This window comes from Limanda limanda, chromosome 2, assembly GCF_963576545.1.
Source record: "Limanda limanda chromosome 2, fLimLim1.1, whole genome shotgun sequence".
NCBI lineage: Eukaryota > Metazoa > Chordata > Actinopteri > Pleuronectiformes > Pleuronectidae > Limanda > Limanda limanda.
Window position 1 is genome coordinate 16,081,888 of NC_083637.1, and position 144,179 is coordinate 16,226,066.

Below are 144,179 nucleotides of genomic sequence, written 5' to 3' on the forward strand. Positions count from 1 at the left end.
GTAATTTTAGAAAGCCATATGTTTTTAAAACCTGCTCGGAAGAAAAAAAAAATTGTAGTTCAGACAGATGGTTTTGAATCATTAAATGGGAATTAAAGTGTCTCCCCAGCCTATTGGAACTGCTGACTCAACTTTCAAGTGTGCACCCTAACAAGCAAACTCAGTGACAGTCCTGCTCCGAGGAAACGATGCTGCAGTTTGTTTCTGGTGCAGTACACAGTGTCACAATGATCTGGACCACGGGGAACCTCCAGGGAATGAAGGAAATGGATTGTGGGTAAGGTGAGGTAAATGTTGTCAGGAATCCAAAAACGCTCTGTTTTAGTCGGGCTAAAATTGCCAAGACTTTTTTATTACAGTGCCCATCATTTTTGTTAAATATCAAATTAATACTGTATCTTATTATTGATTATGGTAAATGTCCAAAATTTGGCTTGTGTCTGTTTCTCTGCCTGATCCAACTGATGTCCTTATACAGTATGACTCATGGTGGCATATTGCGAGACTGTAAAAAAAAACCAGACCCTATAGGTTGTTTGTGCAAGGAGTGTATTACGACCTATAGTTTAGTTTTATTGGAAGTCAACTTCCAGCGGTCAAAGTAATTATGATGGGAGTCCACAGGAGGAGGTTGGAATGGATGAATGGGTCGGCATCACACAGGAGGCTGTTCAGCATAATATATAATATAAATCATTCAATCAAATTTTATATAGATAGTTTATATTCAAAAATCACAAATTGCCTCGTAGAGCTTAACAGGATGTGACATTCTCTGCCCTTAACCCTTGAATAAAATAGAAGTGCAGCTAAGAAGGACGTAGGTAATAACAACTTCCACCTCCGTCATTATGTTCTCGTCAGAAACCCTTGACTCTGCGCTCTCCGACAGGAAGCAGAGAGGACACCTATTAAACAGTGATTACGGTACAAATTTGAAATCAGCTTTTAAAGCTTTAAAAGGCGTTCCTTGTCACGGTCCTGGAGGAATACAAGTGGCAGAACCCACAACCTTTTCCCCAGAGGCTTGATCATAACCCACAAACTGGAGGAGCAGCTTGCACATCGCATCTCGCTGCATGTGCAACACACACTCTGTGAATTCTGACTTCTGGGCAGACGCTCATATCTTTGACCAATTTGGCCAATTAACAAACTCTTGTGTGCACATGCTTGATTAACATTCTTGTGCGCTTCACTCGTGTGAAATCAACCAAACTGAATGAAACGAAGACGTTCAATGCCTTGTGTGGTAAATATCTCTATCAAAGTCATTGTGTTTCCAATTCAGTACAACACTAATGGGATCTAATTAAATGCATTATAACAATCGTGCTGTGTTTTTCAATCTTTTCATTTTTGAATACTGTCAGATTAAAGCCTCTTCTACTCTGTGGTACTTTTGGAAGCAGTGGTTTATGGTTGGAATTCATTATATCAAGAGGCGTTTCCTAATGGTGAGTCCACTTACCATTTATATATATAAGGGGGACAGAATATGACAGTTGTATTAGATTGCATTAGGTAGAATTAATGAGGTAGCATCGCACTGCAGTGTCAGGACTGTGAACAAAGCACTGTACATTTGAGAACTGTCATCACTAATTTATGAGAGCCTTTATTTCAAGACCAAGAGTTGCTTTACTCCCAGTAATGAACTTCAAAGATTCAACCCTTTTTAAACTACAGTTATTTTAATGATATGTTCTTTTCTAAGATGTTGGCAATTTTACGTTTTAATAAAAAACAAATGTTTAATGAGGTACACACGTTTTACAGCTTGAATTCTATTCTATTCTATTCTGTTCTGTTTTTCCAATTCTGCTCATCCCTGGGGCACAAGGGTTCCAACTGATGTCATCAATTAGATCTGAATGAGTTTGCTTCGCTAGTGACCTGCACCACTGAGTCAATGACATCTTCAATTAGACCTTAAGGCCTCATATCAAATGGCCTTAACACATACCTGCACAAACACACGCAGGAATGCGCTCTTATCTTTGCTGGGACAGTTCTTCATACTCAACAAACACACTGCACAGACACACACTGATAAACACCCAGCACTTTAGGCATATTCCAGAATTCCCAAGAGGTCCTAACTAGCACTTTGGAAAAGTCCCTTATTACACAGTATTGGTTATTGTGAAGCTAAATCTATCAATGGATCACATTTACACTGTGAGGAATTTCATGTACGCACTCATGCACAGCCACGCTACCAATTAACCACCATATTGATTTAGTTTTTTCCCATACGTGTCAGTGGAATCGGACACTTGTAAGCACTCTGGCAGGACAGGACTGCACTGCAAAGCAGGGGGTTCTATGACTGAGTTGTAATGCTGGTGGAAATTAGTGCTGAGTTACACATCCCAATCCCACGTCAATGCACACATTAATGTGAAGGAGTGGTGCCACGTCAGTGTACTTAATGTTTGTCTCAGGTCTGATTAAACTGATGTATAACTCCCTCAGTGTGCGTCAAGCCTCTTGATTATTGGGCAATGAAAGATTAGTGATGTGAATCTTGCACCATTGTCATCAATTAACCGATTGGCATATTGATTTGTTCCGCCATACCCCACTGAGACTCAAACCAATACATTGCTTTTCCTGGAATCGTTTAGTTTTCCCCAATTGAGCGAGAATGAAACGAAAGAAATGAACAGAAAATGGGGCTGGTAAATAAACGCAGAGAAATACAGTGAAATGAAAGGATGGAGGATGGATCATCAATACCAATACTCTCAATGTTTTTCAGATTTATTTAATTAAAATGAATCAGTAATTGACTGCATCAGTCAGTAAACCGCAGCAGTGAAGCCTGGCCTCAACCTTCAGTATTCTGAGTCGTAAACCACCATTCTACCGATGTCATTTCATTGCACATTCTGCCGTAAAAAACACATACCTCTTAGATCTAATGGTGTGTAACAGATTACGCACACATAGCTAAACATGCAACTTAAACACTTCCACCTTATGCCTGACATGTGCAAACATATTGGAACACAGATGGGATTGCTTTCCCCTTCCCTACTTTGACCTCACACAGTCATTTAGGTCTTTCACACTTGACTGAATTAAGGAGACGTGCTGTAGTGGTGATTACTTCGAAAAAAGATACTGAGAGATTAAAATAAATCAATATAACTGGGTGCAATAGATAAATGCGCTTATTTTATTAAATGCTGACTATGTCGTCAAATGCGTTTATGAGGAATGTAGCCCATATGTTATTAGAACTCAATCGGTGAATCATATTGGCATTGTAGTATAAAAATCTACAACACCAGTATCTCAGATTTGGAATATGTGCCTTTTATATTGATTTTATAAAAGAGATTGGCCAAACTGATACGGCCTCATTTTCACATCAGTCGATATCGATAATTATGACGATACATTTAAAATTATTCCTTCTTTCAGGTTTAAAGACACATTTTTTGTTCCTAAGTAAAAGGTTTTAAAAAAGGATAAACACTTGCTCAACAGCTAAACACACAATTCTGATGTTGAGCATTAAACCATTTCTGTATTTAAATCAATAATCTTGTCAATAAAGTATCAATAAAATGTCCTATACTTCCTAACTATTATTATATCATTATATAAATTTACAACAAACAGTGGTTATAGAGCTATTGATTTAATTAATATTGTATAATTATTGTAAGTGCTTATCCCCCAGTCCTTTATTATATTCGATAAAAACCTGTGACAAAATTTAGATTGAACATTTTTCAGTGGCAATAAATGACCAAATGCACAATTAGCCTGTGGTTATCAAATTCAATGACACATATTAAGTCGTATATTCATTATATGATCATTAGTACAGAGTGATTTGTGTATAAAAAGTTATATCTCCCAACCATGCTTACACAGCAGATAAGAAATATTTCGAGATATTGATTTTTTTGTTATGTTGCTATTAATGAAATATAAAATTCTGATGTTTATTGTTATTGCTTTATCCCCCAGCCCTAATTTATATTGGATAACAACTTGTGACAAAAGATTGATTTTTTTTGGTGAGGGGGGGGGGGGGTACAGCTAACACCTGATTAATAACAAAAGTAGTTATTTCACAAGACAAATATTAAATGGCTTGTCTGTCCTCTCCAGTTTGGCGAATGTTTAAATGAGTCGGGCAGACAGAGTCAAGCTGTGCAGGGGCTGATGTGAACTGAGTTGCCTCCTTGATATTCCGACGTCTCTACAGCTGTGTGTCCTGTCTTTCTGGGTCATTTCTGTTTCGCTCGCGATCCCAGCGGACCTCACAGAGACAGGGCCCTGCACGATAGACAGTAGCTCAGCCCATGACTTCTTCTGCTTCATCACACACACACACACACACACACACACACACACACACACACACACACACACACACACACACACACACACACACAGACAGACCAGCTGACACACAGGGATGTTATTCATAAGTTTCTGGGACAATGTCGACCTCGGTAGAGTTATGAACACGGTGCCTGTGCGGCTCCTCTCTCCTCTCAGCATCTCCTCCTCTCTCCTCTGGATTCTTCTCCCTCACCTCTTTCATTGCCCTGTCTTCTCTTACAAAAGAAAGACATTTCAAAGGGAAAATACTCTGCCACCCAATGCATTTGAGAGAGTCAAATAAAATTGATTTTTCTTTTTTACTTTTACCGGCATGCTTTTCAGCATTTCAGAGCTATAGAGGGAGTATTCAGGTATTTCTTTACTCCAGCTCCAAAAGAAATACAGACCTGTGTTTCTTGATGCTCGTCTTGCTGGTGGCATTGTGCCACCTTTCACCTCCTGCTCCTGCTCCTCTCCCTCCCACCCTGTTCCTCCTGGGCATTCTTGGCCTGGAGGAGCAGAGGGTGACAGATGTACACTCTACCTGCCGCTCTCCCCTCTGACCTCCCCTCCTCCTGCACCCCTCCCTCCCCGCCTTCTTACTCTCCCCCTCCTGTCTTCCATTTCTTGCGAAACCACCTCTCTCCTGCCTCCCGCCGCTCTTTACCCTTCCTGTCTCCCTCTCTGCCGTGCCAGCTATCTTTCCTTGCACCTCCCTCCTTCTCCTCAGCTATCCTTCTGCTGTCCTCAATCTCACTTTTCTGCCTTCTGTCTCTGACACGTAATATGAGACATATTGACTCTGTATTTTGATGCTATACGCTTCCTACACACACACACACACACACACACACCCACACACACACACACACACACACACACACACACACACACACACACACACAGGGAAACCAATAGGTGGACAATTGAATGTATTATACTTGCCATATGCTTTTTCCTCCACAAGCATATCCCATCCACACGCACACACACACATACATATTACCTTATTCTTCTTCTGTTTGACAGATACAGCCCAAGATGCAAAGCATGGATGTATTCTCACATGGGCTCACTCGGATGTTTTATAGGAGGCTGACAGGAAAACATCCGGGGAATGTCTGGGGCAACTGACTCTGACATTTGCGTTCTCACATACAGCCCTAACGGAACATGTCAGGACAATGTCAGGGGTTCAGTGCATTTCTGAGAGCTGCTATGGAAGCCATGGTAATACATAATTTGAGTAGCGTTACACACTATGATCTTTAAAAAACACACCAGACAAAATCATAGAGTGTCCCAGATTTTTAAGTATCCCAAACATCTACCAGATTACCATGAAGCAACATGTCTTTACTCAACTTATTCCAGATCTTTTCAACTTTGAGAGCAACACTGACCATCTACATGCTGGGAACACACACATCTGCCTCATCTATCAACACATCATAACTGAGCCAATAATAAACTCTGAGCTCAGGCCGAGGTGGCAGGGAGGTCAGTCAGCTGTGTGCGTGCCATGTGTGTGTGTTTGTGTGTGCGTGCCATGTGTGTGTGTGTGTGTGTGTGTGTGTGTGTTTGTGTGTGAGCTGAAGGAGGGCAGATCCACGCTGTCTATTCCAGCGTGGATCTGCTCTCCATATCTGTACTCCCCCAAACAGCCTCCTGGGAACCGGAGCCAAGGTGCATGGGCAACCTGAAACCCATGATGTCATCCTCAGAGAGCTTGGGCTACCGGCAGCTATAGTGAGAAAATGCAAAAAAAAAAAAGTCAACATCACACAATTGCTGAGGTTCATTGTAGGGGTACTGAATATTTCTTGCAGTGACCTTTGAGAGTGAAATCGGTTCTTACTGTACTCACTCCTCCCAATTCCCCTTCCTACTCTTTATCCACCAACCCCTCTCTCACCCTTTTGCTTTTGTTAGTAAAGAATGTGAATCTAACCCGTGTTTATTCCTTCTTAATGCACACAGGCGCAGGATTCATGGCTCTGATCAATTACTACTCTACAGTGTTGGTTTTTAAATACTGTATGTCACTTGTTTTTCAGTGTCAAGTCGACAATAGATCAACATTTCTTTATGAATCATTTTGTGCACGACTCATTTTGGTGATGAAACAAGTCTCAATGCTCTCAAAGATCTCGGTTCACTCTGACACACACTTCAACTGAGGGCGACACACGTTAATCATCATTTAGATGAACTCCCTCTTTAATGGTCACACTCTTGAATCCACGCATAAAAAGGTTGTTAATCCTAACTTAGTTTACCAAAAGAATAGTTGAGATGGAGGAGTGTTTCATTTAAAACCAATAACAAAAGACCTAGTTTGATGACATCGTGAAGCAGCGTGGGAGAGCGAACAGGGTGAAGAGCAGCTGAGAACAGAACAGAAAAACATGCTCAACACCAGAAAGCACTGTTTTCAGTCACACACACACACACGCACCCACCCACCCACACATAAAACACACACACACACACACACACACACAGAGACACAAATTTGCAGCCTCGCCACTGTGCATAGGCACAAGATGACAGGTGTAATGACCTCTTACCCCTGTCTCGCTCTCTCTTGGACTCCCCCTCACCACACACACACACATCCCCCCCCCCACACCCCCTGTTAAGGGGCCCAGCAGGTACAGTGGCATCTGTACACCTCGTCTGACTCATGGATATTTCATGTTGTGGAGCATCACCGGACCACAACACAAAGTTGAAGGTCTGCAAGCCACTGCTGCACAGTTGGATTCACAACCATGCTGTGCGGATCTGCTGTGTACTGGATACATACAGTATATTGGGGTTGCCTGTGCAGTAGCTTCTAGAACTAAGTCATCTCTTAGTCATCTCTCCACATTACCCTGCAGCACACCACAGCACCTACACCGCTATGCCACAACTGTAGCCTTGGGGTGGAAAGCTGGTGTGAGGAGGAAGGAAATGATTATGCAGCAGTAAGACAGAAATAAAAGCCGTCGGTGGTGGTGTGATGAACACTCTACCAACCGAGGTGCTCTGAGAAACTGCTACAAATCCCCCAGAAGATGAAAAAGCAAAAACATAGCTGGAGATCAAACGAGACAGAAACTGTAACTTATTTATCTATTTAATTAACCGTGAACACGAAGCACTCGTGAAGATAAGGAAACAGGTGCAGGATAGAGGGAGGTAGTCGGAGGGAGAGTCAGGTGACAGGATCTGCAGAGACAGGTCAAAAGATTTGAGAAAGAAAAAGCGACAGAGAAATAGATAGTGAAACTTGTCCCATTCATCTTACACCTCCCATCACCCACCCACCCCTCTTCCGCTTTCTTCTCTTGTTTCCTCCACCCATGGACACGACTCCGGGAAATAGAGAGGGAAAGAGAATGACACGTCTTCTGTATGCCACTTCACATTAAATGGGAGCAGACATGGCCAGTCAAACCCAGATAGCCCCAGGGAGAGAGATTGGCGCAGTGTTCGGGAGACTTTTATTAAATATAGCCGCACTGCCATATAGCTATCTGACTGCACTTAAAATAGAGCCTGAACTCGCTGCTGCAGTGCTCTCACTGGAAATGGGATATTATGAAAGTCCGCAGACCACAAAGCAATAGCACTTAAATACCGGTGCTCGATAAGCTCAGACATAGTGTATGCAGGTAATGTGGAGCCATATAGAAAATATCATGTAGATGTGATGATGAATAAAGATGCATTTGTACACAGATCAAAAGTGGAAATTAAGGCCAGTGGGGGGAAGTTGATCGGAAATGTTACTGTAGGTAATAAGCTCTCGTTAAAAAAGAATTTGCCTGTCAATATTTCTTCAGACCTTGTGTCATTGCCTAAATTCAGGTCTAAAAGGTCATGCATAGCTGTAACTCAAATCATTGGAGTTTAAAGATATCAATACCCCCGTCCTGTATTGATCAGATGCTGGAGCCTCAGATTGTAGGTTTCCCTCAGTGGTTATTATTGAGATTATTGAGTGCGTTTATGATTGAGACGAAGGGATTTTTACAACATGGCTTGCGGTGGAATGGAGGTAAGAGGATTGATTTTGTGCTTTATAGATACTCCTATTTACATGTTATGCAACTTGGACTTCTCTTGATTTTCAGAAGCAAACACTGTAATTTTAAATCAGTTGTCAAAGATTACAAAAAAAGAGATGACCTGCCAACCACATCGTTGAAATGCTCTTCATATCCTAATACATCAGTAATGACAACACCCGAGTAATATGTTATTCAATATATATAACACTTTATAAGACAGGGGGCAACAACAAGTCATCACAAGTAAATTACATTATTTCTCGTTGACCTCTATCAACAAGATTAAACTTTTCTGTTCCAAATCCCTGTTGCAAAATGCATTCATTTACAACTGCAGTGTTAAGAACTGGATGTAGTTCGGTACAACAATGACCTTATGAGGTTTAGTTTGGGTAAAAGGGACAATTTCAAAAAAGCTTTGTTGTCGTGGTTACAGTAATAACAACCTGTTATCATTAGGGACTGACAAAGGATTTAACAAACAAAGCCATGGAAGAACTGACTCCATCAGGGGAGCAAGCAGGAGAAAAGAACAGCCAGAGTATCCAGAGCGATTACAGACATGAACTTTCTGGAGTTTGCCTTTCACGTATGAAGAATGCAGGAGATTAACAGAGTCTGACGCGATTATAACAACAGCAAAATGTCGGCTACATTCAGGTGACCAGTAAAGCCTGAGTAGAGCATGCTGCAGGCAGGGCTTAATGGATACATTCACATTTTCTGTCTACAACTCTGGTGTTGGCCCTTATCACCAAAAGCTGTTGAATCCTGTTGTCTTTCTAAGTTTACATCTTAGTCTGCGCTTCCTACCTGAATGGCTCCTCATTCTCATCTTTATAGTTATATTCTTTAGTCCAGTTTGTTTTTCCTGTTACCTCTGACATTATCCAGACATTTCCCTCGGGTTCTGGCAGGAAAAGTTCCACAAAAATTCTCGAGTAACTGACTCAGACATTTGTGTCCTAAGAAACAGCCCCTCTGTAAACTTTCAGGGAAAAGGCCTGGACCTCTGATGGGGATAGACCTTAAACAACCCAAAATAACATATGTATTACCAGAAAGATGTCTGCTTTACATTTTCTCTACACCCTACATCTTGAGATACGGTAGTAGTTTGTTACTATCCAAATACAGAGACAGCTAACACAGGGAACATAGAGTAGGACAACCACTCTGGCCCCTGGAAAATAAACCGAGGGCATGAAATGAGACAAGCCACTTATCAACTCATGTGAAAGCACAACAGCACTCATGCTTGTGTCAAAGAAGCACTACCTCGTCCAGAAATAGGCTAATATTTATACTCAAAGTGGGAAGAATATCCTCTCTATATTCCATGCATAAATATGGCGCACACATAAATCTGCCCTGTATGGAGTACATCGTGTGTGTGGGCTGGGAAATGAGTGTCGCATTCCCTCACTCGCTCAGATGAGATGAGCTCATACACACACACATATGGAAGAGAGAGAGAGAGCAAGCAAACTACCCAGCTTCAAGGACCACGTACAGGAGTCACCATGAAAGTGACATGTGGAGAACACACTTTGAAAATGGATACAAATATTACAGATAAACCAATTTCATTTAGATCAATGTGTCATAAAAAACATAATCTCCAAACATCAAAATGACTAATTAAAGACAACCTAAGTCACCGTCTCTGTTACTTGGGTAAGAATTGACCACACAGACTAAATCTCTCCTACCAAGGAAAGCCTGCGGTCCAGACGGCATTAAAAATGAAATGCTCAAATGCAGCACCCCAGAGACGCTCGGTGCAGCGTTGAAGTTGTTCAATAATGTATCACAGGCAGGATATTTTCCTGACATCTGGTGCAAAGGGTTCATTTCCCCCATTTATACGAGTGGGGACAAATCAGACCCGAGGAGCTACATCTGTGTCAGCAGTTGTGTGAGTGAATTAATCTGTAGTATTTTAAATAATATAATACTAGATTCCTTTGACAACCCCCCACTTGAGTAAAAATCCAAAGGCTGAGCATCGATATGCCTTTCGCAATTAATCAAGAAACAGATTAGGTTTTAATTGCATGTTTTATTGACTGCATTCGGCATGAAGGACTCTATTAAAAACTTCTACAATGTGATATAAGGGCAAAAACATGATTAGACCACACATGGATTTAGAAAGCGTGTTCGGTTGAAACTGGAGAACAAACAAACTAATTCACCCAGAGAGAAGGTGTTTGTCAAGGTTGCAATTTAAGTCTGGCATTATTTAATGTGTATATAAATGAACTCGCTGTTCAGTTTGATCAATGTGCTGCCCCTGGCCCTCTCTCTCCCAGATAGAGAGGTGAACTCTCTGTTTTATGCTGATGACCTTGCTATACTCTCTCCTCCTGAATGGGGGCTATACAGCAACAGCTGGACATAGTGGAAACTACTGCCAGAACCAAGCCCTGGCAGTAAATATAATCTATATATTCACTTCACCATAAATATTCAGTACTCGCTTTATATACCTTGGTATGACCGCAGCAGCATCAGGAAGTTACAACGTGAAAGTGAACATAATTCAGGGCCAACTGATCGTCCTCCATTCATAAGCCTTTCAAACCCAAGAGCTGAGCCAGGAAAAAAGTCAGTGTGGAGACAAACAGCCCCTCAATCCCACACCGACCAGTCTTAGAGCATCACTGCTTCCCAAACACCAATCAGAGGGAACCACATCATATCACAGAGTAATAAAGACCAATTTGAAGCGCTGGGATGACTAAAGTAAAAGCCAAATTCAATTGGAATGTCCCTAAACAGAGATTCTGAAGTGGCAGAATATCTGCTGACTCTCAGAGATACCATTTTCCCACTGACTTTTAGACCAACATTTCTTATCGCAACTAGTGGTGACGCCCTCTACAGGTAATTTGGGAGAGCACAGGTTTCAGGCCACCTTATCGTTAGCTTCACTTCACAGAATTCGGAATCTATGTACGCGTTTATAAACAGTCTATGGAAATTAGCTCCAGATGTTCAATATTGTTTCTTTTTCTATTGTGTATAATAAAATATCCAATAAAGCGCCTTTGAATAAAAAAACCTGCATTGAATTAAGAGGGGGGGGGGGGGGCGTACTGGGACATGATTGGCTATAGTCAAGTGCCTGAATGGGTGGGCCATACATCAGCTGAGAGATAGAGCTCCTTTCTCCATCCTGAAGAAAGCTGACAGAAGAGGCTTGATAGAGGTAACAGCTTTACTCGAGGGATGGATGACAATAACACCACTGTGTGTATGTGCGTGTGTGTGTGGGTGGGCGATGTGTGTGCGTGTGTCAGAGGGGCAACACAGTGTAATTTGTCATGGCTGTAGGGTAATGGTCCAGTCACAGTTAGAGCAGAAATCTCACTCATGCATCACCTACGACCTTTGGCAGAGCAGGACGGCGACACATCAAACATGCACACAAATGAGTCAAACTTGAAAGTTTTAGAAATAGAAAAGATGTTATTTGGAACGCTGTTTTTCATTTTATGTTTCATAAAATGAACGCATGACAATGGAGCTGGTTATTTATGAAAAAAATGGTTAATGGTTCACTTGATATGATGATCCGTCCTCATATTCTGGGCATATTTTCTGATTCAGAGCTGTTAGTGGCTTTTATGAAACAAGGCTCAGCTGTGTTACAGAAAGAAAAGGCTCAAATACCCTTTTTATGAAAAACTTGGCTTTCCATCTGTTGTTAGTGGAGTAGCTCCAGAATGCATCTCAACACTGGCAGCCCAAACTGTCACAGCGGCTCTGTTGGCTCGGCAGTTAAGAGGCGCAAGGTTTTGCAAATATTTATTGAACCATGCAATGTCAATGTCAATGTCAATTTCAACATTTGTCAAATGTAGTTGTAGTGCTGTTTGTGTAACCAAAGTTCAGTGCTTCAACAGTGTAAAGTGAGGCGTTTAAAATAACTTCTGCTGCAGTCGGCATCCCATGGAAAAGGCTCAACATTTCTATTCATACTTTAGCTGAGGGTGATTCACACAGTGTACAGCTGTTATCTACACAAAGACATATGCGAAGACACACATTGACTGATTATCACAGTCACACACACACACACACACACGCACACAAAAAGGAATGACAATTTACCCTGAATCATGATCACGCGCATACACTACATGACATCACTGAGCAGTCTTTTTATAAAGATGGGCGACATGACAGCTCCTCCTGGTGGCTGACTGCAGTTTAGGTTAAATATCCTGTCTCCTCCAGGTTGGTAGGGGACATTGACAACATGTCAATGTCAAAGTACACTTCTAATATATTTTTCTAAAAGATGTTTTCCGTATTTTTCGTTAGCTCTTAACTAACTTGTATCATCTAATGCAAATTTTCTGGATTTTATTGTTAAAGTCAGTCATTTGATGCTGTAGAAACAGGGTGAAATGTCGTGGTTGACTAGTTCACGATTGGTCGAGCTCTGGCTCCAGATACACAAGATGGCAGCGTTAATTTCCAGAATATTTTGGCTTGACTTGTGGACCCTGGGAGGACGTGAAGATGCGTCGTCCATCTTCATATATAGTCAATGGTTTAGAGTTATACACGTGTTTCCTTTGCAAACTTACTCTCTCTCGCTGTATGTCTTTTTCCTCTCTATAACACCCACTCACTTCATCATTTCCCCTCCTCTTTACTTCCTGACCTCTTGCCACGACCCCTTCTTATCCCACCCCCTGTCTTTGCATATGTCTATTTGCACGGCCACCCCCACCCCAACCATTTCCTTTTCTCCCCCCCAACCTTCAACTCATCTTTAAACCCCTCTCTCTCTCTCTGTCACCACAGTGTGTCTCTGCCCGTCCAGGCTCTGCCGATGCTCCGTGCCCTGTCACTGCAGTGCGTCGAATTTGCATCTAAACACAGCACCTATTCACAGGGTTACAATAACATCATCGCTCCCCTGATCTAGTCTGAGCTCAACAGCAAACAACCATCCAAAAAAAAAAAGAGACAGCACACACACACACACACACACACACACACACACACACACACACACACACACACACATGCTGGCAAACACAAAGCGGGGGGACACAGAGTTTGGCTTTGATTAAATGTGTAAACAGTGATGTAAAAGTGAAACGAAAGAAGTGTGTGATAATTAAAGAGTGGACGCATTAGGGACACATACACACACAAAGACATCTACACATTGAAATGTGATGTTTTGCTCTATTTGGTAAACAGTGATGTGCGTCTGAAAGGGATAGAGTGTCAGCGAGGTGTCAGCGAGGTGTCAGCGCGGCATGGCCGACACGTCAGTCAAAGCACACAACGGCCCTGAGCAGTTTTAGTGGATGTGTGTGTCTGTGTGTGTGTGTGTTGGGTATGTGAGAGAGTGTCTGTGTGTCTACGCGTGTGTATGTGTGTGTGTTTGTCCCTGAGCTGTCCCTCTTAGGGAGGGGTGCCAGTCAGCATCTAAGCAGAGGAGGAGAGCAAATGAAATATTGATCTCTGATAAGACATGAAGTACCATGTCGACGGTTCTCCTTCGTTTGTGTGTGTGTGTGTTTATGATCTCTACGGACACACAAATCAGGGTAAGTAAAGTTCATGAGTCATAAATGTGGTCAATGGTAAACAAATGTGACAAGATGCCGAAGGTCCTGTGTCTTGGTCACTGTAGTACCTGCAGGCAAAGGGCCTCATTAGACGTTTTTTTGACAGGAAGGCAGATGCACATTTGCAAGTGAATATGACAAGCTTGTCAATTAAATATATACAAGATCCGTTACACATTTATTTTGCATAAAATCTCGGATTGATTCCTGATTTTTTAATTCACCCATGTTTATTTTTTAAATATAAATAGAAGTACATTTAATTATCCCTGAAATTTGTTTGATAGTTATTGCATGATATTTGCTGAGGGGGATTTTTTCCCAGATTTGTCCAGATTTTATACCATTACGTATATGTTATTATATTCACATGCTATTACATACAGTACATTGCACATCACACTTTTTTGGATTCCAGTTTGATCTAGAATTGCACTTGGTCGAGACCCCAACTCTGCCAAGGCCAAACAATCCTAGATATGATGGTATGGTCCTTGTGTTAGAAACTTAAACGAAGAATGAGAAGTGGTCTGATAATCTAAATTGTTTATTTGTTATAAAACATAGTCCTACACAATGAAAAATCACTTATTCGAAGAGAAATTAATGAAAATGTTGAAAGTGCCCAGTGATGATTTTAATAAAATTCCTTGAACCTGGATGAAATTCCTGTATCTGGCACTTTAAGTGATTCTGAAACAAACAGATAAAAGGTGTTCTTCCCGGGCCTTGGCCACAGCCCTCCACCAAGGTTGGTTGGAAATTGGTTTAGCAGTTCTTGTGTAATCCTGCTGACAAACAAAGCAACAAACAAAGCAACGAGAACGGAGAGTGGAGCACATACCTTCACCAAGGCCGAACTATCACGTTTGTCTTAGTTCTTAGCACCTCACACAGACGACGAAGACCTTGATTCTAAGCTTTTCCCTGACATGGATTCAGGAATTTATTCTTTGCCCTCAAACACATGCTCATAAAAACATATTACCACATAAAACATGGAGCTGTCTACCAGAGAAAATCTATATTTTAGGCCCAAAACTACTGCAAAGCAATTAAAGCCCTGACCTTTAGATATGGAAGCCCTTCCAAGTTCTGCCAACAGCCTCAGGCTGACCTATCAATTATCAATGCAAATATTCTGTTAGCTAATTATGGGTGGGGGGGATAGGGTATTGAAAGGTAAGTAAGGTAAAACAGTAAAAGAAAATCAATTCCACTGCATTGGCTCCTGCATTTGGAAAGAAATGTAAGGGTAGGTGAGTATCTGCCAGATACATACACACACACACACACACACACACACACACACACACACACACACACACACACACACACACACACACAAACAGAGACACACACATGGTCCTGCACTTATGCCCACATGCAGTTGTGTGCACAATGGGTTGCACAAGTTCAAAAAATAAAGTAAAGTAGCAGTTTAAAAATAGTTTGCAGATGCTGCACCAAGTGTTATAGAGCTCTCTGCACTCTGTCTTCTCATCATCACTTACAGAGGTTAAAGATAGTGTGTGTCAGTTTGTGTGCGTATATGCGCATGCCTATGAGTGTGTGTGTTTACAGCTCTCACACTCAGCTAGCACATCATCACTTTGTGAGGGGCTGTTGTGTGTTTGTGTGTGTGTGTGTGTGCGTGCATGTGTGCGTGTGTGATGCAGCTCTGCTCTGTATTCATGTCTCGTGCTGATTGTGCTCTGAATGAATCTCACTCCAGCCTGCTGGGTAGAAGGGGAGAGAGAGGGAGCCAGAGAAGAGAGGAGGGGAGAGGACAGAGGGAGAGAGGCAAAGGGATGGATGAAAGCAGAGAGGAAGGGAGGATTAGAGGAGGTGCGGAAGGATTGGAAAAGTGCGTGCGCTGGGGATTTTGCTCCCCCCTCGATCAGGTGCAATGCGGAGAAGGTGTTAAGATCTGCTGAATTTGCTTACCCATAATCCTTAGCGGGTCCCTGCGAATAGGTCAGTGCTAGGAGCAGGAAGTGTAGTTGTTGCGAATGATGCCAGATGAAGAAAAAAAACACCTTGCATTAATTCTCTTAAGCCTTTTCATCAGATAAAAGCCTACAGGCTGTTTGGAGTGATAGCAATTAACAGCTTATGAAGCTGGTACAGTACTAACATCCCTGTCTCTTACTCGTATTAAATCACTGGCGGTCATTGTAAATGTTCCCCTAGAAGCAATTATCCTGTTTGAATTATTTCAGAAACTGGATTAAGTATGAGCAATAAGAGTCTTATTGACGTCCAACAACCGCCTGTTGCAGGTTTTAACCAATTACTTTATATTAAGGATGATGACCATGACAGCTCCTCAAAAGTGAAGCCAAAACTTCTCGATCTGGACCAAACTAAAAAATCTCACAAGATGCAGTTTGTCCTATTAATTACCTTTACTCTTTAAAATATAAGCAATTATCTTGTAACACTACAAAAAGTTGAAGATAATCAAAGTCATCAACCATCATGGTACGACTGTTTATTTCTGTTTTGCAATGTGCAGTTTTCTTCATTTAATGTATATTCTCGAATTTAATTCAAAAACCAGCTTCAATGCAGACTGGTTTGCTTGATTGCACTAAATTTCCAAGGATTCTCAATGGGACCAGTTTACGAATCAGAGCTAACTTGATGGGATAAAGTTGTGAGTTGAGACTCCAGCAAGAGCTGTTCTGCAGAACTTTCCAAGTTGTAGAAAGTCATGTTTTGTACATTAAATGGCTTAAGATCCACCTGACATTGGTCTCTTTCCACCTTGAAGGTTGCTAAAACGATTGCCTCCAATCTGGTGAGTTCCTACTTTAATCCTGGAACAAATAGTGACACCAAGTTTGTTTTTAGTGGAGCCAGAGCTTTGGTCACTTGCTTCAAGTACATCATGATTTATTTGCCTTGTCTATTTCCATTGCACTCTCTCACATTTAGTTTTTTAGGGCTACACCAGCTCGCCGCAGCCGAGTGTAAAAACCTTTTTGTGATATCTTGACATTTTTTGTGGCATTTATTATGCGCACACTGACGATGAACCTATTGGATGGAAACAGACTAGGTGTTCTGAGGTGCCTGAAGATCAGGACTTTGTGGCGCATAGAAGTTTTGTAAACTCCTGCATTTGCAAAGAATTCTTATGGTGACGGTGTAACTAGAACCTTCGCAGCACTTCCCCAGCAACGATTTTCTATAGTTGATTTGTTTTTTCATGTTGTTATTTGTATAAAAATATGACTTCCTGTGGAGCCGAGGTGAACTGTTTCTGATGTCTTGAAGACAAACTGTGTTCCTTTTTTTAATATTTTGGATTGTAGACATTTCTCTCCACTTTGAGTATTTCTTCACATCTTATTTATTGTTTCAGGAAAAAGTCAAGTCGAGTAAAAGGCCCAAGTGAATTGAGTGCAGGTTTTATACTCAAAATGAAGACATCCAGAAACTGAGTCTGTCTCACCTGGTAGAACTCCCACAGTTTTGCACAACACATTCTTCAGTCTTTTTTTTATAAACTCTTCTCAAACAACAATCACTGATATTATAAGTAAGTCATCCAAACAGCCAAATTCACACCGACAGCGGAATCCAATCAATTTCTTGAGGAGGGGAATCTCATTGGTTCATTCATCAAAGCTCGCTTCCTGTTCTCTGTCTCCCACCGGAACCAATTTGTTCATAACCCCATGAATTCTGGCGCCCTCGCCCCCAGTGCGAAGGCAAGGAAGGCTTCCATACGTAATTAGTCTGTACCAGGCATTACCGTCACAGTGACAAAAACACGACCTTATCCAGGATGGTCTGTAATTTTGGTCTGCACTGAAGGTGCCAGAGAGGGAGATGGAAGGCACATGAAGGGAGGTGACGGGAGATGATAAGGTACGGGCAAAAAGTGAGAGAAAGATTAAAAATGTCTTATAATTAGGTTGTGCTGTTAAGGGACAGAAGAGAATGAGTGCAATGGAGAGAAAAACAATGAAAAGATAGATGAGGACAGGGCAGAATTAAAGAGGTAAAGGACAAAACACGTAATGACAGGGTGTTGTTGTGTGGAACAGAGGATAGAACAGTGCATGAAAGGTAGAAATAAACGTTCTAACAGGCAAATAGACAAATAATATTTCTCAAAATCTGCACCACACAGCACAGCTGTATAGGAATGAATATTTAGATACATGAGTCTGATCTCATGAACGTGTTTGAAGCACACAATCGGGAAATACACCTCACAGCTATGGAGGATTTTATGTGAAGCAGCTAAGACTAGCGAGAGGTCAAAGAGGCAACACACATAAATTACTTTGCAATTGTAAGGGCCTTTAAGTTGTTGGGGGGATAGGTTTGTTGTTGCATTTGCTTTGAAATCTGACAACTGAGTTTAATTGCCTTCTCAAGATGTCTGCTATAAGGAGAAAAACTTAATTAGTACTTAACATTTTTAGATGCAAAGCACCACAGGGGTCTAGAAAGTTATTTGCTTACTCATTCAAATTCTTTTAGTTAACCACAGGTAGCCGATGTACCACTATGTAGATGTTATGAGGTTTTGCTGAGGCAAATTGAAACAGGATAATTTCATTGTGAGGAATATAAGCTGTGACTGAATTCAAGGGGGCGCATCCTCGGGACGCTGCATGAGGACCAATTGTGTCACAGCGGTGTGATGGTGCTGTCCCATTTTGAGGGCTCCTTCAAATGTGGCTGACAAATGCATCCTTTTTATCCACTAGCTATGACAAAGGTTGATCCCCCTCAGGCTATCCTATCCCAGGATTCATTGCCTTTAGGGGCAAACGGAAACACACAGATAATACCGACGTGAAGCAATAAGACCAAAACATCCTATGCTTACACTTTTTAATGTAAGAATCATGCTTTAACCCGACCAGACAGCTGACGGTACTCGTGTTTAAAATCCAAGGGGGAAAACTTTCTTGACGTTTCCAACTGCAGCTCTGTTGCTAGGCGACAGCTGTAAGGGCGGTACCAGATCCACTGAAATCCTCCATGGACCAGGTTTCAGTTCATCCTTCAGTGTCTGTAAACCTGGACACAGCTGTAAACCTTTGGTGTTTTCTACTACTTTTGGTTTATTCTTCCCTTGTTTCTCTGTTGTGTGGTTGTTGTCACCATTCGATGCCTGTTCCTGACTCCACGTGCAGCTGGCTCCTGCATCAGAGCTGGTTCCACCACCACAACTCTGCCAGATCGTTTTTTTTTCACCTTTGTGGCAGAAATGCTTCAGCCAACCTCTCTGGCCATAACCTGCCTGGCTCAGCCAGCCACCTCTGCCATGCTTTCATGTTGGGACTCCAGCCTGCCGCTCTGTCAAGTCTGTAATTCTACTGGATTTGGACATAGGATGAAACTGCTTGAAACTCGGGACGCTGAGAGCTGCCTCAGTGTGGATTAGTTCATTCTGTCAGAGTAAACCTTTTAAACCTAGTCAAGTCTCCACTGCAGTAAATTAGAGTCCAGCCACTACCTCAAGCATTAATGGGGTTTTAACCATTGGAGTGTCCTCCGAGTAATAACAACAGCACCCAAGCCCCCTGAGGACACATTCAAGTGATGAAGTCCACTGCTTATAGGATTAATGACTCTCATCCATTGGGTGAGAGGGGAAAAACAAGACTTTGGTATCTTTTAACCGTATCCTCAAATCAAGGTATTGATTTTACCCAAAGCACAACGTTATACTAATCCTAACAAAACCCAGACTTTTTATAAACCTTGTGGAACCTTAAACAGATTAAATATTGGATCAGAATACAGGTAGACAGACGGACAAACTTGTCTTTTGATGTAGGGTGTCACATCACAAAATGCTTAGACTGGATGTCTTGTTCTGGAGGGGGAAACATATTATGTATAGCCACTGATATGACCACCAGTGTCTACAAATTCATTGTGGTCACTTCTTTGCGGTGAAATTCAATCAATCAATCAATCAATCAATCCATCCATATTTGTCTACCACCCGTCAAACAGGTTAGTGCAGTTCAAAGTGCTTCATAAATAACATCTCTGTACAAACTGACCTGTTTGCAAACTCTTGCCTCCAGCTCATCCAAGTTGTGCATGTGCCAAGTTAAAGGTTTAAGGTGGGGAGTTGCAGGAGGAGTTTTAACGTGCACATGAGGAGGTTGGTACTATAATAGAAGTTGGTGATGGTAAAGCACCAAGAGACGTAGCAACGTGCCGGCAGAATCCACGACGGGAGACGACTCTGCTAAACACTGTACTTATGGATAATGCCTTGTTGTTTAAAACGACACTCTTCATAATACCTGTAAAGTCAAGAGAAGCTGTTTTAATTGGCAATCCTTAACAATTAGGTAACTGTTTGATTTCAGGAAGAGGAGAAAACCATATGTCCATATGTATTGTGCATTGTGACAGTTTGGGAGGAACAGCAGACAGCTGAGTACAGGGACAGTGATGTAGTGCAACATCTTCTTGAAAAACAACAAAGAGATGACGGGGAGCGACGTTATCATAATACAAACAGACAGTCAGGCAAAGAAAAATATATATGTACAGAATGAAACAGAAGTAATTGACTATGCAAAGTGTTTGAGGAAGGTCTGTTTTTTTTTAAATGAGCAGTCTGCTATACCGGTGGGACGTGAAGCTCAGAGATATAAGATCTGCCTGTAGCCCCTCAGTCCACTGCATGTGACAGTAATGACAGGATGCTGCTGAGCAACAGCTAACCTGTTATTAAAACCTGCATGTTCTCTTTTGTCGCGTCCTTAGCTGACGCACACAGGTACCCGTGCGCATCGCAACTCCACGTACACATACGAGTACACGTGACTTCTGTAAGAGTGGGCGAACTGCATCCTACAGCCTCATTTCGTTTCTCCCAACATTTTCTGAAATAAAGGATCGAGGGCGGAAAAGGTTAATAACCAGCCTTATTAATTTTGGATTAAATATGCTGTAATGAAATCCCAGCGCCCTGCTCAATAAACTGTAAAATGCTGCACTTCACTTCATCTCCTCCTGATCTCACCCTGCAGCGGTTTCCCTTATCTGCCAGAGGAGGCCTTCTATTTTGTTTATTTCTGTAATTTGGGGAGAACTCGAAGGGCAATTGGAGGAGCAGACGTCATGCGACCTGGAAGCTGTTAAGCAGCCCGTTGATGGAGTTGCCTAATTCCTGTTTACTGAACTCAAGTGACTTATTGCCATGGTGACTCACAAAGTGTGGGAGATTAAAAAAAAAGTTTTGAGGAAGTGTTTTGAGCGAGACGCTTGACGACACACTGTGTGTGTGTGTGTGTGTGTGTCTGTTGTCTGTTGTTGCTCGTCACTCGGGATGACTGAGCGTTGTTTGTGAGAAGTCTATTGTTATGAGTCACATTCTGCTGAAATGTCAATGAGACAGTTTTAGTCTAAAAACAAGCGGCTGAATCAGACTCAAATGTTAATCAGCTATGATTGGACCTTTTACCTCGACTTGTCCTTGGCACCAACATGCAAAATGAAAACCCTCTTCCCCCATCACAGCACTGCTATGACTACGTAGAGCCAGAGTTAGACAAAAAGGTCACTGTCTCAACTCAAAGCCATATGTTTTGGATGCTTTAAAATCATTACCATGTCCATAATCAATCCATATTAGTAGGGAGATGGTTCACAGTGTGGTTGACTGATGAGAGGGGGGAAGATGGAGAACATTAAGTTGATGAAGCTACAGCCTGTGATATTAGATATGAACGTAAATGAGCCAGCACCAGAAGAAGGGATTTTTGAGGAATTGTTTCATATATTTAATTCAACACCTCTTCCTTGTGGGTGTATTGCTGTGCCTGTTTCACCCATAATCCTCCCGTTGTGATGGTGTGCGATCTCTGGTCAAAAGGAATGAGTTGCTACTATATATCTCCAACGTCAACTTTTCAGGAGCTAACAAGTTTAGTCCCACTTCCAGCTTTGAAGTGATGTATTTTGCAGAATATTCAGTATTGTGTTGTTGAGTTTTAGACTTATTTCACCATTTTAAATGTTTTCCTGCATTTTGATTATCTCAGTGATTAAACCTTCAAAATCATAACATTTGGAGATGAATGGTTTTGTTGAACATCAACATTACAATTTACAATCTCACAATAAAACCGAGTTGAATTCGTTTTTGTGTTTTCTATCCATAAGTAGTTCTGGACCAGCGCTGGTCCCTGGTATAAGCTGGAAAACTGTTGAAACACTGAGGCTGGTTCAACTCAACTTTCCCTGCTGCCTTAGAGAGTCAGTTTGTTGTCAGACTGTTTGTTGCTGGTTGAGTCACTTTGTTCACAACTAAATACAAAGATGTGAGGCCCTAAACTGAACTTGTTCAATTATTAGAGTCGGGAGGCAGGGACTGAATACTACACACGCCATCCAAGTTTGCATTGTTTTCATAACAATACAATAAACAATATAAAATATGGATTAAAGACACACAGCAAGTGTCCATCATGTCGTTTTTCTTCAAAATGCTTAAAATTCTGGAGCCATTACATTTTCAAACAATGCCTGCTGGGAAGTCTGCAGACAAGCTGATGTTGTTCTTTAAAATGGAAGTTGGAATAATCATAAAGCTTTGACTGTATTTTCCAAGTCAGAAGAACTCTCTAAAGATCAGAGATAAGTCAAATTAGAAAAAAATATACATTAAGTGAGTGCAGAGTAATTGATTCTAATGAATTAAGGCTTGAGGCCGATGTAGAGGGCACCACACTGGGTACTGTCCTGCACCGTTTGTACATTACACACTGCTGGTACAGTGCGGGCACATTTGTTAATTATTGAACTGCTCTGACGCGTCACTGGAAGCTGACAGCAATTGACCTTCTGTGCTTTTCCCAGCACCTGTAAAATGCTCTGCACAAATTGAAGGCCGAGATCATTTGGATTACAGCCGTCCCACTGAGGACGTGTTCTCCATCAAAGCTCCTGCCGTGTCAGCAGGATTACTATAGACTACTCTCTCTCTGTATGTATCTTGTAAACGGTCAGGTTATTCTTTCAGTCAGCCAACTAAAAAAAGGAGTATTTGTAAAAGATTTACTGCACTGCTGCCCAAAGTACATTCTGTCTCCTGAAATGTAAATTCAACATTGTCTGTCCTTGAAAGTACATTTGTGAAAATGTGGTTCCCATTTAAGATGGATTATATTACAAGTTGTAGATCCACTTAATTAAAAGTAGGACTGTATGTTTATACTTGGATTTCTGCATATACGTATTTCTTCAAAAGAGAACAGATTTAGTCAGGTTGTAACTCTTAGTGGTTAATACAAATTAACATCATATGTATAGTATAATATGGAGCCAGATTGACCAGGTACCAATGGTTGACATTTCTGCAGTTATTGGGTTCTGATTGGTACGAATCTCCCCTCCTTTGTGTTTTTCTTCCATCTGTGCTTTGTTGTAGCCTGGTCAGTTATGTGTACTTTTAATGTTATGTTCTAAAAATATAATTAAAAACATATCTCTTTATTGTGTCTATAATAAGATATTGGACGCTTGAGTGTCATAAAACAGTTTGTGACAAAGTCCACAGGTTTCTTTCTGATTTAAACTAAAACACGTGATTCTCTTTGATCGATAAGGCAAAACCAATCATCCCAGCAGTGTAGTCTGCCTGTCAGGTTATTATCAGGCGGAATGCATCTCTAGTGCTTTTCATTTTTTTCCCATTCCCAGCCACATTTCCTGATACACAGGAGAAGGATTAAAAGTGTCCGTTGACCATGATTAAATGCAGAGCAAATGAGTGATTACACTGAAAGCCGTATCCGTGGCTGCAACACGGAGCAGCCTGGCAGTGCATCAAATGTATATATTTATTGAAGCAATCTGAGCTATACCTCATGATAATCTCTGTGGCTTATCATCGTATGTAACTGCTGCTCTACACCATCGCTTTTCCTCTCAAGTTGAACACTAGAGGAAAAATTGTCTCTTCGCATCTTCTTGTTAAAACATGCACATTGCTCAGTTTCTGTGAGTAATAGAAGGGGGAACTGTGAGATTGTTTTTTTTTCTGAGGTGTTAAAGCAGAGTTTACTGGACTCGTGTGGACCCTTTGCCGACTGCATTCATCCTAGCCTAAGATTAACAGTGTGATTTGGTTTGCTTCTGTCAATCATCTCGGTAGCTCCCTTTCCCTCTGGCGGTGTGCGGATTCAGTCAGTGTAGGTAACACTACTTGTTTTGTTAAAGGTAAACAAATATAATTTTTATGCTTTTTGAAAAACAACCTCCTTAGACGTGAAATTTGCTAGCGCGTGTTCCATCACAATAAGCAGAAAGCTTTAATATGGATTTGCTGTACTTGGTGCATTATTTTTTGTTTCACTGTGACTCGAGCTTCATAATATTTCACACCTACACTGAAACCTGCTGTCACTCACCTGACATCCACTGGAGGATCTGGAAGTCTCCACCTGAAAAATAATCCCTTGAAAATGTTTTTTAAACTTTGTGTCAAACCCTTACTTTTTTTTTATGCTGTTTGCATGTGTAGGACAGTCAACAGGGTTGGACAACCTCAACGATGCCTTGTACATAGATACTGAATTTTAAAATCAAAAATTAACTATACACATTATTTTCAGAAAACTGGCAAAGACCTTTCAATTATTATGTTTTTATACTAGATGCTAATGTGCCCCAAACGTAACCTTATTGCATAATTTTGAGTATTGCAAAGTGTTTGAGGTGGAAATAGTCTGCAGGGATCCTCAAGGAATATACAGACGTCACAGAAATGCACAGAAATGCACAGATATGCAACCAAGCGCGTGCATAGACAAAACGTATACAGTATGTGGGTGAAAGGTACGGTAAACATATTTTCTACCTCCCACTGCAGCTTCCCAGACACACTGAATTTGAGTTCCTGACAATACTTTCTCTCCACCGACAAAAAAGGTTGATGACACCGCGGCTGACTCAGCCAGACAGTCGAAATCTTCATAGTGCTAATTAGATTCTTAGCTGTCAGTTAAAGACTTCTATCTCACCAACATCTCCATGTCCATCTAATCGGCCCTTATCTGCAGGCTCCATCTCAAGGTGATTGCTGAGATAGTCTCTGCCACAGAGTTAAAAGGAACACTATTGTCTGAGTGAGCAGAAATAGTATCTCATTTCCCCTCAGTCAAACTTGTCCAAAGTCAGGCTCCTTGTTCGCGTTTGTGTGTCTGTGTGTCTGTGTGTGGGTCTTTTTGAATGTGTGTGTGTGTGTGTGTGTGTGTGTGTGTGTGTGTGTGTGTGTTTGTTGTCGCCATCACCCTGAGGGAAATTCTCTGAATTGGTACAAAATGTCATTTCCTCACTGCAGGCCATCACGCAGCAAACAAAACCAGACACACACACACATCGAGGCGCACACAATAAAGTTAAATAAAACACAGCTGGCTTGTTCAAACCCCAGACAATTGGTTTTGCTGCAGGATAGCCATTTTTTATTCAATGCCACTACCAGCTGTGTTCAGGTCGTTTTCATAGTGTTTATATGCTTTTCTGCTCACATTTGGTTTGTTACATTGGGAGCACCTCAGGGACTCGAACTCCTGTTTTCTGCTCAAGCGAACATTTCCGTTGAAAAGAGGCTCCAGATGACTTGGATGAGGCGTTTCGACTGTGTGTGGAGACTGCAATGAGCATCTGTATCAGGAAGCTAAACACATGAGACCAGCTCAGAAGCAGGTGCCATTGATCAGCTGGGTGAGGGAAATATGCCTGCAGCTTTAGTGCAGGTCAACTGTGTTACAGGAGCAACACACACACACACATTCATATATATATTTATAAATAAAATCTGCCTGGTGCTGCAGCACGGCCACCAGCACATCAGTTTATAATCATTAATTTGTCCCGATAAAGTTCTGAGAAGTGGTTGGTAGTGATCTGAATACTCAATGCGGACCAGACTCCCTGTAGGACTCAGAACTAAGTACAACTTTTCTCGATCTGGGCTCTTGGGTTGTTTTTGTATTCAGTTTGACTCTTTAATTCCTAAACAGGACTTGTGAGAGGTCTTGAGTCATTCTGTGCATGAGGGATTAGCATCATTACTTTTGCACTCACTTTAGGCTGAGGAGAATCTCATTAGTTATGGAATGTATTTAGCCATTACACAAAGTTTATACAAAAACTTGGTTGACCGTGCTGGATAAAACAAAGTTATACCTGTGAAGGAAATCGTGCAGGGTGGAGGAATGATTTTTTTTCTGGAACTGGATAAAGCCTGAAGCAGATTTATTCACAATACTGGATTCGGCGAACCAGGCTGATGAGCCAGAGGGAAGAAAACAAGTTAACAGAGATGTCCTTGCAAGAGGGAGTATGATAATCAATACAAGTCACAATAGGCCCATAGTTTTCATGTGGCCGAGCTACTCTTTGCTTCGCTCCTCTCGCCAAACGATTGTCGTGTCTTCTCTATCTGTCTCTAAGAAAGTCAGAGTGCCCTCTCGCAGATAAATTGCAGACCTTCCTCCAGTTGTTATCTATCTGGCTTCCTACCTCAACCTTGGGTCCTATACATACTGCAATAGAGAAAAAGAGACTCTCTGTTATGAAACAAATACGTGTTGGATCTGAATAATCTTTCTGTGACTTTTTTCTACATCCTGACATCCTGGATAAGAGAGGCCCAAAAATAAGCATAACTAAATTAACAAAATAAAACACAACATTCCCATGACAATACCCCGAAGCACTTTGCTATATCTCTTTGTTTAAACCGTAGACTTTAGATAAAGAGAGATGACATATCTCCGCTTTCTCCCACTATCCAGAAATCAAACTTAAAAGTCCTTGTTACGAAAGCAGCCATCTTGTGTATTCGGAACTAGAGCCTGTCCAGTAGCGAAGGGGGGGCTGGGGGTGGGGGTGGGGGTGGAGCTGCAGTAGAATTGTCCTGACGTTACACACATCCATCCAGTCGTGAGTTTGAGGCTTCACTTTCTAGGAGCAGTAATGACGTCCATCTTTATACACACACTTTGGTTGAAACACATGGACAAAAATAACTCAAGAGGGATAACAGTATAAAGTTTTCCACTGGATGTGCCGAACCATTATTTATCCTAATCTTCCTTTTAGGATGATGGTGCTGGAGCAAATCCCAGCTGAATTTGGGCGAGAGGCAGAGTACGTCCTGGACAGGTCATTTGTCCATTTCTTGGCTGATGTACAGAGACAAACAACTATTCACACTCATGAACAATTATGGGCAATTTAAAGTCTTCTATTAACCAAGTCTTTTGACTGTTAGAGGAAGCCAGAGCAGACCCACACAGACGCATGCATACATTGCACACGCGACACAGAAGGACCCCGACCGTCCATCAGGTTCGAACCCACAACCTTTTCGCTGTGAGGCGACGATTTCGGCACCGTGCCGTCCCCGGGTGTTCCATTAATCTTATTAAATCAATGGGTGAGGCACCTCGCAGAATAAATTTGCATCTGACTCAGGTTAATTGATTTGTTGAAACGACTGTCTCCACGTGGTTCACATTAAGGTCGCGTGTGAAGACAAGTGTGTTAACATATTAATTAGTGTTAATTAATGCTTTAACTAGCTTGATTTATAGCCTCATCAGCACAACTGGCTCTCTGTAAGCCTTTCATCCACACATTTTAATGGCCACACCGCTATCTGAGTTTCCCCCCATTACGGATCTGTCAGAGAGTTAAAGCATTTCGAATGCAAAGGGACAAAATTTTGAGAAACGGTGCGCTGTCAAAGACACATCACTGTGCACAGTGTTTAATGAAATGCACTGAAGTTTTATTATTGACTTGGGTGAGGTAAACAGTGATACTGTAAAACATAAAGTCAATAGTCATAAAAGAGTAAAGAGTGTTAGCTTTATAGTTTAAAGTAACAGTGGGTAGATGGTATATTTTATAATAAACAAGAACAGCTATGCAGCACAAAACAACACACCCAAGAGAATGATAATATAAGATCAGACAATAACATCGCTAAACAATCAGACAGGTTGGTGCATTAATATCAGGAGCACAGATGTGAGCCGCAGAGTACAGAATACACAGACACACAAAAGTCACAGCCTCTGAATCATCCCGAGTTTCATTTTTAAACTGACACTTTTTATCAAAGCTTTCCCCCATCGTCCCTGCTTTTCTCAGATATAGCATTCTCCCGTGACAATGCGCTTCCAGACTAAGCAGACGTGACAAATTCAAATACAATGTTTGCGGAGGGAATGTGCACATATGCTTGCATGCTTTGTTTTGATATCAGATGCCTATCAAAGTGAGGTGTAACTAACAAACCCTATCGAGCAACACAATTCCACAAACAAACAGATGATATGTGTTAATTTAAACACATAGAATGGAATAGAATAAAAACACGCATTCATGCTGATGTGACAGTTACTGCAGCGGTAACTGCTCTGACTATTTCTCCTGCTAATAATAATACATCCACCGCCTCCTAAACCACATTCAGTCTTGTTGTCAGTCAAAAATTAGCAGAGGTTCCAGTCGTATAACTCGCTCCCTACATCCAGAACATGATGTGATATTCAACTTTTGCTGCTCCACTCCCTGCTGGGTATCATGACAGAATACCGACATATATCCTGAGTTTATCTGTATGTAGTCTGCTCCCCCAGCTCTCCACAAACACTCTTACTCACTCCATGCTTCCTCTCTTGGCAGCAGGGGGGGGTACATGGAGTTCTCTTTGTTGAGGTTTATGCTGCAATCCTTTTTTATTTGCATTTGCTACTTTTTAGTGAGGTAAAACGAATTGCTCCCACATGTATCACCACATCAGATGCCTCAGTATTTTAAGTATTTGTACTAACATGTCTCGGCTCTCTGTTTCTGGTTTCTTCTGGCTGCTTTATTAAATGCTCTGTTGGCAGTGCTGGTAGAAGTATTCATGCACAATATGTACCCTTTTTAACCTATTTACCTTGGCCTGGAGCAGGGTATTATTTTCACCCCTGTGTGCGTGTTTAAGGGTGCTTGCGTGTGTGCTTATGCAAAATAGAAAGCGTAAGAGGACCTTCACCAAAGAGATGGGAATATATACTGGGAGGGTATCTTCAGATCATTAACTTTTGTAGCTGAACGGTCATGGGCTGTGGGAGATAACACACACATACAGAGCTGGGTCAGGGTTAGACTGAGGTCTAGAGGAAATGCTGAATCGTGCCTGCAGAGGACAGTAAATACATTATGGATGTTTTAAAGGGCTGCTGACACAGGCAGACATTTTTCCTGGTGCTGCTAATGGTCAGTCTAGTCATGACAGACGGACAATGTGTTTGTTTGGGAGACACAGGTCCACAATATATCAACAGTTCATAACACTAAGTTAGACATCTTTTATGTAGTCTATAAAAACAATACTATGGGCAGGACAAAAGTACACAATTGTGCGTAGCCTGTATTCAATGCTTGCATAAGGTATGCACTACACCTCATATGCTTTTCAAAACCTCTGGAATGTCATGGAATAGAACTAAAAATAAACTAAATTGTGCAAAAGTATTTGTGTCCTCAAGTACAATAATTAAGTAAACTTACCTAGTTATTTTTCAGAACTGTTTGCTATCCATTTAGTAATTTTGCATTAATGAAACTCTTGCTGTGGCTTTTAATGTTATTGTTTCATGTAGTAGTGAAATAAACTGTTGGCTTCAGGCTTATAGGAACGTGACTTTTAATTCAAAGGCTCTTAATTGGCCACAACCTTCAAAAACAATGATGTAAACACATCAACATGCAATTACATCCTCGTACAAAACATTCGCTACTTCTTATCCAGCCATAAATTAGAGACATGTGCAGTTTAATGTTTAAAACAGTGGAGCACTTTTATTCATATGGATCATATTAAAATTGCTGAGCTCATGTTTTATGGTTAATGCTGCTACACCTCTTGGCCTCACTTATTGCCATTAAGCTTACATCCATGTACTAATGGTCATCATAGTCTTGTCACGCTACATAACATTTGATTGGAAAATGTGTCTGCGCTGAGCTCAATGTATTCTTGCAGGGAGCGATGATTCCAGAGCCTCGGTGCTGAATATCAACTCAACATGTATTTAGATCTTATAAAATAATGCATTCAATGTGACTCTTGCAGCTGAAGGTACTTTCTTTGGATCTTTGACTTTCTCAAGAAGTTATTTTATCCTGTTTTTTTCCCCTCTCTCCCAATCTCTCTCACACACGCCACATGCACACACACACACACACACACACACACACACACACACACACACACACACAGAGGAGCTCAGCAGGGGGCCAGACATTAAGTTACAACAATTCAAATGCAGCTCAGTATTTTTTGCCAGAAACTTGTCACTCGTACAAAACTGCTCTGGGACGAGGAGTTTATCCCCCGCAAGAAAAAAACATCCATTGTGGGAACACTCTGGATTTTGTTACAGGCTCAGAGTTTTTGAAACCTTGTACGTGTGTGTGTGTGTGTGTGTGTCACTATAAACACACAGTTGTAATGAGTGATGTTGACTGAAATATTTGGGTTGTCTATATTAATACTAAGAACTAAGTAGTCAGAGTTTCAGCATCAACGCTAGATATCAGATCTACAGCTTTAATTGTAATCCAAACATTGCGGCTCATATTTGAACAAAATCATTAAAGAATAAATACACAGAAATGACATTCAATCACAGATAAATCACCAACTCATTTTACAAGCTTATGGATTTAGAGATTATTACAGATATTTCTAGCTGGTGCAGACTATGTACATATGTGCACATCTGACTGTAGGATGGGAAGTGATCCAGTAATCTCCTGGTTACTTAGTTCTTACTCATCACTGGAAAATGAGTTGTCCACACCTGCCCACCACCAGTCAGACTGGGTACCGCTCCTCATCTCTGCATCACCCAGTTCCCACAGTCGTACTGAAGTCTGCTTAACATTCATATACTTACATTTCTATCCATATGACAGTATTACACTATGTAGTCAGTGTGGGAGAAAAAAATATATTTTAGGTTTTTTTGAGCATTTGATACCCAACTAGTATCTTTGGATGAAATGCCACTTTAAATGAGCAGTTCACCAAAATGCCAGAAAAAACAAGTGGCAGATGATTTAGTTTTAATTTGTCCAGAGTCTTCACCCGAATAAAATGAAGGTAAACGGCATTTTGTGTGCGGTGCTCACATTATTGACGAATTCCACTTTGAACTCGAGCCGCATCTCTTTCCAAAGCCAATGTTTCTACTTCAGTGAATAAAGTTGATACAGAATAGTTTGTTGCATAACTGTTAGATAGTGAGGATTTTTCAGAATAGTACTTAAATCTGAAAAGACATGTTGCTGGTTAATTTTGTGAATGTAATTCGCGAGTGCCGTGATGCATCAAAAACTAAATTCTGATAAATGTCACAGTACACGTTCACTATATTTGGCATTTTAAGATCACTGGAAATTAATGATGCGTCACATCTCTCTAAGGTATTTAAATACAAACCAAAATGACTCCAGCCCCACAAATATGAACCAGGCCTGTTTCTGAATATGAAATATTGTTGCAAGTTGTTTTGCCGGGTCAACTGCTGTACGGGAGAGAGCCTATAATGTCGTACAAGGCACAACTATTCAAGCCGTATCTATTATCCACTGAGAAGCTTAATTTAAATTGTACTTATAGGCAAAAGGAGTAATTCATATAATTTATAGCCACAGAGGATGAGGGAATAAAATCGGAGCCATTAAATAGGGTTTTCAAAGATGAAATTAGTTTTCATGCAATTATGAGTCTCCACTAATTCCTGACACACAGGCACTGAGCATGGGGGGGTGGGGGGGTGGTGCTGTGTATCGACGCCGAGACACACACACACATGCCGACGCTTCCTCGGCATGATTGAGTGTCGCTGGTCTTGTTAGTACCTGGTTGTCACGGGAGAATGTAGTTAATTAAAAGTGCATGTGATGTTTATTAAGATTGCTTGCGAGACACCCGCCCACACTTTGCTCAAACCTCTTTCTTCACTTCATTAGCTCGATGCAGCATTCGCGGCTCCGCAAACACAGAGTAGATGGTTTTTCCTCCTCACCATCCGCCGGTCTGCACACGCTCACGCAACCTCGTAGGTGACCGATTCTGAAGTGTATGAAATTGATCTGACTGTCATTAGGTTACTTGAAACTTTGTCCGTGGGCATATTTAATGCATGTTTATGTGGGGCCAGGTGTGCGTCTGCAGTTTGCAGGGAACATGTGCTTGTGTGTGTGTGTGTGTGTGTGTGTGTGTGTGTGTGTGTGTGTGTGTGTGTGTGTGTGTGTGTGTGTGTGTGTGTGTGTGTGTGTGTGTGTGTGTGTGTGCGTGCGTAAGTGAGAAGGTCCTTTGATTGAAGATGTCAAAGGTTGCCGCCCACGCAGCAATTAGAGGCGCTGGAGGGGTGCGTATGTATGTAACGTGATTGTGGTATCTGTGAAGGAGTTTTTAATAGAGGTGCAGAGACAGATGGCACGCATTCATTACAGCATGATGGGCTAACACATCTGAAAGGCTGCTTTTCCTTTCTGTCTGTCCCTCTCAATTAAACTTTCTCCAGCCTTTCTATTTCTCACCACGCGCTCCTCTGCCCGCGGACGGAGAATCTCGACGATCGATGTCTTCAGTTAAGACACAAAACTGACAACTGCTGCAGTGGCGTCACATCATTTTCTCTTTTACTTGATGGAAGCGCCATATTCAGAAACCCCACTATGGCCCATATTTCATACAGAACACTCAAAACCCCACTTCAACACAGAAATAGGTTTTCCATGCGGAATGTATTCACTGCTTTGTGGAGGGATATTACTTGCACAAGGGGAGCTGTGTAGAGGCTATAATTCAGTCCAGAAGCATAATACTTCAATCGAAGGGTTGAAATATTAAAACTGCTATTCTGCCATGAGAGAAAAACTTATGGAAACTCCTGAAACGTATGAGATTTTGCCCATTCCCACCTGCCCCAGTGTTCCAATTTCCTTTCAGAGGAGATTGAAAAGTCTCTTAGAGTCTTCCGTCTCATTTCTACGCCTGTCAGAGATCTGGGCAGGGAAAGAAGGAGAAGCGCGCTAAGAAGGGCGTGCATAGATCAAACACTTTATAATGTAGTCCAATGAAGCTGGGAACTCCAAACGCCATTACCCACAATGACACGCTACCAAATCACCATCAGAACCTCCCTGTCAGCTTTTGAGGAAATAGACTTCATTTCATCCTTTAAGGAAAAGGGCGGCAGAGGCAGTTAAGGGGCTGTGCTGGAAGAAAAGGAGAAATAAAGGGACGGAGAAAGAAGGAAGAAAGAATGGTGGGCGGAGGCTTTAGGTAAGATGAGAAGATCACAGGTAATTGCCTTCTATTACGGAGAAAAAAAAAAAAAAAAGGAGGGGGAAGACGAGGAGGGTGGGGGTGGGAGGGAGAGGAGGAGGAGGCGCATATCAAAGTCGCACCATCCAAATATAAAAGGTCGCCTGTTATGTCGATGCAGCTGTGGCGGCTCGTTCTGGACCAGCACACGAACACACACAAGCAATGCTCTACACACCAAGGTGAAAGTTGTCTTCCTGCTTCAATTGGGTTTTTTTTTTTCATCTGCTCTGTGAGATGCGTTTGCTTTGTGTGCAATGTTCGCACATTTTTACACACACTCACACACACACACACACACACACACACACAGTCAGTCTCTGTTTTGTCAAATGTGAGGCAGCTTGCTATTGCGTGGTGCTCCGGTGGGGAAAAAGAAAAAATGCAATTTCCCTCTTTAAATGGAGAGAACAAAAGTGAAATGAGCATCAACCTTCATCCCCGACAGTTGCCTCTAACCTACCCGTGTCCCTCCACTCTATCAGTCGTGTATCTCTGATGCCTGAATGCGTAAGTGGCCGACCTGTCCTCACCTCTGTCTCGCTTATTCAGCCGCTCCCCCCCCCCTTTCACTCACAGGACCCAACGGCGGTTTATCAGTTTTTTTTCTATTTTCTTATCTGCCTTCATTCTCCGTTTCCTGTTAAGATCTCCCCTGTTGCAGTCCTTTTTTTTTTCTTCTGTCATCAGCATTTCTCCATCACTCTCTCACCCTTTTTCTAATTTATCTCAGAGGATTGGCGTCTCTGTCCTCATTCATCAAGCCCTCGCCCTCTTTCACTGGCCTTATCCCTTCCCTCTCCTCATCCCCATCACATCACTTTGCATTTTATACCTCCTCACATCTTCCCTCGCCCCCTGTCCACTTCACCTCTTAAATCTTCTATTTCCTTCTTAAATCTCCCCCTTCATCACTCATTTAGTCCGGCTCAAATCCCCCCCTCTCTTCTCCTTCTATCACATCTCTCCCTCAGCTCTCCTATCCCTTCGAAACGTTGCCCTCCTTTTCCCTCTCTTCTGTCCTGACCCCCATCCTTCACATCTGTCTCCGGTTCCTCAAATCCTCCCCGGCCCTCTCCCGTGCCCTCCTCTCGACTTCACTCCCTTACGTCCCTTTCCTCCCTCAGTTCCCCCCCCCCCCCACCCCCCTTCACCTGCCGCAATGCCACCAGTGAGCCTGTCTGTGAGATAAGCAGCCCCAGCGTATAGCCATCAGGCTCCTGACAAGATACAGCCCCACGTGTTCAGGCGTGACCCACAGCCAAGCAGCCATTGAACCTGTCAGAGAGAAACTGGCGGCTAAGGGCACAAGATGGCTGCCCGCGGACAATGCAGTGCTCGCAGAGGGGACCGTTTAAAGTACAAATTGTTGTTTGGACACACTGTGGCGGTTTGACCTTGTCCACCTCGAGCATGCTGTCAAGAGTTGTACACTGGATGAGGTTGAGCAAGGGGCAGCTAGAGAAAGTCCTGGGCAGTAACAGAAAAGCACAAGCACAAGATATAGGGACACGCACACTTAAAGACACACAGACGAGTAGGAGAAGTCTGAAATTATACCCAGTAAAAGGATGTGACAGATAAATGCCAACAACCACGGACATGACAAGGCTCACATGCACATACTAAACAATCACGCATACCTTTCATATCAGAAAAAAGTAATCATCTCTCTCACAGTGAGCACATCCGCCCATACACTTCCACTCCTGAATACCTAATCAACCGCCCACCTACACGCACACACCCACCCACACCCACACACACACACACACACACACACACACACACACACACACACACACACACACACACACACACACACACACACACACACACACACACACACACACACACCCACACACCCACACACTCACCAGAGTCCCTGTGGGGCTGATGTGGCTGCGTTTGTCTTGTAGTAGGGCCTGTGGCTCTTACCAATTAGCAAAGCAGAAGAGAGAGATTTAAAACATGATGACACCATGGTGTTCTTATCCCACGGGCCGCCGAAGCCCCAAAAGCACAGATCACAAGTGATCAGATCACATCAGAGTGCCAACACAGGCCGGATGACACACACACAGACACACACACACACACACACACACACACACACACACACACACACACACACACACACACACACACACACACACACACACACAAACTATACTTACCTCATGTGCACACACACTTTGGAGTACAGTGAAGCACAGAGGCAAGCATTTCTGTGTCCCTGCAAAAAAACTGTGCATACAGGCTGCCTCCAGACAACACACACATATATATATCAGGAATTTAATCATAGCTTGTACTGTATGTGATCATAATCTTTCCCTAAACCGAACAGAGTCCTTTTGGTTCATGCCTCATTCAAAACCAACTTTTCGGCAGTAGTTTGTGTGACAGTGTTTTGATGCTAAGACAAATAATATAATTCTTGACAGATGGTGGCGAGATCAGGCAAATGCTTCATGGTATCTTTTTATAGTGCATGGACAAAACTTACATTTAATTTAAATCACTCATTTTGGAATATATTATTCTATTATAAATATGAATTACCCTGGAAGAGGATGGCCTTTAGTTTTTAAAAATCTCGAACTTTATACTTGCAATATAAGAAGCCACTGAATGAACTCTTTCACTCACTTAGAATTCATTACGATGGAAATTAGATCCACTTTTAAAAGTTGTTTTGTTTCTCCGTGTCTTCAGGAGTTGGATTGTTGTTAAGACCACGCAGCCAATGCATTTTTAATAGCTTTTGAGACAGTCGTGATCCTCTTTCCCTATGTGTTGCTTTGCATCCACATTATGCAAAAACATGTTGTTGTTCATTGTTTTAAATGACATACTTAACCTAATGCACGATTCGGGCTGATTAAAAGTAAATTAGACGATAATTGAAGCTTCTGTCAGAAAAGGTTATTTTATTGGTAATTAGATAGTAGAAGTAACAAAGAAAGCCATATGGCGCATTCTGATTCTCATCATCACTGATAGCCGGGACCAAAGGTTGACGGAGTTAATTTTGGGAAGTAGTTAGTTTGTTGGAAGATGGTGCAGTGAGCGCAGTGATACAACTGCATGGTTCTTTTGGGTTCCAATGTTTGTTCAGTATCTCTGCATATTAAATTCTATTTATCATAGTGCTCCGAGATTTGTTACCAACTGCATAAAGTAAAAACCCCAACACTGAACACCCGTTTTTGTTTTGTATTTTTTTCCATATGAATGCTCTGTCACTGTGGTATCTTATATTTATTCATGAGTCCATTCTTTCTGTACTCTCCTTATTTATGTATTTAAATTACAGAAAACTGTAGCAGCAGCCACAGCGCAAGCTCCCAAGATTCCCTTCTGCTGACTGTCCCAAAAGCATTGTCAACAAATATGGTCTAGAAATCCATCTCGATGCCTGGCCTCACTGTGAGGAACGGCCTGCAGGAAGATTTCAGATTTAAAGAACGAGTTCTTCTCTCAGTCGGTGCAACTATGAAAGATTATTCTTTTGGGAGTTGTTAAGACTTTGAATTCATTTCTCTGTCTGTGTGACATTTAGATTATAGTTCTCCTCGTCTCCCTCATGCTCTCGCTCACTCTGTCTATCAAACGCTCGCCCTCCCCTGTTTTCTTTCTAGACGCATTGTTTGCCTTTACATGATCTGCTGCTGTGTTCTCAGCTGGGCTTCCCTCCCATCTCGGTGGGAATACCCCGCTAACACAAAGGCTACAGACTTATCGCTGTGCGTGCGTGACCTTGTAAAGAGCACCATATGTGCTCAGTTCACATGCTAAAGGGGTCCTGTTGAACTCGTGAACTGTATGTGGGTCTGCCTGTGTGTGTGATTGTGTGTGTGTGTGTGCGCATGGCTTCAGTTATGCTTGAAGGCAAAGTGCCCTGAGGGGGGGTCCCAGTGAAACCACTCAGAGGAAGGATAAATAACCTCCATCTCCAGTCATTACCCCTTTGTTGTCTTTCTCTACCTCGATCTCGCTATGAATCCGGAAGGGAGGCTTTCCGTTCATCCATTTTTCATGTCTCTTGTGTGGTTTTCATCCGTAAAGAGGAGTCTCGGCTCTCTGCTTCCCTTGTCCCCCTAAAAATAAGATACCCTTAATATCATCCTCTACCTGCAACCTTCCATTAACTCATCTCCACTCTCCCTCTCTGCCTCAGGAGGGGTGTATGTAAGTGGGTATGTGTGAGAACTCGTAGTCTGTGCCTGTTTGTGTGTGTGTGCATTTGCGTGTGTGTGTGTGTGTGTTCATGTAGGAAAAACAACTCATCTCCTTACTCATCTCCTCCTGGAACAAATGCTTCCTGAGTGAATTTTGCTTTCAGACGCGCAATCTCCCCTCCAACAATAGTGCTCCCTTTTAAAGGTACCACACTAGCACTCACACTCACTCACACACACACGCACACACGCACACACAATAGTTAGTAGAGAAAGATCTGCGGAGGCCTTCTGCTTGCCCTAGTTAAGAGGGCACAATGTTCACTGCACCTCAACATGTATGATGACGGGAAAACATTGGTGTCATGTCAAGAATGACATTAGCAGGGCAGTGGAGTAGAAGGAGGGCAAGAACTGTTCAGTGTGTGTGTGTGTGTGTGTGTGTGTGTGTGTGTCCGAGTGTGTGTGCCTGTGTGTGTGTAGAGATGACCACGTCCCATTATATTGACTTTACTGTGTGTGAGCTTTGAGTTTTCATTCATTCCGTGTAATAATCAATTTTCTCAATTGGTACTTTGATTATCTCAAAATCAACAAATGACAATATATGTGTCCAATATTTAGTTTTATGAATTATTGGCAATGGTGGCCTCCAGTAATGATGATGCACAGCCAAGGATCACTGGCAGCTGTAGATATTTGTTGCACATCTTCCCGGTTTCTCTCCCCCCATTTCTCCTTCTGTTTCTTTCTCTTCCATCTCTCCCACCAAAGACAAAAACGCCCAAAGGATCATCTTAAAGAATTCATTATTTAGCAGTGACTCAATTTGAATCAGAGATGGTTCTGTGCTATGTTTCAGTTCTTATTGTTCGGTATTTCCTTTATATCTTGATTTAATGCATTTTTATGCCCACTGCACATCACTTTGAATTTACCTTTTGTTGACTTTAAACTTTCTTTTCTTACATAAACATGGAGGTCTCATTAAGTTAAGACCCTACAGTCACTAAACATTGTATTTATACACTGTTTTTTGGGGATTTCATATTTCAGACTAGTTGAAAGAAGCTGTCTAGAACACACATGCAGGTGTTTTATTTATTGCATTTTATCTTTAAGTGCCTGTTAGATTTCAGTTTCAAAACATATTTTTATTGGCTGTTTTCTCATATCAAGGTTTTCTTATACTCTGAATGTGCCAGAAATCTCTAGTAGCACTTACTTTCACCCAACTTTCCGCTTGTTATCCTCTCCAAATTTGGAAGGTTTGTACAAAGGGGTCTGTTCATATATGATTCATAGTCTGATATATACAACATTTTGCTCCAAAAACCGTGGAGAAAATTGATTTATTTTTTCTCACTGCTGTTGACAGAATTTTCTGATTTATGGAGTGAAAAAGAAAAAGTCATCAAAAATTCCCTCTGTAAAAACAGGAGAGTCTATTATGTCAACAAGATAAAATGAGAATTTTAAAACTTGACTTCATCCAATGTTAAGATTTTTGTTCTGGAGCGTTTTGTTCATATATGAATGGGCTCTCAGTAAAGATCAGAGTCTAACAGTCCTTTTAAATTCAATCAAGATGCACCAAATTGCACACACTCACAGATTTAGTCGCCTAAATAGCCCTGATGTTCTTCATGAGGATCCATGGATTAGTCTGTGAAAATATCACAACTCTTCATCTTGCAAAGAAAAAGAAAGGGAAAAATAAACAACTGGATCCGTCATGTTTTCTGGATTTTCGCACAAATTTCATGGGTCTTTCTTGGCCGGTTTCCATTTCCTCCACTAAATGTTGTGGAAAACCATGTCGTAGTTTTTGCCTTATCCCGGGGTGAGAATGTAACGTCCTTTAAAGAATACTTGACGTCAAGTGGGGAAGTTTCACAATGTCATCAATTTGAAAAAAATTTACATTTTCACCTGTAGTGTCTTGCCTTAAATTAAAAAACAACCGAGCAGCTTCAGTGCTCCATGGTTTAAGCTGTTGATCTTCACAGGAGGGATGAGCACCATTCGTTCTTTTGACATTTAGATTGTGGTGGAGAGTCTGACATGCTGGTGCAACATCTTCCACGGGTTGGGTTGAGATGTGGTAACTGCAGGGCTGCAAAGGTGGTTATGAAAATCGTGTGAATCATGGACGTGATTCACACCATTTTCAGACAATGGGTTTCGAGATTGTTCAACTCACTATGAACATGGTGTGAATCATATCTTCATAGTGTCTATTAAACAATCTGGAAACCCATCGTCTGACAGTGAATTAGCCTCTGGGGGTAACACCCAGTATTTTGTAGCTTGTGGTCTAGACAGCAGATATCCAGGCCGAGACGTTGTCTTCTGTTCCTCGTACACGGTTTAGTCACTAAAGGCCCCAAAGTTTTGCCAACAGCTTCTGCACATGCAGAATATATGTCTAGGGATTAACCATTAACTGACTCTTTGTGCCTTCTGAGGAAGCATCTGCATTAGTTATGTTTCTCCACTCATTTAATCCATGTTTCTTCATCTAATCTGCTGCCTGTCAGTATAGATACAGTCATCTAAATGTTGTTCATTGCAAATGCTGTTTATTTGCAAACTGTTTAGATCAATCACAGCCTTATTTTGACCATATAATATGTATTCCATGTGTTTAAGTGCATCCGTCCATGGTTAAGTGGTTCCATGCAGTCTTTCGCTTTTCCCACTAAGCTGGCTGAAATGCCCCACAGGTCACGCCTTGTCTCTTCTTGTCAGCGCATGCAGGTAACATCATGTAATGTATCCTTCCTCTCACTATAACCCATGTGGCCTGGGGATTTGGCACAACTTCTGACCGGTCTGTGCAGCAGTGCACCTCCCTCCTAATTGAATTATCGGAGTGAAAAAACAGGCATCAGACGGGATTCATGTCAGACTTGCCCCTGAGCGTCCAGCCAGCGAGGCGGGCGGGCAGGCATTCTCTGGTTATTCAGAAAAAGACAAGCACAGTGTGTGTGGATGCATGCGAGTCCATGTGCTTAGGGCAGGATTGTGTGTTTCTCCATGCGTGTGTATGAGCGCAAGTCCCAGGCTTTGCGCATGTGTGGGAATGTGTGTGTGTCTGTGCCGTGGGGCTCCGAAGAGAGCACTCTAATTTCCGTCTCGGAGGAAAGTGTGATTGAACACAAACCCTTTCGCCAGCGGGTCGAAACAGTCACATGCTGCAACAACACAAGAGGAGATAAAAAGGGAAAAGTCTTATTTTGTCCTTTATTTTCCCTCTACTCTGTCTTTATACAGCCCTCTCTCTGTTTTTTCTTCTCTTTCATCTTTCGTTCTCCCTCCTTTAATTGAATATCGTTAGCCTGTACTAATATATTCTTTATTTTCTATTTTCACTAATTTACATTTGGTGGAAGAGTAACATTGGACATTGAAAGGTTTAGCAAATGTATGGTGTTTCTGATTACTTTCCAGTGAGATTGAAGGTGTCTTGGCATCTTTGTACGTGTGTGTGTGTGTGTGTGTGTGTGTGTGTGTGTGTGTGTGTGTGTGTGTGTGTGTGTGTGTGTGTGTGTGTGTGTGTGTGTGTGTGTGTGTGTGTGTGTGTGTGTGTGTGTGTGTGTGTGTGTGTGTTGTGGACCATCTGGCCATGGACAGACCTGACTATGGATACAATCACGGCAGATTAGAATGATTTGGAGGGGAAAGCTCCTCTTCTCTCCTTCATTTAACTTGTCCCCCCTTGCCTCCCTCGCTCCATTGAATCTGCACTTCTTCACTCAGCGTGTGTGTGTGCATGGGTGTTTGTGTGTGTATGTGTGTTTGCCTGTGCAAACATTTGAGGGCCCGTGGTTGAGCTCCATGCCGAGCATCTGTCTGAAGTGTCACCAAGTGTGATTATCTCGTATTGATCAGTAAATGAGGACAAGTCACCTGTTGGCTGCTAATGGGACACGGTTAGCTTCGGAGGCTGTGGTTGACATCGTGACTAACCTGCTGAGTGTTAATCCCTGTCGGGTTGGCACGCCGCTAACCCTGATGCTAACGAGGGTGAGCACTTTGCTGAATAAAAAGATTAATAAGGCTAATGGGTGCAAAACAGCGTCGGCTTAGGCTGAAGCGCAGAGACAAACAGACATGAGGGGAATCGGGGGCACACACACACAAAGGAAAGCACTGATGGGGAGAGGGAGAGAGGGAGAGAGGGTGAGAGGGAGAGAGGGAGAGAGGGAGAGAGGAGAGGGAGAGAGGGCTCCCCTCATCTCTTCATCTGCTCAAGTCTGTTTTGGCACTCGTCCACCACAAGTGGCTGTGACCCCAGTGTTGGCATGCCGCAAGACTAAGCTGTATGAGTGAGCATTTGTATGCATATTTTTGTGTGTGTGTGTGTGGGTGGGTTGTTGCTTGCGAGAATTATAACGCAATGAGTCTTTGTGTGAGTGTTTGTTCAAATCTGGCTCTGCGTGAAAGGAGCTAAGTGGGAGTCACCCTGAGAATGATTTTTGGGCAATTTGTCTCGTGTATCTGCAGCTCCACACTGACGAAGCTGCTCCGCTCCCCTCTCCAGTCTGCCCAGCGGGGGGGCAACGAGGACCGAATGTGTCTAACTGATAGACTGATTCCCCTGTTGTTTAAATGTGTATTCACGAGATGAGGCGGGCGGCACACTTCAGGCGCGATGAGAAAGCACCACAAATTGACCTTGATTGGATGTGTTGTTGGGAGGAGTGGCTTTTGGCCCTTTTCTTTCATCTGTCCCCCTGGTGCAGTGCTTGCTGCTGCTTTATACTGCATTCTTCAAGTTGTATTCATTTATGTCGGTCGTTATTGTAATGATGTGTGTTTGAAAGGGTAGTGCAGGTGCTTTATTATACGTTTTGTATGCCTCTGCGCCGGCAACAGCCAATGGCCACGGTCGTAGGTTCTTGAGTTGTCCGTCTGTCCATCTCATTCCCGGGAACACGCAATCTCAAGAGGGGATTTCTTCACATTTGGTACAAACATTCAATTCAACTGAAAGGCCAATGTCACAGTAACTCCATGCTGTTGTAAACATTGTGTAAGCATTGCCCATGAGGAAATTCATCACATCCAACACAAACATTCACTTGGAATCAAGGACCACTTGATAAGAATTTGGAGGTCAAAGGTCAAAGTCACTATGATATCACAAAACCCTTTTCTGCCTTGTGAATCTGTTTTCTTAAGAACACCTCGAGAGAATTCTTTTTAATTTTGGCACGAATGTTCATTTGGACTCGGGGAGATCTTCTTCTTTGGCAATCTGAGCCCCAGGCAGACAGAGAGAGATTTCTGGAATTATGAGATGATCTCTAAAGCAGTGTTTCTTGGTTCAGGTGACGATACATTAAGTAGCTGTTTATGTCAATAAAACAAATCTGAAAAGGTACAAGATGAGCATAGTGAATTCCAACAGAAGTGACAGGTTGATTATTTTTTATTTCTTGTCATAAGCAAAGAGAACTTTACTCACTATGGAGTAGCCTCAGGTGCAAAAATTAACCAATCTTATCCCTTGTGGGCAGCAAAAAACGTCTTCTACAGAACAACCTCCACCTTACAGCACTTAACGAAGCTGTCTATTGAGATATCATAGATTCCTCCAATGACAAAGAATCACTCTGTGAAGCACCGATTGTACAAGTCTGATTTCCATATCGCACGCAGACCTTGGCAACAAAAATGTGGTTGTTTGATAAATGAGAGGAGTCGAGTCGTCTGATTCAGCCGTAATGAAGCAGATAGAAGGAATCAGTGAAGACGTTCAGTGAGACATAACAGCACATTCACCCATCATTTTAAGCTTCAGACTCATATCAGGTGACTGGTGTTTCCCGGCTGTCTGTTTGGTTTTATTAAGATTTGTTTAGAGAAAGAAAACGAATGCCAAGTCCTGCAAATGTGTGAAAAAAAAGAAAGGGCTTGCTTACAACATTTCACTTCAGCAACAGACCACTGTTGTCTTTGGTGCAAAGAACCACTGACAGTCCAGGAAATCATTTTAAATTAAAGAAGTCATAGTTTTTTATAACAGTCCATATTGTTACCATAGTTATCAATGCTTTTATTGATCTTGCACAATGATGCAGAAAAGTTTGATATGAGCAGGTAGGAAAATGGTAAAAAGATGAGTAAGAAATTATGATAAATTATGATAAATTATGATTTTTTTTAAAAACAACAAAAATATATTGTCTTTGTGGTTGCAAATACTTTATGTTTCAATATTTGAGCATATTCTCTTCTGCCTTATAAAGACCATGAAATAACAAAGCTGCCTGAATTGGTCAGACGTGTATGATGTCATGTTTGTGATCATAATAGCAACTTGATGCAAGTAGTTCACAAGCAGTAAATATGTGTTTGGAGCCACACATTACAAACTGACTAGCTACTGTAATGCCAGTGTTTCTCGCAGTAACCAGTGGAATACGTTAATTAGGTTACCCAGATACCTTTACAGAAATTCCCACTTCTTGCTTTTGCCTTCCATGAAAGGGACAACTGCAGACTAACACATATAAATGAAGCCATCATCTGACTTTACAATGTCACAAACTAGTAAAGCAATCAATCATTCAGCAGTAACCCGCACAGTGAACAAAGGAACCAATAAGGAAAGATTCCTCCTGGAAGTATAGACATAATTTTTGACAAATTAGTCAAAGTCACTCGCAGTAATATACTGGTGAGTCTGTCTGCCAGTGCTGAGACTTTCTCTGAGAAACAGTTGTTATTTTTGGCGTTATGTTTTATTATTGCCTCTACAATAAGTAAGTTTGTCAAATCGCTTCAGTTGTGCTTTATTGTTCCACCACTCACTTCTTCAAAGTGATTCATGATAATGAATTCCGAAAGTTGTCTTGATCCACACTGTGTCGCAGGCTCAGCAACCGTAAAATAATACAGCTATGTGATTATTAAGACTAATGAGAATGTGTTTAAAGGATATCCAAAAGTTGTTCTCTTTTTAGTAATCACTTTTTATTCAATAATTGGTCAATTTAGATAAGATACTCCTAACTCTGTCCAATTTCTAATTCTCAGTAACATTTCTCCTTACATATGTATAACTACACGCAGGAAAACGTCCAAACGTCAAAGACTGTTCGTGTCCAAGGAGAAAATAGAAAGTGCAGGTTTTAATCAAGTCGGCCTTTTTGCCATAATGTGGTGAAAATTACCGAGTGAAACAAATTCCTCACCACTCAAATACAATTAATTTACACCAATGGGCTGTGGAGCTGCTAATAACACGGCGCTAAATGGAGATGAGTACAGTGAGTCCATGTGATGGATGCACTAAACAGGCAGTTTGTCTCTAACGGCCTCTGTGAACATCCACATCTCCCCCTAGTGGCACGGATGGGAAATACAAGCCTAAAAGCTGGCAGTGGAAGATCCGTTAGCAGCTGCTTCAGTGCAGGACTGTGCTGACCTTGCATATGTCATTGGGGATATAAACATCCATTTGATACACAAAGGCAAGGTGTACAAACAAACAAACAAAAACACACACACACACACACACACACACACGCAAACACACACACACACACACACACACACACACACACACACATACATTTAACACACCACATTTAGAGACAGTCAGTGCACAAAGGAAGGAATGCTGTTTTTGTGCTTAAATGGTACCTGCAGTCAGGAATTAAAAAATACACATTATTAAATGTTCAGTCTGTGAAATGTAGTGCAATTGGATTGTGACGTTGCTTTTGGCAGCCAGATGAATTCCCTTCACTTCACGTTCCCCCACGGAGATTGTAGAGGAACCCGAGATGACCTCTGTAAACCCCCTAAAGCCCCTCAATGAAGCCAGAGCTTGGGCGGAGCATTTGAGGAGGTTATGTTTTCACACCTTTCTGTTTGTCGGTTCGCTGAATGGTTGGTTGGTTGAGTGGAGGAACAAGATGATTCAAAAGGGACAGGGCTTTTTTTTTTTTTACATTTTCACCAATTTCCAAGGGAATAACTTGTGGATCTTGATGGGGAAAAAAATCAAGCATATGTCGACAACTGATACCTATAAGTGTTTTAAATTTGGTGCAGCTTGATTGAATTTAAGGGAACTGTTCGTCCTTGGTGGCTGAATGTGCTCTCCTGAGTGCCACTCTAGTTTCAAACATCATTTCAAAGCGTGTTCTGACATTCTTTAACAAAGTGTCGATAAATCTTTTTTGTTACTTCATTATTTATAAGTGAATCCCTTAGAACCGTTCAGCGTACCCTCCAAACATGTTCCAACACTCCCTGGGGACCTTAAATCCTTTTAAACATAACCTCATTGATGTTTTCTATTGTCGTAAATAATCAAATGCCTTGTTAAATCTATTTTATTTCAAGGAATAATCTAACAAGGGAATCTTGTACAAGTAATTTTTTTTTTTCCTAGTAAGATTCCAGTCTCAAAAGACCACCCTGGTTAAATAAAGGTCAAATAAAATAAATAAACAAACTGCACAATAATAATGCCAACATCATTACACTGACAAGACAGCCATTCTGTCAGTAATGATTTGCATGTCTAAATGTTCACACTGCCCTGGAGGCCTGAGTAAACAGTTTCCTGTGGAGTTGCAGCTGCAGAAACGAGCAGACACACACACACACACACACATACACACACACACACACACACACACACACACACACACACACACACACACACACACACACACGTACACACACACACACACACACACACACACACACACACATAGCATTGCAGTGGTTGACCAAGCAGTTGACATTTGACAAGTGGATGGAAACAAATGTGGTTTCTGCAGGCTCTGCCCCCCCGCCGTCCCCCCTTCTCCCAGCCCCTCCCTTACTGCTGCAGAGGTGCCTGAACTCTGAATTGCGTCTGCACCAACACACAGACATCAGCAATAATTTCAGAATAAAATACACAGAGAAATTCAAGCTACTTTAAAAGACCTTACTCAGATTGTGCTTGATTGAATTTTCCAGCCCAGTATAGTTCATCTTAATCAGCATCACCTAATAAGTCTCCAGGCCCCACTCTGTCACACACCATCTCTGTTTACTACTCTCCTCGGACTCCAGTTCAAGTCTCTCTGCTTTTGGAAATATAATCCGCTCACTGATCTCAAATTAAATTCTTATTGGAAGTGAAGGGACAGTCAAAATTCCATAGATCATTCAGTTATCCACTCATTATTCTAGCCTTAAGTAACGCTGCAAGCTTGATGCCAACAGTGTGCTCATGGTGGGACTTTCTTCTCTCTTTGATATAACCTCTCTAGAAGTGAACAATTACAGCTGCCTAGCGAGTGTCTTCTTCAATTTAAAGGATTCACCAAACAAGACAAACAGTTTTCTCTGAGATTCCCAGTAGGCAGCACAGGCCACTAGGAAGTGATGTCCTCTTTATTTCACCAACCTTTATTGCAGGAAGGCCAGGTGTAAGCAGAAGTCAACTGCCGATTCAGAAATGAGCTGCCAAGTCTGGAGCTGTTTTCTTTGGTTTTCAGGTCCAAAAACAGATAGAGACGTCGGAATCCTTTTTGCGTATTTTCCCGTCTATAAGATAATTTTGTGAATTCCTAGTATTTATTGCTGTTTTCACTTCACATTGCAGAAATAGTTGCGATGGAAAAAATTGTCATACAAACAACCTGCAGAATCCATGTGTCCAATTGGATAAGTTGTGATAATGATTAAGATGTTTGCATTATCTATATACAGATTCGGGTCATTATGATACTTTAATATGACTTGACCATGATCTTTCCCTTTCCCTAAATAATTCCTCCCTGTCCCTGGCACATTTGCTCAGATATATCCATAAATACACCAATAATGTATTACTTGCAATGAGTGAAATTTATAATTAAAGTAAAACTGTGCCATATGTAGGTAATATTATTATTCTCATTCTCAGTGTTGCAAATTAGAATTGTAAATACGTAATATATATCAGACAAATATTTACTTGTGTGCTGTCATTTTTTAAAGGGTTATAACTATTTTGTTAACAAAACATTTTTTTGTTTGTTGTACCCATTCTCATGAACCCAATATCTCAGGAACACCGGAAAAATGTCTTGAATTTTGATGCAAACATTCACTTGGACTCAACCATGAACTGATCCGAGTTGGTGGTCAAAGGTCAAAGGTGAAAGTTGCTGTGACCTCACGTCCATTCTCGTGAATGTGAAAAATAAGGAATCCTTGCTGTAATATTAAAAATGTCCCCATTGTGCGACTAATAAAGAATTAACTTATCTTATCGCATCTTATCTCATCTTGCTTCGACTTCACAGACCATATATTTACCAATAAATCAAAAATACAAACTGTAATTATTGACCCACAAATGTCTCTTATATGAAATTGTATATCCCAAAGTTCAGCTTAATATACAAAAAAAAAACAGACGAAGACTGTGACCATATTTTACATTTGTTCAGATCTTCCGAAACCTCAGAAGATCTGAACAAATGTTAAAAATATCAGTAGAAAATAATACATTATACTTGAAACGTACAGGTCATAATATTGATAATACACTATAACATCTTTTATACTTTACACCTTCACTATATAAATGATATGAGCATGATTAGACATTGATGTAAACTGTAGCTTGGCGGAACCATACAACTGCAAGAGGGTAATGTATTCTCTTTATAACCAAAGTTCTTCCACTTTGTGATTGTACCTTAAGTTTGTGTTGGCATTGTAGGAAAAATTGATTGGTTCACCAAAGTAGGGATTAATGCATTTTCGAATTCTATTTCTGAAGTGGAGCTAAAATCAATAATTAATTAGTTCTGAGGATTATTGTTTAATACACTTGCTCTGCTCAAAAAAGACAATATTTGCCTGAGGGCTGTGCAGATGATTTTATCACTGAGGTTTCACACTTCATCAAACTGCGTCAGCCGACTGACCTGACAAGGCAAAGAGGAGGAAACAGAAATAACAGTGTTCTTGACGAACACGGAAACAAAGCTGGAAGGAAGATTATCTTTTATCACTCCTTCTTGCTGTCCCCACTTTTGCCAATCAGCTGACTATGGGTGATTTCAGTTATCCAATCAGATTTTGGCTCAATCTCAGTCATCCAATCATGTTGTTACTGTCAAACTTTAAAATCTATTCTCTCTTTCGCTGTTGGCTGTAATTTCAGTGATTTTCTTTAAATCCAGGGCCCGGGTCAGCCCAGCTCCGGATCACAACCAGCACCACTGTAAACCATGGACTGTGTTTAAAGATTGACGACATGACAGCTCCCTTAAAGTGAAGCTAAAGCATCTTGATTGCTAACTGGGGGCCGGCTGCAGCATAGATCATAAATCCTGCCTCCTCTAAATTAGTGGATGGGGCAGAGACCAAAATGAAAAGTCAAAGTACATGTCTAATAGTTCTTTCTCACAGATGGTTTCTGTCGTTTTAGTCGCACTGATGTATGTTCAAGTGGTCACCTTGGTGATGTGGCTCCCTCCCGGACCAACACTGCACAGACTCTGAAAGAAGTGGAGGTGCATTGTCTGTCTTTACAGTCCGTGGTCCAGACACCTGGAGGAGGGAGTTTATGTATTGTGCACAGCCCCAACCTCTTCCAATACAATATCACAATGGGCTCTAATTGCAGTCGACTCTCATGTACAACACGTAACAGATTTTTCCTCTTGTTTGTGCATATGGAAAGAAAATGGGAGTTTTCATTCTCTCCTGATTGAAATACATTTGCTGTCATCAAGGACAGCTTTTGTTCTCATTCAGTCACATGTTCAGTACACAAACCATATGGACATAAACACAAGCTTATGTATACATGCACATACACAAGCACACACTTGCATCTGTGCTAGTGTGCGACTGTATTTCTCTGTCTCAGTGAAAAGAAAAGTTTTGCTTTGACGTTACAGGCATTGTTTCTATCACCTCACCTCACAGGGCAGATATCCTTTCAGGTGAATCACAATGACAAACATGCTGTTCATATTGCAGGGGTCGGTGAGAAGACCAAATATTCACGTGACCAGTGTTTATTTGGTAAAGTTAATAGTTTGTGAAGCGCGATGCATAACTGGAGGGTTAGTTTTTGTTGCTGTTGGCATGAACGGGTCCGTAGTCATGATCGCACCGTTGTCGTGATCGACGTCACTTACGTTGATGATTCCCAGCCACAACTTCAATAGAGCGCCGTTCGCCTGATTATTCAAAGTTCATTTGTAATGAACATATCGTGTATCCGAATCTGAAGCCGTGAAGCCGGTAAGATGAACGGTTCTATAGATATACAGCCAAATAGAGAGATGCCCTGCCTCACTGGTAGATGGTCTGTTTGTTGGTTATGTTCTTCAGAGCCCCCATTACTGGATAAGATGGCCCAAATATACTGCACTGTACTGATAAAAAAAACAACTACAGAACAAGATGTTCCACTGGACTGGACAATCACATCCTGTACTTCTTATACTGTGAAATCTGTGCATGTCACGATTGAAGTGAGTACAGTCTGTTTCGCTGTCTTTCAGTTCTCTGTCATCACCACACATTTCCAGGCTGTGCATTATTCTAGTCGTTTTCTTGGGTACATCTTTCTGATCACAAAAAGTCTGATGGATTAAATTGCTCTTTAAGTTTCTATTTTAAGAATTTATTCATGTCATTCTAAATCCTGTGATATCGTGTCTCGCCGTCAGGATCAGATACCAGAATCAGTGTTGGTGGTGACAGCCAGAGAACGCGACAACATCACTCTCTGCTGTGAATGCAAATTATCGACGGGAGCAAAACCTATTACTTCTTCTAAGAAAACGTAATCCACAGGAAGCGGCAGAGGAACCGTCTGAATCCTATGGCCTGCTGATCACGGACACCGGTGACTGCGATGACGAACTGAATAGATGAACGCCGGAAGATAAACAATACAACGCGCACAGACACATTTACAGTCATGGATCATTTGTGGAATGTGTTTTAACAAACCGCCGGGGTCGAAGATGGAACTGAGCTGCAGGGCAAAGCTTTCGATTTACAAGGCAATCTACATTCCAACGCTCACCTCTGACCGCGAGCTCATGGGTCGGGCCCAAAGAAATGTTGAATACGAGTGGCTGAAATAAGTTTTTCTCTGTCATGTGACTTTGCTCAGGATACGAGATTTAGGGTAAGGATTTCAGACATCCAAGGGGAAGGACTACAGATCCCATCTGGCATGGGAACAATGTGGGATCCCACAGGTGGAGCAGGAAGGTGTGGCAGGGAAGATAAAGGTCTGGAATACCCTATTTTGTTGGACGTCTCCAAGACCTGATCTTGGATAAACAAAAGACGATTTATGGATAGATGGATGGGGTTGGGTGGGTGGGTGGATGGATAAAAGCATTTTATCTTTGAATGTAAAATACTCCTGTGCACTTAAAGTAAAACAAAGTTGGTTCTGGAGCCCTCAGTATGGAGAAGCAAATGGTGTGTAGGTTTCCTCTGAGCTCACAAACTGCTTAGAACAGAAAGTGGTCCGTAATCTTTAAATATGAACCCAATAAATTATTGGATTGATTACCATTGTGAGATCTGACATAAACAGCCCTGAACAAGGCGAAAAAACATGGCACGCTTGCTTGAATAAGCAGAAAATCTAGTTAACAAGAATGACCTTTAGTATTTCTTAAAAGGCAAAGCTGAAGTAGAGCTAAAGTTGAAAGGGGTCTTTCTACGAGCTGGAGTCAACAGAATATTTAGCACAGGTCTTGGCAAAAACAATAATAACGCCACTGGCAATTTATTTGCTATGCCTAATGAAATATTGTATTCCCCACAAACTCCTGTGAATTGAATTTAAATCCAACTGTGTATTTACTCTTTGAAACATCTCTCTTTCTTGGCTCCTGAGCTCCTGTAAAAAAACGAATACACTTTGTTCAAGAAAACGAAAAACAAATATTTGAATATTCTGCTTTTTTTAAATTTTTATAACAAATTCAAGCTAATTGACTCAACTTGTTCTGATCCAGACTCTCTCTCTCTCAGCCATCCTGTCCTACCCCGTGTATTTTCAACTATTGTATATTTAAGTCTCACAAGTAAATGTCAGGAATATCCTTAGCAATCTTAATATACAAATACCCTAACCCAATACAACATTTATTTCTGTGGCAGAAGAACCTAAAGTTGATCAGTAAATACCTGACACTAGAGACAAATCAGGTAACGTACAGCTTTTGTAATCAATTGTTTTCGATGTCAAATCTTAGGATGAATGTATTTGTTAATGCTTAAAATCCATCACAAAGCCCAAAAAAGAAGGACATCCAGGGTTGATATTGGGGGACTTGTGTTGTCACTTTGCTTCCTCTTTTAAAGCTGAACAATCACCATCGTATGTGTCTATAATACTGGATGCGCACCATATATTAATTCAGTTATTCAAAAATTAGACGCAAGTGTTTGTGTATTTTCTTTCTTCAAGCAACTTGAATTTTATAACATTTGAAACTGATAAGATGAAAGTAAATAGGTAAAAAAAAAAAGATAGAAAGCTTGTTTGTTGTTGCTGATAACAATTTGCGTCAGATCTTTTCTCCTTTTGATTGAAATCGATCTGTAGCATTTCATAATAGTCGTGATGGCTGTTTGTTTGTAAGAAGACACAAAGGCTGTTTTCAAGCAATTTCCTCATCTTATCACCACTTCACCATCAGCCGTGACCCTTCACTCCAAATATTTGATGTGTTGGAAGCGATTCCGCTCCAGAGGACAATACGCAGAGAAATGATTGTGTATGAAGGGCACACATGAAAGCCAGGACAGCTACAGTTTAACCTATTAATCGGAATAACCCTGCCACACCTTTTTACGAAGATACAGGACAAAAGAGAAACTCTCATACAGCTGCAAAGCTTAACATGAGTCGTTTTCTCACATGGTCTCAAGACATATTGTCAGCAGAGCTTCACAAATGGACACAAGAGGACACAACAGGAGATTGTCCCAGAACTGTCTCTACAACTGTGGAGCTAAACTGACGGAAGGTGATGGGTAATAATAATTGTGGCAGCATCACATTGTCTATTAAATAATCTGTGTGAATGTGATATCTGTGGTTACAGCAAATGCCATAAATTGACTAAATGATCATCATACAATGGTAAATTGTTCTCGAATATTCATTTGAATTTATATAGTTGTAAGTGAAATGCATGTTTGCTGTGGGCTATGCATCAACAGCCCCCTATCAGGATTAAAACACTGTGTAATAGTTTTGACAAATCAGTGTCTGGAGACCAATCGGATGTGAAGTGTTGTGAGTCATTCATGTTTTTCAACATCAATTTTAATGCCTAATGAGTTTTGGGACAATTTAACATCTGACATTTTCCAAAGAGCCGGCTCAAACATGTATTGCGGGAAACAGCTGGAAATCTAATAAACCACTTTTAGAGACATTATTCAAATGGGATTATGAGTATTTCTTCACAGGCAATAGTGAATGCTGAACGAAGCCATTAACAGTCTAAAACAAAAGACGCAAGGTCAATATTGTACCAAAAAAATGCTAAGCAGTTCTCTTGGCATAGCAGATGTTTATTTGGAATTTCATGGTTGTGCAACAATTGAGCGGATATACACAGAAACACTTATTTAAATAGACATTGTTTAATATATATATATATATATATATATATATATATATATATATATAGCCACGAACATACACAAGAAAGTGGTCAGTTATTGAATAAGATATTGTTTAAATATATATTAAGATGTACAGTTTACTTATAAATCTACATTATATCAGAAACAACGTCCTACCTTTGGGAGATCTTAAGCTTTAGTTATTCTTTCTCAGATAGATGTATGGTTACAGGTGACGTTCGTATTCACACATAAGGGTTAGTGAAGTTATTTACTCAAAATGTGTTTTTTGTCCTCATATCTGGCTGGTTGGATGGTGGACGATTGCTGTTCATACTAAATAAAATACATACTTACTTTGACTGGGTAAAGCAAAGAGGGGTAGAAAGACATGGAGGTGTTATTGCTGAAAAGTAAACTGGTGAAACTCTCCTGACCTCTACTGGAGATGTCGAATAGTTGAATTTGTCACCACCATCCCAAACTCAACAATCTAGGACATAATATGAACTCTAGATTCTCTACAGCTGCTGTAGTCTATTGTTGCTTACAATTAATCCATTTATTTGTCTTGACCAGCCGGCCATGCTGGTTGAGGAACAAGATAGAAGAAAAATGCATGGCAACTGTAAGCAGCAGTAAGAACACTATAAAGAGTGAACAAAATTAAAGACAAATATACAGTTTAACAGGTGTGACAATGTGGTCTGGAGTGCTTTAGCATGTAAGGTATGTAAGGGGGACTGAGGTGGGTTGAGACCTTGCCAGCCCTCGTGTGTGGTGTCTAGCATCCACGATGCCCACATTCTGGAGCTTAATTCCTGTAATCCACTGTGAGGTTTTTACTACCGACAAAAAGTCTTTCAAGCTGCCTGCAGGGCCCCTGGCAGACCACACTGTGGCACAGCTCGAGAGGATGTTCTCTGTGGTAAAAGTTCACCACTGGCTCAGGGGGGAGCTTTGCATGTTTGAGTGCCCTCACAAAGGAAACTGCAGTATAGAACATTAAATTTATATTCATTATAGTACCACATTGTGAAAACCATAGGCTAGATTAGAATGGACGACAAGATATTTCTCCTAAAATGTAAGTGTAATTACTTTGATCGACCCCCTGGCGGCTGACTGCAGTTTAAAACCCCACCTCCTCCATTATAAAAGAGAGTCACACATGGAATAAAATAATCATTTAAAGTGTCTGAAAAAGATGGATGCTGTCATTTAAGGTACTTATCAAACTGATGTTTATCTGAGTGTCCATCTTTCCAGTTAGTTTGCATTATGCTATAAAAAATGTGTGAAACATCATGATTTACAGCTGAGACTGACTTGCAATTGGTGTGTGCATCTATCTATATATATCTAATTAAATATATATATATATATTTATAGGTTTATACTGCGGCTTCATCCCTTGACCACCAGTGTGCAGGCTCTGGATCTAAATACACAAGATGGCAGCATTCACAGCCATGACATTTTGCCCTCATTTAAGTATAGTGCGAGAAAGTGGAGACGCATCGTTCATCTAGAGTCTATGGTACAAACACAATCTAAACACATCTCTGTTGATTTGCATGAACCATCATGAACAGTTCGTCACAATAGGACATTTTCGTAATTTTCTCTTTTACACAAATTTACTCTTTTACTCATCTGAAATTGCCGCATTTCTGTAAATAACTGGTGCTTGCCTTGTTTGACACTGAAACAGGATGAGGTTGGTTTGAAAGCAGTGGGCAGAGTCACTTTGGGGATTCACTCAGTGCAAGAGCTCATTCAACATTTGCCAAATAGCCCAGCTCTAAAATGTTGATTATGGAGGAATTCAGAAAGCACGAACAGATACAATTATATTACTAATTACAGGAGCTGTGAGTGACGATGGGCGAGGCTAGTGGACAACGCTGCACAGCAAACCAGACCCAACAAGACATGACATGCAAAATGCCCTCAAAACATGTACAATTGTAATGCCATCCCGTGATATCCTATAGAATAAGCAACAACCTGTAATTCATTCTTTCATTAACCTCTCCCCAACCCCCCCGGTAAACTGATATGTAGAGCAAATGCCTCGGGTACCCTCTTCCTGATCATCAGCTATTTGAAGAAATTGACCTTCACTGTGTTCATGTGTTCACAAACAGCTGCATTCAGATACTATCACACACAAACCAGTTGTTATGGTTCCAGATGAGCATCTCAAATCGGTTACAGTCCTCTGCATGGTATTCTCAACAAAGTTTTGAAATATTTGAAAGAAGCCTCAACACAAAGTTTAATTCTACTTTCTTTTTTATTGGCACTTTAAACCCTATCTTCAGTGGCAGATGGAGTTTGCTCTGTTGTCATCTTGTGACCTTAGTATGAATCGTGGGGAGTGTAGGGCGTTCGTATCTTCTGCCTCTGTTCAAAGAAGACGTCCGGCTTATGATGTGTCTTTGATCAATCTCCAGCTGTCAACAATATCCTGCTTTGTGACTTTGAGCCAATCCCGGTCAGTGCTGCGACGGGTTTTGATGTGGTCATGATAATATCTGTTGCTGGTGTTCATTCAGTCCAAAGACAAACACGACAACAGGACGTGATGGCTGCTTGTAGACAATTTTCCATCAGCCCATTCACCCCCCACTGTTCAGATTCAAAATATATTTGTGTTACACAGAAACTGCCGTGAATTTTATTTTCCTCTCACTAAGTTTCTCGTCACAGATTCAATGAAGCCAATGTTAAACACATTGAGCAGTCTTTGCAGTAAGACTAACAGGAAAACCTCACTGACAAACAGCCCCCGACCATAAGTCATCAACAAAGCACCTGACCAAACCACATGGATGGGTACAAGTACATATGTTGGTTAAACGCCCTTTAGACTGAAAAATGAAAGCTTTACGTTGGTGTGAAAATAGCAACAACACATCAAGATTGTTTGAGCTATCTGTGCAAAAGGGTCACTATACTCACTGACTTCTAAGATTTAGATTAGATTTTTATTAAGTTGAATCCAAGGGTTCTCATAAACAACCATAGTCATTATGTTGTTATATATGTAACTGTCTATATATTTTTAAAAATCAATATAAAAACACAATGACACATGGAAACCTACAACTGCCAAATAGTTATTGTATAAGTTCAGGATCCTTTAGAACTAATAACTAGGTTTCCCAGTGACCTGATTGGTCCGTGGTCAACATCTTGTCAAGTTTTGATCTGATCCTCTGAGGTGAACTTGTTTCACTGCAGCTTAGCCCTGCAGCACATGTTGCCATGGTGATCTAAGAGGGTGAAAGTTGGGCCAGTAAAACCTGAGATAAACCCAAAGATAGATGGATAACTCACTTTAAAGGCCCCTGGATACTGAGGTAAAGATGCACCAAACTATTGTTGAAGATATATATATATACGTGGGGTATTTCAGCTGAGGCTGAGGTAAAGATTTTATCTTTGACATGATTCACCAAGCACAACACTGAACCTTCTTTATGACAACAGCTGTAATGATTTTGGTGACAGTTTGGCCAGGTAATATTTGATCATGATTAAGAAATGATATAATCTCAGTCTTCACAGTGTACACATTGTTCTTATTTCTATTTTGTATATTTTTTCTTATAAAAGTTATAAGCACGGATGCTTTATCGAGAGTGTGAGATCAGGCTCACAGGAAACCCACAGAGACAAACCCCCCCGCAGAGCTGTGCACTTCACCCAGATGAAACTCTATATTAGTGACCTGCTAAAGATCTGCTTCACTGTGGTCATTGATAATGATCAGGAAAGTAAAGACACCAACATGACACTCAACCACAGATGATGCACGCACTGTGCACACAGAGTGAGTGTGACTTGCTCGCAGAGAGATGCTTTTTGTTGGTTCATGCACAGGCAACAAATGTCAGTGAAGTCACATTAAACCTGCATTAACTTGCTTTTTGAAGCGCTGTAAGTCTTATAAATGTCCATAGTATTAATCTTAGTATTAATCTAGTTTACAAACTCACAACACAAACCTGCTGTATATTCTGACCATGCAAAAAAAACCTCCTACTGTAAGCTTTCATGCACCATGTTAAATGATTAAATGTTAGTTTTACCTATTTGTTTTTCACCCAAAACACTAATCTTTCAGTATAATATCCACATTACTGCATTATAAAACATTTTAAAAGGGAAAGGTTTTGGTTCTAGTTTTTAAACACAAAGTCGTTTGACATCACTGTGAACTTTTTCTGTATTAAACCATCCTAAGATCATGAAGGCCTAAACATGATCAGAAAAAGATTAAATAATTTTGTTTTCTGTCTACATCTGTTTTTTGGCAGAAAATAAATAGAATTTCAACATTTATATGTTCAGTATCAACATATTTTCATATTGCCCAACACACAAAATGACAACGTACACTCAATTCATATAACATAATCCAGTTGCAGATAAGATTCCAACAAAATGCATTAGTTTACAGTCTAAATTGCCAAAACTTTGTTCAGGGTGTTAGTTTCCAAAAGTTTCTTTCTTTTCTCTTTCGTGCAGGGAATTAATCTCTTCAATCAGTAGCCAATATATCCCCGAGCATCAGACCAATAGAAAACAGCAACAGAAAAAAACTTTCAACTAGCCAATCACCACCTTCATCTCCTTTAACAGAAAAGTCTGCACAGGATATGAACCCAAGTTTAGACCTTTGGACTAGAGTGTCTTTCTTTTTCTGATCGTGATCAAAGATGGATCAGTTGCATGTTCTCACCATCCTTCTTGTTGGTAATTATACATTTTCTGTCTTTTAAATTTTAAATTTAACCTTAAAATCTAGACAAACTAAGAAGGTTTGATTGAAGAGTAAAACACTGTAACATTAAAATTACAATTTTGTTTCTGCACCTGTGTTTGCATGTTAGGATCTGTTTCCAGCAGTCGAGCTCATATCTCTGGATCAGTGTTGAATCTGACAGTGAGCCCAGGAGACAACACCACTCTCTATTGTGACTGCAAATATTCCACTGGAGGAAATATAGTGTGGTACATGAACTGTTCTCATCTGAATCAGCCAACGCTTGTTATGAAGACAAGATACCCATCTGAACTACATCCGCTAAACCGCGAATACGAAGACAATCTGAAACCCTTCCCTCGTTTCCACCTGGTGAGGAATAACTCCTCTTAATCCTATGACCTGCTGATCACGAACATCAGTGACTTTGATGAGGGTCTCTACTACTGTGGAACAGAACAGGCCAACACGGAGATTGTTGGCCACCCGGATAAATTTATACCTACAAAATATGGCAACGTCACAAGAATGATTTTAACATGTAAGTATCCTGGTATTAGTTCTCCTTGAGTGTTTTGCAATAGAAATTCCTAAATAACAAGAAAATACGCTGCTCATACATAAATCAAATGGAAATATAGCTGCATTATTATCACCTGGTTGTTAGTTCCTGCCAAATCCGAGACATCTTACATTTGAATGTTTGTCTTGACATTGTGCATTTGATGATAGACACCTGTTTTGAACACAACGCTCCACATATTGTTGGAAACTGACATAGTTACAATCTTTGAATAGGGTTGTATTGATATAAAGATTGGTTTATTATTATTGTACTGGTAGCCAAGTGTGAAAAGGTAAATGAATAGTTGATACATCAAACACAGTGTTTACTGCCGCCCAGATCATATGACATTCATACAGAAGGTGTATGGAAGCGCATTGAAAAATAAAACATACCAAATGAAAAAATCACTTTTGATAAGTTTAGAGAGGTGTTAATGGTTGTTTGTTTCTGGATGTCGACCTCTCGCCTTTCGCACAGTCAGCTGGGAGAGGCCCCAGTCCCCATGACTCTGAAAGGATAAGATGAAAGGTAATAAAGCAGAACGAAAAGTGTTTATGAATTTGTGTTTGATTCCAGATTCCAGGGATGACCACAGTGGATGCAGCTCGAGCGGTGGCTTCACATCCTGGAGGCTGGTGGTGTTGGCGCCAGCCGTCGCTATTCTCTACTCTCTTCTCTCCTTTATTTTGGTTTACCACTTCTGTAAGAAATCAGGTAGGTTTCCTGCTGTGAAGTCTCAGCTGTTTTCTTAATTCGTACCTCAACTTTTTTCTTTACTCATTCCATATTTCTTCCCATATTTTCTGTAAATGTCATGTCCTGTCGATTTGGAAAATCTATCTTCATTGATCTTTTTCAAAAATAACATTGATTTAATATTTTAATAATTCATTTTTGCAGATAAAGAGCCTCAGATTCAGAGAAGACAAACCACACAGACACAGGTAACCCACATTAGTTTTTTTATCAATATTTTCGTCAGCATTTTATTTTTCAATTATACCTGCAATTTCTTCATAATTGTACATAACCAGAAATTATTGAAGTCACAAATCTTTCTAAACAACAGCACAATAGTAAGTAATGATTCTTACTGTCGTATTGTTTCTCAGGATGCAGATATGAGTTTAACACAAGTCGTGTGCCATAGAAAGGACGGATACACACATTAGCAGACAGAGGATGGAGAGCACAACACCTTTGTTCCAGCAGCAAGTTAACAGAATTTAATAAGTTTCGGAATTCTGAATGTTTAGAATTTAGGTCAGCGGTCTTTATGTTTGCATGAGATGTCGTGTGGTTTAAGCCACACAGTCCTTTTTAAACCACAAGGAGGGAAGATATACACACGCTTTGTGGCTAGTAACATTCACATTTTTACTGGTTTATATTTACTTTTTCTATAATAACTGTTGTGACATTGTTCTTCCTGAATTAGTTAACCTCAAAGTTTTCTAACTGTCATTGACTGTTGTCTTTATTATAATATCTGAAAACACTGTCCTGCGCTGAATTCTCTTTTGTGTGCTTTGCGCGAATAAAAACAAATATTACCATCGACAGACAAAGGTTTCTTTCTTGTTATGTAGACAATTTTAAGTTATCTGACTTGCAGGTTTTTGTTGGTATCACTTTGCTCTGCTTCAAGTTAACAATGAATCAACAAAGCACCTGACCAAACCACATAGATGGGACCAAGAGCATTTGTTGATTAAAAAACGCCCATTAGACTGAAAAATGAAAGGGACGTTGGTGTGAAAATAGCAACAACACGTCATGCTGTTTGGGCCACTATACTCACTCACTTCTAAGATTTAGATTAGATTTGAGATAGTTGTACCATTTGTTACTGTATTTACATAAAGACCAAATCTGTGGATACACACAAAGCTGCTTCTGAATTTTAGTTACAGTGAATCTAACTGTTTGACCAACTGATAGATAGATGGATGGATTAACTTAGACTTGTAATAACAATGTGCTCTCAGTAGAAAACTATTGTACAACATGTAATATTGCACATACAACATGCAGTATATCTAAAAATAAGAACTGCCAGCCTGGAATTAAATCATGTATCACACTAATAGTAATTACACGGGAGCCTCGCTGTATGAGAGACCTCTTGGATCAAGTGGTGTAAATAACCTAATAAACATTTTAGTTTTCATTAGAATTTCTTTTAAGAGATATATAGATATATATTTCAGAATTCTGTGTTAATTTTGTCCAAACAGATGCACTATTGGTATTTGATGCATTTATTTTGAAAAGGTGTTGACGGTAGGAGACATTGTATACTTTTATTTTGAAAAGGTAGTTCAGAAAACCAAAAGATGGATGATAAAATGGCAGGTGTGCCTCGTTGTTGAATGAAAAACATTACCTTCAGTTGTTTGGCTGATGAGGGCAAAAGGTTTGTGGATATTTCGCTTCTTATTGTCATTGTTATAGACTGAATTCTAATCTTACCTTTAGAGTTTTGCTGAGTGTAAGGACACTTAAGTGTGTGTGTTTAAATGTACAGTACGTGGGGCAACCTATGCTCACACTGAGACTGTGTATCATTCACACTTATAATTTGTCCTCATGTTCATGATAATATGATGTGGTTTATAAAGTGAAAAATTATTTTATTTAAGTTGAATTTTTATTTGCATTTTTTTTACTCTGTTTTCCGAGGTACATTTTCATTAAAAAGATTAAAATAAAAAAAAGGCTCTGTTTTTCTGAGATAATTTTAATCTAGCATTTTGATGAAGTTACATTTTGCATTGACGTTTCGCATAGAGCCCTTGTTCAGCGGGCTCCATGTAACTGCTGCACTCTTAGACAGTCTTGTGTTGGTTACGATCTCTTGTATTAGCTTCATGACGTAGAGCGTCGCTTAAAACTGTCAATCTCTCCTTCTGTATAAATAACAGTGAACTACAAACGAAATATTTGAATTAAGGACAAAAATGAAAACTATCCTTTATACGTCTGTAGCATATCCCCCGAAGATGGTCGAGACTTCCAACTGATGTTTTCAGGTTTATTTGAAACCTCCCTAAACAACACGTAAGAGCTTGTGCCTGTTCAGAGGGTCGCTAAAGCATAAAACTTTTTCTTTGTGAAGTTACATATCATAACAGTAAGTCAGCGTCTATACAGGAACTTCACTTTCAAAATAAAGGCATGTTAAAAAAAATATTATTTTAGATAATTATCTTAAAAAAACAGAGCTTAATTTAGAAAAGTCAATCCTTATGAAGGACAATGTAAAAGACAGTTCGTTAATAATATCACAACTTTAAAGGGCTGTACATGTTGTTTATGTGTATATAATGGAAGTAATATTTGTTTTGTTTTCCTCCTAGCTCTCACGGTGTGTTCACACTTATCACAGCATGTATGGAGATGGAAATAGAGTATTGTCAACCATCAGTCAAAGAGAGTCAGACCATCATTCAGCTCGGGATGCCACAAGTGGAACAACTCATCATAAATGTGCATGCAGAAGTTTCCTCATCCACGTGTGCATTTTAGGCATATTGAGGTATCATTAGCCTCATCATCACCAGGCTAATGCCTTCTTCAGAGTACAGGCTCCAGATGTGCATCATAAATAGATAGACATGATGGAAATTAACACTTCAAAAGACAACCTTTTAATTTCTACACCACAAAACTGTTTAAGTGCTGTTGGCAGCTCAGATAACAAAACATATGCAGCACCAGTTCAGTGTTGGTAATGTAATGGAAAATTCTACTACGCTTGTATTGTCTCTGCTTGTGCATACTATTTCTGTGTGTGAAACTCAGAGCGTCATATCTGCAGAATGCTTTTCTTCCCCACCAAGACCTCAAGGAGGCCATCAGCAGGTGTTTGTGTCTTTACTCCTGGGATTTCCCTATTCACTCAGTTCGGACGCATAGTTCACATAGTCACACACACAACTAACATAGTTCTCTCACACACACGCACACGCACACGCACACACACACACAGACACAGACACGCACACACACACGCCTGCAACTGTTTCTTGTTCATTCCCTTTGCAGAATGCTCATTGCACACTGTTTGACTGTCTGACCTTCCTTGCAAGAATAAAATCCTCTTAAAACACTATTGTTCTCGGATCTCTTTATTTCAGTAGTCTCACCAGGTCAAATTTCTATAACAGTCAAATGAAGTGTATTTCCTACTTCCTGATTAAGTCTTCTTCAGTTATGTTGTTAACCAGAATAATTCACTGTATATAATCGGTGTATATCACTAAAGGATTTGTCAGATGAATAAAAAACAAATACATTCAGCATGCTTCTTTTCAGATGTGCGCTGTATTAATTAACTAGTGTCCCAGTATCGTCAAAGTGATCCGAAAGTCGGTTGTTGGATCAAAAGGATGCTTTAGTGGAAAAATGTCAAACCTGCAGCCAGAATATAAAGTAAGCAGCATGTATGGCAACACAATCATGCTAGTGGCGAGATGGAAGACACAAGAAAAGAAAAACACAAAGCAGAGTCACATTAAGACGTAACGGGTACATGTGTTTTATCTCGTGGAAATCTGAATGCTGATGTTTCATTAGACAAAACCATCTCACTGCAGTTTGTTGTATCACATGATCTTCAGCAGGTGAACCTTGACCATAATGTCAAAAAGTAGCTTCCTTTGAGCCCTTACTGAACTTCACATATGTTGTTGGATTAGCAAATATGTCTCTTCCATGCCCAACACACACTTTTCATGTTGCAGATGCATATGGGCTCATTGGAGACCCTCCCCATCCCAGACGGAGGTTTAAGCTGGTAAGCCTGCTACTAGTGGGCCTCTATAGGTTGAATCCAAGGGTTCTCATAAACATCCATAGTCATTATGTTGTTATATATGTAGCTGTCTATATATTTTTCAGAATCAATTTAAAAAAAACAATGACACATGGAAACCTACAACAGCTAAATAGTTTTGCAGGAATTCAGGATCCTATAGATACTAATAACTAATAACTAGGTTTCCCAGTGACCTGATTGGTCCGTGGTCAACATCTTGTCAAGTTTTGATCTGATACTCTGAGGTGAACTTGTTTCACTGCAGCTTAGCCCTGCAGCACATGTTGCCATGGTGATCTAAGAGGGTGGAAGTTAGGCCAGTAAAACCTGAGATAAACCCAAAGATAGATGGATAACTCACTTTAAAGGCCCCTGGATACTGAGGTAAAGATGCACCAAACTATTGTTGAAGATATACGTTGTGGGAGACTGAGGTAAAGATTTTATCTTTGACATGAAATGATTCACCAAGCACAACACTGAACCTTCTTTATGACAACAGCTGTAATGATTTTGGTGACAGTTTGGCCAGGTAATATTTTATCATGTTTAAGAAATGATATAATCTCAGTCTTCACAGTGAACACATTGTTCTTATTTCTATTTTGTATATTTTTTCTTATAAAAGCTATAAGCATGGATGCCTGGTTAAGTGTGTGAGATCAGGTTCACAGGAAACCCACAGAGACAAACAGCCCCTGCAGAGCTGTGCACTTAACCCAGTTGAAACTATTTATTACTGACCTGCTAAAGATCTGCTTCATTGTGGTCATTGATATGGAGTGAAAAAGTAAAGACACCAACATCACAATCAACAACAGATGCATGCACTGTGCACACAGAGTGAGTGTGATTTGCTCGCAGAGAGAGGATTTTTTTGGTTGGTGCACAGACAACAAATGTCAGTGAAGTCACATTAAACCTGCATCAACTTGCTTTTTGAAAATCTCAAGTGCTGTAACTCTTAAAAATGGCCATAGTATTTATCTTCCTGTCTGAATAAATATGCAGAGGTCAAATACAAACTCACAACACAAACCTGCTGTATATTCTGACCATGCAAAAAAACCCTCCTACTGTAAGCTTTCATGCACCATGTTAAATAATTAAATGTTAGTTTAACCTATTTGTTTTCCACCCAAAACACCAATCTTTCAGTATAATATCCACTTTACTGCATTATTAAACTTTTTAAAAGGGAAAGATTTTGGTTCTAGTTTTTAAACACAATTCGTTTGACATCACTGTGAACTTTTTCTGTATTAAACCAGCCTAAGATCATGTAGGCCTAAACATGATCAGAAAAGGTTAAATACTGCTGTTTGCTGTCTACCTCTGTTTTTGGCTGAAAATAAATCAAATTTGAACATTTATATGCTCAGTATCAACATATTTGCATATTGCCAAACACACAAAATGACAACATACACTCAATTCAAATTTTATAAATAATTGCAGTTAAGATTCCAACAAAATGCATTAGTTTACAGTGTAACTTGCCAAAACTTTGTTAAATATGGTAGTTTCCAAAAGTTTCTTTCTTTTCTCTTTCAGGAAATTACTTTGTTCAATCAGTGGCCAAAACATCACTGAGCCTTAGACCAATAGAAAACAGCAACAGAAAAAAATCTTTCAACTAGCCAATCACCACCTTCATTTCCTTTAACAGTAAAGTCTGCACAGGATATGAACCCAAGTTTAGACCTTTGGACTAGAGTGTCTTTCTTTTTTTGATCGTGAGCAAATATGGATCATTTGCTTGTTTTCATCATCCTTCTTGTTGGTAATTATGATTTTCTGTCTTTTAAATTTGAAATTTAACCTTAAAAACAAACCACTACTAAAGATTTTTATTGTCGTTCCTTTTAGAATTAGGATTGTGGAGTAAAACGCTGTAACATTAAAATTATAATTTTGTTTGTTTTCTTTCTTTCTTTTTTTCAGCAGTCAAGCTCATATCTCTGGATCAGTGTTGAATCTGACAGTGAGCCTAGGAGACAACACCACTCTCTATTGTGACTGCAAATATTCCACTGGAGTATATATAGTGTGGTACAGGAACTGTTCTCATGTGAACCAGCCAACGCTTGTTATGAAGACAAGATACCCATCTGAACTATTAGAGCTAAACTATGGATACAAAGACGATCTGCATCCCTTCCCTCGTTTCCACCTGGTGAGGAATGAGTCCTCTGAATCCTATGACCTGCTGATCATGGACATCAGTGACTCTGATGAGGGTCTCTACTACTGTGGAATAGAAGAGGCAAACATGGGGAATGCTGAACACCAGGATAACTTTATACCTACAAGATATGGCAACGTCACAAGAATGATTTTAACGTGTGAGTATCCTGGTATTAGTTCTCTTTGAGTGTTTTGCAATAGAAATCCCAAAATAACAAGAAAATACGCTGCACATACAACATCAACTGGAAAAATTGCTGCATCATTATCACCTGGTTGTTAATCCTGCCAAATCAGAGACATCTTACATTTGAATGTGAGTCTTAACATTGTGCATTTGATGATAGACACCTGTTTTGAACACAACGCTCCACATATTGTTGGAAACTGACATAGTTACAATCTTTGAATAGGGTTGTATTGATATAAAGATTGGTTTATTATTATTGTACTGGTAGCCAAGTGTGAAAAGGTAAATGAATGGTTGATACGCCAAAAACAGTGTTTTCTGTCGCCCAGATCATATGACAAATATACAGAGAGTGTTCAGAAGCGTATGTAAAAATATAACACACACAAAAAAAATTACTTTTGATGATAGTGCTACGAGATTAAACAGAAAAACGGGAATAATTAGTAGAAGTGTGTTTTTGTTTTTCCAGTTGAGTCTGAACAACGTGAGACTGCTGAACGCTGTGATCTGTGCCGGACGCTGCTTTTCTCTTTGTGTCCAGCGTCCGCCGTTCTCTCCTCTCTCCTGTCGTCCTGTCTGGTTTATCACTTCTGTAGGAGAACAGGTACATGCTGTCATCTTCTCAGATCTCCACATTTCTGATGATAAATTCCATAGTATAATATTTTTTGTGTTATGTTAAATAATTTTAATCACATCAAAAAAAAAAGTCTTCTCAGTTGTTTGGTAAGAATTGACACAATATTAACATTTGCAGCTAAAGAACCAGAGGTCCACGAGGAAGGATCTAATGATCGCACAAGAGGAAATCAGGTATTTCACATGCAGCAACTCATGGCCCTCCACCATAACGTGTATTAATTGTAATTGCTTCATACTGTATGCTCAACACATGCAACACAGAGCGGATGCATGAGCCGTTCAAAGTAGAAAAAAATTCTTTGACAGTGAATTGTAACACATCAAAGTATCAAATTAATACGCGGTTGTGATTCTAACAAATGTCAAACCCTATAGGACGGAGACGTGTGTTACGCTGCACTGGAAATCCGACAGCCCACACAGAGACCAAAGAGGAAGAAAACACAGAGTTCTGACTTCAGCACCTATTCTGACATCAACACATGCAGGTCGTAAAGTGTGATGTGATGGAACATAAGAAAACGTTTGACAGCTTTATTAGCGGTGTTCTTTACGTGCCATTGGAGCAAATCAGTAAACCCACAGCCTCATCCTCTGCCTGTGGTGGGGATATCTGACGGGTGTGGACTAACAGCAGTGTGATGTACAGTCAAACATTCACATTCAGCCGATTCTGCATTTCTATGGACAGGAAGTGACAACACAAAGAATAAACACCCACATGTGTGAACTATGAAAAAATTAAACACCATATATACTGTATATATATATATATGATTATACGAGACGCTGTTGAAACGGAAGTGACACGAGGACACAAAGCAGCACGACAACTGACACATTTTGCATTTTTGCAGCCACATAATACTGTGCTGAGTCTATTTCTCTGGAGCAGATACACTGCATTGGTTTTCTCAGGTTGTTTTATGACAAATAAACGATTTCTGTTAAAACTACTTCCTTTTCTCTTTTATTTCTACTAGAATAACTAGACAGTCAGAGGTGTGGTGCCGTTTGTTGTTTTCATCTGAACAGTTTAAAACAAAAATACAAAATATATACAAAACAGACGTTCACTACCTCGGTAAAACCAGAGGACAGGCCCGGTCGAGGGCCTGGGCGTGTCGATCCCCTGCAGTGCAGACTAGCTCTGTGGATATGTATAATATATGATGAATATAATAATAAGATTATACTACAAACACCGGGAACTGAAAACTCAGAACAGGTTGTCTGAGGGAAAGACTATAGATACTTATTGTCTCTGCTTGTAGTTTGTGAGACAACGTGGTATTTGGTGTTATTCTCTTCTACCTTTACTGCTGCCACTTCACCTTATCTTCAATTACGGGCAAGTGGAAGTATTTCTGGGACCCTGATATTCCCTCATATCTGTTGTACTTGACATAGGTCTTAAAATTAATTCATTGTGGTCTAGTGGCTATGCGTTTGGCTTTGGTTTACAGGCAGGAGGTTAATTGTTTCTGTCACTGTGAGAGTCCTGTTCTGTGGTTTTTTCATTGTATCCTCAGGAGAAAGACAGGTATACAGGGAGGAGATATGTGCCGTCAGATACCATTAACTACAAACTAAGGCACAAGGATTTGTATCATTTTCTGAAAGTTGAGACATTTCAATTCAAAGGAAATTCAAATATCAATATAAGTTAGCACTTAAATGCTTGTCACTAAATTATGGGATCGCCTTAGACAAAACAAAAGAAGAAAGAAAAAAAAAAGAAACCACACAGTAAAAAAATGTCCATTCAACGAGCCAATCACCACGGACATTGCCTTTAAAGGAAAAGTCCTTACAGGTTATATATCTGCAGTTCGATGTTGCGTGTTTTTCAACACCGGTGATCTCCAGACATGGATGGGCGCCAAATTGTTATCATCGTTCTCTTAGGTAATTATTTGTAATGAAACTATATCGTTCTCTGCTGTGAAGTGAAATGTATATTTTTTACATCAATGATGATTATTAGTTTTATTACCTTTTCTTTTTATAATTCAGGAGTTGTTTCCTGCAGTTGCCATGAAATGACTGGATTGCTGTCAGAGGTGACAGTGAGACGAGGAGACAACGTCACTGTCTACTGTGACTGCAGCCTGTCCATTGGGGTTTACATCGTATGGTACAGGAACTGTTCCCATGAGAACCAGCCCACCCTCGTTCTTAAAGCAAAACCTAATTATTTGGTTGATTTTCAGTTTTTGAAGAACTTTACTTCTAACTCCTTTGACCTGCTGATCCTTAACGTCACCGATTCTGATGAGGGGCTTTTCTACTGTGGAAATGAGAAGATGTCGTTGGTGGATATGGAAAGGACCGGCCCCAAATATTTTCAAAGTTACGGCAAAGTGACAACAAGGATCCTACTGAGTATGTATTGTGGTCTGACTTTGCTATGTTGTACGGCAAGTAGCTTTTCTATCATATTCATTCTAATGAAATTTGGCAAAAGCTACAAATCAAATCAGAGACTGCTTGAGTTTGAAGGGTTTGGGTTTTTTAAAGTGCAACATTTTTCATTTGGTCTTTTAATGAGAAACAAGAAAACGGCTTTGTGCAAGGAATAAACAGAATAAACACTGTAACAAAGATATGTCCAAAGAATTCAACTTGTTTTCTAAATTCAAGTTCTATACATTTGGTTGCATATGTATTTAATTTGTATTTATCATTGTTTGTGATTACGATTATGATTAAACTGTAAAATATCAAGCTACAATTACACGTTTTTGTGTTAATGGTTTGGGAATGACACCTTGAGAATTATTGCCAAATTTGTTTACGGAGATATTGCCCAATTTATAGAAGCTGCATTTTTTTGTCCCCAATATTGACACAGGGCTCAAGTCCCCCCCAGGTGCTCTGGCTTTCTCCCACAGTCAATGTTAATAATTGGTGATTCTAAATTGACCGTAGGTGTAAATGTCTCTGGATGACGGCCCCCCGCTTTTCGCACAGTCAGCTGGGAGTGGCCCCAGTCCCCCATGACTCTTAAAGGATAAGATAAAAGAAGATGAAGCAGAACGAAAAGTGTTTATGAATTTGTGTTTGATTCCAGATTCCAGGGATGACCACAGTGGCTGCAGCTCGAGCGGTGGCTTCACGTCCTGTAGGCTGGTGGTGTTAGCGCCAGCCGTCGCTATTCTCTCCTCTCTCCTCTCCTTTATTTTGGTTTACCACTTCTGTCAGAAATCAAGTAGGTTTCCTGCTGTTTTCTTAATTTGTACCTCAAGTTTTTTACTCTTCTCATCACATTCCTCTCATATTTTCTGTAAACGTCTTGTCCTGTCGATTATGAAAATCTATCTTTGTTGATCTTTTTCCAAAATAACATTGATTAGAAAGACTCTGCTACTTAATAATTCCTTTTTGCAGATAAAGAGCCTCAGATTCAGAGAAGACAAACCAAACAGAAGCAGGTAACCCACATTAGTTTTTGTATTAATATTTTTGTTAACATTTTATCTTTCACTTTTAGCTGTAATTTCTTCCTAATTGCACATAACCAGAATTTATTGAAGTCACAATCTTTCTAAACAACAGCACAATAGTAAAGTAATGATTCTTACTGTCGTATTGTTTCTCAGGATGAAGATATGAGTTTAACACAAGTCGTGTGCCATAGAAAGGACGGATACACACAGTAGCAGGCAGAGGATGGAGAGCACAACACCTTTGTTCAAGCAGCAAGTTAACAGAATTTAAATAGTTTCCGAATTCTGAATGTTCGAATTTAGGTCAGCGGTCTTTATGTTCTCAAGCGGAGGTAAAGACCGCTGACCTAAATTCGAGTTTGTCCTGTGGTTTCAGACGCACAGTGCTTTTTAAACCACAAAGAGGGCAGATACATGCTTTGTGACCAGCTACATTCACTGGTTTATATTTACCTTTTCTATGAAAACTTTAAACGTCAATGTTTTCTAACTGTGATTGACTGTTGTCTTTATTATTGCATCTGACAATAATGTCCTACGCTGAATTCTCTTCTGTGCCCTTTGCGCGAATAAAAACAAAATATCACCAAAGACCGTAAAAGGTTTATTTCTTGTTATGTAGTAAATTTCAAGTTATTTATCTATCTTATTATGAGATAATATCACATACATTTCTGATTTAATTAATTTATGGAGCCAATAGTCACTATGTAATATACAGATGATACAGGATGTGAGACAGCTCAGGATGTGTTTTGTCGTTTCAATGTGAAAACACAATACATAATGTTTAAATGTTAAAATTATTATTAATTGAACAAAGAAATTAAAATATCAGAATAAAATTGAATATAATTCATGCAAATATATAGGCCATTAGGCTATATGGGCAGCATGACTCAGGAGGTAGAACTGTTTTCGCACAATCAGAAAGTTCCTGGTTTGATCCCCAGCTGTTTCAGAGAACTTGTTGAAGTGCCCTTGAGCATGACACCAAACACTAAGTGCTCGTAAAGTTGTCATCAGTGAAGGAATAAGTTAGTGGAAAAAGATGAATGAGACAAATGATCCATTGATTAGAAGAGTACAAATGTATTTATCTACAGTATTATAAAAAATGTTTGGGCCGTCTTTACTTGTCTCTGTTCTTTTATGAATTATTGTTAACCACTTTTGTATAAGAAATATATTTCAGTACTTTTGGGGGTTTTTTTGGGACCAACTATTTACACACATTATTACATTATTAATTTAATAATTAATAGCGGCTCAGGGGCACAGTGGTTAGCACCGTCACAGCAAGAAGGTTCAGGGCCCTTCTTGGAGGAGTTTGCATGCCCTCCCTGTGCTCATGTGGGTTTTCTACAAATGGATGAGCAGTAAACATCAGACTGTTCTGAAGTAGTCTACGAGTCCTGACCTGTATCACACTGTACTATGTATTTGTGGAAAGATTATAGCAGCACTTGGGAGAAGGCATCCGTCAAACCTGAGAGAACTTGAGAAGAGTGGGCCACGCTCCAAGCTGAGAAGTGTAGGCGTCTCATTAGGATTTACAAAAAGCACTTGACTCTAATAACTCCGTCAAAAAGCTGTGCTTCAAAATAGTAGGTCAAGGGATCCAATATTTCAGCCCGTGCCAATTGTTTTTGTTGTATTATTCAGAACAAAATGTTAAATTGAAAAATCCATGCAGCACGTCTGTACTGTTGGATCTGAGACACAGAGAAGTGAAGGCTAGTTGTTTTTTTGCGGTTTCAAACCATTTCAGAGAAAATGTAGGTTCCGTTTATTTTAGGTGAAGAAGTATAGCCACTCACACTTAGTTTCCAAAATCTCACATGAGCGAGTGTTCAATAAACCACAGCGTTCTGTCCATGCAAACAGCGAAGCTTTTACAGGAAACCAACACTGACAAACATACGACCACAGAGCTCCCTGCGCACAGCGGCAGCGAAGCTACGACTGAGCTGCCCACTGGGGATGGTCTTATCTGGCCTCGATCTGTTGAAATGTTTTTTCCTCTTACATTGATGATGCAACATGTGCAAACATAACGGAAGTAAAACACGGGTGAGAACTGCAGCTCTGTAGCCCCCTCAGCTCTGAATCTTTACAGATATATCACTGTTACCATAACAGTTCATCCGCTGAATGGTAACGTCTGGATTACTCACATGGATATTTATCACCTCCACCGAGGAGCTTGTATTTTGACCCCTGTCTGTTTGTTTGTTGGTGTTACGACCCAGCCCAGAGGCAACACGATGAATGAGTCTCCACTCTTCTGAGCTCCCAAAAACCACCACTAGCAAATTATTACAGCCTGTTTTAAGGTTTATTAAAACTATGTTTTTGCATCAGGGTGGGCCAACAGCAAAACAACAAACAAAAACAACCTTAAGGCGAACAACCTAAACTCACCTAACTCAAATTAAAGTAACCAAAAGACAAGTTGCTAACCTAACTCCAAATCCAGAAACAGGAGTAAACAAAAATTCAAGCAACAGATATTAACACATTCCCCAAGTTACAATTCTGGCTGACAGTGCAAGAGGAGAGACCGCAGGCGCTGGGGGGAAGCCGTCCTCTCCACATGCAAGCTTGGAAGCTGGAACCAATCAGCTCCCTGGGAACCAACCCACACACTCACAGTCGATCATCCACTCAGTCATTGAGTCAGACACACAAGCACCACAGCAGAGAGAGAGAGGGAGAGAGAGATCCACCAAACAGGAACTGTAGATTAAAGCACATACACCGATGTAAAGACACATTTTAAGGAACAAACTTGTCTCTAAACTTTGTGGAAGGATGTGGTACAAATCAGGAGAGAACTCATTACTCAGAGAATAATTCAAATTTCTAGATGGAGAAATCTGACATATTTAGGGGACTGATATTTATGTGTGTGAGAAATTGGGTGCAGATGCAAACAAAAACCTGGATATAGGGAATGTAAATGTAGTTTCATAGGAGGACTGTTGGGCCTTGGCAGAGGTTAGAGACATTCTAACCTGTTCATCTACTGCCTGTTTCTGTTGCACCAATGATTGATGATACAAATATTTGTTATTCAGACCATGTGAAAGCAGAATATTTACAGTGGAGGTCCGGAGAGGTAGTGATCTCTTAACATCTCTCAGTAACATGACTGACTCCATCTGAAACACTCCTGGCCTCTAGAAATGATGTTTAGAAAAAGAAAAAAAGGGCCATTTGTGGGTCTTTATCTGTTTCCTAGCAACAATAATAACATCATTAAACCATCGGCAAAGATGGTTGACATTACAGCTCCACAAAAGTGAAGCCAAACTGTCTTGATCGCCCCCTGGTGGCTGGCTACAGTGTAAGTCAACCCTTTCTTCTCCATTTAACTGGATGGTGCATGAACCAAACTAAAAAGTGAAAGTAAAGGAATGAAATAAATGAATTAGTCATTTGATGCTCCGAAAACAGTGTGAAACCTCATGATTGACAGTCGAGACTGACATACTCGTCACAAGATGGCAACATTCGTATACAGGATATTTTAGTTCATTTCTGGAAAATGGAGACGCGTGGTCCATCTTTAAATTCAGTCTATGAATTATGCCTTTTTGTGGAATTATTTATTTAAGATGAAAAACCACAGGATGTATGTCTCCTGTCTAAGAGTAGTCTCAACAGAAAAAAGGGTTTCTGCTGGCAATGCTTTAACTTCGTTAAAATGCAATAAAATCTCACGTCCCCTAATGTGACCATCTTACAGAGTCATCTTCCTCAATCGGCGCATTATAAACCAGTTCTTCCGATTTTTATGTGATATAAAAAATGCTTGAATACAATTAAAATGATAAAAACATGCTCAAAGCGGGTAATTGTACCGAAGAAACTCGCTGCAGGCAAATTATTTAACAAGCCACACTGGTGGTAAAAAAAAGTCTGAATAACCGCATTAAATATGGATACGATGAAAGGATTCGTCTCAATTACACAGGCTGTGTTGTCTGGTGCACAATGTAAAATAGTGAATTACTATGGAAGCTGTCTGAAATATAGTCCAGGGTCTGATGCTGTCCCTTCATGTCACAGATGGTGTTCTCAGTAGGATTTGGAACCAGTACGTGTCAGAGTGGCAGCAGACCAACCTGGAAATGAGATGTCCTTTTTGCATTGTATTTTATCATGACAATACGGCAGCTTTGTTTTTTTAATCAGACCAAAAAAAAAGAAACGAGTTTTGTTCCCATTTGGATTTTGTAAACCTCGTTTTCACACGGAACAGTGAGCAACGAGTTTCTTAAAACATTTTGCATTTGTGGTCATAAATGCTCTTATCTAGTGAAAGTCGAATGTACCGTACAGATTAACAGTTCAACCTGTTGTGGTGTTTGCAAGAATATTACCCTTATCTTTCTCCAAGGTGTTTTTTTTATTTGTGTAAATCCTGCAACACTGAGGACATTTCATTAAAAAATAAAATATTAAAATATATATATTTTATTAACCAAAAATATTTAATTTGACTCTTTGTCATCTGGTGTAAAATTATTCTTTTCAGTTTGAAGGGGGGTGTACTGTGAACTAAATGATTCGGAAAGATGATCTTGACCTGACCTCTAGTGGAGAGTCAATGCAATGCACCATATAGTCGAATTATAAAAGTTGGACCTCACAGTTAAAGGGTCCAAATTGAATTATACGGCTCTTTTTAATTCTCAGTCACTGTGGCTGATGGAAAAAACATGATGTTCTACCTTTAACAATAGCAACAATGCTGTTCTATTCAAGGGGTCTGATGAAAACGTTATTTCTACTAAATAAAAGAACAGAAACATTACCCATCAAATGTCCTTTTTGCTGAGCATGAAGGTTCTGACAGAACTTTATTCATTCAAACTGCAATTCAATATTTCAGGTCTCTTTCACAAAGGATGGAAATAATTTATAGACTGGTGATGTTTTGGTTGTTTTTAATTGTACATATGAGGGAACAACATTTCCTTATTTCACCTTGTTTATTTTCTCAATCATCAGTTGCTATTAAATCAGCAAATAACAACAGTCCAATAAATCTTATTTTCATACTAATACACAGCAGCAAACAGCAGATATCCTCACCTAAGAATAGGGGAAATATTGTATTTATATATCCCCGATACTTGACACTCATTCGAAGTAAGACATGACAGAAAACATATTCCAATAATCATTTTTAAATCAATCAAAGGCTTTTTTTCAGTTATTTGATTTAAAAGGTCATAATAGGCTACTGTATTTATGCCTGTAAACAATAAAAGAAACATTAATAATCCATAAACAAATCACGCATTCAAATATGCATCTAAATGCACTTGTTTAAAAAAGAGAGAAAAAAACAGCTTTCCTGTTTTAGTACGTAAACTGCTCTTCAGAATTATGCACATTTAAAAAAGAAACTTGGGTGCTTCCAAACTGGGTCAATAAAGGGTCAATATTAGCTTTGTTAACCCTGAGATATCTGCAACCTTGTAGGCTTCAAAAATGCCCCATTGCACTTCATGGAAACGCAGACAGAACGCTGTGACTGAGGGAGCTGCTGCGAGTGGGGAGTAGAGTGCAAAAAATAAAGAAATACACAGCAACCAGCAGTTTCCGTCCTGAAAGCATGTGCTCCAGGTTACAAGGATATACCAATGTTGTTTTATGTCTATTTCAGACCACAACAGCAGGTCTGCCCTACAGCCCCAAACACAAATGTCTGTCCCGCTGGCACACTGGTCAATAGCAAGCAACAATCAAATAAAAGGGAAAAAATCAAGACTAAAAGTTTAAAGCAAACAACTACTGGGCTTATCTGCCTCAGCAGTAGTATGTGGGTGTCGACAAACAGCCCAAACAATAAATCCGATTTTGATTTAAAATGTTCCTAAACCTGATTGGTGCATGCTAGTCTGCTGTCAACAGCTGCCATGTGGTCAGATATATCTTTCAGATTGTAAAGGGAGAAGTTGGATATTGACAGTAACAGAGAGCTAAAATTAGCTTAACACAAACCATGACCTATATGCCAACAATGTAACCCTCCAGTCTAGATGAAGGAAAACAACTTAATAACATCCAGTCCTGCTCTTACTTGCCTTCCGGCATGTTTTCTGTTCAGATCATGGTAACTGTGGTCGTTGAAGTCAATATCGCTTCGGTCATGCAGCAACAGCAACAACTACTCCCCCCCACCCTCACCCCCTCATGACTGTTGTCCAAGTTGTTTCTAGAAAGGAGTGCAAAATGATTACTGCCTTTAGTTAAGTTGTTAAGTGTTACCAGAAACCAAGAACTATGACTACCAGAAACCAAAACATTGTACATTGTACACTTTACTGGTATGTTGAGTGTCACCCTCCAATAAATGTTGATTAACAACTTTTCCTTAAAAAAATCTGGTCACAATTACTTTTTTGTTCTAGTTTATTCGAAAGGTAATTTATAGGAGACAGCGTAAAAAACAATATAAAAAAAATCTTTCATGCAATATTATCAAAACTGTCGTAGTAAAAAATTTATTGACAAAATAGGTTTTTGGGGCCTTCAAACTGCCTTAGTGTGACGTGGTCACCAAGCAGCTGGAGGGAAAATGAAGCAAAATCCCTTTCATTCATTATATCATAGAATACAAATCGAGTTCCAAGGGGGGAAACTTATCACTTAATTTAACAACAGTTTTCTCAAAACAAAATGCTTTAATTTCCTATTGCAGTAAGTGTCTCCATTCAAACCTCTGTTATACAGAAGAGCAGCATGTATTTAAACATTATTTAATCCTTCCGCCATAGGCAAAGCATCAAAAACAAATCTACATTAAAAAGAATATATGGTATCAACCATATGTGTAAATAAGACTTAATCAAAGATATCATCTTTAAATATAAGTAAGTCACGTGAAAAGCTTTTGCAGTGTCCTATTGATTACATATGCAACTGTCATATGTTACCAAATGTGTATCTCTATCTTCTTAAAAAAGGGTTCACAGGCAACATTAGGCATCATGCGTGTACCATGATTCTCTCAGTGCCACCAAATTCAGAAAATTAAAACACCATATTTTATGTTCCAGACACCACTGACTTCTTCAGGTAAAATTGTCCTTTCTTGTAGTGCTACCTGATATCTTCCATGAGATCCTGAAAGAGCATTTTATGATTCAATAAAATGCTAAGAAAACGAAAAAAAAATACTCTCAGCTGATTGTCAAAGTTTCTGAAGACCACTTTGAGGCTTCTCTGTTGTTGAATCACTTTTCTTTTTAAAAAGACTTTTGAGCTTCATGGATTTCTTGCTCTTTTCTTTCTCCTTGATCTTCTCTTCTCCAGTCTCAGAAGGGGAACTGAGAGATGGAATGGCGACCCTCGGTGGTGGCTTAGGGGGCTCCATGTCGGCTGGCAGCCTGGCCTGAGGAGGAGTTGGGGAGATGCAGGACTTCTCAAGGATTCCGTCATACACGAGCTGGCTCAACGGACCAGCGTTGAAAAGATCTGATGATGCCCAAGGCCCCTGAGAGGTTAACATAAGGTCTGGCTGTCCAAATCTACCTGAAGATGAACTTGATTCAGATGCTCCAAACTCCTCCTTCAGGGTTGAGTGTTTAGGTGTGTCTACTGGGACATCGACTCTATCCCAGATTTCTCCAGCTGGATTTTCAACGAAACTGTTATCTCTTGCCATTCTTGGTATTCTCCGTCTGAGAGAACCAGCAGACAGGTCAGATTCATCTCTCAGCATCCTCCGGTTTGCTGGTTCTAAACCAAAGTCTTGGTCGAGGATTGTGGTATCCATATGGGCATCAAGTTTCTCTCTAGAAAGCATCTTTTGGGAAGCAAGATCTGTACAATGCTCCACCTCATCTCGTGAGATCCTTCGTGGTGCTCTGGTTGTCTCGACCATTTTGTCCATTGCTAATGCCTTGAGTGAGGAATCAAGCTGACATTCTCCTTTATTCCACAGAAGCTTTCTTGAACCTGTGTCTAGGGAAATGCACATTGAATTTCTTGTCACTCTTCTGGTTACTATGTCAAACGGATGCTCAGCATCATCTTGTGTTATCTTTCTTAAGCTGCTGTCAAATGAAGCCCCCATCATACCTCTGGATATCCTCCTCGGTGGCTGTTTATCTGTTGATGCCTCTAATTCATTCCAAATGATCTTTCTAACATCCATTGGTAAATCACTTATATCTCTGTATATATTCCTTGAAGAAGGGTCAATAAAATCCCCTATTGCATCTCTCTCTACTTTCCAGGATGGAATATCTTTTGAAGACTCTTCTTTAGACATCTTCAAAGATTCCAAAGACGAATCCAGCAATTTGTCTTTCCCCATCTTCCTGCAGACAACATCTACCTCAAGCTCTTCTGTGGAAACTTTACGAACTGGAACAACAGCCTCTACTTCTCTACTTAAAGTCTTTGAAATTGAGGGATCTGCAAGTAGCTCAGTTTCATCATGATAAAGCCTTTGAGAGGAACCATCAACAGTGGGATTATGGTACATTTTGCTGAGAGGAGGAGAAATCATGTAGTCTGTGTCTGAGTACTTCTCCTGGGAGTTTCTATTAGTGAGAGAAAGGAATGGAAGAATAAGAAGAGGAAGAAAGGAAGGAAGGAATTACACTATGGACAAACATCAATACAGGTTCTGCTGAAATTGTTCACAAACCACTAAAAGTTGTGGACGAGGACACGTACTGTTTCTTGAGCGTTTTCCGGAGAAGGCTTTCTTCCTCCTCAAAGCGAGGGTAAGGAGCTCGGATGGGGATGAGAAGGTCAGGGTCTGGGGAGTTCATGGCAGTTGGTGGCTGAGTAATGACACAGGACCGACGTGGCCGACACATGGTAGATCCCTGTGTTCGAGGAGAGCGCTTCATTGGTGCAACTGGAACCAAGATGAACCAATTAGCAAGTAACAATCCATATATATCAGACAGTGTTGTAGTGTAATGCCAGGCACAGACAAACATTTGTTCCTACTTGTGAGCTAACCACCAACATGCTAGTCATCCATAAACATGCTCATGCCAGTCAATCACAATACCTCTACACTTTCTTCCTGTTTTAGTAGAGAATTATAACAATTGGAAGTCTTCCAGGACATGAATGGTTAATGCAAATGTAAAGTCCAGAGGCTCAAGAGTCTGCTGAGAGGAAGCTCTGTGGACTGTATAAGTGGGATCTTAATAGATAATAGTTAACAATTCCTGTTACTTACCTGTCATCTGTGGTAAGATTGGAGATTCTTCTAACAGATCCTCTAAAGATCCATGTACAGAGCTATGGCATGAACAAGGAGGCTGAAGCACTCGGGGCATACCCAGGGCAATTGAGTCTGAGTAGAGCTGAGCAGTGAGGTTTGCGAGACCAGAATTCCTGATTATGGAAAAGCCGCAAAGTCGTTCAATCTGCTGCCAGCGATGGAGTCGCTCCCGCAGGCAGGCTGTTACTTCGAACAAGGCATTCCTTAACGAGACACAAAGACGTTTGTCAGAGACATCACATGTTGCATATTTACTGGAGCACAACCGGCACACGGAATTCTGTCACTCACTTTGCTTGCAGGATCTTGTGGTCGACCTGATCTAAAGAGGAGCTGTGGGCCACATGGAGAGTCCCCAGCAGTGAACTCCTCTTCTTCTTAATCTTCTCCGCCTGCAAGGAATTAAAGGCAGTGGATCAGTCAACAGGAAGTGGTTGTCCAGTACAAATCAGATCCATAACCATTGTAACTCATTTAAATTGTCTCACCATGATCACTAGTCACACAATCATGAAGGATGAAAGATAAAATGTTGCTTGACTATTTTCCATGTAATCAAAATTTTCTTCTTCAGACTTTACCTCTTCCTTGGCGACGCAGAGTTGCTGTTCTGCACTCTGCTTCTTGACATTGTAGTACTGGACCTCTACTTCATGGGTTAGCTGGAGCCACTGCTGCAGAAGCTCTGAGACACTCCAGCTTGCATGCATGTCCTTCTCCGCCTGCTTCAGTGCCCCACGGACCTGAATGGATACCATCGGTTCAATGTTCAACATCAATTTGTTCAAACTACAGCAAAGGTAAGCTACTTAATGCTGGAAATGTGTTGTTTTCTCTGGTTGTGTGAATGAATAATCAATAAATTCAAGAGTTTATTGTCCTTGAACCGCTGTAAAAAGAAACTTAAGTGCAACTTCTCTCAGTGGTACTAAGAGAAAATAAAAACAAAGATCAAAGATCGACCAAAAACTCATCATGTACAATAAACAGTTGTAAATAAATAGATATTGCATAGACTGTAAATAAAATTAGCTATGGCGTTGCATCTACCTGTTCCAGCTCTTCCTCTGCATAGCGCAGGCGGCTGAGCTCAGTGACAGCCCCCTGCCTCAGCTCATGCAGACGATAAGCCTCCTCCTGTGCTCCCATGATCTCATCCCTCATCTTCTCCTCCAGGTTCTGTTTCTCCTCCGCAACATTACGCTTCTCTTCTTGGGCTCGCTCCAGCCTGAGGGCGTGGAAGTGTTATTAGTGTAACTCGACAAGACTATGAGTCATTTATACAAAGCACTGCAGGTGACAGTCAAAGAAATACTCCTGGATACTCACTGTTCCTGTAAGTCTGTGAGGCTCTGCTCAGCCCTCTGAAGACTATCCAGATCTTTCATCATCTTGGTTATGTGGACTTTACTGGCTTTGTTCTGGGACTGTGCAAACCAGCAGCCTCCAACTCCCATCACCACCGACACAATGAGGACCAGGTCCTTCATGTAATTATGAGGACCTACGGTTTAGTGAAAAGATGTTAAGTTATGGCGGGTGTTTAATAAATTAATCATAGGTGAAGAGATAAAGGCTAATAAAAGTTGAAGTAAACCAAAAACACAGACTAAAATCTTAAATGTCTAAGTCCTTAAAACTAGTGCAAACCCACCCACAGTTCACTTGTACTGTTTCTAGACATTATTGTTTACAGCACATTGACACCAGCGTCGGCCCCTATCATCCAAAGTTCCTGAACCTCGTTGTCTCTGCAAGTTAACATCTTTGTCAGTGTCTTCTACATATATCACACCTTTTATTTATCCAAAGATATATTTCTTTTTCATGTTTTTTTCAGTTTGGTCCTTGTTGCACGTTAGAAACTTCACTTTAATGTCCCATAATGTTCCTACTGTATTCTCACATTCTCACTCAGTTTTAGGAACTGCATTAATAACATTGATATTCACTTCACATTTTGAAATAAAGGTCTTTACGATGACTTTCTTAGTGAAATGGTACAATACCAGTTGTTGTCTATTAAATATCAGAAAATCAGGGAAACAGATACATTTAAAAGACATAAGAGTTGGGAGAGTTGGGAGAGTGGGGGGGCTTTTTCGTACGTGCAGGCGGTCCGAACAGCACCACGTCCAGAGCTTTGATGTTGAGCTTCTGTTTGTCCCTCTGGTCCAGAACTCTCAGCTGGACGCTCAGGAATGAAGGCTCATTAGCAGCGATCCTGCACACAGACGTCACAGACAGAGCATGTTCACCGTGTTGCTGTGGCTCCTGACAACAACCGACTGATTCTCACAGTGACTTAGTTTGACAACAGGACACAAGAGAATTCGTTTTGGTTGATATTATCTTTCTCGTCGGCCCTTCTCACCTGGGGAGTGTGTTTCCATTGACCTTGAAGTCTTTAAAGTTTCTCTCATACTGCGGCAGCTCAACAAAGTCCTTCAGCCAGCGAAGCACCTCATCCTGAGTCCAGTTGTGTACTGACAAACGAGACGGTGAAAGAAGACAAAGAGAGATAAAGACAACGTAGGAACTACACACACACACACACACACACACACACACACACACACACACACACAGTCTCTCTTCCCCTCTCTCACACACACACACACACACACACACACACACACACCTTCAGATGACTTCCAGCCCCTCCAGAGCTCCTCAACCGTGATGTGTTGGTCCTCTCGGTGCAGGTTGTTGTGTTTGTGGGTCTGCTGCTGCTTCATGTCTTCGATGATGAACTGCAAAAAATGGAGGGACACAGAAATATAGAGTTTTTCAGGTACAAATATTAAAGAGCGAGGTCAGGAGCCACCAGGCGTCCAAAACAAACCAGTGTGTGATGTCCTTGGATTTCAATCTAGGCATAAAGAGAGAGAGACTATTGACATATTGGGGACTATATTTATTTATAATGGGCACAGAAGCACAAGTGTGTATTGCTAATTCCAGCTAATGCATGTTCCTGGTTGTGTGTGTGTAAGTGCTGTCTTGGAATGTGTCCTTGGCTGTAAACGGAGGCTTCATATGATGGCTGGAGGAATCTCGGGGCTGCGTTCTGATAATCCCAGGCCCTGCCCCTGACGTTTCTATGGCAACCGCAACCCGAGCCCCTGGATACTGTATCCGCGCACCGCATTCTGGACGGCGAAGGCATTCGAGAATTCTGGGTTTACTACCGATGTCACACACAACAAGACTCTTTGAACAACATATCTTTCTGCTCTGAATGTTATCTTCTCAGAAATATGCCTCTGGTCAGAAAAAGCCCAAACAAGTTGCACATGCAGACAAACGTGTTTTTACATTGATTAAAAGTGCCTTAGCACTCGTATAGAGCTTAATACGGACAGAGATACATTTTCAGACTGATAATTTGTTTACATGGCTGATTGGATAAGTTTTGATAAGGACAGTATATAAAAACATATTATTATAGTTTGGCAGACAGAAGCAACGCATATCAACCTCATTTTGCAAAAACATTCCGTGATAGTTAGTTATGTGTGGCTTATTGTTTGGTTTCTAATTGGATAAGTGAAAATCCTTGCAATGAACAAACGGATAAATAGTTTGTGACTTAAGAAAAATCTAAGTTTGATTGAGGAAACATTGCGAGGACTTCAAGTCTCAAGCATGACTGTGAAGGTCAACAGTGTTTCAGTATTATTTTGTCACTGAGCCAAAAGCAAAAGTTATACTGTTACTATCCTCGAAGCAGCATTTGACTCTCGCTGCCGCCAGGACACCTGTTGTCAAACTGCTTTACCCTGTCGGCCTCTTGCATGCTGGAGCACGTACACGCTGCGATTTAGAACATCTAAGAAGATGGTGTAAAGATTATTGGGGGGGAGGGGGGTGTTAACATTCTATGAAGAGCGAGCTGTACCTCCATACTCTCCTCCACCTCGATTCCCCCATCCTGGTCATCATCCATCATGTGATGTACGATCCTCAGGGCCTCCAGGCTGTAGCGATCGGCCTCGCTCATACACGATGGGGTCATCCCCATGCAGGGGTCTACAAGGTTCAGAGGGACATTTCATTAATCCATACTTCACTCAACACATCCAAGGACTAACCCTCATTTATTCATCCATCCAGCTCAACTGATCACGTAAAGCTCGGATCTATAGAGTAAGCGTGTTCATTTCTGTTGACTCCTTTCAGAGCAGAAAGATCATCTCGTCTGCTCTGAGCTGAGTGACTGGGATTGTTCCTGCTCATGCCCTGAATGCACAATGAATCATTTACTAGTTGGAGCAGCAGACATAGAGTGTGCGCGTTTTGAAAGATTTATGGGAGTCATTGGCTGTGTTTTTTCTCCTAAAAACAGGAAGTAGGTCACGTCTTTCTCCTGTTTGATTGTTAGTTAGTTTTGATTACAGAGAAACTACTGTTAATATTTCCATGTAACTTGGTGGTAGGATTGGACATGGGCCAAGAAAGAACCCTTTCATTTTTGGCACAGATCAAAAATGTGACAGAGGCTCCTCGTTTTTGTCACTTTTCTTTAACAGTTTATTAAATTATTTTCACCAATATCCCCGCTGGCCAATTATGGAACTGATATCTTTGAGTGTGGGTAATTTAGTGGGGCTTGAGTTAATTTAAGGGGACTGTTGCCATCTGTTCTATGCGCTCTGCATAGCACAGGTCATGTTTTTGCCCCTGTTTGTTTGTTAGTTTGTTTTGACTACACAGAAACTACTGTTAATATTTCCATGTAACTTGGTGGTAGGATTGGACATGGGCTAAGAAAGAACCCTTTCATTTTTGACACAGATCAAAAAATGTGACAGAAGGCTCCTGGATTTTTGTCACTTTTCCTTAACACTTTATTAAATGATTTCACCAATATCCCCACTGGCCAATTATGGAACTGATATCTATGAGTGTGGGTAATTTAAAGGGGTTTGAGTTAATTTAAGGGTACTGTTGCCATCTGTGCTATGCGCTCTGCTAAATACAATAATTTATATCAACTGGATGAATATGCAAAATAAAAGAAAAATTGATTCTGGCTACAAGAACAAAAAATAAAGAAGTCCCATGTCTCTCAGAAATGATGTAATACATTACATTTAGCATTTCTCTTCATCATCAATTCAAAACACTTTTCTTTTGTTTTATACCATAACCATCATTTCAGAGCCCAGTGTCCAACCCGTCTGTAACCTCCATGTGTTAACAACACACATTTAATGGTAGACACTTGAATGTTACACTTCAACAAGCTACATTTTTGCCTATAAAGTAAAAAAAGAGAACAAATAAAAACAAGGTTGCTATAATCTAACCAGTTCTGAATCCTGAGTTTGAAAATCAAATTGGTGCAAAAAAAAGTTGTTGCCTCCAGCACACGAAAAAAGAAAGTGTGCAGAAATTCCGTAGCAGAATGTCCTTGGTCACATGGCGATGACGATTACATGGAGGATCTAGTCAGCGAGACCAAACCAGCTGTTGTTATGTTATGAGGCATTAATTTGTACATTGTGTTCCAGGATTACGTTTAACACAGCAATACTATATGCATGGGAAGATGACACAGCTTTCTGTCGCTGGTCAGGCCAGTGAGTCAGAGTCCAGTTTTGTCTCTGTGACTTTAGTGTTTTGGAGCTCAGAGGATCTGGGAGTCAAAAGGTCGGCCAGTTAAACCCACAATGATCGGTTCCACTGACACTAACTGCTGCCTACCTAGTGTATGGAGGCATTCAAGGGACTTGTGGAAAAAGTAAAGTCGTCCTGGAATGAGCCCATGCACGTTCAATAGGAGCACTGAAAGAAGAGTAGGCCTTTGAAAGACGATCCTACAACATGGATCGCTACACTAGCAGATAAACAGGTGGAGCTGAGAGAAGTTGCAGAGGACAACACAAACTGAACATAAGAGGGTAATATGATCTTAAATTCTTAATTACTCCATTGATTGCTGTTTTGTTGCTTATGACAGACACAGGATTTTTTTTTCAAGATATTTAAGGCAACAAATATTGAAACTATCGATAATCTGCTGTATCACTTGACATCGTCAGTATCCTGGAAAAAAGAAGAGTAAATATAAATATAAATAAAGAGTTAACCGTGTTTATCTCCTCAGTCCCACAGGTATGATGTATAACACTGTACAGTGTACAAATACAGAGCAGAGGCATTGGTCCCCTGGTTTCTGGTATTGAAAGTTGTATTTCCAAACAATGAAGAGACATCTCAGGCTATGAAACATGTGTGGTGTATGCAAAGTTCTTTCTGGACAGTTTTCTCAGGCAGTTCATCAGGCACCTGCAACTCCCTCTCCACAGGTGAGCTGAGGCTGAATTAAACAAAAACAAAAACAAAAAATCCCTTTACAAAGTCAATATTTTACTTACTTAAGATTTATCAAAATATCCCCAAAAAAATAGTTAGAAAGGTTTTCGGATTATTTGAATAATGCTCTCTGTGCTGCCTGTTGAATAATAGATGATAGTTAAATAATAATAGATCATTTAAAGGGAGAACAGCTCAATTCAACCTTCAGTAACATCAAAAGGCGCCTTCAAGAGTTCTAAGGAACGTTCACATAGAGGATAACAAATAGTTGTTTCTCTTAAAAGAATGTAGAATAAACTTGGATGAAGTTAGATGGAATGCATGAGCCATCCAGCTGGAAAGCATATTTCAAAACACTGACATGCACTGTCATCCTCAGCAGTGAGATGTGCCAATGTGTGTATCCATGGTTAATGGTGCATTGATAGATCTGAATACGTGTCCAGCTTCACTTTTCGGTGTGAGTCTTCAGTTGCTCCATGCATGCTACTTGAGCACGTACCTGTGGGGTCGAAGCCCGCGCTCCCGCCGGGGAGGCTGAAGCCCTGCAGGTCCCCGGCGCCTTGCGCGGCCACAAAGATCGCAGCGGGGAGGAAGAGGAGCAGCAGAGGCGACAGAGGCAGCATTTCAGATGATGTCTGGCAATATATCGTCGTCCAGAGTTGAGAAAACTCCTTAGTACAAATGGAGAAGATATTAATCCCGACACCAACGTTCGGGAGCGCAGCAGTGTCAGTCTGCGAAAAATGTGTTAAGCGATATCCGTGTTGCTATTACGGGGCACAGCCAAGAAGTGAGATGTGATACCGATGATTCGCTTGGGAAATCAGATGAGCTGAATTTATAGTGTGCAACAACCCGGGATATTGCCTGGAGAAGTGCGCATAACGGGTTTGGCAGTCAGGATTTGCGGAGTCATCCAAATGCGCAAAGGCTGTGCGTAAAGGTTCCTCCAAGCGGCTGTTAATCCCCAAAAAAGGCGGCTTCTGTTCAGATGATGAATAATCCAAACTAGATCTGATAAAAACACATCAGAATAAATGAACCTGAGGCTGAAGCATCCTTCATAAAACCCACTGATATAAACAAAAACACACACAGACACACAGCAGATCTCAGGAGTTTAACGAGGAAGAAGGAAAGCTCCTTTTTAGGTCAGATGGTGTTTGAATTGAGGAGCAAACACAAGTTTAGGATCCTGTTCAGGTCGAATACACCCTCTCATTTCCTCGAGTCCAGTGAGAGTCTGTTCTGTGTCGGCTATTGATTCTCTTCATGAGCCAGATAACCGGAGAGGCTTCAGTCTGGTCTGTCTCCAGCCAGCCCTTTCCCAACAGAGACGTCGAGATGTGACGCTGTTGCGCGGAACTCTCCCCCTCTCCCTCTCTCTGACAGTGTGTGTGTGTGTGTGTGTGTGTTTGTGTGTGTGTGTCACCAGGGCCCCCCAACACTTCATTATGTTTCCTGACTCACACTCAAACCCAACTGTAGGTCAGTATTTTTCAGTTCGCCTCCGTGTTGGTCCAGATTTGTTTAGATGTCCATTTATTACAGAGCTGAATAACTTTATATAACTACTGAGGGGGTGACACATCCTGATGAGACACTCCAACTCCACTATAACATTTTTTACGGCCTAGCTGATTCTCACTTGGAAGGAAGATCAATTAAAGTATGAAAAGTATTGCTCAAGATCAAGACCACCATTCCAGAAATAGAGAAATAGAGTGTTATATGTCAGGTCAGGGCCTGGCTTTCCGGGTCTGACAGTTGTATCCACAGTTCCTCAAGCAATGTGGATGAACGTAGCACATTTTGTGGCTTCTAATGACTTCTAGATGTGGCTGGGGATGGGAGTATCTTCGTCACAATCAGACGGGAACAATTGGGCGCGCGGTCGACTTAGTTAAAAGCTAAATTAACAGGAGAAACATTTTGTATTGAGGGGACACAAACAGACCGCATTACTACACACACACATGAAGAGTAACAAAGTGTCACGTTACAGCCCAACAATCCGGCTCCTGGTTTAAAAATAGTGGGACAGATTCGACCTCCACCCAGGAGAGCAACAGCCCAAGTGGCAAGTTTCCAGAGAGGCCACAGTAGGACCTGTGTAACCAGTGAACTGTATATGTGTATTTGTTATGATCCTTAGTCCTACAGCTCCTGCTCTGCTTTGTGATGAGGATGACACCGAAAAGGTAGATGGAGGTGATGCAACAAGAGCAAAAAATGCCCCACTGAATTAAAGGAGAAAAATCTGCACAGCTAAAAGTCACTTAGACTGACTGACTTAGGACCAGAGTGTTATACCAGACCTGAGAGATGGAGGGAGAAGAAAAGAGTGAGAACAAAAGAGCTGGATGTGAGTCCCAGGTTGACTGTGGATCTGCATGTGTGACCAAAAATGCAATAATTTGAAATAAGCAAAGATTTTTATAAGGTGTACAAATAACAAAGACACATTCACCTCTGCAGAACCAGTTGTAATACTGAAATCTGCAGTAACAGAATCTCTATGAAATGTTTGTACATCAGTTAAGAGACGAGCAGGATCTCATCTACAGTTTGTTCCTCTAATACATCTACTGTGCTGGGAGCATGGAGGGAAAACAATGGAGTGGACACAAAAGGGCTTTCAGGTGGAGTTCGGTGGCACCAAAGAAGAGGTGATGTAAATACTTAAATCTATACAACTATAAATCTATTAGGCACGGTGAAAACACATATGTTACAACTGAAGCGATTCACGTCACTGTCTTGAAAACTTCCAATGGGCAAAAAGTTGTCTAATCAGCCACATTTACTTAACTTTGATGTCAATTTTTACATATGACAGAGTATGATGCAAACAGAATGATGGGAATCAGGGCACTTTGTGAGTCAGGTACTGCAGGTAGTGGTTTTTAAGGCAAGATAAACTGCTCAGTACATCAATTCAGTTACATTTTGACTTTCTAAACAAGGAGGGCGGAGAGTCTGAGTCTGGACAAGCCATCATCTCATCCCAGAAGACTCAGAGCACAAGCACAGGTGATTGTTCTGGAGTTAAGATCTACTGTATCTGCAGCAGACACAGCTCAGCCCCAGCATGGTAACTGAGCAGGTGAACTACAAGCTCCACGGCAAAGACGGTGTTAAAGCTCTTCTTCCAACACGTAAGCACAAAAGGACTCTTGAGGCCTCTTACAATCAAACACATGAAAGAGTAAAAAGTCACAAAGACAGTTTAGAAATGCTTTCTCTTGGTTCAATTACTTTTTCCTCTGGGAATATAAGAACAGTACAAAAACAGCTCGCTGATTAGAAAATCTAGACCTTGGTCTCACAGAAGACACTTATAGTGTCATATGTTATCCACAAATACACTACACTAATCAAAAACGGTCATCTTGGATGTAAAGAGACCGATCCTAGAAGCTCTAAGCGAATAACTGGGGCCAGATATGCTCACGTCTTCATTCTTTAAAGTGCCTTCTTAAAAACACAGTTTGATCATTTGTTTTTTGCACAGCATGTGGAATTGTGAAAAGTTCTGGTAATAAGTATGAATTTTGGGTATCAAGTTCCAAAACACACCAGTGGATATTAAATTAGAGGTGAGGTGTCAGACTACTAGAGACTCACTAAAAGCCGTTTCAACCTTTAACCCTCCACTGAGACAAAACTCTATTTGGTAACAAAAGTGAACTTACTATGCAAATGTCATAATGTACCTCAGCAAAAGCTTATAAAATATAATATGAATAAAATAATATAATAATATTTCTTGGTCCGTAAAAACTATGTTACTCTTACAACAAAATGTTTCCCTTACACACAACAGAAAAATCCCCACAGTACAAATTGACTGTGGCAAAAAGAAAGCACAGTGAAAATAGCTTTCAAGCCCATGTATAAAAAACTAAATGTTTTTTTGTTTACAAATCAGGTTTGTTGGCAGATTCATCTCCTTTTAAGTGACGTTTGGAGACATCAAGCTTCTCAGATTGGGGCGCATGTCGTGTCCACAACGAACCACAAGATGGAGCTACAGAGAGGAGTCAGTAATCCCAAGTAATGTCGGTGAACTTTTTTCCCTCGACTCGCTCGTTCCTTCCTCGTGATTCCACAGCTGCTCTGTCATGAAGAGTTCCTGTGCAGCCCTTCAAAAGGTCCATGAGCCTCTTTGGAAAGTACGTGCACACATTTTCTATCTCATTCACAAAACAACACGCACGCACACACACACACACACGATGGGTGTGACTACGACAGCACTGACATGGTGGAAGCTCCTGAAGACATCCCAGAGTCACTACTGTTGTAAGCCACCTGGACGTCCACGTGCCCACCCAGCGAGGATGATGGCGAAGAGGAAGACGCCGGTGATGACGAAGAGGTGCTGTGTGAGCGCAGAATAGCCCCGGCAGCACTGCAGTGGGGCCGCGGCCCAGGTTCAGGGGTGTAGGTGAAGGTCAGGGCAGTGGCATAGATGATTCCATCGTTGCGGACCAGTGTGACCGGGACCTGCACCGGCTGCCTCACCCAGCGCCAGCCCTCCCTGAAGGCAGAGATGTCCGGCACCACACACAGAATGCTCTCTCCACACCTTATGGGGCAGACAGATGAGACAAGGTTTGAGCATTTGAATCAGTAAACATTAAATCATCTTTTCCTCCGGGGAAAAAATCCACTATCGTCTGTTATCGACGGAAACTTGACAATCGAGGGAACACGTTTTCTTCTAGACACTGATAATGCACTTTTTCTACGAGATATTATGACACACATTGAACTTTTGGGCGTTGCTGCACGAAAATCCATAAAGGTTGCTATGCTGATGGTTGTTTACATCTTGGGTTGAACTTGAATAACGCCACCTATGCAGCACTGGTGAGACATTGAGTTGACAATGCTTCACAGTTTCCGTTATGCTAGTGACGTAAGAACATGAAAAACAGAAAGGCGGATGCCCTTTTCACAAAGTTTACCCACATTAAGAAAAACCTGCTTATTTAGGTGTAAACGAGTTATTAGGGCACTTTTACATCTAGCTTTTTGGTCCAGACCAAAATAACAGGTGTGAAAGGTGCCTCCAACAGACCAAAATTTGGTCCAACCAAAAGAGGTGCTCTCAGTCCACATCAAACTCTACCATGGCTCAGTTCTTTTGCAGCCTGAAAATACGTTTTGGATTGTTCCAACAAATTGACTAATAACTTACTTGTCTCTCCAGAAATAGAGTTGCCCGGGTTTGCAGGATTGCAGTGTTCACCTCTCAAAATATTGGAAATTTAGGATTGAGGGAGCTTATTTCGCACATTTAAACTAGTGTCGAGTACGGCGCCTGAAGTTGGTGATGAGAGGGCCACAGAATTAACATTAACTGGTTCTTTATTTTATCAATTGAAACAGAAATATAGGTGGATGCAGCAAATGTAGGTGATGACTACAGGACAAACGTGTGCCTTACAAAAGTCTCAAGTCCGCTCCCTAAATCATAACCTAAAACTAACATAACATGAACCTTGGTGAATATACACACTGTATATACACACTCACCTGTACATGGTGTCAGCCTCCACATCTCCGAACCACACTCTGAGGTTAGGGGTGAAGTTCTGTCCTGTCAGTTCCAACATCGCCACATCTCCTCCTCCATTCAACTGGAAACATTAAACCAAAAAAGGTTTTAGAGGCTGAGTAAAGGCTTAAAAGGGAAGTAGTTTGGAACCACATAGTCACTGAGGTTTACTGATAAAAATCATGACAAACCTGCAGACTCTCCACCACAGGAACAGGTGTGACCGGTGTGGGGACGGGACCCATGCCCTCATAAAAGGTGTACTCTGCCTTGTTAGTGCTAATAATAGTCCAGGAAGCCCCATCGTTGATGATATCTTTGTTGGTCTCTTTGGAGCACTGTGTGGCCTGGAAGAACAGATAAAAGTAAATTCATGTCTAATGAGAGGAAGAAGCTACTGGAGGGTCGGGTCGGAGCTTCTCATTGATAAGATTATTATTATTGACAAAGATTAGGCTCTCTTCCTGGAGTCCAAGGCAAGACGAAAAACAGCAGCTGTGAGCAATGCTCTCAGCAGAAATATAAGAAGGGAAAATTCACCCAGAAATGAAAATTCACTTTAATATTCTGTTAGCTGTAGCCAGAAACAGAAGCACTATTTCGACTTTATAACATTTTCTGAATTAGAATGTCAGTAGAGTAAATACTTTAGTCAAGGCCCAACAGTCCCCTTAAAATGAGTCAAGCTGCACTAAACTACAGACGCTCATTGATATCAGTTGCGTAAATGTGCTTGAAACAGGGGGGGACAGGATGTGCTCTGATGGATTTTGAAGGACTTTTAATGACAATGGTGCCAAACAGAATTTAAATTAAAGTAACTTAAATCTAAAATAATCCATGTATGGAAAGGTGCGGACCTGGAACTGGATGATCCTCTCCTGGGAGAGACAGAGATACATCCGTTCTGTGTCTTTCAGGTAGAAGGCACACTTGTGCAGCTGAGACACTGGGTCATCCGCCTCCATCAACGCCATCTGCTTGTCGACTTTGCGAATGACCTGAGAAAGAAACGAGTTAAATATTGTGTATTTGTGCCAACACATTTTGAAACATTGCAGTCACAAAAACCAATCATACCCTTTTAAATATAAAGACCAAAGATTTGATAAAAAATGAATCATGGGGGAATCTTAAATATTAGGTCTAATAAAGAATGTGACTCATTCAGCAGTTGAACACGTGGGGTGTTGTAAAACTTTGACCACTGGTAAACGTACAGCAATCACTTACATTATATATTAAAAACATCACTAGTATGACCGCACACTCTCTCACGTGCTATTTGACATAAACGCACACATACCAGTCTGGGCAGGGCCATGCCAGTAACAGAACAGACCAACTTGACCGTCTGGCCATAATGGATGTAGCCATCTCTCACAGCAAACTCCTCCCCCTCAGACTCCTCCTCGTCCACTGAACACAACAAAGCACAATAATGAGTTAAATGTCAAAAAAGTCCCGCCCTACCTTTACATTAATGCCTAAGATGAGTGGAAACTATCATGAAACGCAGCCAAGGATTAAGTATAACAGGAAATAAAGTGATAAAGAAACAGTGACTCACAGAGGTGGATGAAGAAGGCGCCCCACTGTTGGGAGCTGGCATGAAAGTTTCCGCCCTCCACGTGAAGATACCGGGTGCTGACCGTTTGGGAACGGAGGCGGTTGAACAACGCCACCTTAGTCCCGGAAGCTATACACACTAGGAGGACCGAAAGAGAGAAGAGTGAGTGAGAGCGAAAAGAGGTGAAGGATGAGAGATAATATGAAGTCTCCAAATTAAATGTTTGAGGGAAAACATGCAGTTGTCTGTATACGAGTGTATTGCAGGGCCTGCTACTCACAATCTGCATTTTTCAAGGACTGCTTCTTCTTGGAGGGCTTCGAAATGACCTTGATCCTCTTGCTGAGGAAGACTCCTATGTTGGCGCTGTTGCCGTATAACATCTTCACAGAGAGCATGAAGTGTTTCCTTTTATCCGAGTCACTGATGTACAGCGTCTTAGCCGTGCAGAAGTGCTAACGCAGGGAGAAGATACAGATTAGGGGGGTGGGGTTTATGTGAGTGTTTGTTCTCCATCCACATCCCTCTGTCAGACAATTATCTGATTCTGAAAACAAGCTCATTAATGGCATCAGTGCACTTAGAAAACAACAGCAGCTACAGTAGGAAGCTGCAAGGGGGTTTGCAGTAACAAACACAGGATATTGTCAAGCTGTAAAATGCAAAGCAGCTTTGCATTTCATTGTGAAGCAGAGCAATAAACAAGTGGACCAACAAACGATCGGTTTCTTGCTAGAATGCCTGAAGAGAGAGACGAATATGTCAGTATAAGCAGCAGCCAAAGGAAGGATATACAATTGTAAGTCCTGCAGTGTTGCGTTATCATACACGCCTACACACCTTCCCCTCCAGATTGAGTTGCTGCATCTCCTGCTCACTGTTGCCTATCCCGATGAATGCACATGGCTGAGCCTCCTGCTCCGTGCAACCCTCCTTCTCCATAATCTCCAACTTCCTCTTCCAGCCACTGCCCAGCAGGTACACACAGGGCGGAGGGCAGAAAAACCTGAAGTAGACAAACAGACATACTTGAGTTCCAATGCATCCATTCACACTGGTACAGACGCCCAAAAATTGTGTCAACCAGTAATATACAAACCTTTTTTCATTGCCGTAGGACTTTTGGGCCACTTTTGCATGTAGTATGAGCACCGTTTGATCATCTTTGTCCTTCATGTAATTCCTCATAGCCTCCCTGAATGGGGGGGGGGGGGGGGGACACACACACATTATAACACAGCACAGTACACACTGTTGGAGCATCGGCTTAAATCAAATAGTTTCTTTTGACTTTCTGAAATGTTTCCCTCTACCTTGTCAAACGCTGAGGCTGTGAACGCTCACCGAACTTCCTGTAAAACAAAAAAACAACAGACCATACAGAGGTGTTTACACGTACATGTAATAATAAACAAGTGAGTACAACGTCCATGAGATCTGTGTAGGTGTTCTTCCCTCCGTCATAAGCTGTCTGCAAAAACTACTGGACCGTAACTTAGTGGAAGGATGTGGTGGGTCAGGGAAGAACCCATTACACTTTGGTGCAGGTCCTGTTTTTTCCATTATTTTCCTCGATTTCTTAAAGATAAATGCATGGATCTTAATAAACAAGATAAGGCACATTTTTTACCCTAATTAACTTAGTATTTATTATATATTTATTCCTTTATGGTCAGATCCCTCATTTAGCTCCTGTATATCTTGTAACTGTCTGTATATGTTTTGACCAAGCTGATTTATAGTTTTTTTAATTGAATTAAATGAACATTGTTGATAGGTTTTAGGTAGGTATTGAGCTACAACTATACAGAGCAAAATTATGGTGTATGAATTGTTTAAAAAGGGTAAAATCATTATTAAAAAATCGAATCAAATCATCAAAGGTATGCTCATCAATACTTTAAATGTAAATATATATTCATACTGTAACTATTTAACGCTGTAATGTCAACGCTGTGACTCAACTTGCTGAAAAAAACATTTAATAAGTAGTTGAGACAAATGCCAGTGTCAAAAAAAGATTCTGAAGAGTTTGAACGTCATTGAAACCTTCATTCTTTTTTGGGCCACTTTTTCAAAGACCTTTTTACTCTCATGAACCTATAATGATACATTCTATATTTGTTCTTATACCCTCATATCCCTCAGTTAGCGCTCTTATATCTTATATCTGTCTGAGTGTGTTTTGTACAAGCTGTTCCAAATGAATTGTCCCCGGTGGGATCCATAAACAAACCTGAGCTAACATGTGGAAGTTGTTTAGAGATTAGACTTGAAAACCAAAACAGAATGACACGTGTAAGTGATTTTAATTTGTTTTAAAAAAGGGCCAAACAATGATTTAAACGAGTTTATGCTCATCACCAATCTGCTGTGACTGTTCCATGCAACAGGCTGTGACGTAGACGCAACAACGTGTGAAGAGTTAGCAAAGATTTCACGTCACAAAACTTTACTGAAATGAAAAAGACACAAAGAAGCTGCTGAGGGTCCAAAAAGTTCGTCAAATAGATCGAATGTGATTTCATGTCACATGGTACAACGATCCCTTAACCCTGTTGTTGTCCACTTTTATAAAAAACATGTGTATAGTCGTTAATTTACCACTGAAAAGTCTAAATTACTTGTATAGTTGCAGCTCAGCGACCCTCGGCTGTGACCACTCGGTGCCACAGGCTGTGACGTGAGCGGAACAATGTGAGAGGAGTTCGCGAAGATTCGACTCTGCTCAACTTTCCCGAAACAGAAATGAAACCGACGGAAGTTGTTGAGAGCGAACGCAGAAAGTGTCGAGTGAAGTGAGAGAGGTGAGGGGAGAGAATGAGAGAATGTGGCAGAACAACAGACGGAGAGCAGCACCGACACCGAGAGGAAGAACGAGGGGCTTTCTCTGCACAACTGACCCCACATCAGGCTCAGTGTGTGTGGGCTCGATTCTGCTGGGGCTCCGGTGAACAGCTCCAGGCAGACAGACACACAACACGGACACACAACGCAGACACACACACACACACTACAGACAACACGCCGACCGAGAGAAAACTTTCTCCACAACAACACGGTGCCTTGATTTAAACACTTACCCCGTAACAACGGGCGCCATCTTCCGAATAACTCACCCCCCCTGTGAGAGAGAAAAGTCCAACAATCGCGAGATCCCTCCCACAGCCGGACCCCCCCACCCACACTCACACACACACTCACACACCCACAGAAGACACAGACAGAGAGAGAGGGAGGGAGTGGGAGAGAGACAGAGAGAGAGACACTGGGAGGGAGTGGGAGAGAGAGAGAGAGAGACAGAGAAAGGGAGAGAGAGAGGGGGGGGGGGTGACGGGGCAAAGGGGTGAGAAGAAGTGGAGGGGGGAGGGGGGAGGACAGACGCCAAAACAACAGGCGTGGGAAAGTTGCGTGTTCGCGCGAGAGCAGGAAAACTCTCACCGTCGACATGAGTGGAGGCAGCGCGGAGATCTCGCGATAACTCCCCCTCGCTGCTGTTTTTGTTTTTTTTGAACATGGCAGCCGAACTGAAACTCGATTCCCACGACTCACTGAGGCTCGTTGAGCAATACACACAAACTCACACCTCTGTACACAGCCTGGAGATTATTATCACAAGCACTAACACAGACATTTAAACGTCTTCACATGACCTTTACACAGCGTCCGGAGGTACTTTCTGTTTCTCTACTTTACTTTAGTAGGTTTATTTTCAGGTATTTTCCCCCTTTGCTCCACTACATATGCCAGCAAATATATATCCACTCCACTGCATCTTTACAATGCATTGCGTTACATGCTCGCATTGTTTTTATATATTTATTATATCATTATGTAGTAATCAATAAAGAAAGAACAGCAGCAGTACTTGAGAATGTGATATATTACATGATATAACTATTTCAATTGTGTTTAAAAAAAGAAAAGTAAATGTATAAAAAGTACAACAAAATTAATTCCATCAGTCAAGATGAACAATTATTCAAAAGTCTCTCTCAGGCTTTAGATCCTCTACATACAGAACATGTGGTTTTGTAAAGTCAGTTCACGAGAGTTATTTTTAGAATAACGGCCAATCACAAGATGGGGAACATTTAAACAGTATGGTGGGAGTAATGGTAACAGTTGTGTAGTGAGATATGACATGATTAAATATACACTCTGTGGCAGATTAAAAGGGAAACCCACGGGCACACCCAGTAAAAACATGAGTCTCAAAGCAGTTCTTATTTAAATTCTCCCTTTGTGACAGTTTTTTATGTTCAGCATGTGTTCAAATAACTGAATAACGTTATTTAAATAAAATCTAATAATCTGGTAAATTACATTATGGACAAAAAACTCAAACTTTCTTTATGGAAATTCATGCCTCATTTAAGAAAGACAAATAATTTCTGGAAAGGCAAAAGTAAAAATGGGCATTTGTAATAAAATAAAAAGGGAAATTCAGTGACTTCTGTTTTTGTTAACCTATTGATGACAAACATGCATTTAATCTAAATGCAAAACCAGCAAACCTCAATGGGTTTCAACAGTCAGCGGATGTGGCCTCCTTCACTTCCCCTCAGTGCTTGGTAAAATACAGCATCTTATATCACAACATTGGATCCTTGTTTAGCAAAGGAGCTGAGGCTTGAGAGGAGTTGAGGATTGAGAGGAGCTGAGTAGTGAGAGGAGCTGAGGCTTGGGAGGAACTGAGGGTTGAGAGTAGTTGAGGATTGAGAGGAGCTGAGTAGTGAGAGGAGCTGAGGCTTGAGAGGAGCTGAGGGTTGAGAGGAGCTGAGGGTTGAGAGGAGCTGAGGATTGAGAAGAGTTGAGGATTGAGAGGAGTTGAGGATTGAGAGGAGCTGAGGATTAAGAGGAGCTGAGGGTTGATATGAGTTGAGGATTGAGAGGATCTGAATAGTGAGAGGAGCTGAGGATTGAGAGGAGTTGAGGATTGAGAGGAGTTGAGGGTTGAGAGGAGCTGAGGGTTGAGAGGAGCTGAATATTGAGAAGAGCTGAGGATTGAGAGGAGCTGAGTAGTGAGAGGAGCTGAGGGTTAAGAGGAGCTGAGGATTGAGAGAAGTTGAGGATTAAGAGGAGTTGAGGGTTGAGATGAGTTGAGGATTGAGAGGATCTGAATAGTGAGAGGAGCTGAGGATTGAGAGGAGCTGTGGATTGAGAGAAGCTGAGGCTTGAGAGGAGCTGCGGATTGAGAGAAGTTGAGGATTGAGAGGAGCTGAGGATTGAGAGGAGCTGAGGGTTGAGAGGAGCTGAAGGTTAAGAGGACCTGAGGGTTGAGAGGAGCTGAGGGTTGAGAGGAGCTTAGGGTTAAGAGGAGCTGAGGATTGAGAGAAGCTGTGGATTAAGAGACGTTGAGGCTTGAGAAGAGCTGAGGATTGAGAGGAGCTGAGGCTTGAGAGGATCTGAGGATTAAGAGGATCTGAGGATTGAGAGGAGCTGAGGATTGAGAGGAGTTGATGTTTAAGCAGTGGTGTATAAAGTACTTTAAAGCCATACTTGAGTAAAAGTACAGATATCTTACCTGAAAGTGACTTCGGTAAAAGTAGAAGTCACCCGTCAGAAAATGACTTGAGTAAAAGTGTTAAAGTAGCTCATATTAAAAGTACTTAAGTATCAAAAGTATCTGGTGTTGAAATGCACTTAAGTATCAAAAATAGTGCTCTTTATAGTAGGCCTATACAGACACAAAACAACCCAAAATGTTTCTCCTCAAGCTTTATCTCAACTGTCTAAAAAATTATAACAACAATATGAATATAATGTATATAATGTATAATTTTACAAATTTTGAACCCTAGATGAGAGAGAGAGAGAGAGAGAGGTGCGCCGTGCGTAGAGGTGTGCTGCGCCAACCTCCGCTGCTCAAGTAACGAGCCAGTGTGAAAATGTAAGAAGTAGAAAGTACACATATTTTTGTTCAAATGTAACAAGTAAAAGTAAAAAGTCGTCAGGAAAATAAGTACTCAAGTAAAGTACAGATATGTGAAAAATCTACTTAAGTACAGTAACAAAGTATTTCTACTTCGTTACTTCCCACCACTGAGTTTAAGAGGAGTTGAGGGTTGAGATGAGTTGAGGATTGAGATGATCTGAATAGTGAGAGGAGTTGAGGATTGAGAGGAGCTGAATAGTGAGAGGAGTTGAGGATTGAGAGGAGCTGAAGATTGAGAGGAGCTGAGGGTTGAGAGGAGCTGAGGATTGAAAGGAGCTGAGGATTGAGAGGAGGTGAGGTTTGAGAGGAGTTGAGAATTGAGAGGAGCTGAGAATTGAGAGGAGCCGAGGGTTGAGAGGAGCTGAGGATTGAGAGGAGCTGAGGGTTGAAAGGAGCTGAGGATTGAGAAGGCCGTCTACCCTACAATGATGAATAATTAAATATATGCAGACAACTGAATAATTTAATATGGCGAAACTTTCTTACTTCAAAATCTTGACACACTGTTCCACTTTTGTTTAAATATCACTTCCACCTTGTGTAGTGGAAAATTATCACACAATCTCACCAAAAAAAACAACAACTTCAGCTTTCAGAGAAATGCTGTAATTACGGTGGCAGCAGAAGAAAGGGAAGTTAACAAGGCGCTTGTTAAACATAGAGTGTGTCACAGGGTGAGGAATGAAACCTGAATTAATAACACAAAGTCAAAAAATTTTGAGTTTTTCCTGAGTCAGTGGTGATATGAGACGCTTCATATCTGAAGGGAAAAAAGCTGTAAAACATTAATGGTCGTAAAAAATTGTGTCTAAAGAGTTTGTAAGAAGAACCCCATATATGTTCAGAGGCAGAGAAACAGCATAGTTTTGCCAAAATTAATCTTTAGTCCCCGATTATCTGTGCTCCAAAGGTTTTCAGTTTAGGACTCCAGCATTTCTGATGTCATCAATGTCCTCTGCTACTTGAAGGAATCGTTATTCAGGGATTCCCTCTAAATCTTCCAAAAAATCCTCTTCCTGTACAGCACATAGGCGATGAACACCCAACAGGAAGTAGCCACAAGGTTTTGGGTGAGGTGCTCAGCGTGGGATTGGCTGTCTGTCATACGCCAGCGGAAGGGGAAGTATCCCTCCAACACTTCATGGCCCACATACACGAGGATGGAGTTCATACCTAAAATTTTAGACAGAATTTCCAGTTAGTAAATTTGGCAGATTTAATTTCTCAGTACACTATAAGACAGACAATGCCTGATCACTGGTTTCATAGACGTACTAATTTTAATAATTGCTAAAAGCAAACCACAAAACCCTGATTTAAAAAATCATATCAAACTGTATTAATTTGGGAAATCAAAGCCAGCCTTTTGGTTCTCAGTCCAAAAATTCAAATTCCTAAAAACTGAGCCGGCTTTATGTCTGATGATATTACAAACCTGGGTAGTAGAAAGGTGCTCCAGACCACCACCTCTGTACGTCCACTATGAAGTAGAGGAGCACTAGCAGCACAAAGGCAAAACAGGCCAGTGTTGTCACATAGGACAGAGACCTAGAAAGCAAGAGTACAGAAACATGCACAAGTGTTAAAGACGTCTTTTAGTTTCCTTTGTCCAGAAATCTGCTACAATTTCTCTGTGGTTTAAGAGAGATGCTTTCCCTCAACACAACTACACACCTGTAAGTTAGCCCTCAATTCAAAGTTTGGTGGAGCTCTACTCCGCAGAACCCCGAAATGGAGACTCAGTTATTATTGTCCTGAACACGCTGTTGTCATGATCAAAAATGCCCCTTTATATCGGTATCATGTCTCAAAATCGTATCAAATTCAACATGGCACTTCCTTGGGCCCTTAACAATACACATGTAAAGTGTGAAGCTGATAAGATGAACGGTTCTGGAGATGTACGAGCCACATACAGACTTCTGAGAGATTTCTGAAAGTAGTGGATAGATTATTAATAACGGGGGCTTGTGATAAACTTCAGCAACCTCTGACTGTGCTGAGCAATGCACTATGAATACTGAATGGGTGTCCAGCTTGAACTTGTTCTCAAAATCTTACCATGTCTCACATCTCTTTATTTTGCGATGGAAAGTGTGTGTGTTTAATGATGAGATGTATATTTAGGACAGTTAGAACTTCCCCAAACATTCAGTCAACAGCTGCGGTATAAATAAAATGCTGCCCAAACAATGTTCCATTTGAAAGTGCATGAAAGCAAACGTTACCATAGATTCTTGTTGACAGGAATGAAGCCCTGGTCTGTGGAACACTTGGTCAGAAGTGCTGATATGGCTCCCTGAGAGTCACAAGACAGTTTATTATAAAAGCAAGAAGGGGAAATGGTCCTGGAAATAAATGTGTTTGGGGAAAGTCAAAGACATTGTGCAATGAGTCATTGAAGAGCAACTGTTTTAATACATATCTAAAACGTCACATAGCAACATAGAGTGCTTACCAAAAAGAGACCCCATAATAGAAACCTTGACATTATACTTGTGTGGACATCTCTGTAGTGTAAGATAATTTTTCCTGCCTGGGGAAATTAAAAGCACAACAAATTATTATTAATGGCAATTTGGACATTAGAAATATTAAAATTAAAAAAGAAAAAAAAGAAAGAGACAAATTCATGTGACAAACCTGTAAACCAAGAAAAGCCATGAGGACAGAGTTGATGCTGCCAAGGACACCTTCTGGATCAAAGGGCATGCGAGTTGCATAAATCACCTGAATTAAAATAGAAACAGAAGTGGAAACTTGTAAATAGGTCCTGGTGCAGTTTAACCCACCATCACCTGTCAAGTCAACGTGGTTGGGAGTTAGAAATGTGTGTTAGCCTGGGAGAGAGAAACCTGATAAGTCAGCTAAAATTTCCACATCCCAAGTTATAAAAAGACTAAACGTGTGTGGTAACTCACCCGTGACGACGGAGTCTGGTAGATGTGGTTCTCTCCCAGCAGCCAACGGTCAATGAAACCAGCTGCTCCACCAGTACAATTCATGTGAAGGCCCATGTCCCCAATCCCACCTGGGCCCAGATAGCCTCTGTGGAAAAGAGTGAGGTGAAGCTAGTGTCAATAATGTGGGATAACTGCCATCGAGAGGAGGGATAAGATCTGAAAACCAATACAAGCTCGACTGAGGATTTGGGAAGAGTCAATTTTTCAGATCTGATTTAAATGTGGACACTTTATTAATTTACTACCACTATTCATTTTATCAGTTTTTTTGTCAATGCATTTACCTGCATTTAAAAATCAGCTAATTTCGCTCTAAAAAAGGCACAAGTTTCATCAATGTTGAGTAAATGTACGTAAATGAAAACTAAAAAGGAACAGAAAAATAAATATCTACACAAAAAGTTACCATTTGTCGGTTTTGAAAATCGTATTAATGAAAAACTTGAGTGAAACATATCCGAATATCAGACCAAACTGCCATTACATGTTGCTTCACTATAAAAGCACATAGACATAAGACCAAAGACACATGACACAAATACTCATTGGAACTAGACAATTACGTGTTGCTTACTGGGAAACGTTCCTTATAACATGGACTCAAAGAGACACAAAAACACGCCCTGGTCAACTCACGCTGGACAATCTGGAACCGGGAGTTGGAAAGTGAGGAACAACCAGAGGATTTCCAAGAGGATCACACACAGCCAGGCTGGCCAGTACAGCAAGATGTCACAGAAGGGAGACCACCAAGCACTCTGGAAAACACACAATCACTAATCAAACACTTGTTTGAGTTTATTTCAGGGGACTCTTGTGCAAGCAGAGCAACAAATAGAAGGTTAAAGAACGTGGGTAAAACGGAGCTGTGAGCTGACCGTGGTGAGGATGTCGAGGTGACCTTTTGCCACCAGCAGATCCAGGCAGGCTACAACCAGGTAGGACCAGGCCAGGCGCTGCAGCACACCTGGGATTCGCAGGTTGTCCCAAGATACTGCGGGGTGGATGAGGAGGGAGTGGGAGCATACAGGTCAAACAGGTCAAGAAAGGAACAAATTACACCAAAGAATAATAGTTAAATAATGGTTTAAATACAGGGTTTAGGATTTTGCCATCAACATGTAAGAATTGTGTTTAAACTCACATGGTCCCTGGCAATAGTTTGGGTTGATAATGAAGACACCGATGATGAAGAGCTGCAGGCTCCTCCACACAGTTTTCCTCAGCAGTGAGCAGCGAGTGGAGCCTGCACACAGCAGGGAGTTGGTTGACATTGCAATGGATGTCCCCATTATAAACACAAACCTGGTGGAGGAGGGAAACACAGCGTGAGGAACAGAGAGCAGTGCGTTCAAGGGAACGGGTAAAGGTTTTATTATTTTAATTGACAGGTGAAATTTAGTCTACTTTACTGCAAAAGAACAAACCTCTGTTGTTAGCTACCCAACACACCAGCTGGGAAAACAAGACAGTAGGTAATGGATGCTTAAATCACTGGAAACTGCATTTCACCTCACTTGGGACAAATGTGCAAATTCAGCTAATCTACAGGGGTAGGAATGAATGGGTTTGTGGTTCTGGAACTCTGTTGAGATACATATCTGATCTTTTATCCCATACAACCCTGCTCCCACTTTGAGATCCTCTGGTAGGATCTTTTAATTGTTACAGATTCTCGGCTAAAGACGAAGCGGACAGAGTTGTTTTAAATTTATTCTCTACATGTTTTTTAATTGTGAAACACTTTAACATTGTTTTGAGTGGGGTTAACTATCCTACAGTAGCCAAGACATACAAGTGCAAATCTGAGAAATTGATCTTACCAAGGGAAGACTAAATCTGCAACAGTTAGACCTGTGAGGAGACAAGTGGAAAACACAGGTTTATACATTGAATACAATACCAAGGATAATACTGCGCCAGCTTACAAAGATCTGGGAGGAACTACTAACATGGTTTAAAAGAACAACAATAAAAGAAGAACCAGTCGGGGCTCACCATTCCAGCTTTGGTGCCTGAAGAACCAGTATCGGCCCCCTCCATAGTTCACAAACACCATAATGACTAAGGAAATTCTGACAGGAAACACAGAAAATGCACCATAACTGAAAAGCACCACAAGCAAGAGATTAATGAAATACAGCTAAAGGATTCGCTTTGAGAGAAATGTTGCTTGAAACAAATATGCTACTTCAGTATATGCATCCTTGTTAATATAATTAGTAAGGGTTCATTAACGACTGACAATTCGGGTGTCAGCTGCAAAAATGTCACGCTGCAGCGAGAACCCAATGACACAGTGTCACACATCAGATCAAGTGGTAATTCAAATAAGAAGCAGTGTCTCTCTGAGCAAGTCGAGCTGCAGGGATGAAGAGGGGTGAGGGGATGTGGAGGGGGGTTTACCCTCTGAATGTGTCCAGAGATCGCAGCCTCTTGCTGGGGTTGGGTGGAGGAGGGAGGATGGTGTCAGTCACTGGTTGCACTGTCCTGCCAGGGGAGCCCAGTTCCTGGATGGTGAAATTACAGTCAAATATTAACATTATTCTGTTGGAAGCACACACACGTCTGCACGAAGACACGAGTCATGCATAGCGGTTAAAACCATTTGTTTGGGGAACCACATTAAATGAAATGATGAAAGTCACAAGCAGCTTTTAAATGATTCTGAGTCACTATTCATTATATTAGTTAATATTTAATATATTTGATGAGAGCGAGTAATGAAGCCTGCATATATATTTGTGGATTTTAGCAAATAATGCACCTTTCTAACAAATGTATGCAATAATGTTATTTAAGATAGTTTAATAATAAAAGTGCTTTAAAATGTATTTAACAAACACAGGGTGTCAGAAAACTCACTAAAAACAAATTAATATTAGTCACAGCATGAAAATTAGGCTGCTTCACTCGTGTGGTGTAATGACAAGCTCCCTACATATTAACACTCACAGAGTTGATGAGCCTCTCCGTCTCCATCGAGCCAGTAATTCGGAAGAGGATATTCCTCACCACATCAAGCCTGGACAAGACGTGTTCAACCAGGTTAAGAGTATTTCTATAAGATGAACAAGCTCAAGGTGCACAATACACTAAATAAAGCAGCAGTGCATCTCAGGGCTTAATAATAATCTTTTTTTAAACTTGTTATTATTCTACAGGACCACAACAAATATCTAACTAATTATACAAATCCAATGCAATCTAGTTATTGTTACATTAAGACATCATTATCAGAGTTGATTTTGTTGGTATTATAACAGTTTTAACTGGGAATTTAGTGCATACAGATTAATTACCTTAATATTATCCTGCCAATGCAGGACATCAAGATCAGTCCAGCAAAGATAAGAAAAGCCACTAATATCGCTGTGAAGAGTGGAACAATATCAGTTAGATGTAGCATGTACATGTACAATGTTGTAAGGGTGAATGTAGCACTTATAACAACACTTATAAGACGACATGTTTCCATGTCACACAAGCTAATGAAGGTGTTAGGTGGACTCACGTATGTAGCTGTTGATGGGGTCCGCGTCAGTCACTACAGAACAATTCCCCACTGAGGAGTCGTTGAAATTTTTCACCCACAGAGAGTAGTTCCCGTGCTCCCCAAAGTGGAAGGGAACCCTGCGGATGAAAGACGTTACGCTAAACACACAGCAAGCCAGCCAAACTATAAATATATGAAGGGCATATCCTTACATGGATGTGAATATGTAAACTGTGATTCAATAGTGTTTCTGTAACAAGATAACTATTCAACACACCAAAGTCACATGGATAAAATGCGCAAGAAATTAATTTTACAGTTTGCTCTTTTTAAAAAGTCTGTTTTCCTCATATGCTGGTTAGATATGCAAACAGTATTTTATTTAATGTTGATTCACAACATCTCGACTGTTAAGGATCCGTAAGGACCCTGAATTGTTATATTAATTTATTCATTCATGATTAGCCCAGCTTTGGATTACTGTCACATGACTGCATATCTACAAATTATAGAAGTTACTTGTTTGGGACCATTTACTCAGTCAATTGTATTAATTGTACTATTCCTGAACATTTACTGTATAAAGTGAAAAAAAAAAGCCTAGTTCTCATGTGTGGGAAAGATGTCAGTGATATTAAACTTACGTGCAATGCTCTAGGTTGACAGGGGTGGTGTTGAGCTGTAGTGTTATTTCATGCTGTGTGCTCACAACAAAGTCAACCGAACTGGGCTTTCCAGGACTGGGCGCAGCTGGTACCACTCCCAGCTGCTGGTACAAGCACTAGCTCAGAAAGACACAAGACCAGGAAGATAAAAAAAAATAAAATGACATCTTCTTTCTCATCTGACATAAAAACCATACAACCATCGAACAAACTGAAGTCAAAGAGAAGGTGTGTGTGTTTGTGTGCGAGTGAGTGTACCTGGTAGCAGCGCTCTGACACCCAGGACACCACCACCTCAGAGCCCAGCTCATTGTTGACTCTCAGAAAGGCCTCGTCCATCTTCAGCACCCTGTGTTTGTGGTGGGTCGAGCCAGCTAGGGAAAAAAGAGACACTGGTTGAAATAAAAGACTGTATATAGGTTGAAGTGCATATGCTGTGCAGGAGGAGAACACATGCAGATGATGCTGCTGCTGCTCAACAGTGGGTCTGACCCATACTGTCTATGGTCTGACCACACCCCTCTCAGCAGACACAGTTATAGATATCATCTGAATCATCAAGAAACTCGAAACACTTGGTTTGCATTAGAACCAAAAGCCTGATGGTAGAATAATCCCAGCTGCCAGAACTTGAACCGACGAGAGATAAACAAACCCTGAAGGCTTCGCTACAGCCACTTTCACTAACTCACCTCAAAGCGATGGTTCTCTGCTGCTGAGAAACTTACTCCATACATAAAAGTGAGCTGGCTCTACAGAAAGGTCTCTGGAGAGAAGAACCAGTCCAGCTTGAGTGTGAGCTACAGGCAGCTAGCAGCTAGCAGTGTCTGAGGAGGGAGGCATGTGAGAGGGTTGAGGTCCCGGCTGCACAGCCCCATGGTCACATGCTGGATTAATCCGTGCGACACCCGCAGGAGGGAAGTTCAAACATGCAGAGCTCAGACTTCCACTGCTGACTGGATTCCTCCAGTCGATGCTGATCTAGAGTTAGCTCCTAGCTAGCAAGTGTTAATCGAGCCTATTATACTTTAATCAAGCTACGGACTATTATCACATGTTCCACGAATGACACTTTCATTCATTGGTGAAAGGGGATCTACACACACACAGGCAGGCAGGCGTTCATGTAAACAAGTGTTGACATGTTAGCTAGCTGTGTTGCTAACTATTTTAGCACTGGTGGTTCTCAGTGGTAAACACTGCTGGTTACTCACAGGCAGAAGCTTCAGGCGCCAGTGGAGCCACACACACAGCTACCAGCAGAGCAGTGGCAGCCAGGACGAACATGTGTTTCTCTAGTCCTGTCATGTGTGTCTGTCTGTGCTGCCTCCCCCCCTCGACCGAAGAAGATGTGGATTTGGACTTTTCTTCAGTTTCCCCTTTTCCATAACTGATTCCACTTCCGACCCTTTCTTGTTTTGACATTGTAGAGGGAGCGAGGAGGGACAAAGTTCATTATTACCGAAACCAGGCCGCTGCCCTCCTCAAAGGTTCAATAACCCTATTACTATTAGTAATAGTGTTGTAGTTTTGTAGTGTGTGTGTGTGTGTGTGTGTGTGTGTGTGTGTGTGTGTGTGTGTGTGTGTGTGTGTGTGTGTGTGTGTGTGTTGTAATGTGTGTAGTGGAACCAATCTGTGCCTCATCATGTTGGCATCGTATGAGATGTCTTGTGAGAACTAAAGTCAGATTTACTGGGATTTACTGTTTACAGAATATGTACACATTCAGCCACGTACAGCTAATCTAATTAAAATTTACTTGACAAGATCCATCAACTTAAATAATAATCAATACATATCAGCAAGATAACATATGTCATTTAATCATAACATTATAAGCGTTTGGGGAGAACTCTGATACAAGTTAAGAGGTTAAGAGGCTTGTCATTACATGTATTCAACGTTGATGTTATATAGTTGTTACAGAGGGACCAGACTTATTTTTTACTTAACTTTTTTGATAACTCATTTGACTCAACTTATTTATTGATTATGAATATTTTAATTGCATTGATCTTGCATTGTGGATTTGCATTAGATCAGATTCAGCAACATTCCCTTAAAGACACATTTCCAGACATGGACTACAACCATAGGACTACTGATCTGCTGAACTTGTTTTCCACTTCCTGCGCGGACCCTGTTGCCGTGGTAACATGAATATATTTCAAACTATCAGCAGACTATAAATGACTCAACTCTGCAGCAGAGTTTAAAAACAGATCTTCAGCACGAAGAAGAATTAAAGCTTTGAAAAAGCACTGAGCTGTTCCTAATTACAATCTAATCAAATCAAACAACGATGATCATCAAATCTGCCAGTTGACGCATGCGCAGACGCGATCATGCAAGGATTCCTAGTCGAAAACCGAGTTAATCCCTAGTGCCTCTCACCGGACATCATTCGTCACGATGGCAGATAAACAAAGTGCCCAGAAAAGGTAACGCGAGTAATAACATGTCAATGAAGTTTGGCCGCTTGATTAAATAGTAACAGTACCAAAGCTCAGTGTCTCCATAGCCACAGTGAAGTGGACATGTTGCGAGTTGTATCGGCTTTTCCCAAGGGTTAGCAATAGCAACATAAGCTAACACCTCCACGCCTTGTTTGTCCCTCTTCTGTGTTACAGTGTGAAAATAGCCGCTGGAGCCGTAGTTTGTGTGGAAAGTGAAATCAGAGGAGATGTCACCATCGGTAAGATGTCCCCCTCTTGTTTCTGGACACTGGTGTCTTAGCGAAAAACCTGCACATCCATGCGAGTCCGACTTTGTTTGAGCCACTGACACGTCTGTCATCCTCTTGTTTCCTCAGGCCCCAGAACAGTGGTGCACCCAAAAGCTCGTATTATTGCAGAGGCAGGACCCATAGTGATTGGAGAAGGCAATTTGATCGAGGAGCAAGCTCTGATTATCAATAGGTGGGTTCCCTGTACATCACTGTCTACTACTACTTCTAATAATAATACCCTATTTCTGTACAAGGTTACAAAGTGCTTTAAAACAACACAGAACAACATAAAACAAAACACTGAAAAAAGCAGTAAGAATCAGGCATTAGAGGCTTTATCATAAACATGTTTTAAACCAAATTTGAAATCAGGTTTAAGTGCTGAAGTCTAATCTCCTTAGGTGATGGATCACATTTGCCCGGTCATCCACTGAGGACCTAGTTGCAACTCTTTATTAGAAGATCTTAGATTATGGTGTGGAGCTCAACAAGCGAGTGGATCTGTAATGTAACTTTGGGACTGACGAAGATGAGATTTAAAAGTTATATATTAAATAATCTAAAAAACAGGAGCAGGAGCGAATTGGGGAGAAATCCACTCTACAAGCTGAGGTAGATACACAGAGGAAACAACATCTCTCATCTTCTTATATGAGCTGCCTCTGATTTGTGATCCTCGTCCTCACCTGCATCATAATAACCACCAACCCGTTTGCTCTGCCCCACCTGCAGTTACCCTGAAAACATCACACCGGATTCGGAGGTGGAACCAAAGACAATGACCATAGGCATCAACAATGTATTTGAAGTCGGCTGTGGTATCCTTTTTGTTCGCCCGAGCGGTCTCATCGTATTATTTAGGGGATTTTAAGGTTTAATAATCTGCTGATTCTGATTGTTGACCACCAATAGCACAACTTTGCCTTGACTGATGACCCACAGTATCACAAGCTCTGAAGATCGGGGACAACAATGTGATAGAATCTAAAGGTGGGATGTTCGTGTTGCTTCCAGTGTGTGTTTGTGTAGTGATGTTAGAAAGTGAAACTCACATCTGCAGAGGAGGTCGGAGCATTTAGACGAACACCATCACCAACTGTATCAAATATCATCTGTCCCCCTCCTAGCTGACGTCGGTAGGAATGTGATCCTCACCAGTGGCTGCATCATCGGAGCTTTCTGTCAGGTCAACACGTGTGAGGTCATACCTGAGAACACGGTCATCTATGGCTCCGGGTGTATGAGACGGGTTCAGACAGAGAGACCACAGGTACGTTCACACACACACACACACACACGCCTGTCCTACATCCTGGGATGGATACCCTGTGCTTGTAATCAGCAATGCAACTTCATAAATAAAGCAGTCATGTGTAAATTGTGCTGTACTTGTACAGGTTTTACTGCTATTACATCCGCCTTATCAGTATTAAACATAATACTGCATGTGAACGTGTACTTTGACTGTGTCTAATGTATTTAAGTACAATGTTAAATACTAAGGATTGAGCAGTGCGGCAATACTACAACCTTAGTGACGGATTATCCAAATATGCTTATACATGAGTGTTAGCAGGTGCATACTGTACATACTGAAACGTTTGGTCATGCTAATATGAGCAGGGTTCTAACCAGTCTGTCCTATGACCTCATTAGAGAAAGCTCATGAAAAGTAATCATGTTTTTAACAGTGCTTCATAAAAAACACACTGTTTGACTTAAATATTACATAAAAGTATAAAGTGAAGCTCAAACATCCCGGGCCTGATGTTTTTATGACCCTCCACTTAAATTAAAACTTAATTTTTGCACTCAAGCAGATTTTTATGAGTTTTTGTACATTACTGGATTAATCTACATTTGAGGAAGGAAAGTGGGGCTCTAGTTATCGTAAATTAAATCTACTATATCACAATTTTGGGGACAGGATACGCATTTAAATTTCCATTTGTCATTTTCTTCCATAGTCTCCTCATATTGTTCCAAGTTGAAACGTTAAATCTTAGTATTTCGGCTGTCTATGGTTTTGAGTTGGTGCAAAATGTTCAGATGGCAAAGCATCATGAAACACACACATTGTGATTATCACCATTCGTTAATAAACATTTGTTTTGTTGCCTTCACAGCCCCAGACTCTCCAGCTCGACTTCCTGATGAAAATTTTGCCTAACTACCACCATCTAAAGAAAACTGTCAAAGCCGGCCACACTGCCAGCTAAAATTTAGCTTTCTAGCTTTCAAGTTGAATTATAAATGGCTGATAAAACCTTGTCAGGATTAGCGCTAACTGGAAGGAAGCATGAATGTATATAATCATATATAATAAGCAGCTGGCTTCATCAGTAAGTATTTTCACTTGCCGATTAATATTTTCTACTCTAACTGAAACAGATTTAAGCATTTCATCTTTATTTCGCTGTGCTGATGTGCTTTTCTATAATAAATTAGATAACCTCAAATCAAAGAAGTGTGCATATAATTTCTTTTTATATTAAGTTAATTTATGATATTGCAGTTACAGTAAGAGTAACCATAGATATATCCACATTTGAAAAAGGGAAATACCAGTATTAAATGATAATTGTTATGAAATACCATTGATTTACAACCTGAATTCATATATATATATGAATACTTAATGTTGGAAACTAAAATGGCAATTCAGTCAGAAGTGTTGCCACTACAGTGTGTATATATATATATATATATATATATATATATATATATATATATAAAAATGTCAAGCAACCATCCAATATCCTGTAACAGTGTAATTTATTAAAACAATTTCAAAACAAATTCCATATTTTAAACTGCTATAACAAGGTGCTGCAAATTAAAAGAATTTAAATATTTTTTTAATTTCACAGAAGGTAATGTCCGAGATGTTTCTTGCTGGATAAGAGACATCAGTGTGATGCACTGCACAACAAAACATCTGCAGTTCCTGATCAAAGGAAGCCGTCAGACGACTGGTGCCATGTCACATAAAACCTCCACACACGCACACACCTCTCTGCAGTACTCCAAGTAAAATAAAGAAAAAAAAGTATTTACACACTTTAACTCATTTACATTTTAACAGTAAGGTTACAGCGCCCCCTTAAGAGCATCCACTGTCCTCAACGGTCTCAATACTCTTTTACTTTTCCTCCAGTGTCCTTCGGTCATCACTGATCAATAAACAAACTGAAAAGGATTCCTCAACATGGGGGCTTTTCACATCATGTAATACACGATCACTGATCACTGAGGGTTGCAGAGAAGGAAAAGAAGCCAGTTTGTTTGACCTAACACCCAACAAAGGTGTTTGTACTGATGAAGGGACTCTGCTGCTCCTCTGAGTGAAGGGACTTCACTTCTTTGCAGGAACACCTTCTGAATAATCCTCCAGAACACCGGCCAAATGGTTGTTGTGGGTCTTGAAGTGTCTCTTCCTCTGCCCACCTTGCTTCTTTCTCTTAACTGGCATCTGCACAGAAACACAATCACCTCTGATTATGACGCTTAATGTATTAAGAATAAACATCAATAATTCAATGTGAAAAGGATGTGAGACTGAAAAAATTAAACAGATATGAGAACAGAAGACACTCGCCACTTTTTTTGGTCCCGTCTCCTGCATGGAGGAGATGCCTTGTTTCTTCAGGTACTCCTCGATCTTCTCTTCATCAATGTTATCAACTGGAACGCTCCGCCACAGTTTCTGGAATTCTGCATTTTACAGAAGGAGAGATACACTGAAGACCCAGATGTAATAATCATATCATGAGTTTGACCAAATACATTTATGAACATAAAAATGAATACCAAAATATGGCTGGTAAATAAATGTGATATAAATCTATAATGAATATAGAGCATTTTGGAAATATCTTGTATTTGTGCATTGGTCACCTTTATAAATGGCCTTTAACATGAGGACATATTTGCTTGTTTGAACAAACGTCAATGTTCCATGTCAAAGTCAGACGTTTCAGAGCAATTGAAAACCTGGGTTTCCTAGTTAACCCCAACTTTGATGTTATAGTGAACCTCAGTTCCAATTCAAAATTTTACTCTGTTGGAAGAAAATGCCACATTTTTATTTGATGACGGTATTTAAAAGTGTTGGTTGTTGTGCATTTTGATGATACATGAATTGTGTAAGAGGATCAATGACACACGGAATGACAACCAAGACAGAGACTGACACACCACAACTGACACACAAAGACTAATCCTCACCTTCATCTACTGTAAACTGACAGTGTTTGTCGTTGTAGAAGAGGACCTTTTTCTTGTCTGGCCTCGTCACAAAGATGATCTGATCCCCCAAAGCCTGAGAACGACCACATGAGCGCTCATTACTCAATGTTCACACAAGATAGAAGGGTGGAGATTATAACTAAAATGGGTCCAAAAGTGATTTGAAACTTTCTTTTTTTTTAAGGAAAACTCCAGAGGCGTGTTGAGAGCAGGTGTAACTGTAGCAGCGTGGATGTAGCCTTTGTGAAGTGATACTTTATATTTACTATGAGTTACCTTAATGGCTTTGGCCGAGTTGGGCAGCCCCTCCTCTACGTCGTCCAGCAGCACTCCTCCCAGGCCCAGCTGGTCGTGTTTGTCCAGCAGCCTCACTAAGGCTTTCTTGTCCTTCAGGTTGTACTTGGGCTTGAAGCCAAACGTTCCATCCCGCACGTCGATTTTGGGATTGTTGACCAAAGCCTGACATTTGCAGGGAGATGTACAGCAGTGAATTCCCAATTCTAAGCTCGCTGGTTAAGTAGTAAACCACAAAAAATAAACTTCAAAAATCAGGTTAAAAACTTATATTTTATATTTACATAAAAGAACACCATCTCTTTTCTTTAGGTTATAGAGGTAACTAGAAGGTATGTGTTGATTTGTTACGTATCTCTGGCTTCTATCTTAAATACTGGATGATATTATAGAAGTGAGAAGGAAGCCTACAGATGTCTGTGAGGGCTATCAAGTGTTATTACGTCAGATGTAAAATAGCTTAGCGTAATGGTGCAGGACAAACGTACTCCTGATAATAAATAAAAAGGTTGTATACAATTTAAGAAACACACCTCAGTCATGAGCCAATGTTTCTGCTTCATGCTGATGTCCAGAAGCTTGGTCTCATCCAGAATCTCTTCTAAGGTCAAGCAGTGCGTGTCCCCATTCTGATGCCTTGTCTGAGAGTGAAGCACAGAGAAGCACATGAATTTACAAACAGAAAGTACACTCGCAGTAAAAAAACTAAACATATTCTTTAGCACTCATTCGATCTGAGCAACTCGTCATCTTACACCTCCGACAGAATTTTTGTTAAGTTTAATTTTGTGCCTCTCGTCCAACAGTCAGGTTTTAAGATTGAACTCTGCTTTCGACTATTCAACAGATGGCACAAAAAGGCGCACACTCAAAGAAAAGCTGTCAAGTTGAGAGTGACTTTGCAGCGAGGGATGAGTCACACAGTGTGACGGGGCCTGGCAGCCTCTCTGCAGAGCCACAGCATGAGGAACGAGCTGTTTACAAACCAAAAGGACGGCCGGGGAGCAAACGTTACAAAGGGGACACAACTGACTCACTTGGTTGACACAATAGACAAGTCAAAGCTTTTCAAAAGCTTTGATGGAGATGTCAACGTGTTAAAAATCTGGGACTCATGCAGAGGCTATTGTGACAGCTGAAAGCAGCATGGAGAGGAGACATCCATGACGCTGAAATGTCTAAGACAGAGGTTGTTTGCAGAGAAAAGGATTAATACATTTTTAATACAAGAGACATTTTCTCCGGAAAACTTACCTTCATATAATTGACTATCTTGGCCAAGCAGCCAAATTTGTACCCGGAGCTTGCTTTGATGTTGATGTTGCCATTACTCGACTCTGAAAAAAGGGAGGAAAGAGCAATTAAGTAAAATATTATAATGTTATTCAAATGTGCTGATAGGAGCTACAGGTTTGGGGGAAAAGCCCCTCCCCTTTCACATGAAGAGTGAGAACATATGGTTTTCATTGCTGAGAGGGGAAAGGGGGAGGGGCATCTTGTCCAGCCTCATTCATTGCATTGATAAGGCATCACCCTGTGTAATCTCAACAATACTGATAATTAACATTAGATCAAGCAAAAAAGTTAATTTAGTTCAGGTGAATCGAGTTCACACAAATAAACTGGTGGGATGTTAGTTTGATTCTAACAATTAGTTTGATTCTAATTCAAATCCATCAGTATCATATCAATGGTATACCACATTTTAAACATAAAACCTGGTAGCCCCCTGCTCCCTTTCAAATAAAAAAAGAAAGAACTGCTGTACTTTTGATGTCTCTCGAAAAGAAAAGGGCAATAAGTCTGGTCTCCCTTTAAAGAGCCAAAATTCCCATCACTACTATGTTAGGTTTTGGTTAGACGGCTTGTTAGTGGCATCAATTAATTGTTGATTTTGGTCTTTTGAGTGAAAATACAGAATATCACCTGCCTTATCCAACATCCTTTCTAAAAACACAGCTGGAGCAGTATGAGAGCATAATTTGATAAGAGTGATTAGAGGAACAGCCAGATGGTCCCATTCTCTCTCCTGGGAGTAAAACAATGCTCCTCCCACCCCCAGGAGACTGTCTGAGGTCTGGAGTCAGCACTCGCCAATCCAGGCTGAAAACAGACACCGACTCATTAATGATTCAAGCTGTGGGTGGGAGCTTCTGTCGCTGCGAGCTGCGACGTGGGCCCGACGCCGAGATTGTGACAGGCTGCTTAACCAACTGTGCAGAGGCAGGGCAAAGAACGGAGAGAGCCAATGATGGAGAGGAGGAGCCTGTGCCGCTCAGCTGAGACGTGAAGAGCTGCAAGGAGTGGCGGAAGGGAGCAAAGGGAGGGAGTGCACGAGCGACGGCTGGAAGTGCATGAGAGTGCTAGAGGAGGAAAACAGGTCGAGGAGTGAACGCGGGGGGAGGACGAGAGTGGGAGACAGAGCGATAGGTGGAGCACCGAGAAGAGGAGAGAGCATCTGTTGACCTGCATCTTCTTAAGAACTGATCTAGACAGACAGGTGAGTCTGCATATTTTTCAGAATAGCATCCTGAGAATCGTGTGTGTGTGTCTGTGTGTGTGTCTGTGTGGGTGTGTGGCATCAACAATCCACGGTGTGAATTGAAGCTGCGGGCTGTTCTGGGTCTTAACGTGCAGCTATGACTGAGGCTTTTTGGCAAATAATGAGGTTAAGTCATACATCTTTAATGCAGCAAATCTATTTCAGCAGCCAATTCCTTCTACATTTGAATAATCTAATATTGCAATTACCATTTCAGGCAGTGATGTGTGTTATATAACAACTAAGTTCAGACCTTTACATCAAAATGTTAGCATTCAGGGGGAAAATAAGCAGCTACGCAATGGATTAGATAATCATAGATCTGTAGTATGCACTCATGCTGCTTGTATAGCAAGTAATAGGAAATCGTTTCTGTGTCTGTGTGTGTACTCATCTGCATCATGTCTGTCTGTGTTTGTGGAAAATGCATGAGTCGATATAAACTGCAGCTCTCAAGACAAATCACTGATGGTACTGACAGCACTGAGGCGCCAAGCAGGGGGCATTAAGAGCGTGTAAGTGTGTTTGTGTTTGTGTGTTTAGTGAGCCTGTGAAACAAGAGGACAACATCTAGTCCCACAGCACCTTTTAAAGCTTGGCTGAGGTGCGGCTCATTAAGAATCTTATCTGGCAGGAATTGTGTCGGCATGTAGGAAAAGGTGAAATACGCTAATTTTCAGCCTGGACAGAGGCCGAATCAACTTCACACAGCACGTATGCAGTGTGCTGTTGGGAAACACAACCAGACTAAACCTGTGATTGAAATTTCACATAATGTTCTTGATACAACAATAAAACCAAACATTTGACTGGCATGGTGACACGCAGAGCAATATTTGTTTGTAATGTTTTAAAACGAAAAGTAACCTTAACCCCATGTCAAGCAGAGTAAAAAGAAAGAAAAAAACTAGAATGGCACTAAGTAGACCTCACACCTCCGCCAAATAGTCCCCTTAAATTCAATCAGGCACCAAAATTGCCCAAATTGCACACACCCCTACTGGAGATATTATACCTCTAAATATACCAGAATCTTTCCCATCAAGATTCATGAATTAATCTGTGACAATGTCAAAAAACACCCTAAAGCTCAATGGTAAATGAGTGATACAAATTTCTGGATCTGCCCCCCGGATCTAGATCTGCACCAAAATGTAATAGGTCCTTCTCTGACCAATACCACAACCGTCTGCCAAGTTTCACAGAATCTGTCCAGTCATTTTATGTAATCTTTACAATCAAACCAACCAACTTAGCATCCAGGTTGTATAACGATCTATTCAACATACAAAAGTCCAGTTTAAGGTGTAAGGGGAGAAAAAGACACAGTTAAGTGACAGGATGCTGTAAAAAGAGGCATGACCCTCTTTTCTCTGCCTCTTTTAGTGGTTGACTCAAGTAATCTGGGTCAGCTGCCTTGCTCTCAGTAGATAAATAATAAAAATGTGTGTGTGTGTGTGTGTGTGTGTGTGTGTGTGTGTGTGTGTGTGTGTGTGTGTGTGTGTGTGTGTGTGTGTGTGTGTGTGTGTGTGTGTGTGTGTGTGTGTGTGTGTGTGTGTGTGTGTGTGTGTGTGTGTGTGTGTGTGTGTGTGTGTGTGTGTGTGTGTGTGTGTGTGTGTGTGTGTGTGTGTGCAGAGAGACGGGTGCACTGCTCCCTGAGGATTTAAAATGGTAGGCGCTGGCTAAAATGTGAAAGTATTGCAGAAGAAAGACAAATGGCCTGACAACATGCATCGTTCTCCTCATTGCTTTACTGCAGTTCCTCAACTGGACGCCACAGCTCACTGGGCACTCATCCTATCTATGGCCTTAGTCTGGTTTAGCTCTTTAAAATTATTTGCAATTTCTCCAATAACACGTGAAAGTCCTTCTTGTTCTGACAGACGAAGCCTCAGGTATATTCTGTGAATAGGTCGATACTGCAATTCCTTTTTACAACATGACACGATGACTGCTACTGATGTAGTACTCAAATAATTACATTACAGCAAAGTACCCGACAGAAACCCTTGAGAGCAAATGGCTTCCCCATTCAGTCCGTGCCCTCCAGTGAGGATGTGTCTTTTACAAACAGCCCATTAGCAGCGCACAGGGTCCGTAGAGACATTAATACGTTCACCAAGGAGGTTATGTTTATGTCTGCATTTATGTGTAGTAGTATAGGGCATATTTCAACATATACCTCAGTATCTTGAAACAGTTTGGCCTATTAAGGAGACTGATATTTATGAGTGTTTCCAATTAAGTGCATGTCCAAATAAAAATCTGAATGCAGTGAGTTTAAATGTGGTTTCATAAGGGACTCCTGGGCCTTGGCGGAGATACTCTGCTGTGGGACCATTTACCGTTTCTAATATTTATTGTTGTTAGAGGTAAAGACACTGTCTAGTCTGTCAGGTTTTAGATATTGCATCACATTCAGACAAGAAAGACAATCTTAAATATAATGGCCTAAAGGGGAATTCATTCATCATTCTTTCACCATGGAAACAAGTATTTATCAACCATTACTGTTGAATTTGCCGTCACCACCTTGAAGTGAAACGCAGAACCACACTCAATGCTAATATTTGTCTCTGTTTCTGTCGCTTTTAAGGAGAAATCATGGCCAACCTCACTGCCACTATAAACCCAAGTAATATCTCGTGGCACCAAGAGGCCGTCTCTCTCTCCCACGTCTCCTTGCAAGTCCAGGAAGTCTACCCCTTCCACGACGGCTGGAACGTGGCGTGCTTCGTCATCCTCCTGCTCTTCATCCTCACTGTCCTGTCTCTGGCTGCCCTGGCCGTGCTCTACGAGCTACTTGACTGTGGGTGCTGCGCCAAAGAGAAGACACATCACCAGCTACAGGAGGAGGGGCCGGGGAGCTGCAGCAGGCTCATGACCAGCATTTGCAAGGAGCCAGAATCGCACACTGAGGTGGTGTAAAGGCGGCAATGACGACGAAAAGGAACTGAAGGAATTCGGGGTGTCACTGCTGAGCCGGGCAATAGCACAGGCGCTGACCCTGATGCACAGAGAAATGAACTTCTACAACAATGTAATAGTAGTTCAGCTGCTCACAGATGAAAAGGGAGCCCAGATAATGTTAAAAAGGAAGGGGGAAGTATTTCATTGATTTGGAGTTAGTCTTAATAGCTTTTTTATTTTGTCTATGAGGAAGCGCTCACACATATACATTCACTACCACTTAACATAGAGTGCAGACCCTGAAAGCCATATTTTACACCTGAAAATAATCAGGAGAAGGAGAGGGCACCAGAGTGGAAAATGACACCAAGAGTGATACAAAAAATACATAAACACAATTGAAATGAACTAGTTTTCACTCTGTTTTCTTTTATATAGTAAAAGCCAAAACACATTAACTTAAGAAAGACACTAATCGGAACAAATATCCTAAATTTAAAAAAGAAAGCAAGTTTTCTTGTTCAGCGACACCTGCCCTGTGAGTACTGCAAATACTTATTACCCGTTTGATCCAGAGAACCATCTACGAGAGCTTGTAAAATGTTGTACACAAAGAAGAATTTGCATATTCTTGTTTCCCAAGCAGCAAAGACATAAACTTTAAGTTGGATATCATCTTTGCATTGGATAAAGTCTGTGTTTTTCCGCTCTTTAGTAAATTGTGTAACTGTGCCGTAAACATGTTAAGCATTACATTATTTGATGTCTAATGACACTTGGTTGCTGCACAGTGATGTTCTTTATCATGTCATATTAAGGACAATGTATAATTTCATATGCCTTACCACAAAATGCCTAATAAATTGTCACTTAATTATGTACCAGTATTTATTTTTTTCTGCTGAAAGAAGCAGATTTTTCAGTAATTATACTGAGAGTGGGATGATGATGAATACAAACTCTATTCTTTGGTTGTTTGTCATGTTATATTATATTCAGACAGTATCTTGATTTGTGAATTACTGCTCATTGTAAAAATAATGGTTTTAAAACAAATACCCTGTATTTAGATGCAAGCATTTTTAGTTGTGATGAGAGGAAGCAATTAAGAAAATTATATGACACAAGGCAGAATCTGTGAATAAGAGGGGCTCATGGAATTGCACTCTCTTGAAGTTTCGGAAAAATGTACTGAATGGCTTTGCCTCAGCCATTGATATAATGTGACAGTGTTCTTTTCAGTATAAAGCACTGTACTAAATGTTGCACATGCACTTCACGACAGTGGTTCCAATCAAACACGTGATAATCCGTTTGAAAGCTGCCTGCCTCACTTACCAGCGCCGTGTTTGGACGAGCCCTCCTTGTCTGCTTTGGACTTCTTCTTCTTGTGAGAGTCTGATGCCGTCTGTCTCTTCTCTACAGCTGGAGTGGACAGAGCTCTTTTTTTGAACAGCTCCCTCTCCCTCAGTAGCGCTGGATCCATCCTGGCTGATAGGGCACAGAATAAATAACAATTAAAAACCACAGTTTAATAAATAGTCAGCAAAATATGAGTCAACAAAGCTACTTTTGGATATTCAGTCATTTCATAATTTCCCCAAGGAGGGTATGTTTTAGTTGCTGTTGCTTGTCAGTTGGTGAGCAGAATTACTTAACAACCACTGAACCTGTTTCCATGACATTTTGGAGCGGATCTGGATAAATCGGTGGAGATTCAGGACTTTTTTTCCCCTCACTTTCTTTGAGGTGGCAAAGAGATGCATTCACCTCTGAGGTGTCTATCTACACGTACTCTTCTTCTTAACTTTTCAAATGCAGCCGAGCTGTTAAACGCCGACGTTTCGCATGAACCAAATATTATTCATCATGCGTCCAGGAGAGTGAACGGTTTCATATCCCACACTGGACACAGGAGGGATCCCAATGTAAACACAGCTGTGTGCAAAAGGGTTCAGGGCTCCGCAGTGAAAACAAGCAGAGAAACATGAGACCCTGACGCCCTCAGATTTACCCCCTGTGTGTTTTATGTTCCCCGTCTCCTCCGTGTCCACCCAGCAGACATCTCAGCCTCAGTATTCCCACTGAGACCAGCCTGTACTGGTACTAGTGGACTTCATCATACATAATATCAGAAATAATGACAATAAGAGAGTGGAATATGACATGAGGCTCCTCAAAAAGAAACAATCAATGAAGCCAGGCTTCTTGGAGAACCAGGATGATAACATGTTGATATGGAGCATGGAGAACACTAGTAGCTGATAAGAGCAGCCAGACTGTGTGGACATTAAACCGTTGTGCACTAATATGAACTGAACAGAGATGAGACCCCCACACATAACAGCTAACTGAGTTACCGTTAGCATGGTTCATTTACCCATAGACATGCATTTACCAGCCTGGCGTTGTATGTTTATCGAGAGGCATTGAACTCGTGAAACAGCGATGGCTGCCGCTGCCTCACTTTACCAAACACTGTTTACTTGTTTGGATCCTCGGACACCGACGAGGTTTAATGTGAATCTGCGACACAGTCTAACACTGGCTAGTTAGCGTTAGCATGTTAGCTTTGCGGGTCATGAGCGAACGTTACCTGAGAGTTTGTTCCGGTTCTCAGAGAAAGTGACGGATTCGTCCCGGAGGACAAACTAGTATCAGAGGTGATGCACCGGAAGGACCCAGGCTTCCTTCCAGAGAGAGAAACCACTTTATCTTCCTGCAAAGATCATGGAAGTTGACGTTAGCTAAATAACTTCAGACACAAAACATCACATTTTCCTCCACAGGCTGAACTTCCGGTTCTTGTTCGATTTCTCGGGATTCGACAGTTGATCCTTGGAATACGTCATCGCGTACGATAATTATTCCCTGTAGATCATAGGAAAGAAGGTTTTTTGCAGACACTGATCATTAGGGCCCGAGCACTTACAGGCACTATTGAAATTCTAAGGATTATTATTATTATTATTAATGATTATTATCCAGGTAAATTATTTGGCTTTTTGAGGAATTTTGCAGAAAGTTAGAAAGTGGTATCACAGGGAAACATTGCTATTTTCATAGTGTTGATGATTTTATAGTTGGATATCAACATTCTTCCTTAAGAAATGTTCACTTTACAACTAAATGAACAGCAAAAATTCAAAAGGACACAATTTCATTTTTGCACAACAAAAGCAAAAGTCTTTAATTACAAAACACATTTCCAAAACTTTTTGGATTAATTAGACAAAGTGTGACATTTTTAAAAACAAGCATTTTCAAGCCAGTTATTAATTCCAGGGGAAAACTTTTTTAATTTAATCAGAGTAAACAAATAATTACAGCCCATTCTCGTGCCGATTAAAATCAGATTCCCTCATTCCAACACTTGTCGTGGTTTTTGAACGGCAGCTCTCCAATCAACACCTCTCCTCGACTAAACCAGCACTTACTTTCCGTGGCAGTAAATCAACTAGCACCACTGATGTATGCCTCAAGCTTTCACACTAGGTCTATAGATAGATAGATGGCGTATAGCACTGCGTGGCGGTCAAATTCCCACTTTAACTTAAACTGTACATTTGAATGTGGAGATTAATAGGAAGGTTATTCACAGTAACAATGATTTAGCAATGAAAAGACCCCTCATTCACACACACAGTGTCAGTACCTGAACCTAAACACACATTTGCTCTTAAAGGAACTCACTTCCAGTTCATATTTGTATTAAAAATTTGATGATTAATAAAAGAGGGAAAAAAAACATTGTAAAATCAGAGACACAATTTGAGTTCAGTGCAGATTCGTTTATACTTATTGATGTTTTCCATTAGGCAAAAATAACCTGAATAAAAATGAAAGAGGAGATGGATGGAGGGATATTTCTTTCAGAATATTAAAATATACGTCTGGTTTGGGTGAATAGGAAAATTAATCAAAAGTATTCTTTAGATATATCATATTATTAAGAGTACTTATTCAGTACATTTTCTCTGCAGCAGTGCTCAGTAGTTCTTTACTAACTGCACCTCTAAATATTAATTTGAAAGTGGAGCTGGAGGCAGTACATGGCACAAGGGCGCCCCTCACCTGTTCCTTCATGGTACTGCCTCGTACACACAAATATCTGTTCTGACAACAAAAAGATAAAATCTGTATGTTCAACCTGAACAGTTTTATCAGTGCAGGGGGAGAGAGAGAAAATCATGGTGACAAAGAAACTAACAAACAAAGATAGGAACAAATTAAGATAAAATTAAAACATTGATGTGCTGATACATAAATCATTTTCGTCATGTGACCCCATCAGTGCATTGTTTTCATTCTACCTGGAGGCAGAAGTGAAGAAGAAAAGAAAAAAAGGAACACTCAAATATTTCATCACAACAATAATAATGTTGTACCCTCAGCCGGAAATTATTTGTTCAGAAAGGAACATTATTGATAATAAAAAGCTAAGTTTTAAAATAAATCTTTGGAGACTTACACATGTTTTAATTACAACAACAGATCTTACAAGGTTTTTTGTAGTTGTTTGTAGTAACATATTTATTCATGCTGAGCACACTCATTGTACTGAAGTGGTTTTTACCTCCCATAGTGAGAAACAATAACCAGAATATGAAAAAGAATTAAATTTTCTTTGTCCGTTGTCATCACATTTTGGATATGTGTTGTGTTCTCTGTTGTAGAAGCCACACAACACACTGTGATATATAATGTTTATTAATAGATACTCTCCACTGGGAAATTAGAAAAATGAATATGAGCTTATGTACATTTTTGGTGCAAACTAATCTTATCTCATATCCTCCATCTGTTCCGGGGCCTTAATATCAAAAACTGGAGATGCCGAGATTAAAATATTCTCAGTGTGATCTGTGATGTTTGTTTGTGTGTGTGTGTGTGTGTGTGTGCATGTGTGAAACCCACATCCACACCCACTTAACATCGACTCATACACACACGTATACATGCAATAAAGTGAGAAGCAGACGGAAAGTGGTACGACTATATTTATTTCAACATTTCTCCTCCTGTATCCTGTGAATTCTTCACTGAGGCGTAATTGTGTATTTTTAACCTCACAATGTGATAATCACTTGGTTTCCCTTTGTGATTCATACAGTGGATCAACAAATCAGTATTTAAGCACACATATTTGTCAGGATTAGTTTGATGTCACATACTAGATTCTTATCAAAGCAGTGAACTAAGATTTAATTCATTCTTCCCCGAATTAACTCAAGTCCCTGGTTGGTTCCAAAAATGATCCCCAGTCTTTGACGATGAATATTGCAGAAGAGACTCGATGAGCAGGTGGAGAACAGCCCAGAACATAAACGCACACATTAGCTCATCCAACTCTCAGATGTTCATGTGAATCATAGGACAAATTAGCATCTCCAAAACTCCTAATTAATGATTCAGCAGGCCAGTCAAAGAAGTGAGCCCACATGAATGATTAAATATGTGCTAACCTAATTTAGGGCCTGATCCATAATGAATGAATTACACTGTTTAGTCATGGCAGGGAGGGAATGGAGGGGAGAGGGAAAAGATGTGGACATCAGAGTATTGTTCGACTCATGAAGTGATGAATTATTCCGCTTCAGAAAGATGGACCTCTCTGTTCCAGTCGCTGTGAAGCCACCACGACCTGCACTGAAAAGTATAACCACTGAACAGGAGTCACAATTTGCTCTGTATTAATCTGTTCAGTGTTTTGTTGGTTCTCGCATCTGAAATTGTGCGAGAGAAAGGGGTCATTATATCATGTTCCACAGCAACAGAGGGAAAGAGAAAGAGAGTCAGCACCGTAATCTACAGGTGGGGAGCAGAGAAGAGATGAGTGAAGTCCTGGAGCTGCAGACAACCGGTGCAAATCCCTGCGAAGGGGGAAATCTCAAGGTGACAGCTTTCAATTACAGCAGCAAGAGAAAGTGAGAGTGTGTGTGTTTGTGTGCGCGCGTGTGTGTAGTGTCCGTGCATGTGTGTATGTGTACTACCTGTCAGCTTCACTTGTTGCGGTGGACATCTCTGCAGCGGTCTATCTGTTTGCAGTCACCAGATTGGTTAACTAATTATCACGGGAGGAAAAATCAGAGCACCTTCTTCTCTCTTGGTCTGGGAACACGAGACCGTTTATTAAGCGCATGCGCAACAGGTTACAAGTGCACGCAGGCACAACATGCTCCGTGACATCATTACCTGTGCTATATAACATGGCATTGCTCACTCAACATCACTGACACTTCAGTGTCACAGCTTCTGAACTGAAAAAGTACCTCATACTGCACACACACACACACACACACACACACACACACACACACACACACACACACACACACACACACACACACACACACACTTTTTGTCCGTCTTGTTTCCACTTGTGTCTTTGCTGTATTCTCAGGTGTCGGGGTCGATCTTCTGTTGGACTCTGAGCAGCAAAGAAAAGAGAAGGGAGAAACAGCTACTTGCAGCTCGGTGTACATTGTGTGTGTGGGTGTATGTAAAGTGTTTGATGGTATATCATAGATACAGACTGTCGGGAAACAAAGGCCAAGAGCGAACTAACTACAACTGACAACTAACAATGTTATATATTTATTTGTTAGATTGTTTAAGAGGACTATACAGAAAAAAAAGTATAACCAAGAAAGAAGGCAGGAAATCCAACAGATATTGGATCAAGAATAAAATCCAGCGAACACCAATATGAACATTATTTATTCAATTAACATGAAAGAAAACGACAGAAGTAGCAAACAATGCATGAATCTGATTCTATTATTATTATTATTATTATTATTATTACTATTAGCAGAAGTAGTAGTAGTGGTAGAAGTAGAAGTAGAACTGGTAATAATAGAAGTAGTAATAATATTAGTAGTAGAAGTAGTAGCAGTTTGAGTATTTGTATTATTTGTGTTATCCATCCATTTTCTATATCACTTTTTCCTTAAAGGCCCAGTGGGACTGGAACTAATAATACAAATAATAATCATAATAATGTTAAATATGTCATTCCAACTCCATGGGCATAGATACGTTACTTTAACCATGTCCCCATGTCCCATTCACCAATACATTGCTTCATAAATGTAGCACTTTCTTTTTTCTATTCATACTCTGTCGGTATAAGCCACCAAAGGGCAAGTTAGGTTCATGTATCTTGCTGGTGATCTAAGCTGGTGGTGTCTATCTGGAATTTTACTTTATACTTAACTGCATCTAAAACTCAGCACAGAAAAGCAGCCACAGACCAAAGGTGTCCTCACACTTTTTTCCACATTTTCACATGCAGTGCAATTTTCAGATCATCTTCAGGTTAGTTAAGTGAAATGTCGCTATATCAACACAGCTGCCAATTCAGGTCAATTGTTATTGCATTGCTTGTCAAGCGTGAAGATGATGTCACCTGTGACATCATCACCAGATTTTCTTTCATTTCAGTTCAAATGAGTGGATGAATCTCTCTCTGCGGATTCTTTGAGATCAGCGAATCCAAAAGGAATCTGTGGTCTGCACTGTTTATTGAGAAAATTAGACAGACAGACATTCCTTTATTTAGAGTTGGCCATATACTGCTACTGGTGTGAGGTGATTTTGTAAAAATAAGCAATTTGTAACTGAGCTTCATAATGACAGTAACCACAGGGTGGCAGTAGAACAGCATTTTCCTCTTTGCGAGTGACTCACCGAACCAGAGGAGCTGCAGCCTCTCAAAACAGACAGAGGAGATAAAAACAGCCAAACCTGCCATATTGACCCCGGTCTCAGGGCTGCATCCCGTCTGCTAACCTTCCAAATGAAAAGCCCACCACGGCTGCAGAAGCATCCAGATTTACTTGTTACAGATCAAAATCCAGGAGATCATGGGACAGAGCATCTCTAATGGAGCAGAAGAAGAGGTCTGACATGCTCTCATGCTCGAAAACCAGGCCAGCAGTCTGTAGCTTTGTGCAGACAAACCTCTTATCAAAGAAACCAATGTTCTTTTTTCGACTGACTGGTAAGAAGGGCACCGGTCAAGCCAAACGATCCTTTGTGCTAAATCTGAAAATTTAAAGAGGAGATGTCTCTTAAGGATTTTGAACAAGCTCTCTCGCTGTGAGGTGGCTGGTGAGGCATCGTTATGTAAGACAGCGAAGATACTCGAGGATGAGGCAGAGTTTTGTTGCCGAGGCAGTTTTTCAACTATTCTATACTTTGTAGCAGAAACAGTGTCCCAGAAATGAGTGGTACCGGCTTGTGAGATGATGAACAGCATTTTATGTAACTTCAGAAAAGGGGATTTTCACTTATGTACAGCAGGGGTTTAGGACACACACACATGTGCATAGTCGTGACTCGCAATGATTTCCTGGAAACTCTAACTCTAACAATGGCTACTACTTGCCTAACCCTAAACTTAAATGTAACCAAAACCATATCATAATCTTACTCTAAATGTAGCCTTAACCCTAACCTTGACCCAACCTGTAAACACATCATCAACTTAAAATGTAATGAAAACGGAATGATTTACATTACGAGGACTTGCTTCATCATAAGGAAGACATGTCCCCATAATGTGATCCCAACAGATTTAGGTCCCCACAACGTCAATAATTCCACACTCAGACACAAACACACACACATGTAGGTATATATTCTGTTATTTACCTTCATTCTTTTATGTCAGCCTTCATCAGCAAATGCCAAATAACACTTATTCTTTCAATATGTGCACAAATACACGTGCGTGTGCTGTGTGGTTGTGTGGTTGTGTGGGTGGCACCCGAGCACAACAGAGGGACCGCCAGGTGAAACGAGTGTGTGCTGTCCAAACCCTGCAGGGCCAAGCTAATCCTGGTTCCTGATGTTAATCTGAGTATTGAGCCTCTGTATGGGGAGGGGGTGCTGACACCTGATGGTGTGGAGGTCAATGCAGTGGGTGTTTGTGTGTGTGTGTGTGTTTGTGCGCGAGTTTGTGTGTGTATGAATGATGCTCCTCTTGCCCTTTCCAAATGTCACAGAAGGGCCAACTCCTGAGAAGCGGGCCCACAACGTTGGCTAACACAACATGAGTGTGTGAGTGTTGCTGTTTCCGTCTGTCTGTGAGTGTGTGTGTGTGTGTGTGATTATAATCTCCACCATTAAGCCCTTCAAAGGCCTGCCACTGTTTGTGCGTTCATGCAAGACAAGAAAGTGCGCGCAAATTGTTGTGTGCACAGTCTCTTTGCGTGTAACTTTCTCCTCTGCATCCCATTCTCTATTCTCTTACTGCATCTTTAATGACCGCTGTCCACGCCGCAGTTCACAAACAAAGTCTTCAAAACAATATCTGCTTACCACAAATTTTCAAAAATGGATTTTCATACATTTTCCCCAAGTGGCTTATAGTTGAGTTTTCATTTATATTCACTTAAAGATAGAAATAAGAGAGTGAAAGTGCTGCTGTTGTGTCTAGTGTCACGTTAGGTGAACGAAGGCCCACGTTTCCTGCTACAAGTTTGCCACACTAACGATATTGTTTCGAGGATCTGTGTCACAAATGGTTCTGCTTTAAAATAATTACTTCACATGTGTATAAATTCCGCCTGAACAATGTACAAGCCTTGCTTCGCATCATTAATCACCGTTTAATCAAATTCAATCCTCAGCCATGTGACTAATGTGGGCGAGAACAAAAGGGAGTGCACCACGGTGAATGCATCGTCCGCCTACAGTCTGTCACCCGTCTGTCCTGTTCCATTCCTCATAGCATAACAAAAAAACAAACAAACACATAAACACAAACCATTAGCACAGCCACAATGCTTTCTTCAAAAAAGTTTGAGCTTTATTGCCAAACAGAAGTTGAAAAGATGAATCATTCCTTCATGGTGATAAAGTTTGTTTAGGCACGTTTTAACATTGTTTGCCTGCTGGGAGTGTCCAAAACATAAAAGAATAAAAAACTGAAAACAACAAATGTTTGATGTATTCCTTTGCTGCTCTTACGCTGCTTGTGCCTCACTTTCTACTTCTTCTCTTCCTTTTCAGAATTAGAGGTTTAATAAGATTGATTTTGCCCTCAATCATCACATGAAAAAAAGTTTCAGCTAATTTTTGGGAGGTAATAATTGAATGGTTTGAATTGCACAGCAGACGGAACTAAACTTGATACAAAGGTGGTTATTTACAGCTTTTAGACTCAAACTCTGCAGGGGACTGGGGGTGGTGGTGCTGCTGATGGCAGGGGGTTGCACATATACAAGCTCACAGAGCGCTCAGTTCATTTAACAGTTTCTCTGTCCATGATGGTTTGACTTACTCAAGGGCAGAGTCTATATTGACTGCTTGAATTCTTACAAACTGCAAAAATATTGTCATTATTCCAGCAGAAAAACCTCCTCCATAGTGCAACTGCCATATCCGTGTACATAGATATAGAGGCAACTATCACAAAGCCAACTTAAAGGTTTAACAATCAAGAAACCATTTTAACATTTAATCATTTAAGAAACAGGTAAGGTGCTAATTTAAAACGTAAAATTTACAGACAGATTGTGTCAAAGAGGTGTGACTAGGCCTTGTCTCATTAAGAAGGCTCCTTCTTCCCCCACTCAAAGCGTTTATAAAATAGCTGGGTTGGTTAGAGAAGGAGCCTTGTACCTCAGGGAGAGAAGGAAGCATTTATTTGCCTTCAAAATGGGTCTAGTTGTGACACAATCAGTCTACAAGTGCAGCCTCTGAAAGATGCTGCCCCTGAATTGAGACACATGCTTATGTATTTGCGACACGCAGTTTGATGTACATCTTCTGTAGAGTAATGAATTGGCTTGGTGCTGAGTGAAGAAGGCAGGGCAGTGAAGTAGGAAAGTACTGAAAGATAAACTAACACAGTGACGGTTTGATATAAAAGACAGAAACAGATGAGAGGGACAGGGGAGAGAGTCCACCTCTACTTTGAGTGACTCACCAGATTTAGATAATTTAGACATCCCTGCCATATGGCTGCTTTATTCCCAGCACGTACGCTGTGGGAGATCTGCTTTGCTAATCACTTGTTAATAAGATGGCTAAAAGCACAGTTTCACAGAGGCCACTCAGATCCACTCATCTATTTCTGTACATCGTGTTTTTCTGTGAATTCCTCTCATGTTCCAAGGAGCATCATTGTGGATTTCCACTCGACCAACTGGACTCTGTGGCAACAGATGTCATGGGAACTGTAAGGGTCACTCGTGTGTATTTTATTCGGGAATTCCCCTGATATCAGTTGGCACACATTTCTTTTCCCAGCCTCTTTCATAATCCTCTTCCAAGTGTTTCCCAGACCAAAATGGTATAGAATAATGAAGCACAATATAATACAATAACTCACATATATTAACCCTGCTCTAATGAGGCAAACCGGGTAGCTTACCCGTCTGTTTGGGTCGGACATCATGGATGATTTACAGCGCGTCCCTTTAGACAACTGATAAAGACACAGATTCATATACTTCCCAGTATTTCTTGTTAATTGTTTCACTCATATTTAAAGGGAGCTTTACTGACTTCACTGTATAAATAGCACAGAATGTGTATAACAAACATCATCAAAATTCATATTCCATGTTCTCATTGAAAATAAACCTTGAGGGGCTAACAGTTTCTTTGCAACCCGAACTATACAAGACGTTTGTTTGCAATTGAAAGTGAAATGGAGGATTGTAATTCTTTACTTCTGTGTTATTTCTGTTGAGTCCCAATACTTTCAACTTTCTATCATGAAAATTCATGTACATCATTTGAAGATTAGCATAAATTTTGTCTGATAACAACTGTTAGAGCCGTGAGTCAGTATAACATAATCCTAAATATACTATATATAGCAAATCTGGAAAATAAGAAGACTGAATAATGCTCATTCCTCTACAGCTGAGGCCTGGATAGTGTTGCTATATGATAAACATTTAGAAGTATCATACCAGAGGCTTAAATTATTTTATCATCATATCGTATTAAAGAGAACAATAACAATGCTTAAACAAAAATATTTAGTATTTGACACCACCCGCAAATCTTACCATATGAAAAAAACCTGGTTCAAGCTCCAGCTCAGAATCGTTGCCTGTGTCTCCTTCCTCTGCAAATGATGATGGCTGGAAAGACTTCATGTGAAAAGAGAAGTGTAAACAAACGTGTAAACAAATAGATGCATGGTCCCTATTATTGTCAGCAAAACAAGCATGTTTACACACAGACGTTTATCCAGATTTTACTACTGATAATTCCTAGTACTCCATATACTGTCACTAAATGATGAAGTATCATACATTTTTCAGATCTGAAATCACTATTGATCTCACATCGTACAGATGGTGACATACATACAAATACAGTAATTATCCGACACCTAGTTACACATCCTTCTTGAGGGACATTTTAAGATCCATATACTGTATCAGGCCAAATGTGTGCAGAGGAACAAATACACCACTTACCTTCTCACCATTAACACTAGCATTCATTTGGTGTTGTGTGTCTGTCCACCTGATGAATCTAAGTCCAATATTCACTCTCTTTTAGCCGTTTCCACCAGCATCTGTGAAAAATGTCTCTCTTTCCAGCCGGCTAGATGGTCCACTATGCTCGAAGGCTAGTCAATACCTTTGTCTGTCTGTCATTCGATGCTTTTATCTGAGGTTTTCTTTTCTTCTTTTTTTTTTGCTGAAGACAGGAGACCTCTGCCAAAAATCAGTTTAATAAAAGCAGAGTTTTTATGCTTTTGAGCTGGAAACCTTGACAGACAACTAAAGTCGGCTAAAAAGCTCCACAGATGCAGAGGTGAGGTGAAATGTTGTGCGAGTCTAAAAACATTGCTCTTCGCTGCTGCACTTAAACACAGCCACTGCTTTATGATAAATACTACCTCATAAATCCCATGATAAATGTTCATCATCTTTTAGCATGTTAGCATGCTAACTTTTATTAATCACCAAAGCCATTAGGCCTCCTCGTCGTCGTCTTCATAAAATTTCGTTACATCCATCAAGCAGAAGCTGACTCACAGAACGGCCCTACAGCCAAGCCACTGGCCTTACTAAAAATATTGACTGAGTGCAGCCTTAACACATTAATATTCTGTAAAGACATTAATCGCAGCACGAGAAGAGTGATGACTAAATTCCCAAAATATTTCCATCACAGGGAGAACGGTCATGGGAACCTTGTGCATGCTGTTGCATAATGTACGCAATCATCTGAAGTTTGTGTTCTGGCCTTGGAGGCTGCATGTGAAGGATCAAGCTCTCCTTCCATTCTGGGTGAGATTTAATAGTCATTATAAAGTGATTATTGCCTCCGTCCAGCACCCCCCCCCCCTCCTCCCACACTCCCCCTTCATCTCTCTTTGAGTAAAGCCTCCACAGATCGTCAAGCACATGCAGCCGCAGGTCCTTCAGAAGACTGAAAAAACTCATCGTTCACTGCTGTTAAGATTTGCAATTGCTGGGTATGTATGTGTGTATGTGTGTGTGTGTGTGTGTGTGTGTGTGTGTGTGTGTGTGTGTGTGTGTGTGTGTGTGTGTGTGTGTGTGTGAGTGCGTGTGTACTTCTTACTTACAGAGTGAGGATATTTTAAGAAAGTGAGGATATTTTGGTCGGCCCTTACTTTCTGACCTAGCAACAAATCTCTGTTTGAGCGTCAAGAATAATTTTTGTCCACACTTGTTGCACGTTTAAAAAAAAAAATATCCGATCATCTGGTGTCGATCATTTTTACACACAAACTTTTGTCCGACGTGAATGTTGCAGTTTGATGCCACAAACTAGATTCTTATCAAAGCAAATAAAGGAACTAAACTTAACTTTTTCCTCCTGTCTCACACTTTCCTCGTCTTCTCAGCATTCCTTCCTTTTTCCTGTTGCACCAAGTTGGCAACACAAATCCTGTTATTCTCATTCTCCCATCTCGCCCTCCGTGGCTGAGCCTGACGGCGCGATGGAGGCAGCACTGATATCTCAGTTGTGGGTATTATTAGTCTCTCTGGAGAGCTCCACCTGTAAACAAGTCACGCCACTGTCAGAAAAGAAGGTGAAACCAACTGTGAGACATGGGCAGCGGGGGGGTTGCAGTGGGAGCAGCACACTAATGAGAAAATAACCACAGAGAAGACACTGAGATGAATATTAGGGGAGTGCATTGCCCAGAATTAACCTCTTCATATTAATTACTCCTTCTGAAATAAAATGCTTCAGTAATCTCCAAAGGTAGAAGCAAAAACTCAGGACATTTGAAACTAGTTTCAGTTGACAAATACTAAAAAAGAATACATTTAGGTACAAAAGACTGATTCCAAATGTAAAGGGTGATATTTAGGTTGTGTGTTTTTATGGATAACACATTTAATACACCACAGCAAATCTAAAGTGGGTGCAAATGTCAAACCATTTTCGTTGACGCAAATATTCTTTTCCCTTCACTGTATACTTTCCCATGTCTGACAGCCACAGCCTTTAAGTGCACATCAAGGTCCAGAGTAACACTGTTGTCCGTTTGTGTTCATAGTTGTGCTGTTGTTGTGCAGAATCACCATGAAGATGATTCAAGTGTGCAGGAACCGAAATGTGCAGCACAGCTATTCTATGAAGGACATCGGGATTAGGTCAGCTTGAAAGAAAAATGCTCTGAGCAATTTTATCTTCTCTTTTCATTAATAAATAAAGATACATATATGAAATATGGAGAGTTTACATTTTTAAACTGCATTTTAGTCTTTTTCCATAAACTATATTGCTTATTGATATTAAGAGGTTTCAGCTGTCATCAGTTAGATGCATTCATAGGCAGCGGGAATCCCAAAATGTGATCAACAATGTTTGTGTCTGAAACTTTCAAAAATCATGGGTGAAAAACATCCATCATCCTCATATGAGTATCTCAGGGAGCATGTTAGCATCTGATCATATGAAAATCATCAGTGGACTACAATGGTAGAGTTTTGTACTTAAGTTTAACCTGTACTGTCAGTTGATATTTATGAACACACACAGGTGACGACTCTTTGCCTCTGCTAACTTTGTGAACAGCCTCATGCAGCATCAACACTGCAGATATCTGCTGATTCTCACTGGAGTATGTGTCATGCAGCTGTCAGGGCTGTGGTTTTAATAAAAAGGTACACCTACGCAATGCAAGAGTGTATGTCGCATACCAATTCAGCTCAATGTTCCAGGTTGCCAGCAGCTGATTCTTTAAAAGTGAAAATAATCAGACATTATGACAAGTGCAAATGTGTTGTCTGCCCTAATGCTGTGCGTGCATTGTTGACTGTGAAAACAGAGAAACAGATGCAACTCTGAAATGGCATCAATGTTGATTATAACAACTGACGACAATTTTGTGACCTGCTACCAAAGTGGTTTTCTAAAGTGATGCACACACAGAACTACGTTATCTTCTGATAATGTCAGTGCCATCTTGCCTCATAGATTTCATAAAAGAAATACACTCCACTGTTGAGCTGATTTTTTACTTCTGATTACTTCTGGCATTTCAAATGATTTGTGAGACGGAGCAAAAATATAAACACAGTAAATCCACATCTCACCTTGACTGCAAACTTAAGGAGTTGTTGGCTATTATACGAATGTAGTATTTTAGAAAGAAAAAAAAAACTTTAAAATCTAAAATGCATAAACCCAATTTTAGATTTTAACACAGAATAATGAATTTGAATTATTAATTGTCCCATGTAATTGTATCTTAAAACTTTACAAAATTGTACTAATTGTTTTTTAATTGCACAATCTAAATGCAAATTTAAGTAATCACTTAATAACTTGTTTCAATATATCAATGAATTAATCAATTATAACTAAGCATGGACAAACTCTATAATTATTTCAGTGGCACACTTAAGCCTCAATACAAATTGCCCCCAGGGGACATAAAAGATATATTGAATTGTACTTAATGGAGTCAACCTTGGCTGTGTGAAGCAGCGATGTGTGCCGGGTCGGCTTTAACACAGGAGGCTACAGGTCGGACTGAGTCACTGGGACAACACGTATTATGATATGTGTTCCATATTTCTGTTCAATGAGAGGATAGAAAACATATTACACACAGGCTCTAAGTGTATGCTCAGGTTTTATTCATATTGTGAGGAACTAGCGCCCAGTCCACACTAATGCAGACATGTTGCTAAACAAACTTTTTCCTCTGTGTTTGGTCTCATCCACAAACCATAAACACCAAAAGTCTACAAAATGGTGACTTTTGTTTTTTACAAATGCCTACCTAAGAACTGCTTTTTGTGTGTGGATGAGACCAAACACAGAGGAAAACGTTTGTTTAGCAACATTTCTGCATTAGTTTTCCTCACAATATCAATAAAACCTGAGTGAGTTGAGGCCTCATTGTTCATTAATTTACTGCAAATCCACCTCAGCAGCTTGTTTCTACGTCCTTTGCAAAAAAAGGACACAACTGGGACATTGAACAAAAAACTCTAGCTGATGTAATGTCCAATTAAAACAGATTTAATAAATGTCCTTACTTTTAAAAACTTTTTTCTTTATAGAAATAAAATGTATAATTGTCAGAAAACCTGTGTAGGGCATGGAATACATTATATTTGGGTTATACACGTTTTATAATAATGTATTCCCTCATGAGGCTAGAATGGGAAAAATGTATTGGAGCATCTTTAGATGGTTAAGGGTATCTAAATACATTGATTTGGTCCTATTGTAGCTATATGGCTTTAACACTCTTCATTCTACTGCTAAAGCAATTTGTGGACCCAGCTGAGCTGAACACTGCAGCGGTGCCTCAGACACGTCACATTCACAACGTGGGCCCCCCCCCCGAGCCCGGCTCGCTCCCTCCTTTTAAACTCTACTTTTTAATCACTTTCACTTCTGCTATCTTCACGCATCTGTTAGCGTCACCATCTCTCTCACCCTCACGCACCCACACTCTCAATGTCTCATTTCCTCACATACCCGGCAATCTTTTCAAAATCACTTCCTTGATTCACATCTTTGCCCTCCCCATTTATGAGCACTTTATTGAGAGGCAGAGAGGTGGCAGAAAAACAGACATAATTGCCTGGGGTGGTAAGTTATTGGAAAATGGATGAATTGCTTTCTTCAGGGAAAAGCCGTGAGAGTGTCAGGAATAAAGAAGCCTTCTTAATAACACTGAAGGTCATGTGGAGATGTTGGGGAGTGATTTCTCTGTGCTGCAGCAGAATGAGGGATGAATAAACACACACTGCATTTTTTTCCCTCTCTCCCTCCGTGCATATGCAATTTATGAGTGTGTGTTTCTCAGGGCATGAGTCTTCATGTGTATGGGGCTCATGGGTTTGGGCGTGCGCCGGCGAAGGGCATTGGGACCGCTGATATTGTTATTCTCTGCCAGCTGGGCTTGGCTGAGTAAGGTTAGGGCTCCATTTGAAAGGGTCCTTCAAGTTCATCTCCATGGTTACAACCATACCCCCACAAGGTGGTTCAGTTGAGTTAACTTAGGATGGATATAAAAAAATAATGCTGAGGCCCAGCAGGCAAAAAGGTGCATTAGTCATTCGGGTTTATATCAATATAAATACACACATACACACATACATAGATATACATACATGTATACACACATACATACATATGTTTGGGTGGCACATGGTGCTGGGAGCAGTTGACTCTTGGCAAGGGGGATCCCGGTTTGAATCCCGGTTTCCCATGTCTGTGTGTGTTTGCTCCAGGTACTCCGGCTTCCTCCCACAGTCCAAAGACTTTGGGGTTAGGATTAAATTAAATGTGACCAGTGAATGGTTGACTGTATCTGGCCCTGTGATACGCCGGCAACGTGTCGTGTATCCTGCCTTGTGCCCAAAGTCAGAGGGGATTGTTGGGATTTATTCAAATATTGAGTCTCTTTAATGCAATCTTAAAATGCAATTGTGATCTTTTAAACCCAGCACACGGGGAACTGCAATATTCAGTGATATGAACTAAATGATTAATTCAAAATCATTCAATATCATATTTTTGTCTGTTTCTCTCATCTCCCTTCGCCTCTCCTACAGTTATATTAGTCAATGCTAGACAGATGGGTGCCTGGAAATAGATGTAAAGGAAACTGTGTGCACCATCCAGCAGATCCAGCACGTCCAACAGACCAGAGACAGTCAGCACATTGCTGCCATTCTGTGGGTGGACGCCTTATGACCAATCAGTGAGAGACGCATTGGAGTACAGGAGTCAGAGCGGCCGGAGGTTCCAGGAGACTTCATCTGTCTCATGAAGTGTTCTCAAAGGCAAAATGATGGATATTGAAAAAGTAATTATCACTTATCACAACTTGTTTCTTAAAAATCTAATTAGGTCATTTTTATTGTCAGTCATTGAGGACCAATAATAACAAGTAAAATATTGCGTTGCCAGTTATGAGCAGTGACAGAGACAGTGAACACACGGGCTGCATTTCTTCCATTACACAATCTGACTTCATGTTTTCGCGCCTGTCTGTTTGTTTGTCAGCTGGATTGCACAAAAACTACTAAATGGATTTCTACGAAACTTGGTGAAAGGGTGTGACTTGGACCCATACACAAATTTTGCATATATTTGGACAAAGGGGCGGATCCAGGAACTTTTCACTAAATTCCCAGGGAATAATTCATGGATCTTAATGGCAGTGAGAAATATGTGTCTGTACTTTTTGGTGTAGCTTGATTTAAGTTAAGGAGACAGTGGGGCCTTGGCGAAGGTATTTGCTTTGTGCAGATGGAAGATTCTCAATGGCATTGGTGCATTTGTCTGGACAGACGATGACAGTAGAGAGGGACATTTTAGGATTTCAAGGAGGATTCTGAAAGACATATGTGGCATGATCAGCATCTTAAACCTTCCAGGCCACCAAGCCACTTGGATTCAGCTATATTCAGCGTTCATACGAGAGGACACAAAAAAAAAGACTGCATGGCATAAAGTCAACATCAGCAATGCAGCAAATACCAGAGATGACCATTGGGAGCATGCTAGGTGAGCTTATTCTCCTGGCAACTGTTATGTCGCTGCCATTGCTGAAGATTCTGGTGCATTTTGGCACAAAGCAACAGGGAGCATGTCATCAGTAAGCTTTGATGTCAGAGTTTTTGAACGGATGAGACCAAACGCAGAGGGAAAAGTTTGTTTTGCTACAATTCACTGAAGTGGGGACGGGGACACAAATAATGACAATGCCTCCACTTTTTTATTCTCCTGATAGTACAGACAATGAGCCGAGTTGAATACATTTTCCTTCAGAGATAATACAGGTTTTAATTCAAATGAAATAACCAGAGTTACTGGAACACGGCGCTGCCTGACACTGCTGTGTTACTAAGAATAAAAATGCACCTGATTATATTCATGCTGAACATTAATTAGGTACAAAGGTGTTACATCCCTGTCCTGCTGACGTAACACTGACTCACACTAATAGTGACTTAAGCTTCAGGCAAGTTGGGTTGGCATGTTAGGAATATAATGACATGAAAATGTGAGGTAGAGAAGTGTGAGTATCTGCAGGTGTGTGTGTGTGTGTGTGTGTGTGTGTGTGTGTGTGTGTGTGTGTGTGTGTGTGTGTGTCTCTGTCTGTCTGTGTATGTGTGTGTCTGAGTGAGATTGATGGAGTGTCAGAGGATGTCTGCGAAGATTCTCAGTCATCCAGATCCTGTTTATCCAAGAGGAGTCAAATTGAGGACAGCTGGACTTGGACCTGTCATAACCAAGTCCACTTGTCCTCAGTTCAACTCTTGTTGGATGTCAGACAAAGGGATTTGTATGGACTGAAGCGTCTCACACATACCAGGCCTGCAGACAGCCCTGGAACCACAAACTGCGAGCAGCTCCCTTGTTGCTCTGAGAGTTTTTACCTATAGGCAAGTGGTGCCTCGTCTTCGCCTGATCCCCTGGGGACACGAGACCTGACATCATTCACTCACAGAAAGAAACACAGCAGCACCTTGGTGCAAAACCATTGATGCAAATACAGAAATTCAAATACCTTTACATGCCCACACACACACACACACACACACACACACACACACACACACACACACACACACACACACACATTTCCAAACAAACTCTATAAGAGTTTCTCAGTGGGAAACTGGGACAAACTGTTCTGGCAGGGGAAAACGTCTGTGCTCACAGAGCAAATCTTACTGTTTGGCAGCCAACGAAGCGAACGGGCAGGCTAGCACGTGCACGAGAGTGACTACACGCACATGCACATGCACAACTAAATGCGATTATTTGTTATAAAGGAGCAGGCCACAGTGGCAGATGTTAAATGGATGACATCTGGCTGTAGAAAGGTTTTCTCTCCGTGTTCATGTGTGTCCTATTATTCTGAGAAATAGAGGGAGAAATGGCTCAATTTGGCAACGAGTTCTCGACATCTAGAGGCAAACAATAATCTCTGTCGTGCAAGAACGTATTAATATCACCTGAAGACAAATGGTAACCGATATGTGGAGGATGAGAGGAAAAGAGGTAGAGGTGAAAAGGCGAGAGGAGCTGAAAATAGGACGCAGAATAAAGACGAGATATGAGAGCAAAAATAAATAAAAGGTTGATTGGAATGTGAGGAGAGAAGGAAAGGAAAGAAATTGGAGGAGAGGAAGCGGAAAAGGAAGAAAAAGAGAAAGTAAAGAAGTTTTTGTTTTTTCCTTTTTTTTTCCTGTCATTTTCCTCACTTTTATTCAATCTCTCTTTTTATTTCTCTCCCCCACTGCTGCTCTCATGGGAACCAAGTTCTGAGTTGCTTGAGCTGTTTGGAGTGTTTACCAGTGTTTGTGTGTGCATGTGTGTGTCTGTGTGTGTGTGTGTGTGCATGTGTGAGTCGGCGCGTCAATGTGTGTCGGTGCATGCACGTGTGGGAGGTTGTAAATTGAGCAGGTGTATCAGGAACAAAGGAGCAGGGAAGATCAGTGAGTCAACTATCGCCAAGCTGTGTGTGTTAGAGCGCATTATTGAATGTGTGTGTGTGTGTGTGTGTGTGTGTGTGTGTGTGTGTGTGTGTGTGTGTGTGTGTGTGTGTGTGTGTGTGTGTGTGTGTGTGTGTGTGTGTGTGTGTGTGTGTGCGTTTGGGTGAGACTGGGGAAGAGAGGGCGTGTAATAAAAGTGTCGACCTGGGGGATTTGTCAGGGGAAACAACACTCTGTGAATCCCACTTAATGTGCGAGCAAACCCACACACGCACACACTCTTGCACCCAGACTCAAACATGCAAACACAACATGTTGATTTTTGTAATTTCCAGGAGACACTCAGTGATGCAAATATGCCTCTGAGTGATTGATTCTTGGTTTGAGGTGACAAAGTGGCTCTTGACAAACACAAGGCCTTCCAGAGCTTTTACTCTTTTTTATTTATTTTGTAATACTGGCCTTTATAAACCGCCACCGCACTCGTACTGTACAGGGACAGACAAATTACATAACGTTACGACAGCTCAGGGTTTGTTTATTGCACAGGACACAATGTGTGTGTTACAATATGCAAATCCTATTCAAATGCAAAAAAACTGAACACGAGTGAGTCAACAATATTATTCAGTCACATTATTATGGAGATACTCGGGCTCCAGGTAATAGCAGCAAAGATCCCCATCTATGATTTTCCCCGAAATGGTTTCTTTGTCAAATATAAATACAAACACTAAAGCAGAAACACAATTTGAATTCATTTTGTTTTCTTTTTGCTTTTGATCCCCTTGTCTCAGAACTCTAATGAGGTGCGGCGTGGGTGCTGCTTCTCTCTCTCCATCGCTTTCCTGCCTCCCTCCACACCCACTCTATTCTTCTTCTTTTTTTTTCTTTCTGTCAAACACACCCCAGTCCAGTTTAACTGCCTTCACTTTCGGCAGGGGGTACTGACCGAGGTAGCTTCCTGACAGATGTTGCTCTCTTATTGTCTTGTAATGAACAGCCTTAGAAATCAAAGACGCTACAAGTCACATGAATATAGATATAGATATATAGTAAATAATCAGGGTGTATACATGGTCAGCTTCTATCTGGCGTCTCAGGAATATTTGTGATGTTTTGTTGATGTGTGGTGAGCTGGGTTGTGGCCGTTGGAGTTCGTCAGGAAACATTAAGTGGTGAGAACATACAGGGATCAGTTTAAAGGACCTAATCATGTGGGACAAGTTAATTTATGATGTCTCTAAAAGCCTTTATGGAGAAAAGGTTTGCTGCACCAGGTGCATGGTCCAACAGGGTTGTTCATAGTCTCTCAAATAATCATTGGTTGTAACATGCAAGACAACCAATCAAGAATGCATCTTCTATTCCCTTCCTAAGCCACATCTCTGGGGATTGCTGGTACAACCAGTATTAGCCAGATAGTGCGAAAACATGCTGCTCTGGAGAGGGAACAAATTAGGAAGGGAATGAGCAAAGAGCATGTATGTGGGTAGCCAAATTAATGCATGTTGTGCACCCACCTAAGCACATGTTACTATCTTCATAATGCACCATTACTACAGGGAAAAGTTGAACCACTGACTGCAGATCATGCTTTTGTTGGTCAAACCTGCAACGGCTCTAGACTGCCTGCACAATAATGTGCGTGACCACATCTTATAACAAGCCTACGTGCATTCAGATGGGCACAAATACATTTGTTATTTAAACAATGTGTTCAAATCCCCTCATGGTAGAATAATCAAAACAAGAAAAGTCTTGCCTTGCCAGTTGCACGGCCCAGCTGTTCCATCCAACTGTTCTTAGTCTTTTGATTAATCAGGGCTGTGTTTTGGGGGTAACATGCTATTAACCATGCCATTGTCCCTCCTTTGTGCATATTACTCACTTCTTAACGCTCCCTTAAGAATAACAGTGAAACACTGCACTATTGACTGCAGGTGGTCCTTTGTTTTCTGCTGTTCCAAGACAGCATTGCAGCTATAATGCATCTAATTTTGAATGCAACACACCTATGTGTGCTCAGATAGACACGAGTTAATCAATAAATTGGGTTTGATTATGAAAACTGTGTCCATCTCTAAGTAGAACAAACACAAAGTACTGCAGGTGAGGGGGGAGGGTGTAGATTCTGACCGGCTAACTGCAATGGTGTTGGTGAAGATACAAAACACACCATAGGATTTAAGAATTATACTTCATATTCATGTTGGAGCCAAACGGTTCTTCATCAGTTTGTATTTTGGTCACGGAGCAACCAGCACTGAAGGCAGTAGGTTTATCATTCAAACCATGTGTGTGTAAATAACGATGTCTGTCTACAATATTACCTGCAAAGGTTTATGAAAAGTGTCGTACCAAGAGAAAAATGTCATTATTGGTGTAATGCTTTCATATGACAGAAGGGATGTGGGTGTCAATACCTCAGCATGTACTGGTGCCTTGATGTATGCATGTACTGTGGGCGTTCAGTCCTTACCTGCCTTCTCTCTCTCTCTCTCTCTCTCTCTCTCTCTCTCTCTCTCTCTCTCTCTCTCTGTCTGTCTGTCTCTCTCTCTGCTTCTCTATGTTCTATTATCCCTTCTTTGCTTTTCTGCTATGCAGTAAATTTATGTGGTGTAGTAAAGACAAGGCGGGAGGGATGCTGTGCTGCTAGGTGGGTGGTTAAGAGGGGTGGATTAAAAAGATGGAGCAAGAGAAAGGGGGAGGTAGTGATAGAGAGTGAGCAAAGAAGGGATACACAGAGTGAGAAGGAGAAAGAGAGATTTGTGCACGGCCATCTGTGCACGTTAGACAGAATTTTGTCTGTTGAGTGTGTGTGGACATATTTATTCTCTTTACAATAATACATTGTGTACACTGGATTTTATTCAGATATAAATCGGGGATTTCTTAAAATCAACAGATTATATTTAATTATATTATATAACAATATAATCAACATCTATATGGATTCATGTGTATGCTGATACCGATATTAGGGAGCACAAATATTTTTGATTTATTGGCCAATATTTGTACCATATCAAAAACATTGACCAAAATTCATAAGATATTACTATCAAACCGTTATGACAAAGAAATGCAATAGAGGTTGGATATTCTACAGTTTTACCAAAAACATTATCATTAATAACAATAAAATTAAATAAAAATGAAATACAATCCAATATGTATATATAGACCTTGAATACATATAAATTACATATATGGCATATATAAATGCAAATCTTTTCTTCACAATTTATTTTTGTGACAAAAAGTTTTTCAATTGGCGCATATTAGCACAAATTAACCCTGATAAATACATGTCTGTGAGAAGCACTTATCAGCTGATGTATCCTTCCTCAGCCACCATTTCCAAAAGTTAGAAAATACGTTGATGGTCTTTCCCTTTGTCACATAGCCAAGAGAGTGACCATTGACTTATTGTAACCATGCTGATCAAGGTCCTCTCAATTCAAAAAATATGTATTTGGCCCATAATTACTATTAAGCTCTTTCTCCTAATCTAACCAAACTTTAACCATTACATTATCCGAAAATATTTTGAAATGTAAACATTGTCGTACGGAACAGAAAAACAATATTTCTGTGCCTTTGCTGTATCATAAAATGTGTCTTTCTGGAGGATAGGCTGTGGAAAAACTTTTGTTTTCTTTAATTTTGAAGAACTCGTTGGTTTGCTCTCTATATTTGCAAGTAAATACAGATTCTCATTAATTTGTAAATGTATAAACAAACCGATCTCTGGTTTTCTGAGACCAGCAGGGGACAGTAGCAACGCTCAGTTTACTCTTCTCTGTATATACAAGTTAAATGTTGGTTTCTAAAATTGCACATGTGCCTGCTGGGCTCCATGGTGTTTGTAGGCTTTACTCTTTGAGGCCCGAGGTGTTGTTTTGCTTGTGTTGACTCTCCAAACTTAAAGTGAGACATAGAAAGAAAACATGGGCAGGCGACAGTGTCTGGTTTTGGCAAAAGTCTGAATCCAAATGCCATCTGAAACGTGCTGACCACCTGGACTGTTAACCTTCTTGAGCTGCATGTGGCCAAGACAAACACAGCTGCCTGGATAAAGTTTGCCATCGATACATAACCGTGGAAAGTTTGTTAATTTCAAGAGCCAATTAGGATCAATCCTCAAACAACTTTTCAGTGGGAACAATAGAAGATACTCTTATCGTCCAAAATGTAACTGTTACTGTCCATGACGCATTCTGAAAGTAACCAACAGAAATGTTCCATACATATGAGTGTTTGATGGAGTCAGTGATGAGACCAGTCCATTTATTTGAGAAAAAAAACCCTCAGGCATTCGGCCATGTGACAAATCCAGCTTGCCAGTTTCTGTTCGGCTTGTCTTTGAGGCGCTGCCATCCAAGGTCGTGTCTTTTAAGTGGAAATAACAAAATACGATGGGGGACATTTCAATATGGTGGTTTGAGATCAGTGGTGGGCAATAAGAAACAATAACGAGACAATCCAGGCTGAACGCATCAAAAAATGAAATAATAATAATAAGTAGATGCAGGGATGGATTCTGGTATTTTTCACATGAGGAAAAACAGTAGAGGACTGAGCCAGTTGATAAGTGGCCAGATGGACACTGGAGTATTTGGACTGACACTTGCTTTGGCTCGGCTAAATCCTTGTGGTTTCCAAACGGTGAATGTGTTTTCAATTGACTAAAGATGTATTATTTCAGACAATGGGAAACAGAAACATTGTAAAACCTCCACAGAACCTCAACGGAACACAATCTGTACACTGATAACTACAACTCAGCTGGCAGAGCAGCTTGCAAGCATAATTCAAAAAGAAAAATCATTTTATAATAAAAGCATCAAA

At 40.7% G+C, this 144,179-nt stretch overlaps 6 protein-coding genes across 6 annotated transcripts; 2 read left to right on the forward strand and 4 right to left on the reverse strand.

Moving 5' to 3' along the window:
• Positions 1 to 77,087: 77,087 nt before the first annotated feature.
• On the reverse strand, positions 77,088 to 86,095 carry LOC133018418 (stromal interaction molecule 2-like). The gene is made up of 12 exons (XM_061084783.1): positions 85,999 to 86,095; positions 83,047 to 83,177; positions 81,787 to 81,898; positions 81,520 to 81,631; positions 81,254 to 81,369; positions 80,475 to 80,649; positions 80,196 to 80,373; positions 79,727 to 79,888; positions 79,437 to 79,537; positions 79,101 to 79,348; positions 78,581 to 78,767; positions 77,088 to 78,444 (listed from the first exon to the last, which is right to left on the reverse strand). Exons 1-12 carry the CDS (start codon positions 86,093 to 86,095, stop codon positions 77,088 to 77,090), a joined length of 2,976 nt encoding a protein of 991 aa, XP_060940766.1.
• Positions 86,096 to 87,888: 1,793 nt separating this feature from the next.
• Positions 87,889 to 95,749, reverse strand: LOC133018005 (recombining binding protein suppressor of hairless-like). The gene is made up of 11 exons (XM_061084293.1): positions 95,692 to 95,749; positions 93,922 to 93,960; positions 93,708 to 93,803; positions 93,449 to 93,614; positions 92,889 to 93,063; positions 92,609 to 92,746; positions 92,345 to 92,457; positions 91,899 to 92,039; positions 91,230 to 91,385; positions 91,017 to 91,120; positions 87,889 to 90,063 (listed from the first exon to the last, which is right to left on the reverse strand). Exons 1-11 carry the CDS (start codon positions 95,709 to 95,711, stop codon positions 89,721 to 89,723), a joined length of 1,491 nt encoding a protein of 496 aa, XP_060940276.1. The 5' UTR covers positions 95,712 to 95,749; the 3' UTR covers positions 87,889 to 89,720.
• Positions 95,750 to 96,473: 724 nt separating this feature from the next.
• hgsnat (heparan-alpha-glucosaminide N-acetyltransferase) lies at positions 96,474 to 107,119 on the reverse strand. The gene is made up of 18 exons (XM_061084168.1): positions 106,885 to 107,119; positions 105,929 to 106,044; positions 105,650 to 105,786; positions 105,024 to 105,142; positions 104,812 to 104,881; positions 104,465 to 104,534; positions 103,916 to 104,019; positions 103,508 to 103,584; positions 103,333 to 103,363; positions 102,654 to 102,814; positions 102,388 to 102,503; positions 102,146 to 102,267; positions 101,468 to 101,594; positions 101,190 to 101,276; positions 101,005 to 101,082; positions 100,775 to 100,845; positions 99,982 to 100,094; positions 96,474 to 99,719 (listed from the first exon to the last, which is right to left on the reverse strand). The coding sequence occupies exons 1-18, from the start codon at positions 107,093 to 107,095 to the stop codon at positions 99,538 to 99,540; spliced, it is 1,992 nt and encodes a 663-aa protein (XP_060940151.1). The 5' UTR covers positions 107,096 to 107,119; the 3' UTR covers positions 96,474 to 99,537.
• A 926-nt stretch (positions 107,120 to 108,045) lies between these two features.
• Positions 108,046 to 110,846, forward strand: LOC133023125 (dynactin subunit 6-like). The gene is made up of 7 exons (XM_061090079.1): positions 108,046 to 108,111; positions 108,301 to 108,365; positions 108,483 to 108,588; positions 109,131 to 109,216; positions 109,341 to 109,388; positions 109,526 to 109,668; positions 110,525 to 110,846. Exons 1-7 carry the CDS (start codon positions 108,083 to 108,085, stop codon positions 110,615 to 110,617), a joined length of 570 nt encoding a protein of 189 aa, XP_060946062.1. The 5' UTR covers positions 108,046 to 108,082; the 3' UTR covers positions 110,618 to 110,846.
• Positions 110,847 to 111,156: 310 nt separating this feature from the next.
• gtf2e2 (general transcription factor IIE, polypeptide 2, beta) lies at positions 111,157 to 121,187 on the reverse strand. The gene is made up of 8 exons (XM_061089301.1): positions 120,989 to 121,187; positions 119,731 to 119,883; positions 114,195 to 114,277; positions 113,474 to 113,581; positions 112,923 to 113,105; positions 112,626 to 112,719; positions 111,997 to 112,112; positions 111,157 to 111,870 (listed from the first exon to the last, which is right to left on the reverse strand). The coding sequence occupies exons 2-8, from the start codon at positions 119,876 to 119,878 to the stop codon at positions 111,754 to 111,756; spliced, it is 849 nt and encodes a 282-aa protein (XP_060945284.1). The 5' UTR covers positions 119,879 to 119,883; positions 120,989 to 121,187; the 3' UTR covers positions 111,157 to 111,753.
• smim18 (small integral membrane protein 18) lies at positions 118,087 to 118,410 on the forward strand. Its single transcript, XM_061083269.1, has one exon. It carries the CDS (start codon positions 118,087 to 118,089, stop codon positions 118,408 to 118,410), a length of 324 nt encoding a protein of 107 aa, XP_060939252.1.
• Positions 121,188 to 144,179: the final 22,992 nt, after the last annotated feature.

Bases quoted from the DNA above. Each gene is read 5' to 3' on its own strand.
- LOC133023125 (XM_061090079.1), top strand. From the start codon at position 108,083: ATGGCAGATAAACAAAGTGCCCAGAAAAG. The intron at 108,366-108,482 runs GTAAGATGTCCC...TTGTTTCCTCAG, and splicing joins CAGAGGAGATGTCACCATCG to GCCCCAGAACAGTGGTGCAC. The intron at 108,589-109,130 runs GTGGGTTCCCTG...CCCCACCTGCAG, and splicing joins CAAGCTCTGATTATCAATAG to TTACCCTGAAAACATCACAC.
- smim18 (XM_061083269.1), top strand. From the start codon at position 118,087: ATGGCCAACCTCACTGCCACTATAAACCCAAGTAATATCTCGTGGCAC.
- LOC133018418 (XM_061084783.1), bottom strand. From the start codon at position 86,095: ATGCTGCCTCTGTCGCCTCTGCTGCTCCTCTTCCTCCCCGCTGCGATC. The intron at 81,370-81,519 runs GTGAGAAGGGCC...GTCTGTGTGCAG, and splicing joins AATGGAAACACACTCCCCAG to GATCGCTGCTAATGAGCCTT. The intron at 80,650-81,253 runs GTACGAAAAAGC...ACTAAACCGTAG, and splicing joins GCTGTTCGGACCGCCTGCAC to GTCCTCATAATTACATGAAG.
- gtf2e2 (XM_061089301.1), bottom strand. From the start codon at position 119,878: ATGGATCCAGCGCTACTGAGGGAGAGGGAGCTGTTCAAAAAAAGAGCT. The intron at 112,720-112,922 runs GTAACTCATAGT...GGTCGTTCTCAG, and splicing joins ACTCGGCCAAAGCCATTAAG to GCTTTGGGGGATCAGATCAT. The intron at 111,871-111,996 runs GCGAGTGTCTTC...GTTTCTGTGCAG, and splicing joins AGACGGGACCAAAAAAAGTG to ATGCCAGTTAAGAGAAAGAA.
- LOC133018005 (XM_061084293.1), bottom strand. From the start codon at position 95,711: ATGGCGCCCGTTGTTACGGG. The intron at 93,961-95,691 runs GTAAGTGTTTAA...TTTGTTTTACAG, and splicing joins ATGGCGCCCGTTGTTACGGG to GAAGTTCGGTGAGCGTTCAC. The intron at 93,615-93,707 runs GTTTGTATATTA...TGTCTACTTCAG, and splicing joins TCCTACGGCAATGAAAAAAG to GTTTTTCTGCCCTCCGCCCT.
- hgsnat (XM_061084168.1), bottom strand. From the start codon at position 107,095: ATGTCAAAACAAGAAAGGGTCGGAAGTGGAATCAGTTATGGAAAAGGG. The intron at 102,815-103,332 runs GTAAGATCAATT...CTCCTCCACCAG, and splicing joins GCAGATTTAGTCTTCCCTTG to GTTTGTGTTTATAATGGGGA. The intron at 100,095-100,774 runs GTAACGTTTGCT...CTTGCTTTCTAG, and splicing joins CCTGTCAACAAGAATCTATG to GTCTCTGTCCTATGTGACAA.